The sequence below is a fragment of the Thermobia domestica genome, chromosome 4 (assembly GCF_964235325.1).
Source record: "Thermobia domestica chromosome 4, izTheDome1.hap1.1, whole genome shotgun sequence".
In the NCBI taxonomy this organism is placed as follows: domain Eukaryota; kingdom Metazoa; phylum Arthropoda; class Insecta; order Zygentoma; family Lepismatidae; genus Thermobia; species Thermobia domestica.
In genome coordinates this window covers 285,082,928-285,204,823 of record NC_137457.1, presented here as the reverse complement: position 1 = coordinate 285,204,823, position 121,896 = coordinate 285,082,928, and the positions used below count along the sequence as shown (strand labels likewise).

Genomic DNA, 121,896 nt, shown 5'->3' with positions numbered 1-121,896 from the left:
CTGTTATAAAAATGTGAGCAACGCTAAAATAAGTACCTATTTATTCCTGTAAAGAACAATAGTTAAATACAATGTATTTTTTATGGTCTCCCATCTCCCCTATAGCCATCCCTCTCCGCCCCTTGTTTTAGTATATATATATATATTTATTTATTTCAAGTACAAAAAGTGGAAATGACAAAACATACATAATAATATACAAAAATGCGTATAAAAATTTTACATTTCATACCATGTACTAATGAGGTACACTCAGTTACACAAACTGGACTATTCAAGTGATTTACTTCTATTAGATTTTTTATTATTCCAGGACATGTAGTGCTAACACGTACACAACAAAATACACAGACATACGGAGGCTAACAAGAATGTCATTGAGAGATACAAATACTGGCCAACATTTTGGATTTTAGTATTCTAGGTTATATTAGTATTCTACATTTAGTATCTTTATGTAGACTAAATACAGAGTATTTTCATAATCTAGAACACAAATATAAAATTATTCTTTATTAAAAATTAAAATATTTCGTAACAATTTCCATAACGTAGCGTTATCTCCCTCTGACGTTAATTGGCATATGCATGTTCATATTAATATATACCCTGGCCGGTGAACGATGATTTCTGACAGCTTTGCACAAGGCCACGGCGAGCGAGCAGAAGACAGCAGGTCAACCAACCTTAGGCTCAGAACCTGTCGCGTCTATTTCCATAACGTAGCGTTATCTCCCTCTGACGTTAATTGGCATATGCATGTTCATATTAATATATACCCTGGCCGGTGAACGATGATTTCTGACAGCTTTGCACAAGGCCACGGCGAGCGAGCAGAAGACAGCAGGTCAACCAACCTTAGGCTCAGAACCTGTCGCGTCTCCATGGTAACCACCGCACATTGCCAAACTTTCACTCACCCTCAACGAGGAAACAGACGATTCTCCCCTTGCGCGAGAAGCACACGGCAACACCGCACTCCTCAGTCGTTCTCGCGAGCTAAGCTGTCAGAAATCATCGTTCGCCGGTCAGAGTATAGTAAGAGACATCATATTAAATTATTGATTTACAATTTTAATTATTATATAATTTTAAATTTATAATATGTAACGTCTGAGGAAGATAACGTTACGTTGTGGAAACTGTTACGAAATATTTTAATTTTAATAAAGAAGTACATACTCTGACCAGAAAAATATTGTCACAAAATTATATGCTTTATTTTCTAAAATCCGTTTTATCTGGACCCTTAGATATCGAAAATTATATTTACGATAGCAACTATGAGCCTTATGCAGAGTCGTTCTGGAGCGTGATTAGTGCCATACTAGATTTCGACTAACATTTTTCCTGCAGTAGTCAAGCCTTTAGTATGACGCTAATCACACGTCAAAACGACTCTGCATAAAGTCCCATGTGTGCTAAAGCTACGATTCTAAACCTGAGAAGAAGAGGAGGAAAAGCGAGCACAGGGAATGCAAGCTACTGGCAGAAATAAAGCACATTGATAATTACGAATACTGTAATTGTTTACGAACGCTGTAACAAAGAAGCGTTATTTTACCGTAAGTACTGGATAAAACAAAATAACTGTTGAGTAAGAATTGTGGTTTCATTACTAACAAAGTTGGTAAAAAATAATGCTGCACTACAATGGTATGGAAAGGTTCTGCTAGAAATGAATATACATTTATTATTATTACCGAAGATTTGAAAATTCAATGCTGCATCTGAAAGTTTAAAAGAAGTCAAACCAACAAGCAGCGAAGGAAAGGGGAGGGTTCATGAAGTTGTGTCAGGTAAACAAGGTTGGGAACTAGTCTAGTGTTATGCTTTTGGGTTCGCTAATAATAATTATCTATCTATTAAAACGATACAATAGCAATTAAAAGCGCCTGAGCTCCAACCTATAACTTTAGCTTTCAAATCTTTCATTTACGGTTGTGTGTGATTTCACGTTTAACAGAGACGAACATTTTACGTATTTGTACTTTAAATAGTCTAAATTAGTTAATTATATCTTTTAAAGTTTATGATATAAAATTATTGTTCAAAGCCTTTGTATTTTAATAAGCCTTCTCTAAAATCAATCCATGTGAGTTGTGCTTCCATCTTCCGAGTTCTTTTAAACTATGTTTATGTTTGTGGTCAATCCTTTCGACAATGAGATCTCGGAAACTACAGGCTCTAGAAAGATGACGTTTTCACTGATCGATTGGAAATTTTGCGTAATTTTCCAGTTCTAATTGAATATTTAAAAAACATGGCCATTATTTCTTTGTTACATTTTTTAGGCTACGCTGGAAGCGTTGAAATTAAAAAAAAAAAAAAAAAAACTAAAGCATCATATCCTATGCGTTATACATTCCAACACCACATTGTTGTATATTGGGGTTGTATATGTCTCAAGCGTTTGTTCCATGGCCAAATAATAGTGAAAAAGGAAGGATAACCATTTCTCGAGTCTTAAGATAAATCTATTTTTTGAGTGTTTTGCCCAATGAACACCATATATAACTGACATTATAATTAATTGTATATGTAATGTATTTGCTTATTACATACTGCATGCAAGAAGAAAGTAAACACTGGTCATACATGAATTAGAAACTCCAACCGGAAGGAGGCTCAAATCTTGCAAACGGTGCGATATTGAGAAAAAATAATCGAAAAAATCTCCCCTTTATGATACCCCTTGCCGATTTCTTTTTAATCAAGACGTCTTTCACTTGTCTGTAAAGGGACATGTACGTATGTTGTGAGGAATGAGGAGATTTATGCTCATATGCGAATGATGCGCTGTGTAGAGAGCGCACGTTCAGCTAGTCTATATTAAAATGCTAGGTTTATATGTTTGTCTCCAATCCTTTCGACAATGAGATCTCGAAAACCATATGTGCTAGAAACGTGCAGTTTTCGCAGGTCGATTCCAAATTTTGTGTAGATTGTCCAGTTCTAATTGAATATTTAAAAACCGTGGCAGTTATTTCTTTATTACAGTTTTTAGGAGTACACTGGTAGTGTTGAAATTAAATTAAAAAAAAAAAAAAAAAGCATCATACCCTATGAGTTATACAACACAGTTGCATACAGGAGTTGTATATCTCTCCAGCGTTTGTTTCATGGTCAAATGATAATGACAAATGAAGGATAACCAATTCTCCAGGCTAAAATGAATCTTTGTTTGGAATGTTTTGCCCAATGAATTTCATATATCAGTGACATTATAATTGTGTATAACGTATTTGCTTATTGCGTACTGCATGCAAGAAGAAAGAAAACTGATCATACATGAATTAGAAACTCCAACCGGAAATATGCTCAATCTTGCAAACGGTGCGATATATTAAAAAAAATCTCCCCTTTATGGTACCCTTGCAGATTTTTATCAAGATATTTCACTTGTGTCTGTAAAGGATCATGTACACTCGTGTCCAAAATTACTGGCGCATGTCTATAAATATGTTGGTGTAGGAGTATAATTTGATACCGAATTCGCCCGGTATTTCTTATAATTTTAGTATGTGTATAATCGGCAAAGACATGTATGTGGCATATTTCATGTCAAAAAAGCAGTAAATAAGTACAATAAAACGAAAATAAAATTTTCTCGTCCATTTAGCAACATTTTATTTTACTCATTCTAATTTTCGTATGTATAATTCTTTTCCTAAGAAATTTACCACAAATATATATTTCCCGATTATACACAAAGTATCAGTATTAAAAATACCCTGCAAAATAATTATCAAATTATATTCTTACAAGAAGAGTTATAGATATGCGACAATAATTTTGGACATGAATGTACATGTTGCAAGGATTGACAAGGAGATTCGTCTCGTATGTGAATGATGTGCTGTGTAGAGAGCGCAGGTTCAACTCATCATAATAAAATAACTTTTAAATAACACTTTATTGTGTATATTACATATATTGATTCAATTAAAAGTTTTACTATAAAAAAGTTTACATATAAAAAATATGGATCTGTACAAATTGTGCTATTCTTCCATTATTAATTTCCTTGAAACAATGGAATATATTTAAGCCGATTAGCTACTGCAGATAATTAGATAAGAATAAGAACTTCGTCGGCTAACATCACTTGATTAGCGTCCTCCATCTTATTAATTGCAGCCGTGATTTCTGATTGGCTAAATGGTTGAGCACTGTGATGCTGACGAAGAAATTCTCTCACTCGATCCATTGGCACTGTCTGAGCATGCTCTTCTCTGAATAGCCTGATCAAACTGGATTTGAAAGCATTCAACCTGGACAAAGAGAACACAATGTTTGTAAATGTTGTTATAATTCATCAATTTACAGGAACATTTACATAAAAAACAACAAACCATTTTATAAAATCATAAGTTCTTATTCCGTTTACAAAGTTGGATAAATAAAATAAACATTTACAATTTATAAAAATAGTTCAAATCTTATTTTAAAAAGTTGAATCAAGGGATGGCTTTAAACGCTACAGCTCAGACTTTCATCAGATTACAAACGGCTACAAACGAAATACGGTTTTAAAGTATCCTTAAAAATCACTCATGGATCTCGAAAAAGTTTTTAATAGGCTGCTAAAGTTACTATGTAGATCAAAAAATACATCCAAGAATTTAGGAAGCTGCGACTGCCAATTAATACACCGGGATGTCATAAAGGAATACAAAATAAAATTACGGATTATAAAGGTAATGAATTAGGTGTTTCAGGATTACCAAAACATTTAAGAGAAGCCAGACACACCGTCAAGAACTTAAAAATCCTTTATAAGACTTCTTCACTATTACATTAGAACTAAGGAACTTAAACCGGAAAGGGGGACACCCTGGATGAGCAACAGAATAATATTGTTAACCATTGGATACAGGAAAATCTTTTGACATAATAATACACAATAGAAATTCGAATTTTTTTTTTTGCAAGATTTAACTTAGAATTTTCAACTAAAATCCACAAGTAGAATAATGTTGTCAGTCAGTCTTGGGAATTGGTTAACGCTGCAGAATAAGAATATTCTAGTGCAGATTCACGTGGTGCACGTTCTTCATGAATATTAAAGGAAGTGATTTATATTAATTTATCAGTTTATTCATTAGCATTTTATTAGCCAATCAGTACTGACAGTTCAAGTTTTTCTTCGCAAAAACGCTCCCTCGAAAAGACCTTAGGATCAATCGAGTTCGAAATATCAGAACAAAAACAACCACCCACTGTAAAGTTAATAAGCTTTATTTTATGTTCTTATATAATTTTATCAGCCTGTAAGTACGATGTAGACAAAAGTTTTACTTCTTAAATTGATAATTCAAAAATATGGAATATCTCGTTTTTCGGCAAGCAATGAACTGAATCCCAGTACCTTGCTTGTCAAGTGCACGCTGCTTGATTCACTTCCAGTCATTTAAAAGTCAATAACAGTTATTTAAAAAGCGACAAAGGTTTGGGAAATAAATGGTATCACAAAAGCCAGATCATGCATTTGTAACAGCTACTTTGTATTCGTTATGTTATTATCTGGTACTGTTTACTAATCACAGAAACACGAATTTATACATTTGACAAAATGCCAAGCAATGCGAGAAAAGAAATTCATTCACATACCTTTGGGTAACTTCAGAAAAGAAAAAAAAAATGTTTAATCCTACTATGAAATAGTATTACGGAAACAACGCAGAAGTCCAATTAAATATTCCTCATGTAATATGAAATTTAAGTCTTACCACGTAGCGTTGTCACTAACACTCTCTCTGGTGCGAGTAGTTCTGGATTCGATTTCCATGGGAACACTCGGTCGAGATGTAACAGCTTTTTCAGATCAGTCATCCTGAGTGAGATTTCCTTATCCACATCAGGCAAATGCCAGAATGGTACCGACCATACAGATCCCAGGGTACCTTCTTCCTTCAACCCTTCCCCAATCTTTTTTTTTTTTTTTTTTTTTCCAGGTAGTGTGCTCGCCGAGAGACGCCATCCCTCATACGTCACGCGTTTAAGGCCGTAGATGTCGGTAATGCCCAGACACAGATACATATAAAATTTATCTTTTGGCAGGAAATCTGAGAGTGGAATGTACTTATTCATTTTAGCACTAAAATGACGAAACACACTAGCAATTGGAGCAATCCCAATACTGAAAGTTTAATATAGCCTGTTTTCTCACATGAAATAAAATGCAATAGAAGTAGTTTCATGTTTACAGTAACGAATTTGGCACCCTTACCAGTTTACGAAATACCGTGACGTCACCAGCAGTTGCGCTCCATTGCAAGCCATATGTTATCTATAGCCCTGCATCTCAGTTTGGACTGAAGAAGACTGCGTTGAAGCAGTTTGGTCAAATCTGTTTTATTCTTCTTGACAACCTTTCTCACGACCGTCGACGGCCCAACCTCGTTTCAAGAACGTAAACAAAAATTCCACGAAGGATTTCACAGAAATGTCTGTAAAAGGGATTGCATGAATTCCAGTTTCACGTACCATCCGCTCCATGTACGTCACATTTGGCTTCGTCGTATGACTGCACGCCACGTGAGAAGAACAAATGTTATTTGTTCTGCGGCTTTTATTATAATAATTCATTTAGGTATAAATCCAAGAAAGGAGTCCAAGTGAATGACAACGCAAGATGTGTTTCTGCCATATAAGGACGGTAATATAGCGGTATAGTGACTCCAAAATGCTAGTCTGATAAGCTGAATTGATTTTAGAATTTTTGTCCACTCTGTGTAGCATAAATTTGCCACTATAGCACAAACTACCAACGACTATAGTATCGTGAAGAAAACTCTACACATTCATGACGACAGAAAAAGATCCTCTTTTTATCATATTTAGACAGACACATCCACATTTCATTCAGTCACTACAAACTTTCAATTCAATCCTACAAGATAGCATTCGTACATTTTCGGATTGTTCGTCTTTCTTTCCACCCCCCACCTTAAAAAAAAAAAAAACATATAAATCTTATGGTTGCAACAAAACTTTGTACAATCCTTGCTACTGTTCTTTGAGAGTGGGTTCTCGCCTCGCACCAAGGAACGCAATTTTTGCACCACATCGGGGGTATGCCCAAGCCAGCTACAGCAGGGGATGTCAGTCTTGTTGCGATTCAACACCGTGCTAATTCCTTTCTTTGATACATGATAACCTTTTTATCATATACTGTTTACTTACTTGGCAGTAGCTAATGTCAGAAAGGGTTAAATGAACCTTTCCAAAAGGCCGCAATAGTCGGAGTCATATGACCACTCATACATACACACAACGGCCGTTCTCACTGCAAAGTCAAACACACAGCACTTTTCGACAACCCACAAAAACTTCTAGGGCGTTTTTCCGCGGTACGTCTTATACACCGGTAAATACGGTAATTCTTTTCATATGGTTTTTTTTTTTTTTTTTTTTTTTTTTTTTTTTTTTTTTTTGTACATTCTGAAGTTCAGTTCTAGGAGGCTGGTGGTGGTACGAGAAACAAAACTTCACGTCCAGCAGATTAAATGAGGAAGCGGACAGAAAAATGCTTATTTTGACCTCCACCTCAGGTGAAATGAAATGAACATTATAATTGGATATTGTCTTTACCATGAGTTCTGTGTTATTCTAAAAGATATTTCAAGACATTTTATGTTGCGAAAGTTAATAAAACTAATTCGCTTTTCTTCAGTAAAACTTGCTAACATCGCATACGGTAAGTTAAAACTTGTATCATAATTGTTGACATTTTAGAGTAAAAGTGTTAAATAAAATTATATTACCTGTCCTCACTGATGGTAGCTTCTGACTCGGTAGTTGAAGCGGTATTATCTCCTCCTGCTGTCTGTTCTTGAGATTCATCCTCACCCTCTTCTTCATCGTCCTCAAATGTCTCATCGTATTCATAAGGATCATAGCCTTCCTCTCCAGGCTTCTTGCGTGGCTGACGCTTCTACATAAAAAACAATATCCGGTAAGCACAATATGAAAATTTATGCTCTAAAAATTAAATTTTCTATGCCTAAAACATAGGCATTTCGAGTGTAAATTCGCCTAGGTTTTAACTATATAAAGATTTTACTGAATTTTAACGAACATCTCTGCCCATAAAAACTATTCCTTATATATATATATATATATATATATATATATATATATATATATATACGACTACATCTGCTTTTAGTGTCCAGGCAGACGCGAACGTGACGCTCCACATATGTGAGAATGCTTAGAAGACTACGTCCTTACTAATCGCAGCATTTTGCTGGTGCCTTTCTATCGTCATGTTTCGTGAAAAATGCGTATTAACACCTTAAATGAAGGTGTCATCCTATAGTTCCAAACGATAAATACATACTCTTCCTGTGTACACCATTATTCTTTACTACTGCACAACACAATAACAAGGTACACAGAACTACGACATGGTGCCAGTCGCTGTCTCGACGACACGAATGCCCTCCTACGTTTCTTTGTAGCAAATTCCATAATGATACGTTCATAACTTACTGAAGTATTTGCATTTTCTTAGATCTAACACTGAAAAAATTACTCTGTATTTATATTTGAAAAAGTAATATGAAAAGAGAATTATGAATATTCTGATCAATAATTTGAAAAAAATGACGCGAGCACAATACAGAACATTGGAAAATTGAACAAAGTCTCCTCTCACACTGAATACATAAATTCAAGAACAGTCACGTTCAGAAATATTTAAATCCTTACTTGTCGAGAACTCTCCCATAATCTCACACATTCCTCAACGGTATTACATTATACGTAAGGTGTTCAACTAAATGGTACATGTAACTTGATAAGGCGTATGATTTAATACGCTAAAATTATTTTTAGATATCTAACCCACTCTAATCCAAGGAAGCTTTAAGTACAAAAATCGACTGTTTGGTAAACGAATAACATTAAATGAAACTTAAAATCATGATACACTGGCCAACAAACACTCCTACTACTCTAAGTCTCCCAAAAACTCAAAAAATTAAACGAAACTCAAAACTTACAAAGTTTACTATCAAAACATCACTTCACAGACTATAGCCACAATAGAATTTATCACTTTATATAACTGTTCCCAAATCACGTCCCCGTAGTTAATGCCTAATGTAGATTAATACGGAAGTTAAGCTTGATGAAAACTGATTTCTGATTAAAACCATTGAGAATATAGACCCCAATTCTCGTCAAAGTTATCTTAATCCAAATTTAGCTTGGATTTCATCATTTTTATATCAGAAGATTCAAACAAATTCCTTTCAATATGTGATATGGATTTTCTTTTTAAATTTATTCTCTTTAATCTTAATGGTTGGACATCCTTAGGGGTTTGGAACTACCTGAAATTTCAAGATCCCCAGACGGTTTCAACACTATTATAAGCCATTAATTTCAAGTTTTTATAGCTAGCTACTAAATAACTGAGTTGATTTTGAGTTTAATGTCCCTTTCAGCAGCGAGGCTATACGAGATAGAACCTACTGATTAACGTGGAATCCTAACCACATGAGCTTCGGCCGGGAATCGAACCCTGGTCTCTCACGCCAAAGGCGCCTACGCTAACCGTAGGTACTAAATAAGACTTAATTGAAAAATACATGGAGATTACAATATTTTTGATCGCGACAAGAAATTCACAACAGATTTTAAAGAAATATTTTCAGAAACTCTTGCAATAAGTAAAACTTTCTCTCTTCTGCTTTTCAAGATATAGTATCTAATAACTATTTTAATTACATGATGCACACAACAACCAACCCGGTAAAGAACAACAGGGTGTCTACTAAAATTCCAAAATGAAATTTCGTGACCTTTTCTTCACGAAATCATAAAATTTCCTAACATTTTCAAGAGCAAATTTGAGTGCGAATTAGGCCGAATTTCCATCCATGCGATAGAAACGTACTTTGCTTGCGATTTGGTAGCGTCTAAAGCCGACCATAGACATTTTTGGTGAATTTTGATGTTTTATAGAACGAAATTTTCCAATCTGTACTTACATTTGTACAGTTAAAAAAAAAAACCGTGACCCAAAAGCTAAATTTCGTGACTTTCATGACCGTTTTCTGATTTCGTGACATTCGTGACCGACAGACACCCTGAACAATAATAACAGAAATATCTGACAGTTGTACTGACGGCGACTAACTCAAGTCCACCGGTTGTCGAACGCTCACTTCAGCTAACATTTTTTTTTCTTTGTTACTCTATCGTCATATAGCCAATTACTTTTTCAACAAATTGCTTAATAATGCAACAGACAGCATTCTAAATAGCTAATAAGACTCACCTTAAGCACCCGTTTGATGCAAATTGTCGCTGAAACCGACCATTTGCACTAAACAGAAGCTTCAGTGAGGGTTTTAACAAAGTTTCTTTTTTTCACTTTTTTAAAAAATTATCTAGTAAATGTACTATCCTATTTGCTTACCTTCCTCTTCTTCTTTTTATCATCACCATCATCGTCGTCACCACCTTCAGATCCAGAATCACGTCGCCGTTTCTTTTTCTTCTCCTTTTCAAGAACCTACAATCATTTACACCAACGAATTAGTTAAATGCTGAAACACAACTTGAATATTTTTTTAAAAAAAATAAATGATTAAATACTCATAAAAGGTTGGCTTCTTAGTCCTTCACTCTGTGCATGCGTCACGCTAACAGCTGTCGCTATCTGCGCTGCCTAACGCCAATAGATGTTGCTAATAGTCAAGGAATTCTCCAATTTAAAGCTATTGTAATGATTTAGTTGCAAACTAAAAACTGCATTGTTTCAATTTAAGATATTTAAAAACAGAACAACGCCCATATAAACCATATTTAGATTTAAGCATTAATATTTGTGTATTTCTACAGTAATATTTTGTGCCGATTTAATTGCAATTAAATATAATTGTTCCTGTTAAACTATTTCAAAATGGATAGTGATGATAGTGAACATGTTTTGCTATATATTATGAAAACAAGGGTCGTAATAGATAGGCATATTTAGATTTGTGCATGTTGCTTGGAGAGAAAACTAAATAATAATAATATATATTTATACATGTAAAGAATTACTGAGTAGATCTTTTAATTAGCAAGTTATCTAATGTGGTGAACAGCAGACCGAAAGTCCAGGCGCAACAACTAGTATTCAGTGAAAACCACTTATTGAAATGATTATTATCACTAGCCGAAGTACTCAGCCCTTGCAAAGAAAGCATAGGTTTGCGAAAAATATCTGAACCCTCCTTATCTGAAAGGTATTTAAATCCAAAAAACAAAAACTCAGCATGATTCAAGCGCTAGATATGTTCAAAAGTCAATTTCAAGCGGTCCAGCTGTTATTCTTTATGAAAAATGTAAACCCTATTCTTCCCCTTAAGATACGCATTTCAATCAAAGTAAAGTGACATAAAACTAGGTCCACTCAAGTACTAATTATCGTAAAAACTGCTTTAAACGATTTAACTGTTTCATTATTTTTGCTATTATTGGAACACAATTTTTTTTTTTAAATATATACATATAAAGAAACTGTCTCCCCTCCCCCTTTAGATGCGTAATTTTCGAAAATGTCTAAACATGTGTAAACTTACTTTTAATAAGGTGTTTATATACCAAGTTTCATGTAACTTGAAAATCTAACGAGATACTCAGAAAATTCCTAAGACAGCAAATTCAATGTACCATGTCCTTCCCAATTAACAGTTGTCCTAGGAAAGTGTTAGTTCTTTGACTAAGTGCATGCGTGCGTATCTTTCAGTATTAAAAAATAGGTGACAAGCTTTGAATTTAGACGACTGTGCCTGATGGTCATGACAGTGTCACAATAGTCATCAAAATTGCCAATGTTACATTTCAATTATACGTAACTTGTCCATATAATGAAACGGATTTTTTTTTTTTAATGTTGCATTACTTCTTCGATTGAGTCCTATATCACGTTCATCCATTTTCCTGTGGCGTTTCTTTACGTCCATCTGTTTGCCTGCGTTGTAACTGAAATGAATACGTAGAAACCGCATTTACCTGTAAAAACAAGTCGAAGCCTCCAGAGATGCCCCCATCAAAGTAGATGGACGACATATAAGGTTCAATTAATGAAATAACGACAAAAGATTAAAAAGAAAACTTATTCCTAATTCACCATGTCACATAACTAATTTTTATAAAAAGCTGAGTATTGCCTTATCAATTTTATGTATAACAACTGAAATTCCCTTTACCGTAACTGATCAAATAAGAATAACTAACATACGTTACCTTTTTGAAATACGCATACTGCACAAGCTCAATCGCTGCTTGGGCATCTTCCAAATCGATTGTTCGGGAAAGTCTTGCCTTTGCGTGTGCCGTGGAAAGACGAATCAAAGTTTCCAATGTTCGAGCTGTTACTGGTTGCGTCTGTAAAAACAATTTGAATTATTTTCACTTCAAAAATAATTTAAATACTTTGCAATATTATACTAGTCAGACGTATATGTTCAAACTCGCGAGCCTGAACCCCGATAAGGCAAGTGAGCATGGATACGAGTGAGAGAGAGCGTCACTGATACTAGCGAACCCTTTTACCGAGTGTCATATGCTGATACACGTATTTATGTCATTTATTAAAATGCTCTAGAAAATATACGCTTGATTAAAAGTTAAGCTCCCCGCCCCTCTCATTTCTTGGGAATATCAGTCAACAGGAAATGCACTGTTGCAAGTCGGGAACAAAAATATGAGGTGATAACGAAGCTTGAAGTTTAGCCTTGAAACACCGGTCTTGTGTTTTATGTTGTCAGAGTGGCAATATTTTGTTCTTTTGCTTGGTAACAGAAAGGGGGAAAATAGTTTTTCATCACCGTTATCGATATTGGAGCTGTACAGTTCATGCACAATTACTGAATAATGAACCTTATACCTTCCCCCTCTCTTCCTCTTTCGTCCCTACATTCCAGGCTTTTGTTCCGCGTGAGTTGCTTTTGCTTGATCAGAGTTTTCGAGAAGCTGGTGCTGGTTTGTTATTTAAGTGAAAGGTAACTATATGGGTTATTGTTAACACCTTGCGTCGGTCGTAATACCAGAAAAATAAGAAGACTGTTTTTGGGTTCGATTTGCTACGAGCGTATCTTCTAAAGCAATTAAGGGGTTCTTTTCCCACCCTACTGAAAGTATCACAATGAAATTTCTTTCACATACACACATATTACCTATACTCCGTAGTACTTTTCAAAGTACATACAGATGGTGATCAGAAAAATGGAAACGCCTGTAGTTGGCAACACGTCAAATGTATGGGTTGGCAGTGGTGTCGTGGCACCTGCAGCGCCGGACCGCTGGTGGTGGTGTGTTAGGTCGGTCTCCATGCTACGTCAGGCGCAGTGGAACAGCAGTGTCCAGTGGCTGCAGCAGACGGAGGTAGTGTAAAATGGGAGACCTCTCAGATTTTCAAAGAGGGCAAATTGTTGGTGCGCGGTTATGTGGAGTGAGTGTAACGGCAGTGGCTACTGTACTAGGTGTGTCGCGTGGGACAGTGTCGAAGGTGATGACGGCCTACACAACACACGGTAAAACCACATCGGGGAAGCGGAACAGTGGGCGGAAACAAATCATGAGTGACAGGTCACGCCGGGTATTAAAGCGCATTGTCACGCAGAACCGTCGTGCCACTGCGGAGCAAGTGACTGAGGAACTCAATCAGCACCTCCCCCACCCTGTTTCGACAATCACAGTCCGCCGCGAATTACATGACATTAACTTACGGGGTCGTGTTGCACGGCCAAACCGCTCATCAGGGACCATAACGCTTTCGCACGCCGCAAATGGTGCCGCGACCATGCAACTTGGACCGTTGAGGACTGGAAACGTGTGATATGGTCGGATGAGTCATCCTTCACCCTATTCCCAACCACGGGCCGTGTTTATGTGTGGAGAACGCCCAAAGAAGCTTATGATCTGCAGTGTCTCCGCCCAACTGTGAAACATAGCGGCGGCTCGGTGATGCTGTGGGCCGCCATATCATGGTTTTCATTGGGTCCTGTGGTCACACTTAGCGAACGAATCACTGCCAACAATTATGTCGCAATTTTAGGAAACCACTTGCATCCTATCGTCCGGATGTTGTTCCCAGACAATGACGCCATCTTCCAGGATGATAATGCACCCATTCACACAGCTGGCGTTATTGCAGCGTGGTTTCAGGAACATCGGGATGAAGTTCAATACCTCCCCTGGCCCGCCCAATCCCCAGATCTCAACATAATTGAACATCTGTGATCCGTCTTGGAAACACGACTCCGGCTACGATTTCCACTTCCACCCTCTCTCACAGAACTGGCCGATGCCCTGCACGAGGAATGGTGTAAAATTCCACTTGCTACCATACACGACCTCTATGCCTCCATCCCACGTCGCATTAAGGCTGTTCTGAAGGCGAAAGGTGGCCCGACACCATATTAATCTGGTAAGTTGCAATTTCGTTCAGGTGTTTCGATTTTTCTGATCACCATCTGTATGTTCTTGTACTCTTAGCCGGGGCCGTTCCAGAGGAAGCAAAAATTTTCCAAACGGAAAATTTTCCGAATTATTTTATGATTTGAAAGTATTTCATTCTATTAAAGAAAAAAAATGCGAATCATAACTCGTATCATTAGTGCTGAAGCAGCATTTGAGTAACTGGAAGTCTATATTTTTCTCTGGAAAAAAAGTGAAAAGGATGCGAGACTGAGCTAGAGAAAGTCTCACTGAGAATAGTAGTAACAAAGACTATCAAATCATGGACAAGAGATGTGGTAAAAGTACAATGAGAAGGTTAGAGAGGCGCGGGGAAGCTAAATTTTGAAGAGGGCGATTCCTACGCTAAAACAAAATTTAACGGAGAATCATAGTGCATGGAAAAGAGGAATATTGACCTGCTAATAATGGCAATATTCACAATGATGTCAATACTTAATATTTTCTTCTCGCAATGTCTAAAAGCTATAAAATTAAAAGTGCTTTTCTTGGCAAAAGCAACGTAATCCCTTAATACATTACGGAAACCCGATTCAAACTAATCAATTTATTTCGAAGACTCTACTACTTTTAGATGTTGAATAACATGTCCACTCAAAATCAAAATCACAAGGCAACTACGTATCGAGCTAATGATCCAGTGACAATCTATCTGCGTGAATGTAATATGTGATGTTCCATCGTAAAATATATATGATAATACACAGGGTTTGACACCGATCTGGCACACGCTACTCTGTGTTTAGCCTGAAAGATAAACTTTAAGCTTTCAAACAATTTTTATCACACAATACTTTCTTGATTTTAAATACATTAATTTGGTTTAACATCAAAATAACTGTGGATACAGAGTACGCACACGTGAGAAAAATTTTGAATTAAAAGATGAAAGTATTAGGCAGCGCCTTCACTGGATTCGAGTGAGAATTAAATCAATGTTCTTTTCTATAAAGATTCAATGTAAAATTTAAAAATTTCTATCCAGTTCTTGAGGAGAAAACAATATATATTTACATTTTTCATTTATCAGAAAGAAATCATTTTTTCCATTCTGTTATACTGCTATACTGTGTATGAATAAAATTTTGCTACCGATTAAGGAACATTATTTTTTTTTGAAGATGATTAAGCCCCTTATAGATAGGTATGGAGACTCCACTGTTCACACAATATGCCTCAGGTGTTTTGAAAATTAATATAATACAAAAAGTAAGAGTGTGTGTGAGAGAGAGAGAGAGAGAGAGAGAGTGTGTACACACACACACACACATACACACGTTCTTATGGAACACCAAGGTTATGAAGAGCAGGGAGTATTATTAACGGAGGCTCCAAACTACGACCAGGTCTTAAATACGATAGAGTTAACGGGTGCACAGACAGGCCATCACGCACGATCAACTTTCATAGTACAAACAGTGGTTTCCAACCTAATGTCTATCACGACCCCACATTCTCTTGCCATCGACCCCGTTATAATTCCTGGTTTGTAATAAGCTTGTGTGGGAGTTTTAATATACCTATTGCGGAGATCTCATGATATTCATATATATACACAGCGGACTCTTTTTAATTCGAACTTGGATAATTCGAACCAAAGCTTATTCCCCTTGAAAACTGGATTATAAACAATGGTAAAAAATCGTGGGTAAATCGAACATTTGAACCTCCTGTTTGGATAATTCGAAGTATTTACAGTGGAAAAATTTGCAGTGTTCGACAAGTTGCAAATAGAACAACGTAATTTCAACTGGTTTTTATTTATCTGTTATCTTATCCAGAAGCGACCATGGAGAAGAGAATTTTTTTTGATACCACCTCAACTAGACTGTCTCCCGTTATAGAGAATCCGGCAGAAGATGGTTGGTACGCATCTCTCCACCTCCTCAATAACCTAGAAGTGTCCATCCCTTCTGTAGAAATTTCAATGACCTTGAACCCTGTCCTCCACTAGCAAATGACTTGCAAGAACGAGATATTTGTGCAATTCTTTTTAACTGAACTAAAACAGTGCCAAAAAGGTAATCAGATTCGTTTGTGATCTATTGGCGTGCATTATGCACAATGTCGAATCGCGGCGCCTATTCTAATTCCTTACGAAAATGTGGTGCTTTATAGGTATGGTGCATTGCATGTTAATTAGTTTTCCATATACAGTACAGTTATTTTGTTCTCTTGATTTTACTTTAAAATGAGAGTTTTTGGTTAATTCGAATTTTGGATAATTCGAAGTTTTTTCTTGTCCCCTTGGACTTCGAATTAAAGAGACTCCACTGTATATATAAAGTGATTTCTAATTTTGGTTTTAAAAACTTGAACAGTTGTTTAAAAGGTTGAGTATTTTAAATGATTTGATAACGTGCGTCACGAAGATTGAACCGGGTATTGCCGCGCTAGTGAAATCACACCATCCTCACGTATCTCATTAACTTCCAATTTTAATTGTATTTCAATATGCAGGTTTTGTTGCATTTGTACTTTTCTGGTATTTCAGCATGCAGTTCTCATTAGTTTCATATCGTACCTCTTTCATATAAATTGATTTTTAAACAACTCTGCACCTGTTAAAAATGATTAGTAGACCTAATTTTTTGTTGTTCTTAACAGTATATATGAAAATAAAAATATGCCTATCAAAACAAAATTCAAAATAATATTTAAAAATATTTTCCCGTATTGGATTCTAATTATATTTATCTCCTCCGCTTATCTTCGCGACCCCCAGGTTGAGAAATCATACATTACCTCGTCTTCAAGAGAGCCGAGTAAGGACTATGTCATCGGTTCCGGCAAAATATAAACAAACAAACATACAAAAATGGTTTAGCACATATGCGTACTCACGGTTTCATCTTCAGAGGAGGCATGCCTGCCTTGTCATGGGTAGTATTGAATTCAGTGAAACAATTTTTGACCAACTAGATTAGTAAGATACATAATGGTCTCGATTACTCATTGTGCTTTCTAAAATTTATATTTCCAATCGACTTACATATATTTTGACTGCTTCTATGGGCATTCTGCGCTGGAAGCTATATCTCGACGCCATTGCAGATTACATTCTATTAGCAAGAATTTAGAAAAAACAATTCGAACATGTACGGATCGCTCATATTTACATCTTTTCTTCCGTCCGTTTTCGGAATTCGCAGATCGCAAGCATGGAGGCACTAATTTATTTACACATGCTTGGATAGCAATTGTATTTGGTTGTGGTAAAAGCATTCGCTTATACGATATAGTAAACATCGGATCGAAATCCTTTCTTTTAGAAATATCAGTCTCAAATTATACAGAAATAAGATTGGTCAGATTAGAGTTTTAGCATCCATTTCAACACAGAGGCTATTATGCTGCATGGCATGGACCTTCAGCTTAACATGGAATTCGAACCACATGAACTCTCACCAGATATCGAACCTAGGTTTCGCCAAAGGCATGTACACTCATGTCCAAAATGATTGTCGCATATCTATAACTGCCTTCTTGTAAGAATATAATTGGAAAATGATTTTGCAGGGTACTTTTAATACTGATACTATGTATATAATCGGGAAATGTATATTTGTGGTAAATTTCATAGGAAAAGAATTATTAATTCGAAAATTAGAATGAGTAAAACAAAATGTTGCTAAATGGACAAGAAAGATTTATTTTCGTTTTATTGTTCTTATTTACTACCCTTTTGACATGAAATTTGCCACATGCATGTCTTTGCCGATTATACACATACTAACATTATAAGAAATACCGGGCGAATTCGTTATCAAATTATATTAGTACAACAGTTATGCCCTTTAGGCCAAAGGAAACGGATCATTAATGAAAATGGATCATTCCGAAAGAATTAATGGAATGTATGATAAAACAGAAGTGTTTCAGAAAAACTCACCGACACGTTGTTCACCAAAAATTACTTGGCCTGGGGTTAAACTACCGGACCCCTAGCACCAGAGGTGAGCCACCTGCCCCCAAGGGAGCTCATATAAGCAAAGAAGCTGGGGCAACGGTAACTCGAATATTGAAGAAATCAGCACATGTGTCACAGTGCTGCATAGGAGATTTTATCACTTATAATTGAAAACCTGACTGAAGTTTCGTAACTGATAAACACTGGGAAATTCTTTAGGTAGTTCGGTAAACAACTGTTATAACAGTGTAGGTCAGTTTAGCTTCCATACTGAATAGTGACTGTACAAAATTGAAACAATACATTCTTTAAAAATATACATTAAAAATACTATCTGTACTTACCCTGGCTACATCAGTATCAATCATATCTTGTGAGCGCAGTCGTGAATATTCTTCAGATATGGCTTCAGAAGCTTCAGGAGTCAACGTAGGAGATAAACATTTCGCTATATGGATGTATTTCCTCATGAACTTAATGCTCACAATCTTTTCTCTGTAAATAAAACAAAAATAAGATAAATAAATAACAGAACATGTTTCAAAAGAGATCTGCTTGTTTAGGATCCTAAGCTATGCTATGAGAAAAAAAAAAAATCACAACTATGCCAGTTTGCAGACGGACATCAGAGGAAAAACAATAACGATAAGTTTTATAAACATATATCTGCTAGGGTTTCAGTGCACTTACATTCGAGAAAACAGACATTTGAATCACCTGAGAAATGATTCCTATTTTACATTGCGTACTTCGGTCAGGCGATAGGAATGTATTATAGGGAGCTAGCTTTAATGCGAGGCTGAGGAATTCAGAGTTGACTGGCAAGTTTCCCACCCCGTCGCCAAGAAACGATCATTCGACGGTCCTGGGCAGGGTTGCCAGTGCGTTGTGAAAAAATTCAGCTAATACTCACTTAATTCAAAGAATTTATGCAATTATGCAATCCCTATCGAAGATCTCTGTATACGTGGACACACGCAAATTAGGCTGTGATAACAAATGCTCCAGTTTTTTCTCCCTCGCTTCTTCGTCGCACTGCACTATGGCCTTCCTTATTACTTCTCTAGCTTCGCTGTGTATAGTTTACCCTCTCTTACGCTGTGAAGCCATTGTCAAATGAATAATAAGCAACAAAACCGCAACCATAACAGCACACAACAAATAACCAACTCACACTAACTCTTCAGAATGACATTCATGTGACAATTTTTTAACCCTGGCAACGCTGACATATAGAAGGAGGGTAAGGGAGTATTGCAAGAGTCAGGCAGAAAGATTGTTGAAATTTTTCCCCCTTTACCTCAGTCCCCGCTGGTAAACAAGCTAGCTCCCTATATTAACTTCCTTCGCATTTTCACGAGTTACATACAGCACTTGTCTATAATAACTGCGCAGCTCTCGGCTAACAGCGAGAAGAAAATAAGAATTCTGGTTTCTATTCAATTTAATTATAGACGTGATAATTAGAACTATTTATGTACCCCGGTTTGAAGTTTAAAATGTTATTAGATTAAGAAAAGCAATAATGCTACACTCTTTATTTACTTTCTAACTATTGATACAGACTTTTCATTAGTATTATTGACAGCCAACTGTCGTAATTTACCGATACTTACTCGCCGCTCTCCCGGCCTTGCGAAGAAACACGGTACTTTCACAAAATAAGAACAATAGTTTAAGGCATTTATATCCGGAAACCCACATTGGCAGCATCAAGAAGTTTGTGTTTATTCAAGTGTTAATTTGATGAACATAGCTACTGCCTGTGCTAATTTCCATCCATTCTCTCATTACTAAATCTCTTTTCTTTCTTTTTTTTTCCTACTTCTTAACAATACTGAGAGCATAAAGATCGAAAATTCGAGAATAATATTTGTTTTGAATTAATTCATAATGAAATAAAGAAGAGCAAGTAGATTACATTCTAGAGCTTTAAAATAAGGAGTTATCAAAAACATTAAAATAACATATAATAAGTTTGTTACACAATTATTCCACAAAAAGAGTGCGACTATGGCACATCTGGATATCTACAATAACTTATATCTCCCAAGAGTAAGAAAGTAGAGCTTTCTTTCCCCAAAAAAAATGAAGCCTTTGTTCAAATGTATTTTTTTTCCTTTCTGCTGTGATTACGGAAAGAACATTGTAAAGATTAAAATAATAATCACTTACTAAGCATATGGAACACATTGGAATAATAATAGTATACTGATTCCCCTGTAATGTTACTTCAGTATGTTTTTTTTTTTTTTTTTTTTTTAAGATATTTCAACTAAACTATATTAGTCAATCTTTCTCAGGGAAAAAGGCTTACATTCTTTTCCTATGTACAGTCATGTCCAAAATTATTGTCGCATGTCTATAAATATGTCGTTGTAGGAATATAATTCTATAATGAATTCGCTCAGTATTTCTTATAATGTTAGTATGTGTATAATGGGCAAAGACATATATGATGCAAATTTCATGTCAAAAGAGTAGTAAATAAGAACAATGAAACGAAAATAAAACTAACTTGTCCATTTAGCAACATTTTTTTTTTTTTTTTTTTACTGATTCTAATTTTCGTATTTATAATTCTTTTTCTATGAAATTTACCACAAATATACATTTCCCGATTATACACATAGTCAGGGGTGGACTGGCCATAATCAAGTGCCGGCCCGATGGCCGCTGCGCCCTCCTCACATCAGTGCCTTTGCGCCCTCCTCGGGAGGGGCTAATACCCGTCTTAGCCTCGGGAAGGCGCAGAGTTTCCTCTCTGAACACATTAAAAAAAAGCTACATAATTATTTTATAAATTCGCTAGCCTTTGGCCAGCTAGGGCTCCACCCCAGACTCCGGTATTTGCTCGGCCTGCGGCCTCGCTCTTTCTGTTTTTGGCTTTGGGAATCATTATAATGATCTTAGGGACCATGGAATTTATAGATTTGACTCTAATATCGATTATTTTGAATGATTTTTATATATCAACCCTACCACATCCACTGCTCCGCCCCCAGATCCAGTCTTTACTCGGCCTACGGCCTTGCCTTTGGCCGAGTTTGGGTGTTTATATATCTTTCTTTGGGCTTCTCCAGGAAATTCAGATATTTTTGAAAGAATTCCAAAAACGACTTGAGGTGTACTTGGAACAAAACTCAAGCGTCCGTCTTGAGGCTATTGGGATAACTCGATGGAGAAGTAAAAACAACGCTGCTGTAAAAATATTTGGACACTTTCATTACTGGGCACCCAACTCAAAGTATGCCAGACCAAGAAAATCAAAACCAGTATATGTGGAACTCGTAGCAGCTTTAAGTGTGATTGGCAACTCACAAGAATTCAATTCCAAAGTCAGAAATGATGCAATGTCTCTCATTCAAAAGTTGTGCTCCTTTGAGACTATCATTGTGGCTATGATGTTTTTATTGATTTTTCAGCATACCACACCTTTATCAGACTACTTGCAAACAGAAAACTTAGACTATGTCCAAGCATGGCGCCTGATATCCTCAACTCAAAATAAGTTGAAAGAAGCTAGGGACCAGTTTGACAAAGTCTAGAAAGCAGCAGAACACTTTGCAACAGAAATGTCAAATAGTATTGAAGGACTCATTACAGATGTTCCTAGTCTAGAACAAGTTATTATAGAAACAGAATTGCCTGAGGTAAGATGTAGAAAAAGAAAGAAAATGGCAGGGGAATCAGCTTCTGAAGAAGTAATTGAAGACAGTATATACGGATTTGACGTAACCGTTTTCAACTGTGTTCTAGACCAAATTCCTAACAGTATGCAGGAACGATTTGCTGAAAATCAAAGCTTATACTTAGATTTAGAGTGTTTTGATCCTAAGAAGTTCAAGAGTTTAAGTCTGGCTTCGTTGTCACTGAAAAGAATCACTGAATTAATTCCTGATTGTGAAGAGAGAAAACTTAAAGAAGAGCTTCTTTCGTTTTCATCAATGTGGGAAGAGTTTTCAAAATCCCCTTATGAGATCCAAGAAAAGAATCAAGAAGCTGTTGAGGTTCGTACGATTGAAGATTTGATTGAAGAGGACAAGTTTTCTGAATATTTCATGGAGGATGAGGAGGAATATTTGGGGCCAACTGACGATATTGTGGATTTCAGGTCTATAAAATGTGATGGAGTGAAGTGCAATTCTTGCTTTAAGTGCGCCTTCGATGTGATTCTGCAGTACAATATGTACTCAAGACTCTGCACAGAATTATTCAAAGTTTATAAGTATCTCCTTACATTACCGGCAACACAAGTGTCCTGTGAGCGAGCATTTTCAAAGCTCAGATACATAAAAACAAGACTCCGTTCAAGACTTACAGATGAACATCTGGAATCATTGTCTTGATGAACTCAGAAAGAGACATTCTGACCAAAATAGACCACAATCTTATTATTGACAAAATGTGTGAGAAAAGTAAGGAGATGCGAAGGCTCCTTCAAGCATAAAGCAGTGACTACTTTCATTTCCCAGTTTTGTTTTTGAATTTCTTTTTTCACTAAGTAGGTATATAATTCTAAATTTACTTCTGTTAGTTTGTAGTAAATGTTTCGTGCATACTTTTTATCAACGGCTTTAAAAATAGATGAAAAATAAGAATGTTATGATGAACATAGCTTTAAAAGGACGGAAGTATGAAAAATAGCATAAGCCCCAAACTTAACTCAAATCTTCAGTTATAATTAGGCTGTTAACAAATGTAGCCGAAGAATTTAAACAACTGGTGTGATTTTTGTAGTTTCAGTTAAAGTGTGCAGATTTATATAGGTCTAATATATTTAGTACTCAAAGTCTCTTTGTTTGTTTATGAAAATATTTAATTTCTATAATTCTATCGTGATTAACTGCAATAGCTACTTAATCTTTTGTTGTTTTTTGTGTACTAATTTTCCGGGGGAAGCCCCCCGGGACTTCCTTTTATTAGGAGGGGGTATTCCATACAAGCGAAAGCCTCGGATGGACGGCGCCCTCCCAGAGTATGTGACCGCGCCCTTTTTACATTGCCAGTCCACCTCTGCACATAGTATCAGTATTAAAAGTACCCTGCAAAATCATTATCAAATTATATTCTTACAATACAGTTATAGATATGCGACAATCATTTTGGACATGAGTGTACGTCTTCATATAGTTGTTACAATTAACAATAGTGCGCTGTAAAAATTTTTATATTATATGCGTCTTTATAATTAAAAACGCAAAGGAGGAGATTTATTAACAAACCCGTCCGCAAGGTAATGATCGGCCGTGTTTATAAGCCACGTCCACCTCTAAAGAGTTAAGTTTGAAAAGTGTAGATAGATTTCATCAATCATGATGCTTATGGAAGAACTTTCGTCTACCGTACTGTATCGCTAATTTATTTTAAATTGCATTTTGTGTGTGTGTGTTAAATAGATATGAAATCTTTCTTTCAGTTTAACGTCGCACAATTGCACAATTATATCCTTTAGGCTAAAGGAGACGGCATGATTAAGGCAAGTAAATGGTGGGAGAAGAATCGGTGGAGTGAGAATGTGGGAGGCGAGAAAAACCACGAACACATTGTCCACCACAAACTTACTTGGCCGGGGATCGAACCAAAAACCCCCATGCACTAGAGGTAGTAAATACATATAAACTAAAAATAATTCCCGTCCGTTATGATGAAGTTTCTAAAAATGATGAATGTGAAGACAGACTGTCCATCCTGTAATACAGTTTTACCAGGACAAATAAAGGATTAAAAAAAAAAAAAAAAAAAATCCGTATTACGGAAGTGATCGTTAAGGAAGGCATCACTTAAGAATGGTAAATTATTTTAAATATCGATAATACACTTGTTTCCGCGCAGTTATTTATAGCACATAAGAAGCTACTACATAAAAATAAACGCGGAGTCATTGTTAGTCTCTTTTGATACTTAGAATACTATAAATTAGTAAGCAAGCACCACAGATCGCAGAATCTTATTGATGATAGTAAACATTACACCAAATTACAAGCGTTAAGTAAAACTACACTTAAATTAAATTACGATCACTTCAATTAAAAAGTACTATTGTTACTAATTTTGCGAGTAGTTTATTTCAAATCAAAAATATAGCCGAAAAAACCGCCAGAGTAATTTCATTAGAATCGCGCAATGGGTCTTATATGATTAATACGTCCGTTACTCCGCGCGATAACTTGAACGAATACGAATTTTAAAATTCTGTTTCTTGCAATAGATAGCTAGAGGAAATACCTCGGCCGAGTTCGATAACGGAGTCAGTCTGTTAACAATGTAATGAATAACTGTGACAAAGGTGGCTATCTATATTCAATACCTCATACATGCATGCAAATTTTTGAATTCTGTTTATCTACAATAGATACCTAGAGCGATTTTATCTTAACTGAGTTTGTTGATAGAGCAATCCGTTACAGATTAACGGATAATTAATTGTAACTTAACGGTAGCTATCTGCAACCCATATCCTAAGCATTTTTTTTCTCTGTAGATAGCTAGGGTGATTATCTCAGCCAAGTTCGATAATTTTGCAAAGCTGAATGCATTTCATTTATTTTTCTTACTTACGCCTCAATTATATCTAATGCTACGCTGCCATCAGATAGACACGCATGCGAATTTTAAAGAAATTCTGGTCGGTAGGAGTGAGATCATATTATGGGCCCAAAACTAGGAACTTTCTCAGAAGGTTTACACCTTTCATCGCACGTAAGGTTGCTGCAAATAAATGAGTAACCTTCTCAGAAGCTTCACACTCACAACCATGGATACAATTACAGCAAATAAATAAAGACAAAAATAAATAACTTTCTCAGAAGCTTTACACCTTTAATGATAATACGATTACAGCAAATAAAGAGATTGCTTTAGAGTTTAACGTCCCTTTCAGCATCGAGGAAATGTGAGACAAGGATTACGATTTAACGTGAAACCCGGACATGAGCTCCCACCGGGAATCAAATCCAGGTGTCCCGCATCAAAGGTGTATATGTGAAACCATATATCAAGAAGAGAGCTTATTTTGTCAATATAATTACTTCCTTACAAACATATATAACTACAGGTCAAGTACGAGGTGGACATTTTGTTTTTGAAAGGGAAGTCACTGTCGCTGTTAAACGGGAGGTGGGATTTTTTTAAATACGACTGTAAAGTAAAGATTGACTTCTTTTGGGATACGTCATGATAGCCCAAGGGTTGTGTGTGGGCAAGGGCGCCCATGTTATGGTTTCCAACGGGGGGCAGTATAAGCGACGTTTCAAAAATAGTTTGAAATTTTGCTGTAACTAATGTAAAAATTCTATTGGATTTTCGATATTCTGAACTACAATTTCCTCTAAGAACGGGGGGCAAGAGCCCCCCTTGCCCCCCTGATGGGTGCCCTTGTGTGGGGGGGGAGGTTCCGCAGTTTTTATTGATTTTAGTACTCATGGAGATGATACAGTCAATCTTCCAGTTCCGACCTCCTTTACTTTCTCAAGATTGGTCCAGGTACCCAAAAGATCGGGTAAGCCTCAGATATTTCCGAATCTACCTCATTTATGTAATTGCATGATTTCCTAAATGACTGAACACCACAATTCTTAAATTATGATTATATGCCTTACATAAAATGAAATAGTAACTTACTTTTTAGACCTGAGCTGTCCATGCAACAAAGCATCATATTTCTCGAATACTGGAACAGATTGCTCCTCCTCTTCGTTGATATCAGGATTTCTTGTGCTAAGAACGTCCACAGTAGAACCCATGGGAAGCACTTCGCCATCTTGTTCTCCTGGTTTCCTTCAAACAGAAATTTAAAAAAATGAATACCATAGGAAATAATACAATAATAAAAGCTAACGAACAAAATTTTAAAATGGCTTCACATCTACAGATTTCTATACTATAGCAGCGTTTCTCAAATCAAGTGGAGAACTACATTTATTGGTCAATGTTCTACGAGCCCATCTTCTCTTGTCCCTATAGAAAACTTTTTTGTTTTTTGTTTTGAACACATGTTAAAAAGTACCAGTATACTTTTATTTTTAAACAGCACTAATTGAAATTTCTTTATTTTGTATTGGTATTAATAGAAAAAACAAATACAAGATTTTCTAAATAATTGAAGGTTATCAAAAATGTTTTATAATACTTCTATATACCAGTGGCAGATCCCCGATCGCCCCCCTAGAAGAGGAAACTTTTATTTTGATATATAAATTAAATTCATCCCAGAGTTTGGAGCTCTTGAAAGTAGCTCTAAGTAGCAGTATTACAACCCCCCCCTCCCAGAAGTCGGTCTTGGATCTGCCCCCGCTATATACATAAATTGAAATTAATTTCTGGTTTTCCGATGGCCTTTAGGCTAACGGAGACGAGTGATTCACGAAAGTGAATGATATAAAATAATTGGCGAACTGAGAGAACCTCGAGTAAACTCACGGACCCGGTGTTGTCCACTACAAACTTATTTGGCCTGGGATCGAACTAGACACCTCAAATCAGAGGTGAGCCATTGTGCTCCCATTTTCATAATCTTCACTTATTTACTTGAATAATTTTTACTTGTATAAACTATACGTTTTGAGTTTCTAAATCATAGGGTATGATACACAATTGAATTTAATTTTATTTTATTTCTGTCTTTTGGACTAATGTTAAATCTCTCACAGGACCTCGAGGACCACAGTTTGAGTTAATTTTGAGTGTAGCGTCCCTTTCAGCAGCAAGGCTATATGAGACGTGAACTTACGGATTAACGTGGAATCTGAACCACATAAGCTCTCTAGGACCTCGAGGACCACAGTTTGAGTTAATTTTGAGTGTAGCGTCCCTCTCAGCAGCAAGGCTATATGAGACGTGAACTTACGGATTAACGTGGAATCTGAACCACATAAGCTCTAGCCGGGAATCGAACCCGGGTTTCCCCAAGCGAAAAAGCGCATACGCTAACAATTTAGTCACCAAAGAGCTCAACCTTAGTTTGAGAAATGCTGTATTACAATGTTATGAGAAAATACGTAAATAAATAAATTAAATAAATAAAATAAAATAAAAAGTAGTTTAAAGTTTAATACAGTGGTTCCTAACATGTGTAGCGAAAATTTAGAATTTAAGTTATGAAGATTTAACAAATATCATACTTGAATCGGTGAATGGAAAAAATAAAAATATTCTACGATAGCAACTTCTGTACAACTAAATATTCAATCTCATTACTCGTTTTCGTATTTCGAGAAATTAAATGTCTCAACATACGCAACAAATGAAATGAAATCTTTCAGTTTAACGTCCCACGATTATGCCCTTTAGGCTTAGGAAAACGACGATTAAGCCAAGTGAATGATGGAAGAAATGGTGGGGTGAGAATGCGGGAGGAAATAGGCGTATCCTGAGAAAACCAACGGACACGATATTGCCAATCACAAACTTACTTGGACGGAGATCAAACCAGGGACCTCACGCACCAGAGGTAAGCGCTCTACCACTGAGTAAGAGTGCCTCCATACGCTACAAATGTTCCATACGAACATTTTTGTATACGCAACGGTATTTCCGGCAAATGATACTGTTTTTCGTTTTCCAAAAGTAAGTAAATTCTTGTGGAATGTTCTCTTTTCGCTTATAATTAAATTAGTTAAAATCAATTTTTAGACAGACTGTACCAGTCAATGCCTCCAGTGGCATTATAATAATATTCTTAATACAAAAATCTATCAAGTTTTTTTTTTTTTTTTTTTTTTTTTTTTTTTTTTTTTTTTTTTTAAATAAAGGAACAACTAGTCCAACGAATGCTTTTAAAGAAGGGCCATGGAATCATCAGGCCTCTTCGCATCACAGGTGAATGCTCTACTACTAAGGAACTGTTTTCCTCTACCTTTCCCAGATACAGTTTATTGTGAAACTAATCTACGCTATGACGTCATAAATATGCGATACTTAAACACTGAACTTTTCTCCAATAATACGAGCTTCACAACTTCCAAAGCATACACATATTCAGAAAATCTACGACGTGGAGTACTCAATATGAAACAATACAAAGCTTACTTGATTCGATATAATGAGTTCCTGCCAAATTCATCTTCGTAAACTCCAGTGCCGAAGAATTTGTTGCATAAGTTATTCCAAATATGCAGTTTGAGCTTAAGTTTTATATCCTATAGAATCGAGGTTATGAATAGGACCCACTATTATATTGCTTCAAATTTTGACATGAAAGAGAGAGAATTTACCCAAGAAGTAAAGGTCTCAGTTTAAAAGTGCAACTCCATACTCCAGTGACAATCATACTTATTTTCAAGTACTCAACGAAGAAAAATTGAACAAAACACTAGTTAGAGCGAGATAAGAAAGTACATAAACCAATAATAATAATAATAATAAACTGAATACAATACCTGTATCTATGCATCCGAACAACATGGTCAGAAATCGTACGATCTTGCTCTGGATCCACCAAATCAAGCATCACGAATAAAAGATCAAACCGAGACAAAAGTGAATCCTGAAGACCAATATTTTCCATTGGCGTTTTGTACTGGTCGTACTGAAAAACAATAAAATTGAACAATACGATAATTAACAATTTTTGTCTTTGTTCTACCATCCTTAGTTTCCTCTCACAGAATAACGCTAGCTGCATTTTGACCACAGGACAGGACAGCCAAGTCGAGACGAACTACAGGTAGGAAACTGAACAATGGAACAAAGCCTCGTATTCAACATTCATCTGAACACGTGTTAGAAAAATGACTCTCCTACACTGTGAATGAGACACATCGATTTATTCATTCCGGTGTCTCTCTCCACATCATTGGCTCCCTCTGACTCACTGACTCAGCTTGGCTATCCTGTCCTTTAGTTAATATGCGGCTATCCTACGCACAGAAGGAAGCATATACAGGGTGTCTACTAAAATTCCAAAATGAAATTTCGTGACCTTTCCTTCACCAATGTCACACTGTGGTTCCTGTATTGGAAGCCAAGGTTTGTAATGATAATGTTATGGTTTCGGGCACTAAGTTTTGCAACGATAGAAAATTACTAATAATTAAAGGAAAATTTCTGCTCGGGCTGCCAAATAGAATTACTGCGTGATATTACGAATAAGCAGATCTTACGTATTCGGGCGACGAGGAATATGAAACGTGTTGTTTTCGGAATTCGATTCCTTATCTCTAATTTGCATATTTAATCTGCACTAGAATGAATAATTAAGGCACTCACGGATGAGCCTAATATGCATCAGAAAAATGAATACCTGACCTTGTACTTGAAAAGTGAATGGTATTGATGAGCGGCAACTCATCTGCCTATTACATAAATAAAAAAAAATGAATGAGAGTTTGGAGAATTGAAGTTGACTCCACGGGGCTCGAACTTCAGTTCTCCAAGGTAAAGATACAGTTTTGCTAAGATGGTTTGGAATAAAAAAAATTGATATATATATATATATATATATATAACGAAAGATGACCTAATGTCTAATCGATCCTGTTTTCCCCATAACGGTGTCTCCAAGGCGCTAGGAAAACAGGTGCGTAGTTAATAATGAAGTGATTTAAATATGCGGAGCAAAAATCTCACAAGCTGCAAAGCTGAAAGAAAGATTTTTCGCTAATGGCTTGTTCAGTTGGCTACACTGACTATCATCTTGTCATCGAAGTGTGTGGAGATAGCAAAAATAGTTTAAAAGCAACAAACAAGGAAAGTTTAATTTAAAGTTTAAAAAAAATGAGTTAATTTAGATAAAAAAAATTTCTGATGGTCAATGTAACCGTGCTTCAACTTTTTCTGTTCAGGGTAATTTGAAATAACTTCTAGGTATGCTAATATCAGTTAAAGAAATAGGCATATCTTTGAAATAATAACCACATAAATGTTTTGGTTCTAACGTCAAATAGACTTTTAATAAGTTTAACGAGAAAGAAGGTTATATTTACAAAAATCAACAAGAAAGTTAATTTGGATTTACAAAAAATGAATTAATTGACTTTACTGAAAATGAATCAGACTTTTAACTGTTTTTGACCAAATAATATGATTTCTTTTAACACATTCTTCACTGTACAACGTAATATTCAAATTATTTAATCTTGACTGTAAAATTTAACAACAATCTATCTCTACTCGACTAAACTGACAATATTCGATTCTTTATAATTACTATGACGTAGTTATACAAACAAAAATTTCTATTAAACTGTATATTAATTAGCAAAATGATTTATTGTTTTCCCCCTAGACATAACCGACTATTAAGTAATTCGCCCACAGTTACTACCTCTTTTTTTTTTTATTAATAAAAGAAATGGAAATAAGTTTAAGAATCGGATTGTGGAATGAAAGAATTAATGGTTTAGGTTGCTTGCAAGACTTACTGGAGGAATAGTTTAGAAGCGATAGTATGCTTTTTGAGAAAATTTAGTGCACTGTTTCTAATGAACTCTACTGAATTTTTAATATTAAAAGATTTGCATAAACAAAACATAGCTTTGTACACATACTATATCAGTTGGAAAATAATTCAATTCACAATAAAAATCGTTACACAACACTAACTACACAAATATTTCATATTCAAATACACTACACAGAAATATATATATAGTACTACCATTATTATAGTTTGGCCAATTGATCAAAATAATTATATTGTCGACACTTTTTGATTTTCTCACTGATTCCTTATTTTGCGAATAAACGTTTCTCCATAGCTATGGACCCTATCTGCGTTCGTTGCTCAGATAGGTACCTCCGAAGGGATTTACTCGAGTATCTTAAGTTTGTTTACCTTATTTACGAGACTGTAACGATATTACGGGATAAGAATATTTACACTTATTTGTCTGAAACTTACTCAACATAGCACGTCTTTGGAAGCTTTATATTGATTGTTTCTTTTAAGAATGATTATAATAAAAATTGACAAGTTACAATAAAATGGTATTAAGACTGTTTACCGCTCTGACACATATTTCCCTAACACAACTTATACAAACGTTAAAACTTGAACAACTAGACTTTGACGCTAAATCATGGTTTACTCAACACAGAAATTATATTACATTCACACATCTTAAACGCGATTTATGTTTAAAAGAGAAATAATCCATACTTGATATAAATAAATATTGGATTGCATATAAATAATTATAATGACGGCTTCAAGGATCTAAATATTGACACATTACGATTACAAATAAATGCATGATTGAAGATCAAATCAATGTATACAAATTTCACTAGTAAAATAATCAAAAATTTTATGGTACTTATTCAAGAATGAAATTAACAGTTCCTATATCAGTGAATTAATTTTGGAAATGCAACCAAGGCATTAGGCTATTTGTTTACTTCTTTTAAAAAGAAAGAAAAAAAAATGCTCTAAATGTTTACGGACAGTTCCGTATGAATAAACAATGTCCCGAAGTTTCTAGGAAAAGGTGAGTATGGAGATCACGAATCACGAAAATATTGGCCATAGTCCTTCTTCAATAAAGAAAATAACAGAATACTTTGTCCTACCTTAATAAGTCCTTCCGCTTATATTTCCACACTTCAGAAGAAAACTGCACTGTACTTAACTGACCGTCACAATGCTTCCTAATGTCCCTTCTCAGACCCCGCTGTCCTCTGGATTCAACTCCCGGAGAAGAGGTCCACGTTTGTCTGAAGCGTCTGGGTCTTCGTGTGGCAAGGCATCTGTTCCAAGTATCGGGGATCGAACCCGTGTCTCCGTCCTTCATCTCCATGTTGTTGAAATGCAACGATGCGTCACTTATCACATCCATCTGCACTTAAATTTCACTCGCACTACTATCCGCCATCCATCGCACTACTTTTCCTCTCTGAATACAGGAAGTCCACGTATATAGATCAATCACAGACTCAGTTCAAAATCACAAATTACGTAGCGTCACCATAAGATGATAAAAATTATGTCTATGTGTCGATGTTTTAAATATTTGTATAAATAATCTTGTAACGACGAAGTTGCTGTGGATAACGCGTGGTTTTAAGTAGCTGGCTGCTAACGGGTCTTTAGCTAGCCATTTTTCTGAAATTTAAACACTTAAATATATATATATATGTATATATGAATTGACGTGTGCTTATGAATCGCGTGTTGGTGATGTTTTCACGATGAAGTGTCGACTTAGAGTAACCTCTCTTCCGTGTAGGCGTTCTCCCAGCTTTCTTTATTTTTTTTTTTTTTTTAAAAATAGACGCTTCATTCTTCTCTTTGTGAATTTTGAATTTCGGATTCTGATTCGCCGCTTTAAGTTCGTGACACCATTTCCCAAAAATCGGTTGATAATTTGGCTTGGTTTTCTAGCGTCTCTTCTGGGCTAGTACGTGATGTTAAAGAGTTTCATAAGCACTTGCGAAGATTGTAGATAAAAAATTTTGGTTCCTGTGTGTCTGTGACGTGATATTTGCGATATCGAGGTACTTAGGTAGTGCGACAGCATGGCTGGAGTAACAATAGCAAATTCCATTACCGTTTACTGGCGAGGTAGAAAAGTGGGTGGTCAATTAGTGCGGTTACCGTCTTATGTTTTTTTTTTTTTTTTTTGAAAAGCAGAGAAACTTCTTTACCTGGGACAAATGAAAGAGGTTCGCTTGGCTGCTAAATGAAACAAAATAAAATTTTCCTTGACTTTTAAAATAAGTTGAATTTACATATAAATATGTTTTAATTTGAATATAAGAACAATTAATTGAGTGTGTGAGCGTAATTGTCACAATACCCCCCTCCCAAGATGTAGCAAGTGCTGCAACAAAGTGAAGCACGGCTGCATCTAAGGAGAAGTAACATTTGATAAATATAAAGGTTCAAATTCTGACAAAAAGTACAAATACATGAAAATCCTAACCCTAATCTATGTTGAAGAAGAAAATTTATAAATTCACCAAAAATCCGAACCCTAATGGTAAAATTTCGTGCAAGCTGAGAGAGATAATCTCAACCTAGATGAGAGGTCTCAGGTATTGAGTTGGTGATCAGTTCAAGCTGCTGGACACAAGCTTATGAGGCATGTTTTAAATAATATGACCTTATTCTTAATTGTCTCTTGGAGTTGTTCTTTATTTTCTCTGCGCGGGATACGACTTCTTATATTTCTTCCAAAGTGCTGGCTGCCCTAGGTAACAAAACATCATCATATAATCTTCAGCGTCTTGTATCATCGGGAAAGAGAGCATTGGTTACAGAGGGTGGCATGGAGCTTCAATTCCTCCATGTGCGAGGGCAAAGCCACTGCTCGCACTTCTGCTTTTATTCTTCGGCCATGATTCTTCTTCAGTAACATAACTTTAAAATATAAGGAGAGTAAAATGATTAAGGCAAAGTTCCAAGTCGCGAACATCCACTTGTGGGAACTTGCAAACATCTTGGTGGATTTGTCATCTGCTCGCAGCTCGTAGCTCACTATTCTTAGGCTCGGCGCGTTTTCGCAGGTATCCTCACCAAGGAGAAGGGGTGCGTTGAGTCTCTGCTCTAAACGCAAAACTCCACTTCAGAGAGCTCAAATCGGGAATCCATCTCTACCGATTGCTCCGTATACAGGCACTTCTTCGTGCATAACAAAAATTACATCTCCTGGGCCGGTTTCAATGCTGGGTTGCGCACATTGGTGAACATCTTTTTCCAATCTTCCTCTGTAATTTTGATTGCCTCACATCCGGTATCTGAAATAAAGTTAAAACAAATGCTGGTAAACAAATTCATTTCTGGGCATTATGCTTCCATATAGTACATATTCTTATTCTTTATGTTTAACTTCTAGGGTTAGCCGCTTGGATAAGAGATGCAGGTACATTCAACTGAGTTGTGCCATAGATAAAATTCTCTTATATTTCTTTCATCAGTTTCCTGCTAAGTTTTCTTTCTTCGCGCTAGTACTTTATTCTTGACTTATACTTTTCTTGCAGTACCTTCTTGCAATTTTTCTTTACTTCTTGCCTACAATCATTGTATTTCTGTGCTTCCATTAGTTTTCATGCCATTGTGTATCTTAGTCTGTTTTCCAGCAAGCTGTCACGTAACCTCGACTCGAACCTGGACCGTTGGAGGTCAATTTTTAGTTTTCCTGCTGCTGCTCTGCCTGCAGGACCAGTGGGTTGGTAGCATTGATGCTGTCTGGTGTACTGCTACCTCTCCCTCGTGACCCACGATTGTTTCCTCTGGTGTGACCTCTTCGCTCCGAGCTGTTTCCTCGATGCGTGGTCACTTGTCGGACTTGTCTCTCTTCAGTTCTTGGCCTGTCTCCTCTGTTTCTTTGATTGCGGCGGAAACGGCGCTGCGCGTGACCTCTTGTCGGTGCTCCTGTACTTCTCTCGCTGCCGGAACTGTCTTCATCAGTCCGCTGTGATGGCTGGTGAGTGTTGCGCAACCGATTGTCCTCTCTTCGATAAGGATGGTGCCGTTGTCTTCTATTTCCGGAGTCCCTATATACGGTTTCCTCCGTTGACTGCCTACGTACATGCTGTACTCTCCGTTGGCCTGTCGTACCACTGTTATTCCTTTGGGCATTTCGGTCTCTCTGGAAACTCTCTATCCTGTCCAGCTCCTCGCTGTCCCGGATCATTGACAGTTGTTCCGTGTCCTCCAGCTGAACTCCGATGAGCTGCCTTTGGATACGTAACGGTAACATATTCTTCACGTTTGAGAGAACTTCCGCTTCCGACATAGAAGGACTTAGTTCTCGGAACGCCTTGACTTGCTCCCAAAAGAATTCACGCAGGGACTTACGTGAATCAGCCCTATAGCGTGTGTTTCTGAGGCGAGTGAGCTTTCGCTGAATAATGGCTTCGCTTTGGAAATTCCTCAGAAAAGCACGACGGAAGTCTTCAAATGTTCTGAACTGTTGGATGTGATTGTCTATCCACATCTTTGCTGCTCCACGTAGGATACGTGGAATTATGTGGAGAAGTTCTTCCTGCGCTATTCCGTATAGCCTGCAATCATCCAACAACCGCTCAAGGAAGGTTGATGGCAGTCCCACATCCGTGTCCGGGTCAAACGATGGCAATTCATCTATTTTAGGAGCTCGAAGAAAACTTCTGCAGCTAGCGTGAGAGTCCACAGATCTTCCACTCTCCTGATTCCCTTGACTGAGGTCTTCTAAAATTGGATTTGAAACCGGAGGCGTCGGAGTCCTTCGAGGTGGTTCCATTCCTGAGAAAGCGGGTTGAGGTATGTTTCTTACTGCTTCCCCAACTCTCCTTTCTACCAACTCGGACATCTTCTCCGTTAGGGATGCTGTCAGTTGGTCCACCGTCTGCTGAATAGCTCCTGCTTTCTCCCGTTCGACATCTTGGATTTGCCGGAGTTCCTCAATCCTGGTGCTCTGATTATTCAGGCTCTCTATTAGCTCCTCTTGTCGTACAGTCATAGAGTGTTCAACATTCTCCATCCTTGTCTGCAGCTCTATCCTTTGTGCTTGGGTCTGCGTCTCCAAGTCCATCCGCATGCGCTGCATATCTTCTAGGACCTGTCCCTGCCTTTCTTCCATTTGCCTGACCATCCTCTCTTCCATTTGGCCAGCTTGTGCCGTGAGACGTTCTTCTGTCTCCTGTAACTGTCTGTGCTGCCGCTCTCTCTGTTCTTCCAGATTTTGGGAGATGGTGCGCTTGAAGTCCTCCAGCGCTTCGGTGTTTGACTTCTCGTGTTCGTCCAGCCTCCTAGCTTGCTCCTGTAGTTTCCTCGAGAGGTCTTCTGCCAAATGGTCTTGTTTTTCCATGAGCTTGTCAAGTTTTCTATCTTGTTCTTCTCGGTCTTTTGCCAAATGGTCTTGTTTTTCCATGAGCTTGTCAAGTTTTCTATCTTGTTCTTCTCGGTCTTTTGCCAAATGGTCTTGTTTTTCCATGAGCTTGTCAAGTTTTCTATCTTGTTCTTCTCTTTTCTTCTCCTGTTGTTCTCTAAATTCCTCCTCTTTCCGGTCCCGTTCTGCAAGCCACTTTTGTATCATTGATAAAAGAGATTCCTGAAAATCAACATTAGTGCTGTTCGGCCCATGATGCTGTTGCATGTTGTCTCTACTTCCTTGAGTGACATCATTTTCCGTGACTGGACTTGCATCCCTCTGGTCACCACATTCGGGACAATTTCGAGCCTCATCCGTGGGATCCAAATCCTGTTCCCATAGGTCACGTCCACACGTGCGACAACGTTGTGCTTCTTCCATTGCAGACATCCTGTTTCTTGGTCGTTGCCTCAAGGTAGATGGCCTCAACTGTGGCATCTGCAAGTAGACTTAAATAACTGGATTGTCAGAATGATTCTTATTAAAATTTGTCTAAAATTAATTCTAATTATCTGACCTATGCTGTCAATCACTCTAAATTTCGTACTCTAAGTTCACCTTAATACGCAAAAATATTACTATTTCATCAATGTAGCATGCCAAGCTACTTTATCACCACACGTTTTCCACAACAACTTAGTTCATTCTATTTTTTTTATTTTTTTTTTTAATATACTCACATGTATATTTATGTGTATATACAAATAGTGTATTAATTAACAGATAACATGTCTAAAACACAATAATATGTAAGTAATAAAATGCATGTGTAAATAAAAGTATTAAATCTGACCTATTCTAAACCTATATCTATATATGAATATATAATTATGTTAATACTAATGTTATTCACTAGAAACACACTTAGCTAAATTTATGCATCAATATGCCAAGAACTTGCATGTTCACTTATATTAGTCGCTTACCTGGTGCATTACCTTTTTGTTTTCTTCTTTCCTTCTTTTCTTCTCTTTTTTTTAAACAAACAAAACGGTGTATCTCCTTTCTCTTCCAATCAAACAAACCAACAAACAAACATGAGGTAAGAACAATTATTATTATTATTATTATTATTTTTTCTTACGCATGTGCTGAAATGGAATAAAATTGGATGCGAGGGGGAGTAGAACGCTTAATCGTTCCCTACGGGTAATCTCGAAATAATGATTCTTTGAATACAAAGTTACCTAATTTCATATCACGCTTCCCATTCTTAAGTTTACTATTGTGGAATAGAATTGATTACTGCTTTCGTTCGCTGTTCGAAATTTACTATGTATGCTTCTCCAAACTAGATTTCCTACTTTTTTTTTTTTAAACGCTTACTACGCTTTTCGGTCCTGAAATAAAATTAACTACGCATGTTGGTCCTTCAAATGAGATTAACTACGCATTCGGGTTCCTCAAATAAGATTAACTACGCATTCGGGTCCCTCAAATAAGATTAACTACGCATTCGGGTCCCTCAAATAAGATTAACTACGCATTCGGGTCCCTGTCCGGGCGCCATTTCTTGTCACACTGTGGTTCCTGTATTGGAAGCCAAGGTTTGTAATGATAATGTTATGGTTTCGGGCACTAAGTTTTGCAACGATAGAAAATTACTAATAATTAAAGGAAAATTTCTGCTCGGGCTGCCAAATAGAATTACTGCGTGATATTACGAATAAGCAGATCTTACGTATTCGGGCGACGAGGAATATGAAACGTGTTGTTTTCGGAATTCGATTCCTTATCTCTAATTTGCATATTTAATCTGCACTAGAATGAATAATTAAGGCACTCACGGATGAGCCTAATATGCATCAGAAAAATGAATACCTGACCTTGTACTTGAAAAGTGAATGGTATTGATGAGCGGCAACTCATCTGCCTATTACATAAATAAAAAAAAATGAATGAGAGTTTGGAGAATTGAAGTTGACTCCACGGGGCTCGAACTTCAGTTCTCCAAGGTAAAGATACAGTTTTGCTAAGATGGTTTGGAATAAAAAAAATTGATATATATATATATATATATATATATATATATATATATATATATATATATATATAACGAAAGATGACCTAATGTCTAATCGATCCTGTTTTCCCCATAACGGTGTCTCCAAGGCGCTAGGAAAACAGGTGCGTAGTTAATAATGAAGTGATTTAAATATGCGGAGCAAAAATCTCACAAGCTGCAAAGCTGAAAGAAAGATTTTTCGCTAATGGCTTGTTCAGTTGGCTACACTGACTATCATCTTGTCATCGAAGTGTGTGGAGACAGCAAAAATAGTTTAAAGCAACAAACAAGGAAAGTTTAATTTAAAGTTTAAAAAAAATGAGTTAATTTAGATAAAAAAAATTTCTGATGGTCAATGTAACCGTGCTTCAACTTTTTCTGTTCAGGGTAATTTGAAATAACTTCTAGGTATGCTAATATCAGTTAAAGAAATAGGCATATCTTTGAAATAATAACCACATAAATGTTTTGGTTCTAACGTCAAATAGACTTTTAATAAGTTTAACGAGAAAGAAGGTTATATTTACAAAAATCAACAAGAAAGTTAATTTGGATTTACAAAAAATGAATTAATTGACTTTACTGAAAATGAATCAGACTTTTAACTGTTTTTGACCAAATAATATGATTTCTTTTAACACATTCTTCACTGTACAACGTAATATTCAAATTATTTAATCTTGACTGTAAAATTTAACAACAATCTATCTCTACTCGACTAAACTGACAATATTCGATTCTTTATAATTACTATGACGTAGTTATACAAACAAAAATTTCTATTAAACTGAATATTAATTAGCAAAATGATTTATTGTTTTCCCCCTAGACATAACCGACTATTAAGTAATTCGCCCACAGTTACTACCTCTTTTTTTTATTAATAAAAGAAATGGAAATAAGTTTAAGAATCGGATTGTGGAATGAAAGAATTAATGGTTTAGGTTGCTTGCAAGACTTACTGGAGGAATAGTTTAGAAGCGATAGTATGCTTTTTGAGAAAATTTAGTGCACTGTTTCTAATGAACTCTACTGAATTTTTAATATTAAAAGATTTGCATAAACAAAACATAGCTTTGTACACATACTATATCAGTTGGAAAATAATTCAATTCACAATAAAAATCGTTACACAACACTAACTACACAAATATTTCATATTCAAATACACTACACAGAAATATATATATAGTACTACCATTATTATAGTTTGGCCAATTGATCAAAATAATTATATTGTCGACACTTTTTGATTTTCTCACTGATTCCTTATTTTGCGAATAAACGTTTCTCCATAGCTATGGACCCTATCTGCGTTCGTTGCTCAGATAGGTACCTCCGAAGGGATTTACTCGAGTATCTTAAGTTTGTTTACCTTATTTACGAGACTGTAACGATATTACGGGATAAGAATATTTACACTTATTTGTCTGAAACTTACTCAACATAGCACGTCTTTGGAAGCTTTATATTGATTGTTTCTTTTAAGAATGATTATAATAAAAATTGACAAGTTACAATAAAATGGTATTAAGACTGTTTACCGCTCTGACACATATTTCCCTAACACAACTTATACAAACGTTAAAACTTGGAACAACTAGACTTTGACGCTAAATCATGGTTTACTCAACACAGAAATTATATTACATTCACACATCTTAAACGCGATTTATGTTTAAAAGAGAAATAATCCATACTTGATATAAATAAATATTGGATTGCATATAAATAATTATAATGACGGCTTCAAGGATCTAAATATTGACACATTACGATTACAAATAAATGCATGATTGAAGATCAAATCAATGTATACAAATTTCACTAGTAAAATAATCAAAAATTTTATGGTACTTATTCAAGAATGAAATTAACAGTTCCTATATCAGTGAATTAATTTTGGAAATGCAACCAAGGCATTAGGCTATTTGTTTACTTCTTTTAAAAAGAAAGAAAAAAAATGCTCTAAATGTTTACGGACAGTTCCGTATGAATAAACAATGTCCCGAAGTTTCTAGGAAAAGGTGAGTATGGAGATCACGAATCACGAAAATATTGGCCATAGTCCTTCTTCAATAAAGAAAATAACAGAATACTTTGTCCTACCTTAATAAGTCCTTCCGCTTATATTTCCACACTTCAGAAGAAAACTGCACTGTACTTAACTGACCGTCACAATGCTTCCTAATGTCCCTTCTCAGACCCCGCTGTCCTCTGGATTCAACTCCCGGAGAAGAGGTCCACGTTTGTCTGAAGCGTCTGGGTCTTCGTGTGGCAAGGCATCTGTTCCAAGTATCGGGGATCGAACCCGTGTCTCCGTCCTTCATCTCCATGTTGTTGAAATGCAACGATGCGTCACTTATCACATCCATCTGCACTTAAATTTCACTCGCACAGTTTATATATATCCGCCATCCATCGCACTACTTTTCCTCTCTGAATACAGGAAGTCCACGTATATAGATCAATCACAGACTCAGTTCAAAATCACAAATTACGTAGCGTCACCATAAGATGATAAAAATTATGTCTATGTGTCGATGTTTTAAATATTTGTATAAATAATCTTGTAACGACGAAGTTGCTGTGGATAACGCGTGGGTTTAAGTAGCTGGCTGCTAACGGGTCTTTAGCTAGCCATTTTTCTGAAATTTAAACACTTAAATATATATATATATATATCTATATATATATATATATATATGTATATATGAATTGACGTGTGCTTATGAATCGCGTGTTGGTGATGTTTTCACGATGAAGTGTCGACTTAGAGTAACCTCTCTTCCGTGTAGGCGTTCTCCCAGCTTTCTTTATTTTTTTTGTAAAAAAATAGACGCTTCATTCTTCTCTTTGTGAATTTTGAATTTCGGATTCTGATTCGCCGCTTTAAGTTCGTGACACCATTTCCCAAAAATCGGTTGATAATTTGGCTTGGTTTTCTAGCGTCTCTTCTGGGCTAGTACGTGATGTTAAAGAGTTTCATAAGCACTTGCGAAGATTGTAGATAAAAAATTTTGGTTCCTGTGTGTCTGTGACGTGATATTTGCGATATCGAGGTACTTAGGTAGTGCGACAGCATGGCTGGAGTAACAATAGCAAATTCCATTACCGTTTACTGGCGAGGTAGAAAAGTGGGTGGTCAATTAGTGCGGTTACCGTCTTATGTTTTTTTTTTTTTTTTGAAAAGCAGAGAAACTTCTTTACCTGGGACAAATGAAAGAGGTTCGCTTGGCTGCTAAATGAAACAAAATAAAATTTTCCTTGACTTTTAAAATAAGTTGAATTTACATATAAATATGTTTTAATTTGAATATAAGAACAATTAATTGAGTGTGTGAGCGTAATTGTCACACCAAATCATAAAATTTCCTAACATTTTGAAGAGCAAATATGGGTGCAAATTAGGCTGAATTTTCATCCATGCGATAGAAACGTACTTTGCTTGCGATTTGGTAGCGTCACATTTTTGGTGGTGAATTTTGACGTTTTATAGAATGACATTTTCCAATCTGTACTTACATTTGTAGTTTAAAAAAATCGTGACCCAAAAGCTAAATTTAGTGACTTTCATGACATTCGTGACCGATAGACACCCTGATATACGATTTAATACGTGTGTTCGGAAACAAAAACGGGAAAATGTGTTCTTACACACACACACACACAAAAAAAAAAAAAAAAAAAAAAAAGCATAAATGCGTTACTTAAGAGTCATAACCGGCCGGAAAGTGGTCGGAAAAATAAAATAAAGGGTTCAACTCGAAAACGAAATGTTGGACAAAAGTATTGAAGAGATTATTTTGAGGCTAGATTCTATTAATCCATCACCGGCGGCAATATGGTTAGCTACGACGAATAGAAGGAAATTCATATTTTCTACCAACGAAAAATGATAGCTCAGGTACTGGTATCTTGACACTTTCCATATTCACTGGTACATTAATGGAATATAGACTGAAAATTATTACTACGTTCTTCTACCTGGCCTTGATCCAGCATCCAAGTTATTATCATTTGTTCTATTGTTCTGACCAATTTTGGGCAGGTATAGCTCCGACATTATATATTTTTGTACCCAAGTTTGTTTATAATTTTTGTTCATGTGTTTGGGTGCGATTAATTTGTCAAAATTGTTTCGCAATTGTATACATTCCTTGTTTCGTATTGCGTAATTTATTGCATAATTTAATACGTTTTGTTCACAAATTCTCAGTTTAAACATAAGATATGCCTTTTTCAAAGAATTCACCCAGATGAACGTCAAAGCAAATGTCTGAAACTATAAGATTCATATTAATACAATTAACTGTACATACATTTTCATAGATTAATTACAAATAAATTAATACATTACTGAGAAAAGAATCCGCAATATTTCAATATAATAGGGTGTCTACTGAAATTCCAAAATGAAATTTCGTCTGACTTTTTCGTGCCCCTTTCTTTACCAAACCATAAAATTTAGTAACATTCTGAAGAGCGAATTTGGGTGCGAATTAGGCCGACTTTTCATGCATGCGATAGAAGCATGCTTTGCTTGCGATTTGGTAGCGTCTAAAGCCAGCCATTGACATTTTTGGTCTAGAATTTTGACGTTTTATAGAACAAAATTTTCCAGTCCGTACTTTTATTTGTACAATAAACAAATAAAAAAAAAATCGTGACCCAAAAGCTAAATTTCTTTTTTTTCGCGACTTTAGTGTCCGATAGACACCCTGTATAAAACCATTTTATTGTAAATGAACATATGTTTTACACACGAAAGCTTCACGGAATGCCAACTACAATATTAACGATGAATCTTCTGCAATCCAGGTAAGATAGTTTTTATTTTTTAATCGATTCATGAAAGCAAGTAACTAGAAAGAGGTAATATCTTCGAATGTATACTTACTCTTCCATACACTGGGTTGGCAGCAGCTAAAACTGAGCACCGGGCATTTAGTCTTGCATGAATACCAGCTTTGGCAATGGTAACTCTTCCCTGTTCCATTACTTCGTGAATTGCTGTTCTATCCATATCAGACATCTTGTCGAATTCATCAATGCAAACTACACCACGATCAGCTAGAACCATAGCACCAGCTTCTAGCCTAAAAATGGAACACAATGCTCTTAAACTTTTATACTCAAGCGGTTTATATCAGAATGAAAACTAATACACTTTTCCCGCTGTAATCTAATAACCTTTATTTCATGGACATGTGACGCGTAGACATGTTCTGTATATAATTACTGAATGAAAGCAACATTTAATAAAATTAGTTTATTTTTACCATCATGTTCCTTTTAACTATAAAAAAAAAAAAAAAAAAAAAAAAAAAAAAAAAAAAAAAAAAAAAAACTTTCCACTAAATATTTTGAATAACACCAGTTATTAACCCTTTTTTTAACCCAGAATATAAAGGCAATAAGTTGTTTATGTTCAGGACTACTATCAAGACACCTACACACTTCCGAATACAACATTCAGGAAGTTCTAAATTTTACAAGGTAGTCTTCACCTATAGAAAGAGTCCTTTCAAGACCGAAGCTTTTTACATTAGGGCAAATAAATAAATAAATAAAAATAATAAAATAAAAATTACGAATTAAAAAATACAGTGGAACTAAATACGCAATAAGAAAATCTGTACTAAGGATTGGAGCAACATAATTCGGTATTAGGATGAAGAAAAGGCAGAACGTGTTGAATCATTGTAACAAGCCTTCAGAGATAAATAATTGTTGCGATGAGCCTGTAATGTGATCCTTATTATTGATTGTTGATTGATAAGGCATCCTATTATACAGATTGCAGATGGTATATTCTCTTCTGCTATGATTATCACATTTTTTTTTTTTTTTTTTTCTGTGTAGATTCGTACAATAATTGTGTTGTCAAACAGAAATAAAGTGAAGTTATAACGAAGACTAAGTCTGGTGATAAAAGTTATCAGAAGTAGAAAGTTAACAGCAGTCTCATAAAGAAAGGCTTCTATAAAGAGAGTTTCAAGTGTATTATTTTATATTGATCAGGGGGTTGCATCATTTTGGTCGAAACGTTATTTACGTTTAGAATTCCAAAACGCATACATAACATTAAGTTCATTATCAAAACATACCTGACAAACATCTGTTCTGCTTTCTTTGTGTCGGAGATATTTTTCTTCGTTTGTGCTTTGAGATGTCTTTAGTGAAAATACGAGAACTTAAAATGTAATTGGTACATTGTTGTAAATAGTGCTAAATACTGGATGTGCGGGCTAAATCTGACATCCGCTATTGAAAGACAACAGGGAATATTTAGACAAAATGATACACATCGGAAATATGGAAGAGTGACAAAGTAACAATAAAAGAAAAATATCACTCAAAAAAGGCATCCATAACTGCCTCGAAGCCTATCTGGAATTTGGTACATGTGGCACGCACGATCTTTCGAGGAAAAGCCTCAAAACGCCACCCGAATTCTGTCGATCCAGAATAAAGAATACAAGAGACGCCACGGATCAAGATTTTGCAGTTCTCTGCTTATGGATTGTGTCATCAAGTTACATTTAAAAATTTGGGCCTCATTGACGTCAATTCTGTCTAGCATTTCTCTCCCGTTTTTACTTAAAATCTCTACAAAGAAGCAACTAGTTCTTTGGGGGTATGGGAATTAGCAATACTTTCCAACATGTATATTCATGAAGTGCTCTGTCAATGTGTTCTGCTCGTTTCTCTATAAATTGTACGAACAGATTTAGTATGCTTTTTATTATTTTAAAGATATAATAGCCCATGTCATAGTGAAATATTATAAAAGGACAAATAACGAAGTGCGTTCTTCGACATCTGTATTAATCTTTCAAAGAGCGACAGACGAAGGAACATCCCTTGAAAAATCAGATTAGTTACCGTGTTAAGAAGAATACCAAGTTTTTCTATTACTGTATTTTAACACACACAAAAAGCCAAATCTTACTATTACCTTCTTTCCCCTGTTTCTTGATCAGTGGTGACTGCAGCTGTTAAACCGACACCTGAAGATCCTCTGCCAGTTGTTGGAATTGCTCTTGGTGCTGTACACAATACATACCTCAACAGCTGAGACTTGGCAACACTAGGATCTCCTATCAACAACACGTTAATATCTCTGAAAAAATACGAACACACCATACTCAGAATATCCAAGCAACGCAACTGGTATAGTTGGTTCAATCAATATTTTTCAACAGAAAATTGACTGAATTTAAATTTAAAAAAGCCTTAAGAAAGAAAGAAGAAAAAAAAAAAGCGCTCCCACAAGTATAACGTATACGCAGTAGATTAGAGTAGTCAGAAGTCATCAGATATATCACACTAACAGAAATAGCGGGAACAGAAGACAATTGTGATTATAGTTTTGTTGATTTAATAGCAGGAAAATTTTACCGGGACATTTCTGGCATTGCAGGTTCCAGCCACTGAGAAAAAAAAAAAAAAAAAAAATTACAAAAGAAGAAAAATATTATATAATTCCTAAGATTGAGACTTCATACAGAATTGTCTCCGTCAACGCTCTACAAAATTAATTTAAGAGATACCCGCTATGTTACTGTATTGAGGCAGCTAGTGACATCAAGCACATTACTTTTCAATGTAAATTAACTGCGAAATTCAGTACATAAAATTAAAGGACAGGGTTCTCATTCATAAAAATACGGTACATTAGTAGTAAATATTGGAGTACTAAACCACAATTTAATTGTGTATTTGCATTACCGTCCAATGCCCCATACATAGCACTTGACCAATTTCTTCCTTAGTCCAATATTACGGCTGCTAGTTAAGAGTGACCTTTTCTTGTTGAATGGCTTGACTTGGCGTGACTGTTTACGTAAGTTAAACAAATATTTAGAGAGCTTCGAAATGTGGTGTTGGAGGAAGATGGAGAACATAAAATGGACAGAAAGAGTAACAAACGAAGACTTCTTAAAACGGATAGGGGAGAAGAGGAAACTTCTAGCCACCATCCTTCGTAGAAAGGCCAATTGGATTGGGCACATCTTGCGCAGAAATTGTCTTCTTCATACCGCCATAGAAAGACAGATGGAAGGAAAGAGAGGAACAGGAAGAAGAACATAGGTGATCGATGATTTGAAAAATAGAAGAAAATATTGTAAGTTAAAAGAGGAAGCTGAAAATCGAGAAACATGGAAGAAACATTTCCAAAATTACGAAATGCCCAAACTGAAAATTAAGAAGGGGGGGGGGGGGGAATCGTTAGTCCCAGGACCTGCCAAAAGGCAGAGGACTTAATAATTTGCATTACAAGAAAGTATGAGGAAAATAAAAATAAAATACAAAATGAAAATGAAATACAATTACAGAAAGTCTCACGGTAGAAAAAAAGACAAAGAACGGAAAAATGCAATACCTCACAGAAAGAAGAGAAAAGGAACAATTTTAGAAGTTAGTGTAAATGGCGATATAGATGGCCAGACTTTCCCATATGGAAAAGGAACTTTTCGACTTACTGGTAAGAATACACAGGTAAATTAGTCAATATATATGCATATAAACATGAAATCACTGTTGTAGTCGTATGAGTATATAACAATTAATTTCATCACATTAGAGCTAGTGGGAGCGCTATATAACAAGAAAAATATATTCAAATAGATTTTTAGCACACAAATGATGTCTTAAAAGCATTTCTTCAATACCCTACTAACGAAAGAACAGTCATTCATAGGCCAGAAATTGAAAAAAAAAAAAAAAAAAAAAAAAAAAAAAAAAAAAAAAAAGTGGACGATGTATATTAAATTTCTGGAATCAATTTTGAATTTAGACCTTGGTTTACAATTATATATACACACCCACGTATATCTCAAGTACGGAAAACTAATTTCAACTAGACCTCTTCAAGTAGTTAACTGGTTTGCAACTATTATTCGCAAACAACATTAGTGCAGATCGTACATTGGAATCAGCTCCCTGGCATGAACATCAGGTATCTAAACATTTTCATCAATGAGTGACAAGTCCCCACATACCCCATGCAATATCTTTGCACTTGCACTCTACATTGACAAGAAACATGCATTCCACAAGATACTGCAAATCAGATCTATTCGAGGTTTAATTAAGACTCTAGAAACTTCTTTCATAAGAATCATCGATCACTTGCGTAAACACAAAGATGATATCTTTTCTAAGTCTAATTGTATTCCGAGGACTGCTTCTGCAAAATACTGTACCGTGGTCTCAAAAGTTTTGAGAAACTATGCTATATACATTTACTCACCCTCTGAGCCTTGTGCCATTCGGAAGAACCTTCTCAACTCCTCCTAGTAACAAACACAGAATAGCTTTCTTAATGTATTCATGTCCATGAATAGAAGGTGCCAAAGATCGCGCCAAAATGTCAAATATATCTGGCATCTTTGAGAGCTTCTTGCACTTTTTAATGTCATCCCTGGTCACTTGAGGTGATGCTTCTTTTGTAAACAACGAAATATGATTCGCAATTACTACAGTTCTGAAATAAATAAAATTTTGAAAATTAACAATTGAAAATTTTGAAGATTTGAAGTATTAACAATTCGTTTTCCTACTTTTTGTCTATTTTATTTGATTTGAAATCGCCATGTAATTATTTATTGTATACAAGTGGTTAGCGTGGTGATCTTAAGTTCGATTCCGATTAAAAACACTGACTTTGCATCGTGGAAGATAAAGCACTTGCTAACTGTAACACTTATTTAGTATTATTTATGGTAAGAGAAAATAACCAATTTTATATCATAATGATCTAACAAGAGATTGAAAAAATGCACGAGTCAGTAGACGAATTCAAAGCTGAATATTCGACGTAGCGTACCAAGGCGTCAACCGATACGCTACACAGTCCACTTCCTAAATAGCCACACATGCTACCCACTCCAATTCAGTGCTCAGCTATTCAAGCCACATGGACTATACCAAATACATGTTGTGCATGAACATTTCTGTGTCTACATTACAGAACAACTCTGATGGTTGAACTGATCAAATGTAAGTACAGGAAATGACCAGTTTAGTATCACACTACATCATCTACATGTGCGAATAAATTCAACAGGGTATTTAGTCTTGAATAGTTGAGCACACACTTCAAGAGCGATAGAATGTATGATTGTTTAGGAAGTGGACTAGGTGGCATATCAGTTAATGGTTTAACACTAGGGATGGCCAAAATTTTCCGGAATCCGGATTCCGGAAATTTTGTTTTCCGGAATCGGAAAATTTACTTTCCGGAATTCGGAAAAATTCCGGATTTCGGAAAAATTCCGGAATCCAGAAAAATTCCGGAATTCGGAAAAATTCCGGAATTCAGAAAAAATCCGGAATTCGGAAAAATTCCGGATTTCGGAAAAATTCCGACATTCGGAAAAAATCCGGAATTTAGAAAAAATCGGAATTTTTCCGATTTTACTTTCCGGATTCCGGAAAGTAAAAATTCTGGAATTGGCCATCCCTAGCTAGTAGCTGTTAAAAGAGAAACACAATAATGAATATATATACTGTATTAGTTTCTTGTAGTTGGATATGTCTTTATCACTTACGTAGACAATTGCTACTGCAGTTATTTACTGTTTTATAAGGAAGGGCTTATTTTCACACACAAAAAAGTCGCCGGTATGTCTCAAACATTATCGCGTTCCCACCTGCAGCTGCTCCAAAGCACTGCAAACTACTTTATAACCAGACGAAAGGCAGTGGAGGAAAAGAAATCTCAACAAATATTCTAATAACATTCGCTTATTGTCAACATACCTACAGTGAGCGCAGAAAGTGTTCGTACACCGTGCATACTTTATATTGAAAACAGCTAGCATGAGAACGGGAGGTGGAAAATATATATATAACCAGAATTAAGACTACACATTCATACATTTTATTTCTATATACAAGAGAAAGGCCAAACAAACACAATCACTGTTTTGTTCAGAAGAAAAGAGAGATTTCCTTTTTTGTAAACGCAAAATGTCACCGTACACTTATGCTTGAATTAGTGCTTATAAAGTATATTACGTTATTTGATATTTTGTGGGATTACCCTGTGCGTTAATGATTGTCTGTAGTCTTCGTGGCATTGATTTCACCTGTAGTAGTTCGTAGTTCTGTAGCTTCGGGACTGATTATGTCCCATTCTTCTTGAATAGCTTTTCTTAGGCCTTCTTTAGTAGAGACAGGGCCGGCGCGAGAGAGGGTCGAGCCGTGCCACCGCCCAGAGCGGCAAGTCTAATGGGCGGCAAAATTTGAAAAAGAAAAGAATACTATCAAAATATAATGCTTCGTAATAGGCTCACATGGAAAAATAAGATTGTGTTAACCTGAGAATGTAATTGAACTTACTTTACTCACATTCAAGAAAATACTCTCTCAGGAAATTCAGAGCATTCCTCCTCGTTTTCAATTATCAAACTACTAGCCACAGGTATCTCGTTCAATATTTCCCTTGTAGCAGTGTAGATAGGATTTTGAGCTAGAGTGCATAAGATTATCACGGTGTCTTTTTATATTTTTTTCTATTCAATAATGTTCTAACGCTCCGCTCCAAGTATGCAAAAGGTACACTCCCACTTGAGATAGGCCGTTCTAGCCTGTAGCATCCAGGGGCGAATTCAGGACGAACTACTGGGGGGGCGGTGGGTTGTAATACTGCTACTTAGAGCTACTTTTAAGAGCTTCAAAAAATAAACTATATAATTTATTTATATATAAAATAAAAAAGTTTCCTCTTCTGGGGGGGCAATCGCCCGATCGCCCCCCCTGGATCCGCCCCTGGTAGCATCTAGAGACATTTAGGTTCTAATAGCGAGTTTTTGACCAATTTACAAATTGTTCATTCCGAATATAGTAAATCGTACAGCGTATTATTTCTTGAGAAATGTCTCATTTTTTGTATAGCTAAAAAAAGTTTATGACTTTTTTTTCTGCGTCAGTTCAACGTTAGGCCATACTAAAGAAACATATTAGTAGTCTCACTTTAAAATCATAATCCACCAGAAGGTGGGAGAGCCGAATTGATGCTCTGACGCAGTTATCAAATATAGGAAGTTTATGATGCCTTACTTCAAATAAGTAATGACAATAGAACCGATAGAATGGTCGTCCACGATGCTCTGTGTATAGCAAACCAGCTGAGTTACTTTTCTTTCCTTTACTCACTCGTTGTCTGATATGACTTTAAAGCATTGATTATCATGTGTTGGATGCAGTAGGATTTCTTGAAAATATATCTGGGTACTTTGAGAGGAGCAGAAATTATGCAAAGTTTAAATCTTACTTAGTTGATACGATGGACTTGGCATCAGCATTAGATACGGGTGATCCACTGATACGTAATACAGTGCAAGCTCGAAGTCGAAAGAAGAGACAGTTTCAGTACGAGGCAGAGGATGAAGCTACTGAAAACATCCACAAACAAGATACAAGATCGATTTTTATTACAAAGTTCTAGAAGTGATTGTGTTAGCTTTTAAGAGAAAGATTTGAGCAACTTAAACATCACAGCGAGTATTTCAATTTTCTTTGCGATATAAGTAATCGTAAAGATATAGCCTACCACCTGAACTTTTTGTCTGAAAAGTGTACTAAACTTACCATCATTTTAACACACGAAGAATTGAAAGATATTAACCCCAGTGATTTGAAAGACAAACTGAAAGTGTTATCCACTATAATTAAGCCTGTGAAAGTTCACAAATAATAATAATAATAATAATAATTTAGGAACATGACTTTGCTCCCAATGTTAGTATTGCACGTAGAATTTTGTTAATCTTGCCTGTAACAGTGGCAAGTGGAGAAAGAAGTTTTTGGAAACTTAAGTTTATTAGAAACTATCTACACTCTTCTATGTCTGAAACACGCTTGAGTGGTCTAGCGACGATATCAATAGAACACAAATTGGTTAAAACATTGGACTACGTGATGTGATAAAGGAATTTGCTCATATCAAAGCAAGAAAAGTTTCTTTCAATTAAGGTATGTTAAATTTATGTATGTCTATTGTGTTTTAGTACATTATAAGGCTTAAGCTAATCACTTACATTTACCATAATTATCTGATTTACTGTATTATCTTCTTGCTCCATACTTTGTTGAAAACGCCTTTTGATATAAAATAAGCCTAAAAATTAAAATTCTTAGTCATGATTAAAGTATATTTTTAAAATTTTATTTTCTGTATGCGCTGCTCTATATTACAGATATACAGCGAAATCGAGCATACTGAATATTGTGTCAGTATAGAGTCGTTTAAATATTACGTGAACATTCCAGAAAGGTAGTTCTTTTTTTTTTTTTTTTTTTTTGTTTGTTTGTTTACTTTTCCATTTTATACATGTTTTTAAATGACACTTGAACGTTATCTGTCAAAATAAGGTTTGCGGATTAAAGGGGCGGCATGTGAAAGCACCGCCCAAGGCGGCAAAATTGCTAGCGCCGGCCCTGAGTAGAGAAGCTGTGCCTTCTGATTGTTGTCTCCAGAACAGACCATAGATGTTCTATGGGGTTCATATCTGGGGATTGGGGAGGTGTGCGAAGCTGTTTCAAGGTATTATAGAGTAGCCACAATCGAGTATTTTCCGCTGTATGTTTGAAGTCGTTGTCTTGCTGAACAATAAATTGTTTTCAAGAACCATCTTCTGCGCACTAGTATGGAGATTTTCCTTTAATATGTTAATATACACTTTGTGGATCATCACTCCATCGATAAGGTGGAGACGACCCACTCCTGAGGCACTCATACAACCCCAGACGAGCACGGACCCTCCTCCGTGTCTTACTTTAGGGACGAGATTTTGAGGATTCATCTCTGTATTCACCTTGCGCCATACAATACGCCTCCCATTGGACTCGATAAAGTTAAATTTACTTTCGTCCGAAAATATGACCCTATTCCAGAAAGAAGCCTGATCCCTTATCTTTATACTCTTTTTCAAACTTTAGTCTCTTTATACGATTTGTCTTGTTCACCCAGAACATTTTCCTGGCTATCCGACCATGATACCTTGCAAATATTCCGCACTGTACTGGCTGATACTTTAACACCGCGTGTTTCCAGATCCGTTGCCAATTGCACAGCACTATTTTTTGGAACCTTTTTTCTTTCCCTAATAATGTAACGTTTATCTTGTTCACTCAACACTCTTGGTCTTCCAGTTTTTTTTTTTTTTTTCACACAGTGATAGAAACATTATACATCGCAATTATTGTTTGTACTGTTGAACGAGGCCTGTCTGCAAGGTTTGCTATCTTTCTCAAAGACTTACCCTTCTTATGCAATTTAATAATTACTTTTCTTGTCTCCTCATTTGTTTCTGTTCGGTTGCTTCCCACTTTGACAGCCCACCGTGCAGTTTTTTTCACTTCTATTCACAACTAAACTCATTCTGTTACTCGTCATGCTATACAGAGGTGTATACCCAGGTGAATACTAGTGAACCCCAGTTGTGGTATCTTTGTTTCGTATTCGTACGTCAGGTGTACGATCACATTTTGCGTCTACTCTATACACTTTCTACGGAATTTATTTACTTTCTGACCATTAAATTTGTCTTTGTGGTTCTTTATTGATATATTCATAAAGCTTAGTTTTCATTATTCATATTGTGTGTGTTATTACACTTCTTAAATTTTCTGTTTCTTTTTCGCAGGCATTCTCGTTTCAATAGCATAGGTGTACGAACACTTTCTGCGCTCACTGTATGTACAGTAAATACAAATTTATAATTTTTGACTTTACGAAGTGTACAATGTAATTGTTCAATAATTAACATAAGCAGGCATTCATTAATTTATATTAATATAATAATTAATAAAACTAATAAGCGGGTGATTGATGACTCAGTGGTAGAGTTTTCATCTATGGTATTCTAACCCAGGACATGTGGGTTTTCGATGGCTAATTTTGTGTTCGAAAATTTTCCCGGTGGAAGGCCTACCTTTCTTATATTTGTTCCATCATCACTCATTAACGAATTTAGTTTATCAAAACTCTATAGCCATATATTCATTCTGTCCGTCAGTGAAGCAAACAGTCTCAAGAACTATCTGATGGATTACCAATCAATTTTGGCCATGATGTACAGAGTCAATAGTTAAGAATCGAGTTCCCTGATAAATGTAATATTCAAACCGGAAGCGGTACAAATCAACCATTTCCGGTTTTAACGTTAATCATTATATAGTAAATATGGTAATAGATAGCGAGAAGCGGTTTCCAGTAATCGACATATATATAACATTCATGTAGATAGAATGTTACCCAATTTGTGCATGTGCTGAAAATAATGAGCTTAGGTATTTAGAGAGCATTTTCCACTTTAGAAAATGTGTGCTTGGTAAAGAATGTAGAGAATTAGCTGAGTCAGGCATGTAGCTAGAATATGGTAATAGGAAGGGGGGGGGGGGGTCTGTCACGAAATACTGTGGTTATTTACCAGGGGCTCAATCATTCTAAACTATTCCATTGGCAACATATATTGGTTCGTTTAGCCAAGATTTCTAATGGGGGGATGATATGAAATACTGTGGTTACACACCAGAGGCTCGATCAATCTAAATATTTTACTGACAACATACCCATATTGATTGGTTAGGACAATAAAATGAGGATATATTAGTAAGTATTTTAATAAGAAGCTATGAAGAAATCTCTAGTAAAAGAATATAAAAAAGTATTGAAAAAGATATAGTTTTCCGAGGTAATTCGAACGGTGTCGAGAATTTTGCGTCTGGGAAATTTGCGCCCTACCTCAAGAACAGGGAAAATTGCGCCTGCGATGTACCTCCACCGGGAAGTTGAGCCCTGCGAAATAAAAGAACCTATTGGAGCTTACGCATTTGCTCGGAGGGGCTGACATTACAGCATAAACAATCCTCCCCCCACAACCATGCCATTTGTGATTTATTTTCATTGTGGCTATATAAGGGGAGAATAAACTTCAATATAAGCCAAAAGAACACAACGGATCAACGCAATCACTGCTTCTTCCAGAGATGATTTTGGGGGAACACTGGCCTCCCCAGAGCTCTCAGAGTGCCCCCTCGGAGGAGACCAAAATAATACGTCTATAATATAATAATAAATAGAATAGTACCAGCAGTGACCCCCCTCCGGAATACTAAGTGTGCCCCCCGGAAAATGTTTTTCTGAAAGAACGACTGAACGCAATTGTGTGTTTGAATTCCAGCAAGTAAACACACTGTACATAGTTTTCTTGATAATATTACTGAACTGATTTTACATTCACTTTACATTTTCTTTTCTATATTTTGTGTCCTGAAAAGCCAAACAACTCGCAAGGATTGTGAACAGAGATATCTGGGTAGAGCCAAACAGCCTTTTGTAGATTAAATTATACTCTTTGATTATATTAATAATTATATATCAGTCATTTATACTTTTTTGTAAATTTTGTAGTATAATGAAAAATTGTATTTGTATGAATTGCCCTTTAGTGAACGAAAATTGTATTTTTTTCATTTGTTCGGAATATTATAACGGATGGAGTAACTCACTGAGACGATGATAGGCAAGCCTAGTTCAAGTGTGAGTGGAAGTTACTTTACACAATACAAAAATAAGTTGAATTGTAGGGCGCTAACATCCCAGTGCAAATATATAGCCGGCGCATTTTCCCCTCTTTTTGGGGTAGGGCGCAAACATCCCAGTGCAAATATATTGCGAGCGCATTTTTTCCTATTTTTGTGGTAGGGCGCAAATTTCCTGGGCGCAAAATTCTCTCATTCAAGGAAAATATAATGTCCGTGAAGTTGACAAGCCACTTATGTCAGACTCCATTTCGACTTTAAACGTCGCTAGTGCTACGTTAGTGTTCGATAGTGACGCAAATCGTTAGTACTTCACAGATAACGTGTGCTTTTTAAATAATGGATATAGGTCTTCTAACTGCATGCCAACACGCCCACTTCTAAGAATCATCTCAAAAATGAGGTTAACCGTTAGAGCAAGTAAGTGCTCATTAGTGCCATTAACATTAATGCCTCCATCGTACGGCCCTTTGAGTAATGATAATAGCACGCTCTTTGCTAGTCTCAATGCGTCCCTATATTCTCGCGAACATTCTGACGTGCCCAAGTTAGTTACTTTTTTCTTTTTTTTTGCAACTATTGTTTATCTGTTATTGTTTATTGCTAGTCTGCAGAGTAGTCCTTACATTAATATGCCATTGTACTTGATAATCATTGCGTATTTACAAGCAGTTTGTCATTACTGTTAGAAGATATCAAAAAACAACAGATAAAATCTACTACTTAACAGTTCACATTTTTCTTTTACAGTACATAAACGATTAATAATAATAATAATAATAATAATAATAATAATAATAATAATAATAATAATAATAATAATACTATTCCAGCATAAAAGTTATCAATTGCATCCCACTGGCAACAAGCGACGGATATTTTAACTTCACAAAAATTAGTTTCTCACGATTTTCTGGAAAACTACGTATAACATCTTCATTATGTCAAGTTGTTTATCTCAGTGTGATATATGTCTTACCTCTAGACAATATCACAGTAAAACAAAAATTAAATATTAGAAGTACATCGTACTTTTGGACTACATCTCATTAACCATGGGAAGATTGAGTAGTGTATACTTTAGGATGTAAGTTTCAGCTTAACTTGCATCATACATTCTTAGGATTACAAAAAGGAAATTTGTTCGTTTGCGTTTGAACAAAATTCTTAGGATTACATAAAGAAAAAAATTTTTTTCCGAATTCCGGAATTTTTCCGAAATCCGGATTTTTTCCGAATTCCGGAATTTTTCCGAAATCCGGATTTTTTCCGAATTCCGGAATTTTTCCGAAATCCGGATTTTTTCCGAATTCCGGAATTTTTCTAAATTCCGGAATTTTTCTAAATTCCGGAATTTTTCCGAATTCCGGAATTTTTCCGATTTCCGGATTTTTTCCGAATTCCGGAATTTTTCCGAAATCCGGAATTTTTCTAAATTCCGGAATTTTTCCGAATTCCGGATTTTTTCTAAATTCCGGAATTTTTCCGAATTCCGGATTTTTTCTAAATTCCGGATTTTTTCCGAATTCCGGAATTTTTCCGAAATCCGGAATTTTTCCGAATTCCGGATTTTTTCCGAATTCCGGAATTTTCCGATTTTACTTTCCGGATTCCGGAAAGTAAAAATTCCGGAATTGGCCATCCCTATTTAACACGAAAAGCCGAAGCCCTGGTTCGAATCTCGGTCTAATCATGCATTTTCCACTCTTTGTATGTATATTACGTAGGATTCCTGAATATTTTACAGTGTATAGTTGGCTGTAAAAGAGAAAACTGCTGCTTACTGAAACTATTTTAATTTCATTCAATGTTCATTGAAAGGAAAGCAAAAAAAGTAGTTATTACTGAGAAGTAGGATTGTTTTTCTTAAACAGTGACTGACAAAGACTGAATGACTAGAAAAACTATAGGCCCTTGGTGTATGTAAGGTAAGAACGTTAGCTACCTTTCAACAATTAGATTTTTAGATATCAAAATAAGAAAATCAGACGAATGGTAATTAATACAAAAGCACATTAAAAATAATATACTGAAATTTAAAGATTGAAAATATGAAACTGGGCCTGTGATCGAATCCGGGATTCAGGATTACCAATCCCGCTGCGTTGATTACTAATTTCCCAAGATCACATATCACACTTGAAGACAATGTTCAACCAACTCATATCCACGGACTGTACCATAACTGGTATCATTTGTGGTTACACAACCCAACAATTTATGAATAACTATGACTTAAATCACACAAAAACGTTAATTTTTAAAGTTTCAATAAAATGCTTCATCAGACAGGAAATAAAAAATACATCAAAGAACAAAAACTTCAGGTGAGACATATTTGTATGGGAAATAAGAGGGAACAGGAGATTATATATCAAATTCTTTGAATATACAAACTGTAGTGCTCAGCATACCAAAAGAGCATTTTTCTTATTCTCACAGGCTGTTACTTAAGTATCTTCAATTGATATCAATTTTTTCACACTAAATTAGCAGAAAGAACAATTCAATCCAGGCAGAATTATGTTCAAAACAAAACTGGGCATCCACCTTTTCATGTCAAAGAATTTTCTTTTCCTCTGTAACGAAACGGATGTTTTCCGCGTACCTTTAAGTGTGTAAATTACTAACATTTGATGAAACAAGTTACAGAACACAAAAGTCACACCGAAATTAGCAGCTACATACACTGAGAATAAATCACAGGTAAATCTATACTATAGAGATTAATACCTCAATTTTTCAACAGCTTTAATCCATTCAGTAACAAGTGCAACATTATCCACACATTTCGTGCACATTTGAGCGACTTGGGAGGAAACAATGGTATGTCACATTTTTAACTTTCGAGTAAGATTCAACATTCCCATGAAATTCAATGCAATGATACATACCAAAGAAGCTTCCCCTGCCATCTGCAGTTACATTAACGAAATTAAACTACCTACATACTGTTCTATGGTTCTATTCCAACCCTTCCACCTAATAATTCAATTTCACCAAAAATTGCTCTCACCATTAGGTTCACCCGAGCCGCTCATTTCTAGATGTAAAAATACACATTCCTCGTCGGTACGAAGTTTTAATCTTACCTGAAGCTTCCCGTTGTGAAACTTCCCTGTTTCCCAGGTAAGCATCTGTAATTTCCAATTATCTGTACACGATCACCGGGTTTACAAACATCTACCAGATCATTATCACAGACTACATCCACAGAGCGAGGTAACTGACCTAAAACAAAGTAAAGTTCACGTCTTGATTTCATTATCATCAAGAATACACAAACACTACTCTCTTGAACATCTCACGGACATCAAAAACCTCTATCATAGTATGTAACATACATATTTTGTCGACCAAATTCAGGACTCTCCAACGGCCGAATATATATACTCGGCCCATACTTATGTATATGCTGTTTCAAAGATTACAGTAAAGAAACTAGCAAGATAACTTGAACATAAACACGGCATGGTCCACCAATGCACCATCTAATTCCATACATACCTAGAGTAGAAGAGCAACGTTGTCGCAAGCAGCCTGACAGACCCGTACCGGTACCCTGTGTAACTGTTATATGATAGCTACCCGTAGTTTGGCCAAATTGCGTATGTGATGTTGATACACTTTGTCTTTTAAAACCCCCCATAAGAAAAAGTCAGGTGGTATCAAATCGAGCTGACCATTCCACAGATCCAGCGGTTCGGGAATGTTTCGTTCAGCCACTCTCGCACTGGTATGGAATAGTGTGGCGGTGCTCCATCTAGTGACCGTTATCCCAACTCTCAGGCTACAACTGTGTTGCCATATCGAATCTTTCTGTCCAGAATTACAAATACTACAGTCAGTCAAACAACATATACATAATGAATGTTTTCTCTTGTGTGCTCCCAGCTCGATCCCAGATGAGAATATATATGATATGTGACTCCGATTCCACGTTTGACAAGGTTCCGTCTTATAACTGAACGTATACTTTTCATCAATGTAGTTGCACCTTATTAAAAAAAAAAAGTAACTTTTAAAGAGTCTTCAGCATTCAAAAATGCAGCATACTCTGTATTTCTGTATTTCATTTTGTATTGATTGGTTAAGTATTTATATTCCTTGTCAGCAGAGAAATTACAGAGAATACGATCGTAAATTTGAAGCCGGATTTGAATCACTGTAAAGTGTTCGATGCCCTCCATATGGGAATCGAACCCTGAATCTTGTGCTCCAAAAGCATGTGCGCTACCCACTAAACCCGCAGGGTTTATTTAGCTGGGAAGTGGAAGAATATTAATTCCCTCATAAATGAATTCGAACTATCCAATTTATTTTTCTTTTACTTAAACGAAGTTTGACTGTGTGTCCCAGGTATATATTTAGAAGCAAAGAAGTACCAACATAGGCATATGGAAATCAACACTGCACTTACAGGATGATAATTATAAGCAACATAACATATGAAATGAACTATTTAAAGCCACTTTGCTTTCAATATCTCATCTTGGAATTTGTATTTGTATACTCATGTCCAAAATTATTGTCGCATGCCTATAAATATGTTGTTGTAGGTTGATAACGAATTCACCCGGTATTTCTTATGATGTTAGTATGTGTATAATTGGCAAAGACATGTATATGGCAAATTTCATGTCAGAAGAGCAGTAAATAAGAACATACTTAGCATTTAGCAATATTTTGTTTTACTCTTTCTAATTTTCGTATTTATAATTCTTTTCCTATAAAATTTACCACAAATATACACTTTCTGATTATACACATAGTATCAGTATTAAAAGTACCCTGCAAAATCATTATCAAATTATATTCTTACAAGAAGACAGTTATAGATATGCGACAATCATTCTGGAAATGAGTGTGTATATATAAAAGAAAAAATACTAGATAAAATCATTCGCTGAAATTTTACAGCCGATAATACTAAAAGTTGTATGCATATTGAGATAACTATTCTTACAATTAGATTTTTTTCTGTTCTAACCACGCGTGTGTATATAATAGTTGGAGCGAAGAAATCCCAGAGTAGGTGTAGAAAACACAACACAAGCATTAAATTTTGCAGTACATGTCGATATAGAGACATTTCTCAGCAATACTTTGTTTATTTAGAGGAAGATTTCTCCCCCAGTTATTCGAACACTGTATACAGTATTTACATATTAGCTTATACTTACATTTAGAACTAATTTATTTATTGCATGATGCACATAATTACAAGATGAGTTTATGTCATATAAATTTGTGTAATCTGTGTAACGGACACTTCTCATTTATGGAAAAAATAATCATTTCCCGCTGCTGTAAGTTATTCGGAAGATTTCACCCTATTAAGTATTTTCTTTTTCCTTTACTTTCTACTTCTTTCGCTTAATTTCTGATGAAATATCAGAGAAAGTGTAAAAGGAAACTGGTCATCCCAAACGGTCTTCCGTTTACTCTCTTTCAATAGATGATACCCTCAGCGTAAGTGTAAAATGGAAGTTGCCATCCTAACAGTTTTCCGTTTATTCTTTTTCTATAATCAACAATAGCATAAGGCAGAGGGAAAGACTTACCAGCAGGTGCCTTCTCTGGCATTTCTTGAATTGAAATTGTCTGGTGATCTTTGTATGTTGATAACCCATATTCAGTTTCCAGTAAGTTTCCATCTTCATCCTGTAATAAAAAATTAACATTTAAATCACCATTTTTTTAAAATTAACCACTTATATAAAAAGAAAACAAAAATATGAAAACTAATATATTGATCTACAGAAATTGCACAAAAATCTTTCATATTCTATCTCTTTTGTATGTTTAACTCAGAACTAGCTCTCGTCTGCAGACTATTGTTACAAGAGGAATTTAAGATTAAGCCTCTGTTTCTCATTTAACATTTCAAGATATCCTTTTCATCTTCTTCTGATGTGGTACAACACAGGCTCTAACGTGTGGGTAGATTGAGATGCATACAATGCAACTAACATTCACAAATAAAGGCCTCGTTTATCATCAGATTTCATGAAAACACGAAAAAAACGCGCGAAGAGATAATATATAAGAATAAATGAAAATGAGCTAATCCACGATCGATGTCTGTAATGTTTGCTATCATCGGACGCAGCACCCACAGAAACCGAGAAAAACAAGTTTCTAGCGGCAGACCAGAAACAGGGCCGGAGATAAAGGGGTCCAAAATACGAATACAGGACGCAGAAAGTGCATATCAACATTATGTAATTTTGAAACGAGTGGAGGAATTGAGATCAAATTTGAGGTGAGGTGAGAGGAGTATCGAGTGTGAAGATCTTCGGAATAGGTATATTGCGCATCATGTATGCCATCTTAAAAGTCGCCATAACCACATCCGTGTAAATCTCTACCGATTGCCAATCCTATGTTAAAAAACTTAGAAACTTACCGTGGTTGGATACACTGCACTAGATGGGAAAGCATCAAATGATGTGAGATCTGTGTACCGGCGTTCTAGAACTTTCTTCGTGGCAGGACAATAATGCACACTACGAACAACTTTCGGTCGCACCAGAGAACCTATCAAGACACAAAAGATAATGCTAATGTTATACATGGTTAAAAAGGACAAGCATATTGAACTTACATATAAATTATTACCATGCTCACAAAACTTGTTGTCCAAGGTTTGCACAAAAAACGATTTGCACATCAGTAAGACATAATTGAGTATATTTCAAATATGACCATTTTTTGCTGTAACAAAGCAAACAAATTTGTAATAATCTGTAAGTCAATAAGAGCATTAAGGCAATTTCACCTCAGAACTAAATACGGATAGATAGTGTCCTATTGCTTCTAGTATCTTCAATTCAAGCAGTTAAACTAGTACTAAACTTTAAAATATTGATTATGAACAGCGAGACTTCAGTAGTATATAGAGAGAATTCCTTTTCATGTTACGTAAATATACTACGGCTGAAGCGGGAATCTGCTGAACGATATAACCCCATCCATTGTCAAATGTCAGGTACAGACAGTAAACGACATTATCCGGTGTCTTAACTTCAAAAACTGCTGACAGGTGAGATCTGGTTCACATTGTAAAAAAAATTATGGAAACTTTCAAACTATAGTTATCAAAATTAATACCGGACATGACGGATCTACTACTTCCAGTTTCAATAGAGAGATAAGGGTGATGATTGAACCTGTTCTTGGGACGCATAATTCCATATCAAAGAAATATTTCTCGCTACCCCTTAAGTTTTTTTCAATTATGAGGATGCAACACTGAAACCGGAAATAGTTAAATATATCACTATTTATTTAAGGCAGCCGTGTGCAACAGCCGGCCCGCCTAACCCTAACTTCCGGCCCGTTGGTCAGTTATTGAAAACAATAATTATTTTTCTTTTTCACAAAACCTGTTAAGAGTGAACTGGAAAATTTCCATCGATCACACAGTGCGAAACGTGGTAACGCCCTCAAGACAAGCACTTGGCAAGCGCGGGTACTTGGGGGAAATTTCCCTCGGTATAAGGATTGCTAGATATACCGACAAAGTTCTAAATACATTATTCTGCTCCTCTTTAGTGAGTAAATACCGTATTTTGGTTATCAGTATAACAGTTGTTTTGTGTTATTGTGATATAAATTACGATGAACATGTTCCATCATTTAATACTATACTATTCAATTGTCGTAAAAATGATATACCTACAGTGAGGCTCGCGACGCCATTTAGTGCTCTGAGCACACTCCTGATTTAAAAAACACCATATTAGTAAATTTCCCCCCCCCCCAAAAAAAAAAAAACGAATGTGGAAGAAATATATATATAAAGTATTGATTACATTTATATTTGTAGCAAATTGCATAGGAAAAGAATTATAAATACGAAAATTAGAATGAGTAAAACAAAATGTTGCTAAATGGACAAGTTTTATTGTCCTTATTTACTATTCTTCTGACATGAAACTTGCCACATACATGTCTTTGCGGATTATACTCATGCTAACATTATAAGAAAAACCGGGCGAATTCGTTACCAAATTATATTCCCCAGCATATTTATGGACATGCAACAATAATTTGACATGAGTATACTATACGAAACTCTGAAAAAAAAACACGTTTCCAGTTAATTTTGAAACGCAAGTTCTGTAACTGTTGCCTCTAGGTTGTGATATAATTACAGAGTTACCAAGCGATTAGAATAACGTGATTGAAACTGCCAGTCCCAACTTTGATCACTTTTGTTTCGGATTTCATTACTGTACCTTTCAGTCTCAGTAAGGTGAAAGGTACTGATAGTGTACAATTTTTAAAAATAGTACGTTACATTCATTCCGGTTGGCCATTTATACCCTGGTCGGTGAACGATGATTTTTGACAGCTTTGCACAAGGCCACAGCGAGCGAGCTGAAGACAGCAGGTCAACCAACATTAGGCTCAGAACCTGTCGCGTCTCCATGGTAACCACCGCACATTGCCAAACTTTCACTCCCCCCTTCTCGTTTTTACTTTAAAAAAATAAAATAAAAATAATTATGCTGATACGATTGTGTTTGTATGATGTTCCCTTTCCTTGAGACTACAGGCTATGCTGAATGTATCACTGACTAGTGACACCGAACCTACTGGGCCCGTATGGGCTCGTCATCAACAATCACTGATACACTCACCAAGCCAATCATCTACGGAAAATAGAACTCAAATTTTCCCCGAAAATGTAAAGATTCCAAAGTCTCTTCCATCTCAACTCATAGTCCGGTATCCAGGCCTGCAGTTCATTATCCACATCCCATCCGGAAATAGGTTGTGAACCACGACTACATACACAGGACATCGACCTACGAGTGGAGCTGGCAATGAGCACAATGAAGATCTTAATGTTGTCTGTAAAAACCCTATCTAAATAAATACAAAAAAAAAAAAAAAATCTTACAAATCCCAAAACAGAATTTTGTCGTGCAACTTAAAAAAAAAAAAAAAATCCAAACTGAGATTTTGATTTAAAACTGATGAAATAAAGAAAATTTCTACAGATTCGGTTGTTTCCAACCCCGGTCACACTAAGGAAAAGTCTCTTCCCTTGATTCACAGCTATTTCATTTTCCCCAGTAAAATTAGTCTGTACGTACTGCTCTTTACTTTGATCATGCTTCATTTACATACCAAAACATAACTAACTCAAGATTTCTATTACTTAAAACTACAAGAGAATTATATTCTGTACTTGAAAAGAAAGATGTTCTCCACGGCTAGTAAATTTTATTTGACAATATTCATGAAAAGAGGATTGGACAAGAAATTTGATAAAAGAAAACTTTACACTTGCTCATACTGACATACCCATCTGAGAAACTAACATTATCGATTTTCTAACTTTCAGAGCCTAAACATTATTTAATTTTCCACAGATATTCCTGAAATATTCATATTCATTAATATTCTCGACTTTTCAAAACATTCACACTAGATCGACACAAACAAATGAAAATAACACAATATAAATACACTACATTATTAAAAGAAAAAAAAAACTTCACTACATATGGTTGTGGTTAACTACATTTTACTTTCTTTCTCTATTCTTTGGTGCTCAAAATCCTCTGCGCATTGAGATTGTGGCCGGCATAGAGGATTTACGCTTTTCGCTACCTCTCTTAAAGCTCGGACCCACTGGACAACCTAGCACAGGTAGACACTCATATAACATATTGACACAACTTAAACCTAAAATCCCTATCCTAACCTAGCTACACTATACTAACTTAACCTAAGCAAGAAAAAAAAGTCATACACATATTTATGAAGCACCATTCTCATTTATGCATTTATATTTTATTCTGCTACCACATTATAACCAAAGACGCAGTGGCTATTTACTTTAGTGTCGCTCTGAAATTCTGAGTTTTCTAAAAAAACTAAAATATTTCTACTAGTAATCATTAGAACTGTAATTTTTAAAACTCGATGGGTATCAGAATAAAATCACTGAGATTTAACCTATTGACGATAGTTTCCTGTTACCGGTACGCAAAATTCATGTACCCTTGCACTTGACTTCAGCCGTGATTTCTGACACTTACTTCCAAAATTATTATTATTACGTTTAGGATTATTTTAAAACCAAAGAAAACATGCCAAATTATACAAATTAATTTCGAGCAGTACTACCGAAAATGAATAATTTCGAGGTTTCAGGGAATCTAAACATCTCTTTCACTGGGGGAAAATGTGTGTGTGGTACACACATTTTCTTGTTGTTTTGACAATCGCTCTGCGTTGAGACAAATCTAGCTTTCTCCCCCCCCCCCCATTGAATGAATTCACGATGTCACATTGTCCAGACCCGCATGTGAGAGGTGTTGGGGAAAACTTAATGCATTTACCACATCATGTTAATATTTTACACAAGCACAAGAAACCACACTACTAATGTTATGCCACAAAACATTGATTTCGAGGTTGGAGTTCCTAAACGATTTCCTTTTGACTTTCCTAGTTACACTTACTTGATTATCCAACGATGAGCCGAAAACTGATAAACCATAGTATTTTACCACAATATCTTTCCACCTGATTCTAGAAAGAATCATTTACGGTGGTTTCAAAAATTGACATAGCTGCGAGATATCCAAACGAATTCTCCTTCTGCAGATCTGGCTTACTAAACTCACCTCTTCTTCTCGTCACCACTCACCAAAATCAAGACAAGAGTCTTTGCCACCGTCTTTACTGCAATTCCTCGCTGTTGAAGAACGTAAAACTTACTGGAAGCACCATTCCATACAAGTACTAACTGATACAAAACGAAGAACAATTCACAGTTTTAGAAATATTAGTTAATTTCACAATTTTGTTATAGACGACGATCACTGCACGCCTGTCTCCTGTAATGGCTGAAGATGTAAGACAAAGAACAATGAGAAGATGATCCCTAATTGGAAGATAATTGTGACGTAACTATAGGATGATAGGCTTCGGTGCTGAGATCAAAGAAAGCCGAAAATCTCTGCCACAGTTGTGATTGCGGATGATCCAATCAAATAATTTACTCCGAAAACAAAGAGATGCACCAAGAAGAAATTATGGCTGACTTTCTTAATTTGGAATTTTGAAGAAAATTTACGAAATTAAAATTTTAGTTTTCTTGTGAAGATTCCCTATGCCGAAATATCTATAAAAATAAACTGAAAACCATTAAAAAAGCTAAAATATAAACTTATTTTCTAAAATAATGTTATATTTTTGGCTAAATACGTAAAAATATACCAAATATAATTACTAATCATATATTCTTCATTTAATACTCGTTGAAACGATTTACTTAACTGAAATTACGCAAAATTTGCGACCTACAGTTTCCTACTACAAAATAAAACATGTTTTTCTGACATTCTAAATAAAATTAAAATTCCCTTTCAATATACAAGGTGCCCAAAAGCACCGGGCCATGTTACGTTATGCCGAGCATAAGGTAACATCGCCCTCGAGAAGCACATGGCAACACCGCACTCCTCAGTCGTCCTCGCGAGCTGAGCTGTCAGAAATCATCGTTCGCCGGCCAGGGTATAACAGACTGTTTGAAGCAAGATGTTTCTGTTTATCTAAATATAGAATGTTGATTTTCTAATCTTTTAAAATAATGCTTGAGAGATTACCAAAATAATTTAGATTTACTGGTTGAATTTGGGATTTTTTTTTTTTTGAAAATATTTTTTTATGATACGTACTACTTGAACATTAACCCGCCTTTAGAAGAAAGAAATAAAGAACCAAGCAATTCGTTAAATAGGGATTTTACTATATTCTAATGGAAGTAGCAGAGGGTAAAGTTACTGAAATTATGAAGTAAGCAAAAATTAAAAATAAAATATACATTAGGAAGTTAATAAAGTTCATATACGCTAACTACTTACATCTTGTGACAATTCCTTCTACACAGACAAGATTACCCAGGAATCGTGAGGTAAGCGTTCGTGGTGTGACGTGTTTATTTCCAAAACTCCCTTCAAACGCAACAAAGAACTCTTCATATTCTTTGGCGTACGTTGGATCTATGCTGCCAATATATTCCTTCAATGCTCTTTGGAATGCTAGCTGTTCTTCAAAAGCATTGTTCAACAAGCTACATATCGAGAAAAATATCAATAATCAGCAAATTATAAAATATACGCTTTATAAAAATTTAAAAAATTTTTCCCCTAACGAAACGCATCTACATTATACATATATATATATATATATATAAATGAAAGTGACTATACCTCTTGAACCCACCCGACCAATCTCGATCAAATTTTCAACATAGACGAGGTTCAGGCCTGAGATGGTTTTTACGATTTTACTTTGACGGTACAACGTAGAGGAGGGAAAGGAGGAGAAAATCAATTCATAAACTCTTGAACCACGAGACTGATCTCGATCAAATTTGCCACATGATGGGGGAAAATATTTAAAAATAGTCTAAAATGACCGATATTAGTGTCGAATCCATAGTTTTCGGGGTCGTTGACATGACACTTCCTATGCCATTTAAATGCACATTCATCTCTTTATGTCCAAAATGAAACGTATTCTCCCCGTGCGAAGAACAGGTTATTTTGCTAGTAGTAGATATTTATTAATCTCTTAGCTTTCTGGAAAAAAAAAAAAAAAAAAATCCCTTCCGTTAGTAAATTGTTGCAATATAAAACCTTTACCTCTGTTTACAAAAGATGATGACCTGACTGATCAACACCTATGTCAAACTACAGAGTATCCCATAAAGATAGCGAACTTTAAAAATGCCTGCCATTCCTGTTTTAATAAGTTGACAGCACTGAACGGTACACGATTTTCATCTGTTGCCTTCGTGGTTAGTAGTCACGGAGCGCTGAATAGCGAATGGTAGGGCTTAGTCGTCTGGTCTCTTGTAAATAGTTGAAAAGTGACCAAAAGCACAGGAAAGAGTGACCAAAAAAATGACCAAAAGCACACGAAAAAGTGGCCAAACTCTCATCATGTCCCTTTTTTCCTTTGTCAATTTCTCCATCACCTCTCTGTTTTGTTTCATCTTTTCTTCTTTTTGAGCTTCCTCCTTTCTTAGGTTTTCTAAGTATGCTTTGTAGCAGGATTGGCTGGTTTAAACCACCTTGTTCAAAAAAAACCAACTGGTTTAAAACAAAAAACAAAAAAATGTTCGTAAAAGTGTAAGTGTTTGTAAAATCTTGATGAACACACATTTGTGGGTTATCACGTTTCACTCCCGTATATTATTCGTATTATATTCAGACCTAAATTCCCCATTCATTACTCAAAAAGATTATACTACAAAAGAAACTTTTTTTTATAAGTTTATAAATGTTTATTTTCTGATTTTTTGTAGTTGTCATTATTGTTATGTAATTGCAATCGAAGAAAAATTCTAAATATTGTTTCGTTTCAATGTTTACTATTGATAAAATACATCGAAGATGCCGTACTTTTGTGTGTGGGTGGTAGGGGGGGGGGTCATACAGACCTCACGAGAGGCATTTAGTGAAATAAGTATCTTTGGTATCTATTATGTATAAATGAGTGAGCCAAAGTGGACTCAAATAATTCGTATCTTTATTCACTTTTCTTATTGATATGCAGATTAAGTCGGTGTCTTTCTTTAATTTGGACCAATAAAAGTCGTTAACTAACTTGAACTAAATTAGTTCTTCTGTACTCCGTAGTACTTTGAAATTGTTCAAATTTAATTCTGTGTAATGGTGTCACTTGTGCAAATGTTTATCTTTTTGTCCTTCTGAAATGACTCTTGACAGTCATTAAAAAGCATGTAAAGATCAGTACAACGTATTTTCATCAGGATTCCTTCGTGAGTAAGTCGGCAGACGTATCGCATTTGTGGCCAATTAGTCCTGGTTCCGAGTTCAAATGGAGGACAATTTCTCTCGGATGTAACTCGAAAAGCGGTTTTTATTCCGCTTTAAGCTTATGTGACCCTTCCAGCATAACCCGGTTGTTGCATAATAACATCAAGGCAAAACAAACTTATTTCTGTCCATATATGATATGAATATATAGAGCAATTTAAACCATAAAAACGTGGTTTAAACCAAAAAAACCTGGTTTAAATAAAAAAAACTTTTTTTTTGTTTTTTTTAAAATAAAAAACATGGTTTTTGCCAACTCTGCTTTGTAGTTACGGTAAGTAGACTTAGCAGATGTAAGAAGCTTCTCAGTAAGTGGAACCAGTTCTGGCCTATTTTCGAATTTCTTCATCCCGGACATTATATTTAATTTAGCATTCAGAATTCTCAAAGCCATGAAATATTCAAATTCATCACCTACTCTGAAGAAGAACATACAAGAAGCATAACATAAGACGAACATGATGAACCACACACACACACAACGTTGAGCGAAGCGTTAACTATTACGAGAGAAAACTAAAAGACTATTATGATAGAAGAAAAAATAGAGAAGGATTCTCAACCCCAACCTAAGAGCTTAAGCGTCCACCAACCATCCACTGTGCTTTAGAAAGAATAAAAGCTGAAGTGAGAATAAAGCTGACTGTTTCACATGTGGGAGCAAGTACTGAAGCTTTCAGAAGAGTAACGAGTAACAAGTTTCTGCCTTTTTCAATTTATTTTTGTATTTTTCTTAGAAAACTGCCAATGCAAAACGTAAATCACACGAAAAAGTCACATTACTTCACCAAAAAAAAGTAACTTTTACTGACAAATTAAAAAAAAAAAAAAAAAAATGACTCGCTATGAGCCCTGGAATGATCATCATTATCACACATTCACCATCTTTGTAATAATTTTTCTCTACGACAAAACACTGTTTCGTCGTGAAGCACATTCCTACCCGTACAGAAAACAGAAGATCATGTACTGCATTAATATCGTATATTTAGTTTTTCAGTTACCTGAGATCAAGCTGAGTACGCTGTGTTTGTGTTCTGCAATTACAACTGAAAAGACACGAAGGGAACCAAAGAAGACGGAGGCATTAGTTGACTACTGATCGCTAACCCATACCTGCATTCAGGCTTGTACAGTCTCAGGCACACTATTCTCAATGACGCTTACGTTTAAGAACTTCACCCAGTCGAAGCCATGGTAGCTGAAGCTCGAGTTCAGACTCGCTATTCGTGTTCTCCCGCTCATTAACTTGCGCGTTCTTACTAAGGACAGAGCTCAGGCTCCCAATCACAATAAGACTTCCTCCTGCTCGTGGCTGCACACACTAGCCATATTGAGTTGATTGATTTCAGTTTAGCGCCTCTTTCAGTAGCGAGGGTATATGGTACATGGACATACAAAATAACGTGGAATTCGAATCACATGAAATCCCGGGAATTCAACTCGTGGTCCCTCGGGCTACACTCTAGCAATATAGGTCTGGCGTTTATAGCCTACTTTTCGTTACTAAATCACGCGCAAAGCCCATATGGATTTCCTTTAGCTTAAGTCCAACACATTTTTCAGTGCCAAGTTGCATGAAATGGACTGGTTTGATTTTTATAGTTTCTTACTTTTTTTCTTCATACATGGGCTCCCTTTAGTTATGAGATTCAACTTTCGTGTACATCGGAAGTGATATTATGTCAACGTTTGTCGAGGTTTCCCTAGTCCAAATTCAGTGCGGGTTTCTCACGGAAAATATATTGGGGTCAACTTTACAACGCCCGCTCCAGCAGGTATACTCACTCAGAAACGAGAAATTTTATGAATTTCTAATTTTACTAATTTTATGAAAATGGATCAAAATTTATTTCATCTTAAGCTAACCCGTTTCTAACCCCTATCCTACTTATTTATATCTTATCCTACTCTACCCTACCCTACTATACTTTTAAAAGGGCCCTACTTATCGATGCGCACCTGGAGCGTGTCTTGTCAAGTTTACCCATACATTGTTTCAAAATCAATTCTTTGAGTTTATAATTCAACAATATGTTCAAAAACTCAATAGATCCAAAAATAAATTCTTACCTTATGGCACGCTGGCGATTTTTCCTACGCAAATCGTTAACATTGACGACCAATCTCCTTGTCTTTTCTGCCACCATATCTTTGACTCTCTGGGAATAAATGCCGTCATCTTCCTACAAATACATACAAAGAACTATTATTAATAAAACCTTATTAAACTGGTACTAGAGAACTCATTTATCATACTTTGGTTACTAACAGGTTAATATATTGCTTTTAGTTGAATACTACGCTGTCATAACGGATGTACCGATTATTTTAAGTCAATGTAACTTTTATACTAACATATTACAAAAATCTACAAGTATCAACAGGAGGAAACTGACATATTCTGCAATACCATCAGATTAACAGTGCTGCCAGCCAAACGTGTTTTCAAATGGCACGACGTCATACCATAAAATTAAATCTTTTTGAGCATTACGTTCTACGTTTATACCGTGTGGACTAAAGGAGACGGTAATGAGAAATGGCTGAAATGGTGAAATGAAGAAAATGGGAGGAAACGGGAGAACCCCAGAAAACCCACGCACACGCTGTTTGTCCACCATAAAGTCCAATTGGCGCGAGCTGGGATCGAATCAGGGACCCCATACAACAAGATGTGAACGCTATACCACTGAGCCACCGACGTCACATCAGTACATATTTCAAATCTACATGTGAAAACTAAGTGTTACAACTTCAAGAATGCTACAATATCACACAGTTTGGAGACTTTTACAGTATAGTAAAAGCATCAAGTAGATAGATTAGTTAATGCACATTCAAAGTAACTGTGTCGTACTATGATCATGATACGACGATTTTCGAACAACAGAAACGAAGTGAAAAGCGTTTGAAAACTTACATTCCAAATGAAATCTTTGAGTTTTACGTTCCACGGTTATGCCGGATAGGCTAAAGGAGACGGTGATGATGAGTAATGAATGAAATGGTGGAAGGAAGGAAGTGGGAGAACCCCGAGAAAACCCACGTACACGGTGTTTGTCCACCACAAAGTTCACTTGGCGGGGGCTGGGATCGAACCCCAAGCACCAGAGGTGAACGCTCTACCACTGAGCCACCGCGGCCCCAACTTAACTTTCATTAAAAGGGTTTACTTTGAAAAATTCTTTTAGATATCTACCATTTTCAATCACGTACATAGTTTTCAATAGATGTAATGATCATAGCGCCGTTTACAGCAATTTGATATCTGAAAGTATTCTGGAAAGAAAATAAGCATTGGTAAAATTCTCAACACTTCTTAAAATTATGTAATTGCGACAACTTGTAATTACAACTACCAAAAGCAATAGCTGTAGTTTTATAGAAGCAAAAGAAAGCAACATTCATTTAAGAAGAATCCCACAAACATTAAGCAGTATAAAAATCTCTTCGTATTTCCGGAATAGTTTAAAATATCGAATTGCTTGACTTTGAAACTTCTTTCCCCTATTTATTCCAAATATGTCGTTTCACAGGATATCCGCACGGAATTCCTTAATTTCCCTGACTGCATGTCCAACCGTCCCTTCTGTTTTTACTGGTTCGTCTTTCCGGATTAGTCTGAAATATCAAATTGTTGTAAAAGGCCCAACTGCATTCAAATGATTCTCAAAAGTAAAAGCAACATCACTCCGTACTAATCGATGTATTTTCTGTTGTATGTGATACGTTGATAATAGATTTTCACATTAATTTTCTGTATTTATTGTGCTTTTGTTAAGTCCGGAAGTGTTTTTCCACTATCCCCATTTACGCGTATACCCACCGCTGCTGCGCGCTTGTTCCTTGTGAACGCGACCCCTCGGACCTTTGCTGCGCTCCTGCCCTGACTCGGTTAGATAGCATTCATGCTTTATAGTGGCCACCTAGCACAAGTTCTTTCATGTTTTATCAAATAGTTTTCATGCCATACGTCAACGCTGTATTTTGATCAATAATCACTACCAAGTGAGCCAGAGTCACAACCTGGTATTTTGGGGGAAGAAACTAAATAATAGTCCTTTTTTCCTTCGATTTTGGTGTGGTCCGGCGATAGGTAGTAATACCGGTAAGAGTACACTTTATGCAGAACATTCATAGGAACCGACACAATAAATAGCAATATGAGCAATTACAATCTATAATTTTAACAAAATGGGCCTTTATGTCACAGGCAAAGCTGATAACCCCATAATTTGACTCAATATAAACAAAGTACAAGTTCCAACGAAATCACTCGTAAATCTAGTTTTGGTTTGGCCGAAACCAACAATCGCGAATTCGGGTAACATTCGCTTCAGGACCTTTGCACATTAATCTTCTGTACTATTTACGTTCGTTTGCTCCCCTCGGTTATAGTTAAGGAGCCGTACTTCCCATTTAGGGAAGGACGAGAAACGCCATACTTTCAGGCATTATTCATTGACTATCTAGGATGTTAAAAAGTAGGTAATAGACTGAGTTCTTGCCCTTGTACTTAGGGTGTTTAGGTACTGCAACAGTAAGATGTATTCTCGTGCACGGGAGATGAGAAGTAGCTGTTCTTAACTATTACCGCTCCCTCTACTTCCTGCTATTACAAAAAGTTTTCATGCAAGCATACTTGGTAAAAATGGAAAGCCGCTTAGTAGACAACTTCTAAAGCATCGTGATCGTGAAGCGTTTAGCAAGCAACTTCACAAATACCTAACAGGGCCTAGAGCAAATCTGCTACGGGATGAAAATGTTAGTAAATAAATAAATAAAAATATTTGAGTGATTGAGAGCGATGCGTTTAAACCTAATTTATATGGGTAAACAAGTTAATTCGTTCTTGAATTTTGTACTATTATGCATCGGCCACAGGCAAACACAATAGGCTCGAACAACTTACCTCATCATCCAAAAAATCCAAGTACTCTCTCTGGATGTCTCTCAGACGATGATCTATCTCTACATCTGCCATTTCTGGAGTGTAAGATTAATATTTAAGTCCCCTAAACCCTCGTGTTTAATTATACTTCGTGATTATTATTACGACACTCTCCACAACAACTATTATTTTCCGCCAAAAGTTCGCGCGGGAAAACGCTAAATATCGATAGTCGACGGGCATTTCGAGTTCATAGTTGCCAAATAAAAATTCTGTATAGTGAAACACAGTAGTAATAATTCACAGTAGAAGGGAAATACGATGTAAACAATGTGAATATAATATTGACAGACGTTGTTTATTTTGCTGCACTTTCCACTTCCAGTCTATCTTGTTTGATTTATTTCTATAAATATGAAATAAAATTCCGATTTGTTTATTGTAGAAATATTTCAATGGAATAAACGTTCTAGGGTTCTAAATGTTCTAAATATCTCAGCCGGGTTGAAGATATTGACATATTGAGTCTGGAACGCCGGATGTCAATATATTCACCTGGCTGGTAGCCCGAGAACACTTACTAAACTCACATCAAATTTCAATTCTTTCTTCATTATTCAATTGCTTTTATTCAAGAAATTAATGCATGAAGGCGGACGACTATATTCTGTAATGGTTTGCGTCAAGGTAATACAAAATTTCCGCTTTAGTTTGCAATAGGCCTAGCAGTTACATTTTATTATTATTATTATTATTTGCGTTGCTTTACGATCTGCAATTTTTGCGAACGCTGGCACGGCATAAAACCTACTAGGCCTTATGCAGAGTCGTTCTGAAAAGTGATTAGTGTCATACTGAAGATTTCAACTAACATATGTTTCCTGCACTTTTCAAGCCTTTAGTATTACGCTCAACATACGTCAAAACGACTCTGTGTAAGGCCCACTATGTGTAGAGGTTTCCTCTTCGTATCAGTGTTAGCAAAAATTAGTACGCGTAATGCAACACAACGCTACACTAAACGTAAAAAAAAAAAATCACTTATAACTGCTACGCCGATTATCGCGAACTAAGATGATAGTAGTAATGGGGGTACCTGAGGAAACTTTTTGGCCCCTGGGTCCCTGCCTCAGGACCCATGGTCCCTGGCCGGGGTCAATGACCTAGGGGTACATAGGACCACCCCCTCTAAATTTTGGCAGGGGTACATAGGACCACCCCCCTTAAATTTTGGAAATTGCCAAATCTAAAAATTTGGTATGGTAGCCTAGGACCACAGTATGTACCTCTATCAGTATTGGGTGTCTATGTCGTTCCCTTTCATGGGTAAAAAATTGCCAAAAAATCAAATTTCGGGGGTTTTTGACCTAATTTATCCCCTTTGATGAGGTGTTATTACCCTATATGGTTATATGGGCGTATACAGGGGTCCATTCCCTTTTATAAGACATGGGTATATTAATGCACCCCTTGATAAATTTGGGAGGGGTACCTTGGCCCACCCCTTAAATTTTGGAAATTGACCAATTTAAACATTGGGTATTATAGTACAGGACAGTAGTACTGGTCGACGTATGGCCAGCCGAGTCAGCAAAAATTTTTGTGACGTCATAGGTCAAAGGTCAATGACCTTGGCCAGGGGTCAATGACCTAGGGGTACCTAGGACCACCCCCTCTAAATTTTGGCAGGGGTACCTTGGCCCACCCCTTAAATTTTGGCAGGGGTACATAGGACCACCCCCCTTAAATTTTGGAAATTGCCAAATCTAAAAATTTGGTATGGTAGCCTAGGACCACAGTATGTACCTCTATCCGTATTGGGTGTCTATGTCGTTCCCTTTTATGGGTAAAAAATTGCCAAAAATTCAAATTTCGGGGGTTTTTGACCTAATTTATCCCCTTTGATGAGGTATTATTACCCTATATAGTTATATGGGCGTATACAGGGGTCCATTACCTTTCATAAGACATGGGTATATTAATGCACCCCTTGAGAAATTTGGGAGGGGTACCTTGGCCCACCCCTTAAATTTTGGAAATTGCCCAATTTAAACATTGGGTATTATAGTACAGGACCCTAATATGTATTATGATAAATTTGGGTGGTCCACCTCGTTTCCTTTTAGGGGTACCAAATTGCCAAAATATAAACGTAAGCAATACGTTGTACCACGTGTTTGGTTTTTGGTCGATTTTATCCCCTTTGATGAGGTGTTATTACCCTATATGGTTATATGGGCGTATACAGGGGTCCATTACCTATCATAAGACATGGGAATATTAATGCACCCCTTTAAAAATTTGGGAGGGGTACCTTGGCCCACCCCTTCATTTTTAGAAATTGCCCAATTTAAACATTTGGTATTATAGTATAGGACGCTAATATGGATCACTATAAATTTGGGTGGTCCACCTCGTTCCCTTTTAGGGGTACAAAATTGCCAAAATATAAACGTAAGCAATACGTTATACCACGTGTTTTGTTTCGACCTAAGTTATCCTTTTGATGAGGTGTTATTACCCTATATGGTTATATGGGCGTATACAGGGGTCCATTACCTTTCATAAGACATAGGTGCACCCCTTTAAAAATTTGGGAGGGGTACCTTGGCCCACCCCTTCATTTTTAGAAATTGCCCAATTTAAACATTTGGTATTATAGTATAGGACGCTAATATGGATCACTATAAATTTGGGTGGTCCACCTCGTTCCCTTTCATGGGTACGAAATTGCCAAATTTAGGTACAACCACGTGTTTGGTTTTTGATTTAATTTATTCCCTTGGATGAGGTCCTATTACCTTATATGGTTATATGGTCATGTATAGGGGTCCATTATCTATTATAAGACATGGGTACATTGGTGCACCCCGGGAGGGGTACCTTGGCCCACCCCTTAAATTTTGGAAATTGCCCAATTTCAACATTTGGTATTATAGTACAGGACCTCAATATGTATCATGATAAATTTGGATGGTCCACATCGTTCCCTTTTAGGGGTACAAAAATTGCCAAAATATAAACGTTGTACCACGTGTTTGTTTTTTGGTTCATTTTATCCCCTTGATGAGATTCTATGATTACAGGGGTTCATTTCTTATCATAAGACATGGGCACCCTTCTTAAATTTTGGCAATGGGGGTCCACTGAAATTGTCCAATTGAAGCATAGTACAGGACCTCAATATGTTTCGGTAGTCCTATTACCAAATTTGTTTAGTACAACCACGTGTTCGGTTACTGACTCAATTAAGGTTATAAGGTATGGATGGGTATCCCCTTTCAATTTGGTAGGACCCTTCGGGTGTAGTACAGTCACGTGATCGATGATTTGGTTTTAATGCGCGACGAGGTCCCTGGTCAATGTTCTCTAGGAATTAGGTGGAAACTTTGCACAGGGTTCTCGTCTTATATCGCACAGTTCTTTAGGAGAATCTGATAACATTGTATATGGAATGGACAATAAAAACACATAAATAAGCATAAATTGTATTTTATTCATTTTTCTGGTTTCTTCTTCTTTTTTCTTATTGACAATGTTTGTATATTGAGCTGGGTTTCTTCATTAGACTGCCTCCTCTTCTTGATTGTAATGATTTGTTTCCATGTTTTGCAGCATAGCACCCGTTTGCAAAGCTTCGTATTGTGAATTCTGTAAAAAAGAACGAGGAAAAAGATGATTAGTATAGAAATAGATGATGATAAAACAAATACACTTACAATGATAAATATGATAAAATTACCTGGAAGGTATATTGCAACAGTCTACGATCATTAACCGTGGGTACTGTTGTGAACAAATATTGAATTTCACGCAGAGATTTTCCTTGGGCTTTACAGCACAAATAAAAATAAGCATAATAGCCACATACGGATGAACCAAGACTTTGCATTTGGCTATTATTATATTTATAGTATATACAATGAAGTTTTAAGAATGCAACATGTTGTGGTACATAAGGAGGAAGGCCATAGCTGTCAAAATATTCTCCAACACCGCGATGATCAATATAAATTGCAATCCAATGACTTCCTAGTTTTGTGGATGGATCTGTATTTACAATCATTGCCAGAGGAAGAGAAATCCGTGAGGGCAACTCATCGCTTGCAAATACCCCGGTAAAATGATTTCTGAATAATGGACTACCGTTTAAAGCACTAGCTAATTGTAATGTATTCAACATCGTGAATGGAAATGATACATAACGTATACGTACCTTGTAATTTAAAAGTCCAGGATAATGTTGCGCTGGTGGTCGATCTCTAGGAGTGAGGAAAACTCTCCATACACAATACAGTTTGCAGGTGCTGCTAATTTCTCTTGGAAATGAACTTCCAATCGGATGGCTCCATGTCGTTGTAAATTCCAATAGTGACAATCTCCAGCAGAAGAATCGGGAGTTAGGTCAAATACAAACAGTGTATATCCATTCTTGTAGTCGGCTCTTGAAATTGTATTTCCAGTATTGGTAAAATGTATGCCAGAGCCTGAGAACAATGTGTGGTACGATGAAATGTAGAGATTTTCTTCAAAGTTGGGTTGCAACGGTTTTGAAGGTACAGCTTTTCCATCCACGTACAGTGTAAAGAAATTAATGTTTAGATGTTGAAATTCAAATGGATTGGTGGTAATAGTTCCACTGGATGCTTCATTCGATGTAAATCCTACAATAATACGATTTGGCAATGTTCCCATAAACAGGTTATCAATAGTTTTGGATTGTATATCCTTCGGGATGGTAAATGATTTCATTTGAACCCTTGTCAGAGGATACTTTGCCGGTGTAGATTGTAAAATTTTATTGTGTGCCAATTTAACACTAGGGCTGATGCTGACTTTTTTCACCTGCAACGATGCATCTAGAATATTGATTTTTGCATTGACACCACTTTCACCGGCCATGAGACAAAAGTTTGGCTTTGCAGGAATAAGTTTCACACGTAATTCCACTCCATGAATTAAAAATTTATCTTGATTAAAAATGTCACAATGAAGATGTCCAATCATATCGAATTTCATACTTTGTTTTGTCAGTTCATAGCGTTGTTGAAATCCTTTGTTCTCACTTGTGGTTGCGTTCATATGACCAGCCGTATCTTGAAACCACATTGCTGTTTGTAAATGTGTATTTTTAGCTCCATCACTATAATTGAGTAGTTTTTCCATGTACGAACGATATGGATGATTATGTGACGGAAATGAAATCAGTTTATTGTTCAAGTAGATTTGTACTTCACTAAACATAGCATTTAGAAAATCATTGACAGGTGCAATTGCTTTATCCGTATTGATGAAGGAGGAACCATCTGGTTTCACAATTTGTGCTTGGATGTATAATAAGGTTTGTGGCAAATCAATATATTCATCACTGCTACCACTCACTACAAATTCTATTGGTGAATTTTCAGCTATTGAACTAATTGGTTTGTAGCCTATAATACGATTGTCCAGAACACTGGTTTGCGTGGGCAACGTTGAAAAAATGTCCAATTCACTTTTTACACATTCACAGGATTGATGATGTAAGAAAGCCATCGTTGAATTAATCAAAAATATCTGGTGACGATGCCAATGATTTCTTCTTCTTCTTATGTGATAATTTACGTCTCTTTGTAGGATTGATGGTGTTGTTGATCGTTGGAAGGTCAACCTCAAACTGAGAGCAGTCATCCCATTTTCGTTTATGATATCCACTTCCCAGCATAGTTTTCAACTTGTTTTTAGCTTTTTCTTGTAAATTTGATTTTGCCTCTTGCATACGTTGATGAAACGATTCTTCCAGCGGTTGATTCGAGATCACAACATCATTAATCATATTGGCACCTGATTTTAATAATTCTTTTCCCACAGTTTTAGCGCCTTGCTTCACAAGTGGTAACACTGAACGAAATAAGCCACCAAGGAAACTTCCAATGCCATGTCCTGCTTGATAGGGACTTCCCACATAGACGTTGCCGATACCAGACAACGCTTGTTTTTGGTAGTATTGCAAATACGGATCAGTCATGACGACGACGACGGAAATGTAGTTTTGTAGACACCGTTCCAAAGGTGAATGGCATAGGATGACCTGTGCTATCCCTTATATCGATTTGTATTTGCTCAAAATTCATTTTTTCCACCGGAACATAATGTGCAGGATTAAAGATTTGTACTGCATGACTTCCAAAAGTATGATTCACAGGATCCATGTTGACAATTCGTAGCAAGGGTACCATTGTATCTCCAACAATGACAGATTCAATAATGTCACAATAGACGTACATTTGTGATGGTAAGCCTAATCGTACATCCGGTGTATATTGTCCCTTTTCCATATCTTTTAAATCACTTTTCGGGTCAAATCCAAGCATTAAACTAACACTTGGTGACAATTGTACAGAAGTATGGATTTCCTTTTTGGGATGTCTTATGAGGCATATATTATTAGTTGCGTCATGAGATATAAATAAATTGGTTTCTTTATGATGTATATTAATTGCATGAATAAGATCCCGTATATTGTTATAATAGCGTACAGGGATCGTTACAACCTTCCACGGTTCCTGATCATTACTACTTGATGATTTGTAATATATTTTATTGTTTTTACTGTTAATGTTCAGCAAAGAATGTGGATAATGAATCTCTACAATTGCCACATCCCATTTCTGGCGAAACTCTACACGTCGTTGTAATTTCGTAATATATGAAGTCAATGTATTTTCTGGAAAATAATCCATGGAACTATTACTGGGAAGTGTAACGTAAAAATCTTGATCAGGTTCCATTCTTCTTCTTCTTCTTCAATGAAGTTGCAGGGATCCACGAATTGAATGAGGAAGGATATCCTTTCCACTGGACGAGATACTCCTTTCTGCGACCTTTTGTTCTTGTACGTAATATTTTATCGATGAGGAACGTCGAAGGGAGCGGTACTGGTTGTAATTCTTCTCTGTAGAAAACACCATCGATAAGTTGATGATTTAAATCCTCTAGTCGATACACTGGTGGGTTTCTTGGTACAATGGCTTTTACTCTGAATATTTCCCAAGTCCAGTTCTCGAGGTAACCCTTGTCAAAGATACGTTTTGTTTTACTTATACGAACAGTATCACCAACAGATAAATCCGTATCTTGTTTTGAACGTTGTAGCTTTTTGTCGTATAAGTTGTGCCACACCTCCAGTAAATTGTCCTGAGAAACGTTTGCAGGTGCCATTTTAATACTGGAATGCCGACTTTCATTGTATGCTTTTACAAGTAAAGGCAATACTTTGATGTAATTGTATGTTTGATATTTGGTAAAGTATTTCCACATACGATGTTTCAATGTCTGATTAAATCTTTCTGCGATGCTGGCTTTAATATCTGGATCCTTTGTTGTAACATGTTGCACGTTGTGTTTCCTGAAAAACTTTTGTACTGTCTTGTTGGTAAATTCAGTTCCTTGATCACTACGTAGCACAATTGGTTTCCTGTCCTGGAAAATCATTTCAAATGCATTCACTATATCCTCGGCACTTTTTGATTTTAGTGGTACAGCCCATCCGTACCGACTAAACACATCAATCACTGTAAGAATATAGCGGTAATTGTCATTATAGTTTTGAAGTGATTGTAAATCATTTAAATCACATTCCCATTGATCATCAATATTGTTGACAAGATAAAAATCTCTACGGAAACGACGACGTACAGGACGATGTAACGTGTAGGTAGGTTGTTTGTTTAACCAAAGTTTTATTTTGGCTAGAGGTATAGATTTTCCTGTGGCTTGCCATAATTTCTTTGCAGTAGAAAATGATGCAGGATGTGCTGGATTGTAATAAATGGATTTCAACTTTTTGTTCATGGTTTGTACGTTGACCATTGTGGAATGATACGTTTTCTTTTTGGTCGGACTTCTAAAACATCATCATCTTCTTCTTCTTCTTCTTCTTCTCCGGAAGAAAATAATTCAGGTGCCGGTTTTGGTGGTGCAGATCCTTCAGATGCTGTTGTACTATTATGCTTGACAATATAGTTTAATCTCCGTGGATTACCAATCAATTCTTGAGGTGTGTTTGACGATGCAAGGTAGTTGCAAAACAATTCCCAGCCTTGAGGATTAGAATGTTTCCTCGGTCGAGTCACATCGCACATTAAATCTACAATATTGGATCCATGTAGTTTATTATCGTTGATGTACACTGTTCCTTTATGATCCCACGTAATTGCGTCATCTTGTTTTAAACGACGGAATAGTAGTTCGGCTTTCTTACGATACATTTGTGGTATTGCGGCTAAAATTTCTTGTTTCGTGCTATCGTCAACATTCGGGACGTCACCATCAGGTTTCATTGATGTAATTGTAAGTGGTATTGGTTCTTCTTGTTTACGTATCACATAAAGATATTTCTGTAATATTCTATTGTACTGATTCCATTTTTCTTCATCACTTGGATACGATGTATTCAATATAGATTGCATTTCACGATCGAGATTAGATTCTCGATTTTCACTCACACGGGATGATGATGCATGCATTCGTTGAAGCATTTCTGGTGGCACTAAAACCATCTTCTTGCTATGTTCCGTGATGTTTATTGTTTAAACAAAATACTGGATAACACACTTCCTACAATAGGTGCAAGTAATGCAGGTAAGAATCCTCCTTGTTGTACGGCTAAATGTTTCTTCTTTTTATCCAATGATTTTGTATTGTCTACAAGATACCGGAGCGTGTTCTTGTAACGCTTTAATCTTGACTTCTGCGCACTTGTCAGTGGAACATTGCCTTTTAAGACATTATAACAACATTCACAAATACTATGAATTAATGAAGCGTCTGCATTGGCAATAATAGCTTTACGCAATCTTGGTTTAGCTTTGTGCAGAGCACGTAGCAGATCAGCGTGTTTCACTGTAGGAGACATCGTGACAGACTAAGTCATTCTTTTCACATGCACAATAATTTAAACATGTTTTGTTGGTACGTAAACATAATGATGCAAATCGTCGGGAAAAATATTTGTACGAAATCGCATTTCTTCGGGTGTATCTTGTTTAAGATCCATCAGTAAATAACCATGTGGATTTCTTGTTGCGTCTGCATAACTTTCTTGTAGAAACAGTGGATGCTCAGGCATGATTTGATAACTCATATGCTTGATTTGTGACTTGTCACGTGGATTTTTAAACAACACCAAATACGAACAATTTAAACTCATATTTCTATTTGCTTTACTTTGATGAAATACATTTTGTGTTATAAAAATCACACTAATATTTCGATGATGTGATCCTTTTGTGAACATATCAACAATATCACTATTCACTTCTCGCATATGGTCATCAATAATAATCAAATGTGGTCCATCTTGAGGCTGAAAATCTTTCATTCGTGGAAGTCCTTCGTGAAATTCTACTGGAACTGGCATTGTTGCATACACGTCTTGCCATTCTGCATAATACCAGTATATCTTACGAAATTTTGCATTGATCATGGTTGGGAGATGTGACAGTAATCGCTTCACAAAATACGTTTTTCCACACCCACTAGGCCCTGCGAGAATACAGGTAAATGGATGTTTCCACTGTGTATCCATGATGAACACTAACACCTTGTTTCAAAAATGATGCGTATTTAAAGCGAGTACAAATTTTCTTTTTGTTTTAGATTGTAAACTCTTGCACTCACTGGTGTGAAAAGGTTAAAACCGTTCATCTGTTTATCGAGTAGTTGAAAACCGTTTATTTGTTAATCGAATAGTTGAAAACCGTTTATTTGTTAATCGAATAGTTAAAAACCGGATAAAGTTTAACGGTTAACCGTGAAAGCTGATCACTGTTTGATTTAAATTCTATTTGAAAATTTTTCGTTTGAAATTTGTTTTGTAATTTTTGTTTCAAAAATTTTGTTTAAATTTTTTTGTTTCAAAATTTTTGTTTCAAATTTTGTTTAAAAATTTTTTCGTTTGAAATTTTTTTTGTTGAAAATTTTTGTTTTGAAATTTTTGTTTTCAAAATTTTGTTTGAAATTTTTTTCGTTTGAAAATTTTTAATTTTTTTTTTGTTGCAAAATTTTTTGTTTAAATTTTTTTGTTCGAAATTTTTGTTTTGAAATTTTTCGTTTCCAATTTTTTTTGTTTAAAATTTTTTTGTTTCAAACTAAAAAACTTTTTGTTTGAAATTTAAGTTTAAAAAATGTTCGAATTTTTTGTTTAAAATTTTTTGTTTGAACATTTTTGTTTCGAAATTTTTTCGTTTCAATTTTTGTTTTCATTTTTTTTAGTTTGAAAAGTTGAAAAAAAAGTTTTAAATGCCAAGAATCTTTCCTAGAGAACATTGACCAGGGACCTCGTCGCGCATTAAAACCAAATCATCGATCACGTGACTGTACTACACCGAAGGGTCCTACCAAATTGAAAGGGGATACCCATCCATACCTTATAACCTTAATTGAGTCAGTAACCGAACACGTGGTTGTACTAAACAAATTTGGTAATAGGACTACCGAAACATATTGAGGTCCTGTACTATGCTTCAATTGGACAATTTCAGTGGACCCCCATTGCCAAAATTTAAGAAGGGTGCCCATGTCTTATGATAAGAAATGAACCCCTGTAATCATAGAATCTCATCAAGGGGATAAAATGAACCAAAAAACAAACACGTGGTACAACGTTTATATTTTGGCAATTTTTGTACCCCTAAAAGGGAACGATGTGGACCATCCAAATTTATCATGATACATATTGAGGTCCTGTACTATAATACCAAATGTTGAAATTGGGCAATTTCCAAAATTTAAGGGGTGGGCCAAGGTACCCCTCCCGGGGTGCACCAATGTACCCATGTCTTATAATAGATAATGGACCCCTATACATGACCATATAACCATATAAGGTAATAGGACCTCATCCAAGGGAATAAATTAAATCAAAAACCAAACACGTGGTTGTACCTAAATTTGGCAATTTCGTACCCATGAAAGGGAACGAGGTGGACCACCCAAATTTATAGTGATCCATATTAGCGTCCTATACTATAATACCAAATGTTTAAATTGGGCAATTTCTAAAAATGAAGGGGTGGGCCAAGGTACCCCTCCCAAATTTTTAAAGGGGTGCACCTATGTCTTATGAAAGGTAATGGACCCCTGTATACGCCCATATAACCATATAGGGTAATAACACCTCATCAAAAGGATAACTTAGGTCGAAACAAAACACGTGGTATAACGTATTGCTTACGTTTATATTTTGGCAATTTTGTACCCCTAAAAGGGAACGAGGTGGACCACCCAAATTTATAGTGATCCATATTAGCGTCCTATACTATAATACCAAATGTTTAAATTGGGCAATTTCTAAAAATGAAGGGGTGGGCCAAGGTACCCCTCCCAAATTTTTAAAGGGGTGCATTAATATTCCCATGTCTTATGATAGGTAATGGACCCCTGTATACGCCCATATAACCATATAGGGTAATAACACCTCATCAAAGGGGATAAAATCGACCAAAAACCAAACACGTGGTACAACGTATTGCTTACGTTTATATTTTGGCAATTTGGTACCCCTAAAAGGAAACGAGGTGGACCACCCAAATTTATCATAATACATATTAGGGTCCTGTACTATAATACCCAATGTTTAAATTGGGCAATTTCCAAAATTTAAGGGGTGGGCCAAGGTACCCCTCCCAAATTTCTCAAGGGGTGCATTAATATACCCATGTCTTATGAAAGGTAATGGACCCCTGTATACGCCCATATAACTATATAGGGTAATAATACCTCATCAAAGGGGATAAATTAGGTCAAAAACCCCCGAAATTTGAATTTTTGGCAATTTTTTACCCATAAAAGGGAACGACATAGACACCCAATACGGATAGAGGTACATACTGTGGTCCTAGGCTACCATACCAAATTTTTAGATTTGGCAATTTCCAAAATTTAAGGGGGGTGGTCCTATGTACCCCTGCCAAAATTTAAGGGGTGGGCCAAGGTACCCCTGCCAAAATTTAGAGGGGGTGGTCCTAGGTACCCCTAGGTCATTGACCCCTGGCCAAGGTCATTGACCTTTGACCTATGACGTCACAAAAATTTTTGCTGACTCGGCTGGCCATACGTCGACCAGTACTACTAGGACCCTAATATGTATTATGATAAATTTGGGTGGTCCACCTTGTTCCCTTCTAGGGGTACAAAATTGCCAAAATATAAACGTGAGCAATACGTAGTACCACGTGTTTGGTTTTTGGTCGATTTTATCCCCTTTGATGAGGTGTTATTATCCTATATAGTTATATGGTCATGTATAGGGGTCCATTACCTTTCATAAGATATGGGTATATTTGTGCACTCCTTTAAAAATTTGGGAGGGGTACTTTGGCCCACCCCTTAAATTTTGGAAATTGCTCATTTTATATATTTGGTATTATAGTACTGGACCCTAACATGTATTATAATAAATTTGGGTGGTCCACCTCGTTCCCTTCTAGGGGTACAAAATTGCCAAAATATAAACGTAAGCAATACGTTGTACCACGTGTTTGTTCTTTTGGCCCAATTTATCCTCTTGGATGAGGTTCTATTACCTTATATGGTTATATGGTTATGTATAGTGGTCTATTCCCTATCATAAGACATAGGTACATTTGTGCACTCCTTTAAAAATTTGTGAGGGGTACTTTGGCCCACCCCTTAAATTTTAGAAATTGCTCATTTTATATATTTGGTATTATAGTACTGGACCCTAACATGTATTATGATAAATTTGGGTGGTCCACCTCGTTCCCTTTTAGGGGTACAAAATTGCCAAAATATAAACGTAAGCAATACGTTGTACCACGTGTTTGGTTTTGACCTAAGTTATCCCCTTGGATGAGGTCCTATTACCTTATATGGTTATGTATATTGGTCCATTCCCTATTATAAGACATGGATATATTGATGCACCCCGGGAGGGTTACCTTGGCCCACCTCTTTATTTTGGAAATTGCCCAATTTAAACATTTGGTATAATAGTATAAGACCCTAATATATATATATATATTACTATAAATTTGGGTGGTCCATCTCGTTCCCTTTCATGGGTACGAAATTGCCAAATTTTAGTACAACCACGTGTTTCGTTTTTGACCTAATTTATTCACTTGGATGAGGTCCTATTACCTAATATGATTATATGGTCATGTATAGGGGTCCATTTTCTATCATAAGACATAGGTACATTGATGCACCCCGGGAGGGGTACCATACCCAATCCCTTAAATTTTGGAAATTTTTCAATTTAAGCATTCGCTATCATAGTACATGACCTCAATATGTATCATGATAAATTTGGGTGGTCCACCTTGTTCCCTTTCATGAGTAAAAAAAATGTCAAAATATAAACATAAGCAATATGTTGTATCACGTGTTTGGTTTTTGGCCCAATTTATCCCGTTTGATGCGGTCTTATACCGTATATGGTCATATGGTCATGTATATAGGTTCATTTCCTATCATAAGACATGAGTATATTGATGCACCCTTTAAAAATTTGGGAGGGGTATCTTGACTCATCCACTCAGTTTTAGAAATTGTTTAATATAAGCATTTGGTATCTTCGTACAGGTCTTCAATATGTACCACTATAAATTTGGATGGTCCACATCGATCTCTTTCATGGGTAAAGAACTACCAAAAATCAAATTTCGGAGGTTATTGACCCCTATTTAACACGTTATATGGTTTATTACCTTTATATGTTTATGTTCTCTTTTAAATTTGGGAATTATAAAATAACATAATTTGGTAAACGTTTTCTAGGACCCATTGGTGTTCCTCTTATGACCAAATATTCAAAATTTAAAGGTTATTGACCGGCTTTATTATTGAATAACTACAGGATTTATTACTTTTTCATAAGACACAGGTGTATTTGTGTACCAATCTTAAATTTTGGGAGGGGTACATTTCTTATTGTCATATCAATAATTGGTAATTGTTCTTAAAATTGGATAGTATCTCATTCATTGGGTAAATCATTATGATCACGTGATCAGTTATTGACCTATGATGGGATTAGGAGTCCAGGACATTGGTACATTTAAACTTTGTAGGATAATTTGAGAATGCGTCATTGGTATTGATTATTACAGCCAAATATAAACGTAAGCAATACGATGTACCACGTGATTGACCTTGATGAGGTAGTGTACAGGGATACATAGCTAACCTTATTGAATCTTATGACTCATAGTCTTAAGGTAATACATGCTACAACACTGGCAAAGTTATTGTTGATGCAATTTGATTGGTTGATCACTATCTTTCGTGCAATCTGATTGGCTGATCACTATCTTTCGTGCAATCTGATTGGTTGCTGATTTTCAAATCTGCTGCATTCAGTTTTAAGTTTTGTTTAACATTTAAAAATCTTGGTTTCGTTCAACATTTTGCACTCTCTGATAAATATGATCAAAACCGTTTATTTGTTAATCGAATAGTTAAAAACCGGATAAAGTTTGACGGTTAACCATGAAATTTTTTTAGTTTGAAAAATTTTTGTTTGAAAGTTTTTGTTTGAAAATTTGTTTGAATTTTTTGTTTCAGAATTTTGTTTGAAATTTGTTTCAAAATTTTTTGTTTGAAAATTTTTTTGTTTGAAAATTTTTAATTTTTTGTTGCAAAAATTTTGTTTGAATTTTTCGTTTCCAAATTTTTTCGTTTCAAAAATTTTGTTTGAAAATTTGGTTTGACATTTTTAAAAGTTTGTGCACTCATTAGTAAAGAGCCGGAACTGTTTAGAACTAAAACCTCTGGCAACATTGTGGTGCAATAGTACACATCAGAATATGGGGTTGTACTTGAAATGAAAAAACACAATTCATTGAAATGGATCATTTTATTACACTCCACATACATCGATACCAGATAGTGGTTCTGGATATTTTCGATACAATGTATTTTGAACTTCTTGCACTAGTTTGTCTTTAGCGTATAATTTTAATTCCAATTGAAGTCTTTTAAGGTCTATTGCGATATCAATTGGTGGAAACTCAATGTCCATTTGATCACAAATAAACTGTTTATCAATACAGGTATGCACCCACGAACGATGTTGACAACCATCACAATATCTAGATACATGTTGTACAATATGCATAACACATTTTTCAAAATAGTACTTTTTTAGAAATATACTTGTTTTGTTGCACACTTCCACTGCATGTTTAACACACTGAAATACGCTGATGAATTTGTTCCATTCCGTCTGCGTTAGATACAGCATGTTGCGAGGGACATGGAATGTACTCTTTTTACGTAACAGCACCATCTTCTCTTCGAGGACTGTACGCAGCACCACTTCATGATTTGAGCCTAATGATTTGACTATGGTCACATTTAGCTCATCATGAAAATAATCGTTCATTTGGTTGATTCGTGAACATAATATTTGCCATTCTTCAAAGGTCAGTTGTACACCAAATTGTTCTGCTTTGCCCAATCGAATTACTGGTTCAAATGTTCTAGCACTGATACCAATCATCACATGTTTTGTTTGAAATATATTTATTGGATAATAGCTTGCGAAGATGAACTCTTTATCGTTAGAAGTACACATCTTTCCTCCTGAAAAGCACTTGCTCAAATGATTTCGTGGGATGACAGTGTATTGGTTGATTTATAGAACTACGGCTGACGTCATTGGAAAGGAATGTGCTGACGTTTGAATTCATGGTTTCATCACAGTTGCTGACGTCATGCTGACCAACCAAATTCATACAACTATGTCTGACGTCAAAGGAATGTGCTGACGTTTGAATTCATGATTTCATCACAATTGCTGACGAATCTGGCTGTGTACTAAATTCAAATTGATGACTTCGACCCAAGAATCCTTTGTAACATAAAGATACAGATCCAGTATTTAAGAAACGCAGTAGTTCTTCTTGTTTTGATGCTTCCATGGGAAAATATCTTGCTGGTAAAATTATATTCTTATCATTTTCAAGCTTCACTACGATTCTTAATCCAAACTTTGTAGGGATCATTTGGCTAGCTAAGATTCTATAAGGTACATTCTGTTGTAAATCAGTAATCTTGGTAAATGATTTCATCACATCACGTGTGTTTAGAAACTGCAGACAAGTAGCCATGATGATGTTATCATGAATACTAACTCGAACGATACTTATATATGATGCAAAACTGATGACGTTGCATTATCATGTTCTGACGTGTACTATTGCACCACAATGTTGCCAGAGGTTTTAGTTCTAAACAGTTTCGGTTCTTTACTAATGAGTGCACAAACTTTTAAAAATGTCAAAACAAACTTTGAAACAAAATTTCAAACAAAACTTTCGAAACAAAATTTTAAAACGAAAAAATTTTTCAAACAAAATTTTGAAAAAACAAAATTCGAAACAAAAAAATTTTAAACAAAAAATTTGGAAACGAAAAATTTCAAACGAAAAAATTTTAAACAAAAAATTTTCAAACAAAATTTTGCAACAAAAAAAATTTAAAAAAAAATTTTCAAACAAAAAATTTTGAAACAAATTTCAAACAAAAATCTGAAACAAAAAAATTCAAACAAATTTGAAACAAGAGTTTTCAAACAAAAACTTTCAAACAAAAACTTTTCAAACTAAAAAAAATTCACGGTTAACCGTCAAACTTTATCCGGTTTTTAACTATTCGATTAACAAATAAACTGTTTTGATCATATTTATCAGAGAGTGCAAAATGTTGAACGAAACCAAGATTTTTAAATGTTAAACAAAACTTAAAACTGAATGCAGCAGATTTGAAAATCAGCAACCAATCAGATTGCACGAAAGATAGTGATCAGCCAATCAGATTGCACGAAAGATAGTGATCAACCAATCAAATTGCATCAACAATAACTTTGCCAGTGTTGTAGCATGTATTACCTTAAGACTATGAGTCATAAGATTCAATAAGGTTAGCTATGTATCCCTGTACACTACCTCATCAAGGTCAATCACGTGGTACATCGTATTGCTTACGTTTATATTTGGCTGTAATAATCAATACCAATGACGCATTCTCAAATTATCCTACAAAGTTTAAATGTACCAATGTCCTGGACTCCTAATCCCATCATAGGTCAATAACTGATCACGTGATCATAATGATTTACCCAATGAATGAGATACTATCCAATTTTAAGAACAATTACCAATTATTGATATGACAATAAGAAATGTACCCCTCCCAAAATTTAAGATTGGTACACAAATACACCTGTGTCTTATGAAAAAGTAATAAATCCTGTAGTTATTCAATAATAAAGCCGGTCAATAACCTTTAAATTTTGAATATTTGGTCATAAGAGGAACACCAATGGGTCCTAGAAAACGTTTACCAAATTATGTTATTTTATAATTCCCAAATTTAAAAGAGAACATAAACATATAAAGGTAATAAATAGTGTTGTAAATAGAAAAAAAACCGTTCGTATTTTTTCAGAAATGTACGTTTTTTTAGAAAAAAAACATCGCCTCTCGTTTTTTTTCTAAATTTCGTTTTTTTTCAAATAGTCATTTGTAATGCATCTTACGTCTATTTAAGTATTAAATATTTGTATGTAGGTATAATCACCGTAAAATGCAACATAAATTAAATGCTAGATACTGATACGCTACAAATATTTTACAATTTACATGAATACCATATCTATTAACAATTCGGGTTTCAGCAGTTTTCATCAATATCAACTAAGAAATAAAAGTAGAAATGAAATTTTGTTTTTTCGTGAAAGCAGGCCTTTAATAAGTACGAAAATGTCACGAATAGCAGTGGTGCTCACCCCCCCTCAGGTCCATGACGCACCCCCCTGAATTGTCTATCCGTAGGTGTTCTTCCATGAAAAAAAAATCTTTTCGATTAATTTTTACACCCCCTCAAACATATTTATATAGATTTATCCCCCCAAAATATTTCAATGACGCAGTTTGCGTCATAGTCCCCCCTTGTGGGCACCCCTGCGAACAATATAAAATTCAAATAACTTGTCTAAAGATAAAAACTAATACTAATTTGCCTAATAGTATTTTTCTAAATGTCATATATAAATAATTTGTCGACAAGATATATATGATATGCAGAGCCGGCTCTACCATATATGCAACACGTGCATTTGCGTGGAGCGGCAAGTTTGTATGGTCCGGCAAAATCTGTCATAAGTATATTATTTAAATTAAATATTTCTTGTTGGAAACAGACTTCATGATGATGGTAGTTACATTTACTAAGCTGACCTTCTATTTGAATACTACATTCATAAATTATGTTTAGGTTGCATTAGTTTAAGGCCACATGGACAATGCTAAAGCAAATGGTCGAATAAATCCGAGCACAAATTGCTTGATTGTTGCCAAATGCAAGAATTCAATTCTCGAATAGTAGTGAATATCTGTTCCATTTAGTAAGTTATCACAGTTTTGATATGACAACTAGTCGTGTTTTTGTCAGAAAGAAGTTTCTTATCATTGAAGATAGAAACAAGTTCTTTAAAAAATGTTAACAGATATAAAAGAGAAATCAAGAAATAAAGATAAAAGAGCTAGTTGCACTGGAATTGCAAACTGATACATTGAGATTGAAGCTCGATAGTGAATTCTATAAAAAGGATTACCATCTTTCTTCTGCAGGTGTGTTTGCTTTATCTTTCACTAACATAATAGATTAATATTTAAAGAAAAAAAAAACAGACACAAGGGGAATGCATTTTTAGTAAGTATTTAAGCCTTTCTGAGTGCAACTGCACTTACCCTCCCCTTCTTGCTGGAGTAGCATAATTAAAATCATGACTTTTAAGATTTATTCTTTCTATAGAAGGGGGAGGCGGCAAATTATGCCATTGCACGGGGCGACAAATTGCCTAGGGCCAGCCCTGATGATATGTATATACAAGACATGAATATAGGATGACACAATTTGAAGTAATGCAGGGTGTTTCAAAATTAATATTAGGGTTTTGAAACTTTGTAGTATCTATTACAATTAACTTACAATTATAAATATTATATCAAATGAAAGAGCAACTCAAACAGTTTTGTACTCACGCATGTACGTGCATTGTTTCTTCTGCCTGCCGTTAGAAAGAGCAAGCAGCAAAGATGTAGACTAGAGAGCAGAAAGTTTTTTTTTTGTGCTTTAATAAAGACTGAATCTGTACAGTGCAACGGTCTGTGTGAAGAATATTAAGGAGACGCTTGCAACTACGTCCTTATCGTTTGCAATTGCTACAGGTCTAAAGCCTACAGACTACGGTTTAAGTGCCAATTTCGCAAGTGAAATATTGCTGCATAACAATGAAGATTTTCTGGATCGTGTCGTCTTCAGTGATAAATCGACATTTCACCTAAGAGCTAATGTGAACATTGATAATGTTTGTATCTGGCCGTCAGCAAATCCTCAGGAGATGGTACACTTGAAACGAGACTCCCCTAAATTGAATGTGTTTTGTGCCATATGGCGGAAAGTTTATGGGCCTTTCTCGCCTATCGACTAGATGTGTGCCGTGTGACGAATGAATCTCACATTGAACAATTGTAGCAAAGACTGTTTGAGGTGCCCTTTTACTTGACGCATTGCTTATAATTGTACGTAAAATGTAATAAGTACTGTACTACGAAGACTTAAAACCCCAAAATTCATTTTGAAACACTCTGCATTTCTCACCAACAGTGTTGGAACTAAGATGTAAAAAGAGAGAAAATTTTCCTTATAAAGTTATTGTTTACAACAACGATATTATTATTAGTCGAGACTATAACTACAACAAAAACACGAATTAGTAGTCAAAAAATTTAATCAAATGTATACTCGGTGGCCCAGGTGGCCAAAGTGGCACACACGGGTGTGTCATTTGTTTAATCCACTCCTGTGTGGACACTAATTAAGATGTCGGGATATTATTCTTTCAAAATATGGTTAAACTATAGTTTATCATATTAATTTTTTTCTTCTGGTGTCGAATTTCCTTCTCAAATTTCACCCCAGTCAAAAATTCGAAAATTTTCTGATTTCGTATTTCCTTTACTTCTTTTTTCCTTGTAGCTTCCTTCGTAGTAGAAAGACCTCCTTAAGACTTGCTAGGTAGATACCTCGAATGGATACCTAACTGTTGACATCAATTAGACGGGCCTGCGCGCAGTGATGCTAATTAGGGAAATTAAATTTTCCTAAAATTTGGGCAAAAAATTAGAAGTGTTTGTTTATAAATCCGTACCTATACGTCCGAGTGCAAGTCAACTTACGCCAATCGAACATTTGTCCTTACGTAACAAACGCAAGTACAGATCGTTACAATGGCGTAATTAGGGAACGCACGAAAAATTCGTATTTAGGTTCTAACCCTTGATTTTCTAGTTTTCCCTACTTTTCTGTTTACCGTAATATATTTTTGGTAATTAGAAGTTTTGTTCCTTAAATATCGTCATAATACTTGTAGGATATATTAGTGGTGTAGCAATGTTTAATTTAAGATAGTTTACGTCTGTCTGGTAGCAGTGTTATCAGCTACAGAAAATTTTAATTCCAGATTTTAGGAGCAAATTCTGAAAAAAAAATCCCTTTTTATTTCTATTATTTCCTTCTTGTTGGCTACATTCGAACAAATGTAACAATGTCTAACAGCCTCATCCTTAGCCTACACAGCGTACCATAAAAAGTTTCACTAGAATAATTAGGGAAAGTACAGTTGAGGTTTATAATAAACCATGTTCTGTAAATGGTAAGAAAATGGTGAATTTCTGAGGTAGAATGAGATTTTTTTTTTAATTTCTTGCTTACTTTGTTATATATCGTCATGATACTTGTAGGATATATTCTTGGAGTACTAAGGTTTATTTTCAGATTGTTTTCGTCTGTCTGATGGCAGTATTTCCAGCCAAAACAATTAATTCCCGCTTTCACGTAAAAAATTCGGAAAATTTCCCTTTTCCCCTCATTATTACCCTCTTACTGGCTACATTGAAACAAACGTACCACTACCTGAAAGCTTTCTCTTTGCCCTACAGAACGCACCATAAAAAGTTTCAATAGGACAATTAGAGAAGCTGTAGCCCCGGCATATTTGATTTTTGCTTGTGAGGCGTAAAAAGTGTCAAAATTTCATGTGTATGACAGAATTTTTTCTTTCCCTCTTTGGATGGAAGCAAGCGACTTCAGGATTTCACTGTACCTCGTCAACACACCAAAGATTCTTTTAGGTGATTTGAACCCATATAGCAGGAGTGGTACTAGATTCAAAAAAAAAAAAAAATAAATAAATAAAATAAAATAAAATAAATAAATAAAATTCGATTAGGGATATTTTTGTAAATTTTCACCCCTACATTTCCCTCAATATTTTCCCACCTATTGGCAACACTGTAATGCAACTTACACCAAAAAGTAGTCGCATCCATTTTCTAAAAAACAAGGCCTTAACAATACCAATCGAATGAATGGTTTTTGAGCAATAAGTCACTAACTGGAAATGTAGGAAAACGCCAAAAATGACCTCCGGCCGAAAGGAGTAATCACACAATTTTTGCTAGTATATAGGTACAAAGAAACAAAAGATTTGTAAGTTACGAGGGCTTCGACTCAAGTTCTGTTGATTATTTCAATAATCTGCAACGTAAATCAATAAATAATAGTTGCCAGAAAAAAAACAGACATTTGAAAAAAAACATGAAAAAGAACGATGTTTTTTATTGAAAAAAAAACTTCACAGAAAAAAAACCGTTTTTTTACAACACTAGTAATAAACCATATAACGTGTTAAATAGGGGTCAATAACCTCCGAAATTTGATTTTTGGTAGTTCTTTACCCATGAAAGGGATCCATGTGGACCATCCAAATTTATAGTGGTACATATTGAAGACCTGTACGAAGATACCAAATGCTTATATTAAACAATTTCTAAAACTGAGTGGATGAGTCAAGATACCCCTCCCAAATTTTTAAAGGGTGCATCAATGTACTCATGTCTTATGATAGGAAATGAACCTATATACATGACCATAAGACCATATACGGTATAAGACCGCATCAACGGGATAAATTGGGCCAAAAACCAAACACGTGATACAACATATTGCTTATGTTTATATTTTGACATTTTTTTTTACTCATGAAAGGGAACAAGGTGGACCACCCAAATTTATCATGATACATATTGAGGTCATGTACTATGATAGCGAATGCTTAAATTGAAAAATTTCCAAAATTTAAGGGATTGGGTATGGTACCCCTCCCGGGGTGCATCAATGTACCTATGTCTTATGATAGAAAATGGACCCCTATACATGACCATATAATCATATTAGGTAATAGGACCTCATCCAAGTGAATAAATTAGGTCAAAAACGAAACACGTGGTTGTACTAAAATTTGGCAATTTCGTACCCATGAAAGGGAACGAGATGGACCACCCAAATTTATAGTAATATATATATATATATTAGGGTCTTATACTATTATACCAAATGTTTAAATTGGGCAATTTCCAAAATAAAGAGGTGGGCCAAGGTAACCCTCCCGGGGTGCATCAATATATCCATGTCTTATAATAGGGAATGGACCAATATACATAACCATATAAGGTAATAGGACCTCATCCAAGGGGATAACTTAGGTCAAAACCAAACACGTGGTACAACGTATTGCTTACGTTTATATTTTGGCAATTTTGTACCCCTAAAAGGGAACGAGGTGGACCACCCAAATTTATCATAATACATGTTAGGGTCCAGTACTATAATACCAAATATATAAAATGAGCAATTTCTAAAATTTAAGGGGTGGGCCAAAGTACCCCTCACAAATTTTTAAAGGAGTGCACAAATGTACCTATGTCTTATGATAGGGAATAGACCACTATACATAACCATATAACCATATAAGGTAATAGAACCTCATCCAAGAGGATAAATTGGGCCAAAAGAACAAACACGTGGTACAACGTATTGCTTACGTTTATATTTTGGCAATTTTGTACCCCTAGAAGGGAACGAGGTGGACCACCCAAATTTATTATAATACATGTTAGGGTCCAGTACTATAATACCAAATATATAAAATGAGCAATTTCCAAAATTTAAGGGGTGGGCCAAAGTACCCCTCCCAAATTTTTAAAGGAGTGCACAAATATACCCATATCTTATGAAAGGTAATGGACCCCTATACATGACCATATAACTATATAGGATAATAACACCTCATCAAAGGGGATAAAATCGACCAAAAACCAAACACGTGGTACTACGTATTGCTCACGTTTATATTTTGGCAATTTTGTACCCCTAGAAGGGAACAAGGTGGACCACCCAAATTTATCATAATACATATTAGGGTCCTGTACTATAATACCCAATGTTTAAATTGGTCAATTTCCAAAATTTAAGGGGTGGGCCAAGGTACCCCTCCCAAATTTTTCAAGGGGTGCATTAATATACCCATGTCTTATAAAAGGGAATGGACCCCTGTATACGCCCATATAACCATATAGGGTAATAACACCTCATCAAAGGGGATAAATTAGGTCAAAAACCCCCGAAATTTGATTTTTTGGCAATTTTTTACCCATGAAAGGGAACGACATAGACACCCAATACTGATAGAGGTACATACTGTTGTCCTAGGCTACCATAAAAAATTTCTAGATTTGGCAATTTCCAAAATTTAAGGGGGTGGTCCTATGTACCCCTGCCAAAATTTAGGGGGTGGGCCATGGTACCCCTGCCAAAATTTAGAGGGGGTGGTCCTATGTACCCCTAGGTCATTGACCCCGGCCAGGGACCATGGGTCCTGAGGCAGGGACCCAGGGGCCAAAAAGTTTCCTCAGGTACCCCCATTACTACTATGATGTATTGATGAAAACTTAACGGAATGTGTCCCAGGATTTTGTTCAATCAAATATGGCCAGCAATCTTTCTTTAAATGCCATTATACTCACAACAATAAGGAACGTGATTAATATAAGTATGTTGTCGTGAATAAGGATCATCATCAGCTAATGAAGATTTATATATAAGTTTGTTGGTATTTGCGCAACGTATAGACATACAGTATGTCGGAAAAATAACGGGACTTTTTAAATTAAAAAAAAAGAATTAGATATTTTACCACTGTACTACTTTTTATTTAAAATACATCCCTTCCACATCAATACATCGCTGGGTACATTCAACCAATGCTACCATAGAGTTTTGAATATCCTTTTTCGGAATCGCCCCAATGACTCGTCACGGAGTACTGGATGTGTGTAACATTGTCATAAAATGTTCCTTTCATGACAATTTTTAACTTTGAGAATAGAAAATAGTCATACGGTGATAAATCAGGCGAATATGGGGGATGTGGAAGCACAGATTTGTTTTTTTTTAGCCAAACAGTTCAGATTATTTTTTTAAAAGTAAAACCAAGACTTCGACGGTTCTGGTGCTTTGGTGGCATGGTGCTTTGTCGTACAATAAAGACAAACTGTCTGACGCCTGATACTCGGACCTTACGCGAACGCTCCGTAACAGTAGTAGGGGTCCCCGTATATCTAGTCGAGTCAGCAAAATTTTTCGTGACGTCATAGGTCAAAGGTCAATGACCTTGACCCAGGGTCAATGACCTAGGGGTACCTAGGACCACCCCCTCTAAAATTTGGCAGGGGTACCTTGGCCCACCCCTAAATTTTGGCAGGGGTACATAGGACCACCCCCCTTAAATTTTGGAAATTGCCAAATCTAAAAATTTGGTATGGTAGCCTAGGACCACAGTATGTACCTCTATCAATATTGGGGGTCTATGTCGTGCCCTTTTATGGGTAAAAAATTGCCAAAAAGTCAAATTTCGGGGGTTTTTGACCTAATTTATCAGTATGTATCTCTATCCGTATTGGGTGTCTATGTCGTTCCCTTTCATGGGTAAAAAAATTGCCAAAAAGTCAAATTTCGGAGGCTTTTGACCTAATTTATCCCCTTTGATGAGGTATTATTACCCTATATAGTTATATGGGCGTATACAGGGTTCCATTACCTTTCATAAGACATGGGTATATTAATGCACCCCTTGAAAAATTTGGGAGGGGTACCTTGGCCCACCCCTTAAATTTTGGAAATTGACCAATTTAAACATTGGGTATTATAGTACAGGACCCTAATATGTATTATGATAAATTTGGGTGGTCCACCTCGTTTCCTTCTAGGGGTACAAAATTGCTAAAATATAAACGTAAGCAATACGTTATACCACGTGTTTGGTTTTTGGTCGATTTTATACCCTTTGATGAGGTGTTATTATCCTATATAGTTATATGGTCATGTATAGGGGTTCATTACCTTTCATAACATATGGGTATATTAATGCACCCCATTGAAAAATTTGGGAGGGGTACCTTGGCCCACCCCTTAAATTTTGGAAATTGACCAAATTAAACATTGGGTATTATAGTACAGGACCCTAATATGTATTATGATAAATTTGGGCGGTCCACCTCGTTCCCTTCTAGGGGTACAAAATTGCCAAAATATAAACGTAAGCAATACGTTATACCACGTGGTTGGTTTTTGGTCGATTTTATTCCCTTTGATGAGGTGTTATTATCCTATATAGTTATATGGGCGTATACAGGGGTTCATTACCTTTCATAACATATGGGTATATTAATGCACCCCTTGAAAAATTTGGGAGTTGTACCTTGGCCCACCCCTTAAATTTTGGAAATTGACCAATTTAAACATTGGGTATTATAGTACAGGACCCTAATATGTATCATGATAAATTTGGGCGGTCCACCTCGTTTCATTCTAGGGGTACAAAATTGCCAAAATATAAACGTAAGCAAAACGTTATACCACGTGTTTGGGTTTTGATCGATTTTATCCCCTTTGATGAGGTGTTATTAACCTATATAGTTATATGGTCATGTATAGGGGTCCATTACCTTTCATAAGATATGGGTACATGTGTGCACTCCTTTAAAAATTTGTGAGGAGTACCTTGGCCCACCCTTAAATTTTAGAAATTGCTCATTTTATATATTTGGTATTATAGTACTGGACCCTAACATGTATTATGATAAATTTGGGTAGTTCACCTCATTCCTTTTAGGGGTACGAAATTGCCAAATTTTAGTACAACCACGTGTTTGTTTTGGCTCAATTTATCCCCCTTGGATGAGGTTCTATTACCTTATATGATTATATGGTTATGTATATTGGTCCATTCCGTATTATAAGACATGGGTATATTGATGCACCCTTTAAAAATTTGGGAGGGGTACCTTGGCCCACCTCTTTATTTTGGAAATTGCCCAATTTAAACATTTGGTATAATAGTATAAGACCCTAATATATATTACTATAAATTTGGGTGGTTCATCTCGTTCCCTTTCATGGGTACGAAATTGCCAAATTTTAGTACAACCACGTGTTTCGTTTTTGACCTAATTTATTCCCTTGGATGATGTCCTATTACCTAATATGATTATATGGTCTTGTATAGGGTCCATTTTCTATCATAAGACATAGGTACATTGATGCACCCCGGGAGGTGTACCATAGCCAATCCCTTAAATTTTGGAAATTTTTCAATTTAAGCATTCGCTATCATAGTACATGACCTCAATATGTATCATGATAAATTTGGGTGGTCCACCTTGTTCCCTTTCATGACTAAAAAAAATGCCAAAATATAAACATAAGCAATATGTTGTATCACGTGTTTGGTTTTTGGCCCAATTTATCCCGTTTGATGCGGTCTTATTACCGTATATGTTTATATGGTCATATATATAGGTTCATTTCATATCATAAGACATGAGTACATTGATGCACCCTTTAAAATTTGGGAGGGGTATCTTGACTCATCCACTCAGTTTTAGAAATTGTTTAATATAAGCATTTGGTATCTTCGTACAGGTCTTCAATATGTACCACTACAAATTTGGATGGTCCACATCGTTCCCTTTCATGGGTAAAGAACTACCAAAAATCAAATTTCGGAGGTTATTGACTCCTATTTAGCACGTTATATGGTTTATTACCTCTATATGTTTATGTTCTCTTTTAAATTTGGGAATTATAAAATAACATAATTTGGTAAACGTTTTCTAGGACCCATTGGTGTTTCTCTTATGGCCAAATATTCAAAATTTAAAGGTTATTAACCGGCTTTATTATTAAATGAGTACAGGATTTATTACTTTTTCATAAGACACAGGTGTATTTGTGTACCAATCTTAAATTTTGGGAGGGGTACATTTCTTATTGTCATATCAATAATTGGTAATTGTTCTTTGGGTAAATCATTGTGAAATATTAGTATGATCACGTGATCAGTTATTGACCTATGATGGGATTAGGAGTCCAGGACATTGGTACATTTAAACTTTGTAGGATAATTTGAGAATGCGTCATTGGTATTGATTATTACAGCCAAATATAAACGTAAGCAATACGATGTACCACGTGATTGACCTTGATGAGGTAGTGTACAGGGATACATAGCTAACCTTATTGAATCTTATGACTCATAGTCTTAAGGGAATACATGCTACAACACTGGCAAAGTTATTGTTGATGTAATTTGATTGGTTGATCACTATCTTTCGTGCAATCTGATTGGCTGATCACTATCTTTCGTGCAATCTGATTGGTTGCTGATTTTCAAATCTTTGCTGCATTCAGTTTTAAGTTTTGTTTAACATTTAAAAATCTTGGTTTCGTTCAACATTTTGGACTCACTGATAAATATGATCAAAACCGTTTATTTGTTAATCGAATAGTTAAAAACCGGATAAAGTTTGACGGTTAACCGTGAAACGTAAAATTTTTTTTAGTTTGAAATTTTTTGTTTGGATTTTTTTGTTTCAGAATTTTGTTTGAAATTTGTTTCAAAATTTTTTGTTTGAAAATTTTTTTGTTTGAAATTTTTTGTTGCAAAATTTTGTTTGAAATTTTTTTGTTTAAAATTTTTTGTTCGAAATTTTTGTTTTGAAATTTTTCGTTTCCAAATTTTTTTGTTTAAAATTTTTTGTTTCGATTTTTTTCGTTTCAAAATTTTGTTTGAATTTTTCGTTTCCAAATTTTTTCGTTTCAAAAATTTTGTTTCAAAGTTTGGTTTGACATTTTTAAAAGTTTGTGCACTCATTAGTAAAGAACCGGAACTGTTTAGAACTAAAACCTCTGGCAACATTGTGGTGCAATAGTACACGTCAGAACATGATAATGGAACGTCATCAGTTTTGCATCATCGTTCGAGTTAGTATTCATGATAACATCATCATGGCTACTTGTCTGCAGTTTCTAAACACACGTGATGTGATGAAATCATTTATCAAGATTACTGATTTACAACAGAATGTACCTTATAGAATCTTAGCTAGCCAAATGTTCCCTACAAAGTTTGGTTTAAGATTCGTAGTGAAGCTTGAAAATGATAAGAATATAATTTTACCAGCAAGATATTTACCCATGGAAGCATCAAAACAAGAAGAACTGCTGCGTTTCTTAAATACTGGATCTGTATCTTTATGTTACAAAGGATTCTTGGGTCGAAGTCATCAATTTGAATTTAGTACACAGCCAGATTCGTCAGCAATTGTGATGAAATCATGAATCAGCACATTCCTTTGACGTCAGACATAGTTGTATGAATTTGGTTGGTCAGCATGACGTCAGCAACTGTGATGAAATCATGAATTCAAACGTCAGCACATTCCTTACCAATGACGTCAGCCATAACTATAAACCAGCAAATACAGTGTCATCCCACGAAATCATTTGAGCAAAGTGCTTTTCAGGTGGAAAGATGTGTACTTCTAACGATAAAGAGTTCATCTTCACAAGCTATTATCCAATAAATATATTTCAAACAAAACATGTGATGATTGGTATCAGTGCTAGAACATTTGAACCTGTGATTCGATTGGGCAAAGCAGAACAATTTGGTGTACAACTGACCTGTGAAGAATGGCAAATATTATGTTCACGAATCGACCAAATGAACGATTATTTTCATGATGAGCTAAATGTGACCATAGTCAAATCATTAGGCTCAAATCATGAAGTGGTGCTGCGTACAGTCCTCGAAGAGAAGATGGTGCTGTTACGTAAAAAGAGTACATTTCATGTCCCTCGCAATATGGTGTATCTAACACAAACGGAATGGAACAAATTCATCAGCGTATTTCAGTGTGTGAAACATGCAGTGGAAGTGTGCAACAAAACAAGTATATTCCTGAAAAAGTACTATTTTGAAAAATGTGTTATGCATATTGTACAACATGTATCTAGATATTGTGATGGTTGTCAACATCGTTCGTGGGTGCATAACTGTATTGATAAACAGTTTATTTGTGATCAAATGGACATTGAGTTTCCAACAATTGATATTGCATTAGACCTTAAAAGACTTCAATTGGAATTAAAATTATACGCTAAAGACAAACTAGTGCAAGAAGTTCAAAATACATTGTATCGACAATATCCAGAACCACTATCTGGTATGGATGTATGTGGAGTGTAATAAAATGATCCATTTCAATGAATTGTGTTTTTTCATTTCAAGTACAACCCCTGGTTCTGACGTGTACTATTGCACCACAATGTTGCCAGAGGTTTTAGTTCTAAACAGTTCCGGTTCTTTACTAATGAGTGCACAAACTTTTAAAAATGTCAAACCAAACTTTGAAACAAAATTTTTGAAACGAAAAAATTTGGAAACGAAAAATTCAAACAAAATTTTGAAACGAAAAAAATCGAAACAAAAAATTTTAAACAAAAAAATTTGGAAACGAAAAATTTCAAAACAAAAATTTCGAACAAAAAATTTTAAACAAAAAAAATTTCAAACAAAATTTTGCAACAAAAATTTCAAACAAAAAAATTTTCAAACAAAAAATTTTGAAACAAATTTCAAACAAAATTCTGAAACAAAAAAATCCAAACAAAAAATTTCAAACTAAAAAAAATTTTACGTTTCACGGTTAACCGTCAAACTTTATCCGGTTTTTAACTATTCGATTAACAAATAAACGGTTTTGATCATATTTATCAGTGAGTCCAAAATGTTGAACGAAACCAAGATTTTTAAATGTTAAACAAAACTTAAAACTGAATGCAGCAAAGATTTGAAAATCAGCAACCAATCAGATTGCACGAAAGATAGTGATCAGCCAATCAGATTGCACGAAAGATAGTGATCAGCCAATCAGATTGCACGAAAGATAGTGATCAACCAATCAAATTACATCAACAATAACTTTGCCAGTGTTGTAGCATGTATTCCCTTAAGACTATGAGTCATAAGATTCAATAAGGTTAGCTATGTATCCCTGTACACTACCTCATCAAGGTCAATCACGTGGTACATCGTATTGCTTACGTTTATATTTGGCTGTAATAATCAATACCAATGACGCATTCTCAAATTATCCTACAAAGTTTAAATGTACCAATGTCCTGGACTCCTAATCCCATCATAGGTCAATAACTGATCACGTGATCATACTAATATTTCACAATGATTTACCCAAAGAACAATTACCAATTATTGATATGACAATAAGAAATGTACCCCTCCCAAAATTTAAGATTGGTACACAAATACACCTGTGTCTTATGAAAAAGTAATAAATCCTGTACTCATTTAATAATAAAGCCGGTTAATAACCTTTAAATTTTGAATATTTGGCCATAAGAGAAACACCAATGGGTCCTAGAAAACGTTTACCAAATTATGTTATTTTATAATTCCCAAATTTAAAAGAGAACATAAACATATAGAGGTAATAAACCATATAACGTGCTAAATAGGAGTCAATAACCTCCGAAATTTGATTTTTGGTAGTTCTTTACCCATGAAAGGGAACGATGTGGACCATCCAAATTTGTAGTGGTACATATTGAAGACCTGTACGAAGATACCAAATGCTTATATTAAACAATTTCTAAAACTGAGTGGATGAGTCAAGATACCCCTCCCAAATTTTAAAGGGTGCATCAATGTACTCATGTCTTATGATATGAAATGAACCTATATATATGACCATATAAACATATACGGTAATAAGACCGCATCAAACGGGATAAATTGGGCCAAAAACCAAACACGTGATACAACATATTGCTTATGTTTATATTTTGGCATTTTTTTTAGTCATGAAAGGGAACAAGGTGGACCACCCAAATTTATCATGATACATATTGAGGTCATGTACTATGATAGCGAATGCTTAAATTGAAAAATTTCCAAAATTTAAGGGATTGGCTATGGTACACCTCCCGGGGTGCATCAATGTACCTATGTCTTATGATAGAAAATGGACCCTATACAAGACCATATAATCATATTAGGTAATAGGACATCATCCAAGGGAATAAATTAGGTCAAAAACGAAACACGTGGTTGTACTAAAATTTGGCAATTTCGTACCCATGAAAGGGAACGAGATGAACCACCCAAATTTATAGTAATATATATTAGGGTCTTATACTATTATACCAAATGTTTAAATTGGGCAATTTCCAAAATAAAGAGGTGGGCCAAGGTACCCCTCCCAAATTTTTAAAGGGTGCATCAATATACCCATGTCTTATAATACGGAATGGACCAATATACATAACCATATAATCATATAAGGTAATAGAACCTCATCCAAGGGGGATAAATTGAGCCAAAACAAACACGTGGTTGTACTAAAATTTGGCAATTTCGTACCCCTAAAAGGAATGAGGTGAACTACCCAAATTTATCATAATACATGTTAGGGTCCAGTACTATAATACCAAATATATAAAATGAGCAATTTCTAAAATTTAAGGGTGGGCCAAGGTACTCCTCACAAATTTTTAAAGGAGTGCACACATGTACCCATATCTTATGAAAGGTAATGGACCCCTATACATGACCATATAACTATATAGGTTAATAACACCTCATCAAAGGGGATAAAATCGATCAAAACCCAAACACGTGGTATAACGTTTTGCTTACGTTTATATTTTGGCAATTTTGTACCCCTAGAATGAAACGAGGTGGACCGCCCAAATTTATCATGATACATATTAGGGTCCTGTACTATAATACCCAATGTTTAAATTGGTCAATTTCCAAAATTTAAGGGGTGGGCCAAGGTACAACTCCCAAATTTTTCAAGGGGTGCATTAATATACCCATATGTTATGAAAGGTAATGAACCCCTGTATACGCCCATATAACTATATAGGATAATAACACCTCATCAAAGGGAATAAAATCGACCAAAAACCAACCACGTGGTATAACGTATTGCTTACGTTTATATTTTGGCAATTTTGTACCCCTAGAAGGGAACGAGGTGGACCGCCCAAATTTATCATAATACATATTAGGGTCCTGTACTATAATACCCAATGTTTAATTTGGTCAATTTCCAAAATTTAAGGGGTGGGCCAAGGTACCCCTCCCAAATTTTTCAATGGGGTGCATTAATATACCCATATGTTATGAAAGGTAATGAACCCCTATACATGACCATATAACTATATAGGATAATAACACCTCATCAAAGGGTATAAAATCGACCAAAAACCAAACACGTGGTATAACGTATTGCTTACGTTTATATTTTAGCAATTTTGTACCCCTAGAAGGAAACGAGGTGGACCACCCAAATTTATCATAATACATATTAGGGTCCTGTACTATAATACCCAATGTTTAAATTGGTCAATTTCCAAAATTTAAGGGGTGGGCCAAGGTACCCCTCCCAAATTTTTCAAGGGGTGCATTAATATACCCATGTCTTATGAAAGGTAATGGAACCCTGTATACGCCCATATAACTATATAGGGTAATAATACCTCATCAAAGGGGATAAATTAGGTCAAAAGCCTCCGAAATTTGACTTTTTGGCAATTTTTTTACCCATGAAAGGGAACGACATAGACACCCAATACGGATAGAGATACATACTGATAAATTAGGTCAAAAACCCCCGAAATTTGACTTTTTGGCAATTTTTTACCCATGAAAGGGAACGACATAGACCCCCAATACGGATAGAGGTACATACTGTGGTCCTAGGCTACCATACCAAATTTTTAGATTTGGCAATTTCCAAAATTTAAGGGGGGTGGTCCTATGTACCCCTGCCAAAATTTAGGGGTGGGCCAAGGTACCCCTGCCAAATTTTAGAGGGGGTGGTCCTAGGTACCCCTAGGTCATTGACCCTGGGTCAAGGTCATTGACCTTTGACCTATGACGTCACGAAAAATTTTGCTGACTCGACTAGATATACGGGGACCCCTACTACTGTAACACCCAAATAATAGTCACCATTAACAGTTTGATCCTGCGGAAATAATTTCCTTTGGAATTGTAAAAGTAGGGATGCGCACGAGTCGAGTCGAGTCGAGATTTAAGCCTGTCTCGACTCGTCTCGAGAAAATGTTGTCTCGACTCGACTCGACTCGATTCGAAAATATGTTGCTGTCTCGACTCGTGTCTCGACTCGATAGTCTCTGTCTCGACTCGACTCGAATTCGAGTCAAGACGTCTTCAAATTCGAGTCGAGACAAAATATACGACTTAAAATATACACACACATCAGCCAGACCGTTATGACTACCTACCTAATTGTTAATATGTCCACCTTTTGGCACGAATAACAATGGCAACGCGTCTAGGCATGATCGCAATGTTCCTCGGTGGGTCGCTGGAGAGAGTTCGCACCACATATGCACACACAAGTCATCTAATTCTCGTAAATTCCGGGGAAGGGGTGATGCGCCTTCACGTCACGTTCAATCACATCCCAGATGTGATCGATTGTGTTCAGATCCGGAGAGTTTGGGGGCCAGCAAATCACTTGGAACTCGCACCTGTGTTCCTCGAACCACTCCATCACACTCCTGGCCTTGTGACATGGTGCATTATCTTGTCGAAAAATGCTACTATCGATGGGAAACATGGCCGTCATTAAGGGGTGTACGTAGTCTGCAAGCAGTGTGCGACGCCTCGGTCGTCATGGTCAGGAGTGGACTGGCCATAATCAAGTACCGGCCCGATGGCCGCTGCGCCCTCCTCACATCAGTGCCTTTGCGCCCTCCTCGGGAGGGACTAAGACCCGTCTTAGCCTCGGGAAGCGTCCTCTGAACTCATTAAAAAAAAAAGCTACATAATTATTTTATAAATTCCTAGCCTTTGGCCAGTTAGGGCCCCACCCCAGACCCTGGTATTTGCTCGGCCTGCGGCCTCGCTCTTTCTGTTTTCGGCGTGGGAATGCTATTAATGATATTAGATTTACCCCTAAATATATAGATTTGAATCTAATATCGGTCATTTTGGACGATTTTTACATATCACCCTTACCAACCCCACGCTCCGCCCCAAATCTCAGTATTTGCTCGGTCTGCGGCCTCGCTCTTTCTGTCTTTGGTTTTGGGAATGTCATTATAATGATCTTAGGGACCCTGAAATTTATAGATTTGACTCTAATATCGGTCATTCTGGATGATTTTTATATATCAACCCTCCCACCCCCACTGTTCCGCCCCCAGATCCGTTCTTTACTCGGCCTACGGCCTTGCCCTTTCTGTTTTAGGCTTTGGTTGTACTATTAATGATCTCAGCGACTTCGAAATATATTGATTTGACTCTAATCTCGGTGATTTTGGATTATTTTTACATGTCTCTCCCTCCCACTCCCACCGTTAGGGGCGCTAGTGGCGTTATATACCAAGGCTGTTTTATGTCACACTATAAGCTATATGTTTCCAAAATTTCGTTAAAATTATTTTTCTCGTTCTTACGTTATACCATTAAAACCATTCCTACTGTTAAAACCCCATTTAAATAGCATTGGGTTCAAGTTTCCCCCCCTCCTCTCTGCAAACGGGAGTGTTGGGGATTGCTAACCCCGACAGTGTTGTTTACCTGGTACCAAAGAATATTTATGCCAAGTTTGCTCAAAATCGGTTGAACTGTCTAGGAGGAGATGTGGAACATACTCATACATACATACAAACATACAATGGCATTTATAATATAGTAGATATACAGTATTATTTTACGTATATATGCACATTGAAAAAGTATACATATACAAAATTATATGATGCCCAAATACATAATGTATATAGAATATACACTTGAAATCAAAACAGCAATTGCCAAAGAAGTTAACCAAGCTGGAGTTTTTTATGTCATAATGGACACGACCCTAGATGTCTCCTCATATGACCAGTGCTCCATAGTGCTTCGGTATGTGTACAATGGATTTGTTCAGGAAAGAGTTATTGCACTCAAACATGTGATTTCAACAACAGGAGAGAACCTCTTTCAAACCCTCGAACAGTCTTTGGCTGAAGTAAAAATACCTATCGAAAAATGTGTGGCAGACGCTTTTGATGGAGCGTCAAGAGCGGACTATATAAAGGTGTGACAGCAAAGCTGAAAGAGATCAATCCGAAACACATTCACATATGGTGTTATTCACATGTGTTGAACCTGGTAATAACTGACATCGTCCAGAGTTTGGGTGTTTGTATATCTTTCTTTGGGCTTCTCCAGGAAATTCAGATATTTTTGAAAGAATCCCAGAAACGACTTGAGGTGTACTTGGAACAAAACCCAAGCGTCTGTCTTGAGGCTATTGGGATAACTCGATGGACTATGTTCAAGCATAAACTTAAGACTATGTTCAAGCATGGCGCCTGATATCCTCAACTCAAAATAAGTTGAAAGAAGCTAGGGACCAGTTTCACAAAGTCTACAAAGCAGCAGAACACTTTGCAACAGAAATGTCAAATAGTATTGAAGGACTCATTACAGATGCTCCTAGTCTAGAACAAGTTATTATAGAAACAAAATTGCCTGAGGTAAGATGTAGAAAAAGAAAGAAAATGGCAGGGGAATCAGCTTCTGATGAAGTAATTGAAGACAGTAAATACAGATTTGAAGTAACCGTTTTCAACTGTGTTCTAGACCAAATTTCTAACAGCATACAGGAACGATTTGCTGAAAATCAAACCTTATACTTAGATTTAGAGTGTTTTGATCCTAAGAAGTTCAAGAGTTTAAGTCTGCCTTCGTTGTCACTGAAAAGAATCACTGAAATTAATTCCTAATTGTGAAGAGGGAAAACTTAAAAGATGAGCTTCTTTCGTTTTCATGAATGTGGGAAGAGTTTTCAAAATCCCCTTCAAAACCAAGAAAAGAATCAAGAAGCTGTTGAGGTTCGTACGATTGAAGATTTGATTGAAGAAGATAAGTTTTCTGAAGATTTCATGGAGGATGAGGAGGAATATTTGGGGCCGACTGACGATATTGTGGATTTAAGGTCTATAAAATGTGATGAAGTGAAGTGCAATACTTGCTTTAAGTACGCCTTCGATGTGATTCTGCAGTACAATATGTACTCAAGACTCTACACAGAATTATTCAAAGTTTATAAGTTTCTCCTTACATTACCGGCAACACAAGTGTCCTGTGAGCGAGCATTACATAAAAACAAGACTCCGTTCAAGACTTTACAGAAGTACATCTGGAATCATTGTTCTCAGTGTGCGAATTAGATAATCTATATTGGGGGGGGGTGTAAAATTAGGCCAACAGAACATAAAGTCTGAAGGTGCAAATTTCAAAATGAGACAATAATGCCTTACCCCCCATATATATATATGTGTGTGTGTTTGTGACATCTGTAATAAAAAAGAGATTTATTAATTTAATAAATCTACCGACAATAACTATGCACGTATATATTGTCTGACATACACACACACACACACCACCAAACCTTTCTGAACGTGTTTAAATGTGCTCACTCTTGTCCCAGTAGCTCTCCAAGGTTTATTTAGTTAATAATTCGGCCCAAGCGATAGCCATGATCACAAGCATATGTTAATTTTTCCACTCATATTGAAATCTTCCACTTTGCGTTATTACATACAGGTAGAAAAAAAAATTCAGTCTTATGAAAACCACTAAAATTATCAGTTAAACCGGACATATTTTTTTGTGAAAAAGAAAATCTAGATATTAGCCTATCAAACAAGAAATGGATTGTTGGTGGTCCCGATTTCTGACATCAAGGTCAAATCGAAGGCCAAATATTTAAAATCTCTCAATTCAAATTTCGAACTTGTGCTTCTACTCCCTGCTAAAGCTGCGCTCTTCACGACGTTTTCCCTCCAAATATCGATTCCGTGATGGGGCTCAGGAAGTCAACACTTACAATTACTTTACTGTTAGGTTGCAGATGAGTTGATTCACTATGGGCTACGTTATTCAAATAAAGTTTTTCAGACAACATTATTAGTGTGGACAGCAAACTGCACAGCGAAAAGAAAGATGGAAAAATAAAGGGTTAACTTTTTTAAAAAAAAAAAGCCGCTCCAGTTGAAATGCTTATACACACACGGACAATGACACGGAGAACCAGTCGTATTAACAAATTCTGAAACAAATCTTCAATTATGCGCTAATTCACCTAAAAATCACCTTCACTAACATGTCTGCTTACTAAGAGCGTATCCCCAGCGTGTACGTTAATATATACTTACGAAAGAATACCTATTTCTCAGATTTTGAGTACAGTTTCAAAAGTTCATTTCGTTAAACTGTAAAAGGCAGTGATTACTATGCTAATTATCACAAATTAAATGCAACTTTTAAGTTGCATACACACAAACTACTAGGGAATGAAGACCATGTGCTAACAAAGAGTACCCTGGAGAATGAAATAACACGTTATAACAAAAATTAAAATAAGATGATAATCGATACAAATGTAGGGGATGAATATGACATGTCCGAACTTCGCCAAGTAGCTATGGTGGAAGAAGCTATTTGTTTACTTCTTCTTGGCCAACCGCTAAGAACATTTATAAATCCATATGTGGCTTTGTTATACGCAATTAGTACATTCAAATTCACGAACGATGACGAACTGAAGGGTACGAAGGTACAGTTGCAAGTAACAACCGTAGTCATAATAATAGCTATAGTTCAACTAAACAACGTTGAAAATAGTGGGTAATTAGGTGGTAAGTAGAAATGACCAAAACTGAATAGCTTACATCGATCATTCCGAAGAAATTTGGAGTTATACTGAGCATAGTTTGGGGGAGAAAGTGAGCATCCCCGGTTGAGAATTCTTCAGCTGACTTCTTTGGGGGGATCAAAAAATCCCCCTCATTCCCCCGGTAATTCACACCCTGATTGTTCTTGATGAACTCAGATAGACATATTCTGACCAAAATAGACAACAATCTTATTATTGACAAAATGTGTGAGAAAAGCAAGGAGATGCGAAGGCTCCTTCAAGCATAAAGCAGTGACTTTACTTTCATTTTCCAGTTTTGTTTTTTAATTTCTTGTTTTGCTAGGTAGGTATATAATTCTAAATCTACTTTTGTTAATTTGTAGTAAATGTTTCATGTATACTTTTTATCAACGGTTTTAAAAATAGATGAAAAATAAGTTAATGTTATGATGAACATAGCTTTAAAAGGACAAAAGTATGAAAAATTGCAAAAACCCCAAACTTAACTCAAATCTTCAGTTATAATTAGGCTAACAAATGTGGTCGAAGAATGTAAACAACTGGTGTGATTTTTGTAGTCTGAGCTAAAGTGTGCAGATTTATATAGGCCTAATATATTTAGTACTCAAAGTCTCTTTGTTTATGAAAATATTGAATTTGTATAATTCTACTGCAATAGCTACTTAATCTTTTGTTGTTTTTTGTGTACTACCAGGGGAAGCCCCCCGGCTCTTCCTTTTGTTAGAAGGGAGTATTCCACACAAGCGAAAGCCTCGGATGGACGGCGCCCTCCCAGAGTATATGACCGCGCCCTTTTTACATAGCCAGTCCACCCCTGGTCATGGTGCCTTGCTCGAGCTCCACTAGACACATGAATGCTCACCTGAATGTTCCCCAGATAATAATTAAGCCGCAGCCAGTTTGTCTCCGTCCCACAGTACAGATGTCAAGGAACTGTTCCCTTTGAAAACGACGGATTCGCACCCTCACATCGTCATGATGAAGAAGATATCGGGATTCATCAGACAATGCAACGCTTTGCCATTGTGCCAAGGTCTACTGGCGATGGTCACGTGTTCATTTCAGTTATAGTTGCCGATGTTGTGGTGTTAACATTCGCCATCGTTAGGAGTGTTCGGTGCACTGTGTGTTCAGACTAGTGTTGCGAAGGCCTGTGAATAAAACGGAAATTTTGGATAAAAAAAGTTTTTTTTACTGTTTTCCCGAGCTGGGGAAAAAACGGAAAATTTGGGTATTATCAGAATCATCATTTTTGTTAATCACAGAATCATTTTAGTTAATATGTTAAATCAAACATATATTTCATAGAGATATCGTTATTTGTTTTCCCGAGCTGGGGAAAAAAACGGAAAATTTGGGTATTATCAGAATCATCATTTTTGTTAATCACAGAATCATTTTAGTTAATATGTTAAATCAAACATATATTTCATAGAGATATCTTTATTGTTCTATGTAAAATTGAAATTTTGAAACCATTAGAAAAATCATTTGTTCGGAAATATTGGCAAAAACAGGAAAATGTAGTTTAAAAACTATTTCTTGGCCTGATGCTAGTAATCTTACTTCCTGTAACATGTCTGCAACATATACAGTGGGAAGTCGAAAATCCGAACTAATTGGGACCACAGGTATTCGGATTTTCAAATTGTTCGGATTTTCGAAAATGACCAAGAAAATGCCATTTAGGCTTACATATACTGTAGTAGTAATGGCCCCACTTGGCCTCACTTTTTGGCCCCTGGGTCCCTGCCTTAGGACCCATGGTCCCTGGCCGGGGTCAATGACCTAGGGGTACCATGGCCCACCCCCTAAAATTTGGCAGGGGTACATAGGACCACCCCCCAGGACCCATGGTCCCTGGCCCGTGTCAATGACCTAGGGGTACTTAGGACCACCCCTCTACATTTTGGCAGGGGTACATAGGACCACCCCCCTTAAATTTTGGAAATTGCCAAATCTAAAAATTGGGTGTGGTAGCCTAGGACCACAGTATGTACCTCTATCAGTATTGGGTGTCTATGTCGTTCCCTTTTATGGGTAAAAAATTGCCAAAAATTCAAATTTCGGGGTTTTTTGACCTAATTTATCCCCTTTGATGAGGTATTATTATCCTATATGGTTATATGTGCATATACAGGGATTCATTACCTTTCATAAGACATGGGTATATTAATGCACCCCTTGAAATTTTTGGGAGGTGTACCTTGGCCCACCCCTTCAATTTTGGAAATTGCCCAATTTCAACATTGGGTATTATAGTATAGAACCCTAGTATGTATTACTATAAATTTGGGTGGTCCACTTCGTTCCCTTTTTAGGGGTACAAAATTGCCAAATTTTTAGTACAACCACATGTTTGGGTTTTTGGCTCATTTTATTCCCTTGGATGAGGTCCTATTACCTTATATGAGTGTATACAGGTGTTTATTTCCTATTGTAAGACATAGGTACATTTGTGCACCCCGGCAGGAGTGCCTTGGCCCACCCCTTAAATTTTGGAAATTGCCCAATTTAAACATTTGGTATAATAGTATAGAACCCTAATATATATTACTACAAAATTTCGGTGGTCTATCTCGTTCCCTTCCAGGGGTACAAAATTGCCAAAATATAAACGTGAGCATTACGTTGTACCACGTGTTTGGTTTTTGACCTAATTCATTTCCTTGGATGAGATCCTATTACCTTATATGGTTATATGACCATGTATAGGAGTCCATTCCCTATTATGAAACATAAGTACATATGTGCACCCCCGGGAATGGTACCTTGGCCCGCCCCTTAAGTTTTTAGAAATTGCCAAATTTAAACATTTGGTATCATAGTACTGGATCCTAATATATATTACTACAAAATTTGGGTGGTCCACCTCGTTCCCTTTTAGGGGGCATTTTGTTCCGCTTTAGGAGTGAACCTTGCAATCGTCCCGAGTTTGATTCTTGGAAATGTTGAATTTAACGTCCCCGCGAAAACGGTGAGAGATGATAGGACGAAACATGAACTTACTTGACTGAGGATTGAAGCAGTGACCTCATACAGTAGAGACAAGCACTGAGCCATCGTACACGTGTGTTGATTACTATGCAATAGTCCCGAGTTTGATTCTTGGTGCTAGTGTTAGAAAAATTTAACGTCCCACTTGAAACGATGATGAGAAATGAGAAAACATCATAAACTTACTTGCTTGCGGATTGAAGCAGAGATCTCACATATTTGAGTCACCATGGCCCATTGAGAAGTTCAGTTTGTTGATTACTATGTCATGGTCCCGAGTTCGACTTTTTTTTTTTAAGAAATGTTGAGTTTAACGTCCCCTTGAAACGATGATGAAAAATGATAGGAGGAAACATGAACTTACTTCGTTGTGGATTGAAGCGCTGAGCCGCCGTACTCCATTCAGTGCGAACAGTTTCGCGTATGAAAAGAAGACGAGCAGATTATGTTACATTACACATTTCAGTGCGAGCAGTTTATACTAGGTTTATGTTTTATATAGAAAGATAGAAGATCTGCGTTGTCATCTTTTTTACTTCGTGTGCAACTTTGACCTTGAAGAAAACCTTGTTGACTCAGTGCAAAGCATTGACGTATACACATAATCTTATTGTTTAGTTGGCTGTATTTAGAGATGAATCAGACATGTAAGGTTGCTGGTTCGAATCTAGTTGTGTTCGCTGTAACTCAGTGCCTGAGCGATACTTACCGAAATTTTTCCAGTGTTGCCAACACTATCAGAATGAATCGATTCATTTAGTCGGAGCAGTTTCGTGACGAAAACTGATTTTTGTTTTGCACACAAAAATTTTTCTGAAACAGAATTTTGTTTGTACATAAAAATTTTTCTGAAACAGAATTTTGTTTGTACATAAAAATTTTTCTGAAACAGTTTTTGTTTTGTACACACAAAAAAATTTCTGAAACAGAATTTTGTTTTCGTACACAAAAAATTTTTCTGAAAACATTTTTTTTCGTACACAAAAATTTTCTGAATCAGTTTTTTTTTTTCGTACACTAAAAATTTTCTGAAACAAAAATTTAGTTTGATTTTTTTTTCGTAAAACATTGATTTATTTTACCGGTAAACTGATTCAGAAAAAAGAAATTGAAATCGCAGTACAGGAAAAAGAATTTGATTTTAGGATGTGAAATAAAACACAGAATCATGTTTTTGTACATTTATTTTTAGCATGTGAAAATGAATACAGAATTTCTTTTTCTTCAAAGGAAGACGTGTCCGTGACGGGTACAAATTCTGTAAAGAGAAAATAAAACATATGAATATACATGGTAATATTTATTTTGTTTCCTGTGAAAGAAGAAAAACAGATTATTAACATCGAACTAACTGATCAAGAGAGAGTGAGGTGAGAAAAGAAACGCAAATGTGACGTACCTGAATTCCTTTTTTTTCTCCACTGGTTTCTGCAAGGTGATGTCATTTGAGTTTTTGTCTTCGTTCGTGCATCGTTGAAGCATGTCCCGTGTTGCGTTGATTCTTTGCCCCGTCTTTGGGAAGTGATGTTGGTGGGATTAGGGAAAAATATGGCTGTTATTCTGTTCTGGCTTTTTTATACCCATAGGGCAATGTCTCGTATGTGTCTGGTATTAATCGGCGTTTTTTATAGTTGAAACTGTACTTCTTTTCTTCAGGTTTTGTGACAAGATGATGATCGTGGGTTCTGTAAATTTTGTGCGGCGTGCTAATGGAGATTTTTTCACTGGATTGATTTATGATCATTTGCTCCAGACTGTTAAAATTTAGCTTTTGACTTGCAGTATAATTGAGTGTGAATCCACGAATTTTGCATACATAACTGGTTGATTTCGTGTCGGGGTTGTAGATTTCCAAGGCGTACTGTTTTGGGCCACCAGACACGAATTTTTTAATGTATGCTTTTGGTCCAATTGATTCCAGTTCATTTGACATTGAACCAAGAAATACTTCTGGTTCTATTGTGGGCTGTGATGGTCGCTGCGTGAATATCACGGAATCTGTATCGAAATATAATACTCTTTCTTGCAGCAGTTCTAAATATTTGTAGAGTTCCAGACGAGCTTGACACGTTGTAAATGCTCCAAGGACAACATTAGCATTGTGATTTTGTACTGGAACATCATCTTCATACTGCCAATAAAGGTATAACATCGAATCGTTAACAGGTAAAATTTGGTTGACTTTTATATCTGGAGCAGTTAATTTCTGATACAGTTCTTTGGGGTCGTTAATGATGGTCGTTTGGCTGAAATTGTCTCTTATAGCGAGTCGTCCCCAGAAGGCATTCAAACAGAGTTTTGCAAGACTACGACGTGCTGAATTTGTCATTATATTTGCTGCATCTAAAGTTATGCCTTCCCGTTGTTGTACCACTTGAATATACTGCTGCTTTTCTTCTTCGGTGACGCAATTGGCAGGCCATCCAGAAGCTTCCAGCTTAGATTTCAAAAATGTGTTAATGTATTCGCTGAATAATCCGCCAGTCTTGGTTTCTGGATCATATACGGTGATGTCGTAATCCCAAATTTCGTAAATTTCAATGACTTGATACCCAAGTTCAATGGCTTTTTGAATTTCATAGGACACCCATGTTCCTGTTAGACTTCGTTCACTGTCCGAATGTGTACATTCAGAATCTTGATTTAATGCTGTGGCACAGGCAGCACAAAGTGGAAACAACAACTTCTTATTTGAACGAAATGGCAGCACTGGATGAAACACATTTCTGCTAGGCAAAATCTTCAACTTGACCAATCCGTTGACAGTTTGAATGTCGGGCATTTCTGGATCTCCCTGTAGATATATTCGTGGATGCCCTATTGGATACCGTCCACATTTATTCACATAAGGATACAGGGAGACGATATCCAAGAATTTTATTTCTTCGCCTTCATTTTCATTTGCGACGTGGTACAATTTAATGGCATTAACACGGCCACCATAGAAGCTGTCTCTTGGATTTAATGGTGTCTTATTAGTATAAGGATGTGTGCTTAAAGAAGAGGCCAATGCTGGATTGGATTTTAACACTTGACGAAATTCACATTCCCACATTTCATGTACTTTATATCCCATGGATCGTAATAACTTCATTTTACGTTGTGTTCTCTCGTAGCGATAGTTCATTGTTTCTTCGGAGTTCTCATAAATGGGTTGATCACGGCCTGTAGGGACACATAGAGGACATCCGTGGAATTTGCACCCTTCAAATTCATACACGTGTTCCTCTTTCGTGTCGGGATTTTGGTAGTAGCCGTCCAGATGAAAACCAGCAACATAAACTTCTTTTCCTCTCGCAGCATGTTGAATTGAATGACCCTCTTTTTCTTCCATGTAGGCAAGCCACTGCAAAGCAATCCGTGACTGATTGTTTCTGTGACGGTATCCACGTGCAGGGAGAATGCTAATAGTATTAGGTTTTAAGAAATTTCGTCGAAATACTAAATTGCACGCACTCGCCAAAGTGATAGTCTCCAGGAAAGGATTGACGTGAGTTTCTTGTTCAAAAGTGGTCATGAAAGATATACAAGCCAATCGAAGTACGTTGACGTCCTGGACACAATAGTTTACCAATTCTTTTTGGAAAATAAACGTATCGTTCTGGTGTTCGTTGTACCATGTCATGAATTTCTCTCGTTCATCCACTTTCATTTCATCTGCACCATAATAATGGATGTCCGGTAATTTTCCCACATACGTTTGATTTGCAGCAGTATTAAAAAAGTGTGGAAAATATCCTTTGGTCGCGGGTAAATGAAATGCCTTGGATAATTTACTTAAAGCCATTGGCATGAAATTTAAGGAGTCAATAAACGATAAGTGATTCACTTTCATGCTTAAAATTTTTGCTCCGTTCAAGATCAAAGTAGGTTTCAATTCATGTTCTTCCACTAAAGATTTAAGAATAAAATGACCATCATAGCCCTTACAGTTATGTGCCAAAGATACAATAAGTTTGATGTTGGGTCGTGGTTGACGTAAATACGCAAGAAAGGCATTGATCGGATCATCTTGAAAAATATGTTCTCGCTGTCCACAAACTTCACACGGATGATGTATATCCTCATCTTGAACACAGTTGTAACATACTTGTTGGGCCACCAGTAAATTGGGCTTATGAATGAACGTGTCTTCATCGAAGAAAGTATCCTGTGTGGCTTCGATATCATAGAAGACAATCATAGCTTTCTTGGCATGTAACACTGATGGAACTCCAGGCTTTAATTGAGTCGTATCAGGCTTCATGTAGCATTGGTGGGTAGACGTAACATGTTTATGGCACACATTACAAAAATAATCAGTACAATCATGTTTTCTTTCCCCTGTATGGACAAACGAATAAATGCGTAGACATTTGGCACACTGTTTCACCATCTTGCATATTGGTTGGCCTTTATGGTATGGTACAGTCAGATGATTTGTATAACATGTTTCACCATAAAATTCACGATTGCACTCTGGGCACTGCTTCTCCGTATTGGTCTTACTGCATGGCGGTTTCTGCAAACATTTCTCACACATGGCCGAACAGTTCTTGACGTGTCTATTAAGATGATCATATTTTTTGTGGCATGCAGCACAGTAGTACTTAGTAGAAAAAACAGACGTTAATGACGTGATGATGTCATAATGAGAATTGATGCACATTAAATTGATTGGAATCTTGTCTTCGCCACCCGGTCCTTCATACAGAATATCTTCTCCGGAAAAGCTGGTGTATACGGTAAGTTTATAATTTGTCAAGTAGCGTTGCAATTGTCGCAATTCTTCCACGGATCCCCCATGGTCTAAATTCACTGATGATCGAGACAAAAGTTCATGTACGTCAGGGAGAACGACACACTTTCTCTGGTTGTGATATTGTCTGTACAGTTTCTTATTTGTATCCTTATATTTCTTTAGGCCAATAGCAATCACAATCGCATACGCTAAACATTTCTTGTCGGTGTTTTTTACACGTAAAATGCCTTTCTTGCACTTTAATAATTAGTCGTTTGATAAAAGACCTCGACGCACCAATCCAAATCCACGGGGCACATCCACATGATGAAAATGGACAATGAACGGTTCGTTCATGAGAAAACTATCGTTACTTTGAAGGATGCGATCAAAGGATGCCCATAAAGTCTCCAGTGTCAAATTACTTGCATGCCGGAAAGATAAATAAAATGGTTTGTTCTTCTCATCGTGGGATAAAATCGACAATCCAACCATCGATGATTCGTCGACGTTTTCCAATAAATAATCCAACATCTGTTGAAAGGAGGCCTGAACCCACTCCACAATATCGGTGCCACTGGTCGGAGCATTAATTTGAATTTCCAGCATTCGTCCTTCGAGATTAAAACGCCGATAATGTCTATTGATTTCTCGCAAGACAGTAAAGCCAGAAGTAGCCATATTCAAATAGGAAAAAAGGTAAGGTAAGCAAAAAAGGAATAGGCAAAGAAAACAAATATCTAAAACGAGAAAAAAGCACGAATTAAAATTGAATTCAGAGATCACTACGTTATCAAAATGACTACACGATCAATCCTAAAAGAATGATCATATCTCAAATAGTTCTACTACTGAAACGTTTTATTGTCGTCAAACCCGGACCAACATCAACATGTAAATGACCTAAGTTTCTGTAGTGATAAAAAGAATGAATGAAATTGTTTTTCTAACTGTGCTGAAAGAATCATTGTAGTAAGCATTTTTTCCTCTGACACTGAACTTTAAAACGTATGACGAACATGAAACGAAAACAAAATCTCATGCGCTTGCTTTTCTCGAGCTAAGGCAAGAAAGACTCGAATTCGTTTCTCGGCGGGAGATCAGATCCCACATTAAACTGCAAGTCCACGTCTCACGTTGTAGGGAACAAATTCGTGCGTAGTTTCTTTGTTTACTATCAGAAACTGAGCTAAGTGGTTAGCGTTACGCACCTCTGGCCCGGGTTCAACACCCAGTATGCGATCAGATTCAACATTAAGCTGTATTCCTAGCCCCCCACTACTGAAGGGACGCTAAAACCAAAATCAACAAATTTCTCGTGCTTACTTCTAATGTGTGGGATGTGGCCCGGGTTCAACACCCAGTATGCGCTCAGATTCAACATTAAGCTGTATTCCTAGCACCCCACTACTGAAGGGACGCTAAACCAAAATCAACAAATTTCTTGTGCTTACTTCTAATGTGTGGGATTCCTAATTCGATCCCCGGTCAAGTTATTCTTCCATTTGCTAAATATTTCGTGTTAAAATAAAACAATGATAACAATGTTATCCTCATGCAAAAAACACTCCATTGATGTTAAGAAAACGCAGTCGATACTTACCTCAAATTCAAGGAACGGAGTAAAGTCACGCTGTCACTAGAGGCACACCTACGTTCATTCAAGATCTTCGTGGAAGTAGGATTTGAAAATGAAATTAAGAATTTTATTTAGGTCTAAAACGTGTTCAACTATAAAGTGACATCACTATCAGCCAATCAGAAACGAGGAAAATGAATCAATGACATCACGGAGAACCAATGAAAACACAGCTTTCATCATGAGCCGAAACGTGATGTAAGAAGCAATCTGATTGGTTGTGACATTATTCACGTTTTTTCTCCTTACACATCAATCGTTACGACATCTAGTATCGCAATTTTGATAATGACATCATACCGTTGACTCGTTAGTTTCTTACGACATTCAAATTACCACATCTAAAATGTGATTCATTTTCCTTAAACTTGATTGAAAAAAATGTAACACTCATCGATATGTTACGAAACTGTCTTTGACATAAATGTAAAGTTGAGCTTTAAAAGTCCGTCAGCTGAGAAAAAAATGCTGATGTAGTATAAGCATATTCTGCAATTTCACAATAACAAGCTTCTATGCGTAACAACGAGCAGAAATGTGTAGTAATGTAACATAATCTGATCATGTTCTTTTCATACGCAAAACTGCTCGCACTGAAGTTGGCATGATGGCTCAGCGTTTTTTTTTTCTGATGTGTGAGGTCTCTGCTTCAATCCGCAAGCAAGTAAGTTTATGATGTTTTCTCATTTCTCATCATCGTTTCAAGTGAGACGTTAACATTTCCTGAAACTAGCACCAAGAATCAAACTCGGGACTATTGCATAGTAATCAACACACGTGTACGATGGCTCAGCGCTTGTCTCTCTACTGTATGAGGTCACTGCTTCAATCCTCAGTCAAGTAAGTTCATGTTTCGTCCTATCATCTCTCACCGTTTTCGCGGGGACGTTAAATTCAACATTTCCAAGAATCAAACTCGGGACGATTGCAAGGTTCACTCCTAAAGCGGAACAAAATGCACCCTAAAAGGGAACGAGGTGGACCACCCAAATTT

The 121,896-nt window shown here is 36.1% G+C and overlaps 1 protein-coding gene across 1 annotated transcript; it reads right to left on the bottom strand.

Annotated features, from left to right (window-relative positions):
* Positions 1-3,897: 3,897 nt before the first annotated feature.
* Positions 3,898-73,742, bottom strand: Mcm3 (minichromosome maintenance 3). The gene is made up of 16 exons (XM_081756056.1): positions 73,544-73,742; positions 70,702-70,814; positions 66,646-66,854; positions 61,164-61,294; positions 60,319-60,418; positions 57,847-57,985; positions 47,454-47,687; positions 45,156-45,320; positions 43,095-43,293; positions 28,777-28,925; positions 26,021-26,176; positions 18,742-18,892; positions 12,253-12,393; positions 10,436-10,531; positions 7,770-7,939; positions 3,898-4,274 (listed from the first exon to the last, which is right to left on the bottom strand). Exons 1-16 carry the CDS (start codon positions 73,613-73,615, stop codon positions 4,073-4,075), a joined length of 2,427 nt encoding a protein of 808 aa, XP_081612182.1. The 5' UTR covers positions 73,616-73,742; the 3' UTR covers positions 3,898-4,072.
* Between the last annotated feature and the right edge of the window lie 48,154 nt (positions 73,743-121,896).

What these genes read in the sequence shown, in the direction of transcription:
- Mcm3 (XM_081756056.1), bottom strand. Translation starts at nt 73,615, where the DNA reads ATGGCAGATGTAGAGATAGATCATCGTCTGAGAGACATCCAGAGAGAG. An exon ending in GCCAGAGAAGGCACCTGCTG is followed by an intron (nt 57,986 to 60,318) that starts GTAAGTCTTTCC and finishes ACTTTGTTTTAG; the next exon opens with GTCAGTTACCTCGCTCTGTG. An exon ending in ATAAAAAGAAGAAGAGGAAG is followed by an intron (nt 7,940 to 10,435) that starts GTAAGCAAATAG and finishes TTTTTTATGTAG; the next exon opens with AAGCGTCAGCCACGCAAGAA.